The sequence below is a fragment of the Sebastes umbrosus genome, chromosome 13 (genome assembly GCF_015220745.1).
Source record: "Sebastes umbrosus isolate fSebUmb1 chromosome 13, fSebUmb1.pri, whole genome shotgun sequence".
NCBI classification, from domain to species: domain Eukaryota; kingdom Metazoa; phylum Chordata; class Actinopteri; order Perciformes; family Sebastidae; genus Sebastes; species Sebastes umbrosus.
Genome location: NC_051281.1, coordinates 27,105,529 through 27,238,148, shown reverse-complemented (window position 1 = coordinate 27,238,148; position 132,620 = coordinate 27,105,529). Strand labels below are relative to the sequence as shown.

Genomic DNA, 132,620 nt, shown 5'->3' with positions numbered 1-132,620 from the left:
GCTACATGGGTGGGGGTGACTAAGAGCATCATTCTGACTGACAGCAGGATACTCCTGCTAAATGTTCAAATGCCCGACATTCAGCTGGACAGCTATTCATCACTATTAACAGAACTGGATGTACATCAGAGAACAGTGATCGAAGTATGAATCACTAATGCAATCGCATTTAGTTGTCCTCTCTTGGTAAATCATGTTCCATATAATTTATATCCAGGAAACCATGTGGAACACTGTGCTTTACTATTATTAAACTGTATGGTTATTGCCACACTGACATTGCCCACTTTTGTACTACTATTGTAATTAAAAGATCAAAACGTAGGCCTAATATATTTACTGTAATAAATCATAAAATCAGAGATTAAGGAATGCTTGATTGAAATACAGGCTTCTCCGACAACAATCCTACAGCCAGTATTTTCTCCTTTGAAATTTCCATTCCGGTCCAGAATGTCTGTTTCTGTTTTGCTCGATGTGATCCCGTCCGCTACTCATTTCAACACCACGTTGACACAACAAACTGGCACGCAAACACTAAGCAGCCTTCTGCAGCCAGCTAACGAACTGAATCAACAGAGGTAACGTTAACGTTAGATTCTACACGACATGAAAAGCCTCGGCACATCTCTCTGTGGTCCGTATGAAGCTGGTTATCAAGGCAGCCAGTATTTGAGACACACAGCCGCTGAAGTGATTCCAACTACTGCAGCTGGCCAGAGGCTAACACGGCCGTGTCTAGAAGGTAACCCTCAAATTGCGAAAACATGAGCCGCTATGAGTCACACCAGAGGAGCAGACGGGCCACTTCTCCAATGTTTTGAATTTGGACTGCTGTTACCCATTTTAAAGGCTAGCTGTCAGTTCTCCATATTGTTCCTTTAAAGTTTCTCAACAACCTCTGTATCAGACAGCCATGTCAGAACTGTGATGCTCTATTCAATTCTATGGTTGGGAAAAATATATGTGTGAAAGATTGATTCCCACCCTGGCCTCACACCACCTTCTTTTTGCCATTTATGTCAACAGATATGTGGTGTCTCACATATCGCTAGCCAGAAATAAGCTTTTACTTTTGTTAAAAATGAAGAGTCAGACTTTGAATGAAACTCGGGGCCGTTACTTCAGAGGTGGTAGCTGGTGGTAGACTACTTTAATAAACCTCAGTTTCCATTTCCAAGGTGAGTTGAGTACCTTTTCTACTACAAATAACCTCGGTGACTTGTTAACTTGTCATCTGACCTCTTCACCATGAGGTCGAAAATTGTCCAATACTTTGTTTATGACTAAATAACTGCAAAACTGATGACCTCTCCATCTGCCATCTCCATCAGCCTCAGTTGTAATGTGTTGCATTTCATATTAATATGCTAAACAAGAATGGTTAACACATGGATGTATAAAGAGAACTGGATACAGTGTTGGAGGCGGTGTCCCGTTCATTCCTATGAATGTTGCTCAGTGGCGCATTAAGCCCAAAAAGTTTGACTGCCAACACTCCAACACGCCCGCCTCCCAACTGCTCGGTCTGGGTTTCATTCACATAAACGGAGGAGGGGAAATAACTCTGGATTCAGCTATTAGTGTATTTTACAACTTTTAGGACCTAATGATTTAAATAAGGACTATTCAAGTGTTCGTACTGGGAAGTTGATTAACCTAAAGTCTATGGGGAAAAGTCATTTTGGGTCCAATGGCACAACGTGACGGACACATAAGTTGTAGTACCGCCATTGGCCACTACGAAAAATTGGCTTCAAAGCCCGGTGCTCTTCCTGGAGGCTTGGGTTAACATGGTTAACATTATACCTGCTAAACATCAGCATGTTAACATTTAGCTCAGTACAGCTTTACAGAGCCGGCTGTAGATTCTTAGTCTTTTTAAACACTAAATGTGGCCTCATCTAGCCGCATGAGTGGATGACCTTTTCCTCTAAGTCCACTGTTTGAACAAAGTCTCAAAGGAGGAGGGGCCTTTTAGGTCCTAAGCCAGTTATCCAGGGGGAAACATGGACAGGGGCTTAATAAGGATGATAGTCCTTTAAGTGCATAAGAACGTAATGATAAGGATTTTCTAGAAAATGTTATGTAATTTCAAGTGATTATGTACGGTGCACCAGACAAAAAACAACTGGAACTTGTCCTCTTATTGATCTTATTCTTTACCATAAAGTAAAACAAATGTAACAAATAACCATAATAATAATAATAAGAGCATTTCCCTGTATCAGATTAGCCTTGTTTATGAATCCAGGCAGCCACCAGAGTATGAAGCCACTGACTGACAGTCTGGATGGAGACGTCATGTGAGCTGGCAGCAGTACAGGGCCCCTGAGTGTAAAAGCTGTTCCCTGTGTTCAGAGAGAAAAACCTGCTTTGTGCTGAATCAAAAAGCTCTCCCTGGTTTTCCTATTCTCCTCTGGCTGCGTATCTCTGTGGCAGCGGTTCCAGGAGCCAGACCCCTCGCCCCCACCACACTTCCCAACTCCAAACCCCCCCCACTACACCCTCTCATTTCTGTCCATTAGCAATCCAGAGGGGGAGGTTTTGCTGAAAACAAACAACAACAAACAAAAGACCAAAGTGGGGCGAGTGAGAGCGGAAGGGGGTGCAGAGGGAGAACTTCTGTGTGAAATAATTGCGAGGAACAATTTCAAACAGATGTCTGTTTGGACTTGGCCCTGGGCTCGTGTCCCCGTTAAATATAGTGATTTGATTGGAAAACAAGCAGTGTGAGGTGGGCTGGCGGCCAGCCGGACCATTCGGGGGCTCTCTAATGACCCCCAAGGGTCGAGGGGTCGTCGGAGTAAAAGCAGATCAGAGAGGATGTGGGGCCGGCAGCCAGGACAGGGCCCATAAATCTAGCCCATTCTCAGAGGAAGCTATCTTTTTTCACTTGGCCATCAGAATTAAAATACAATCACAATCGTCACATTGTGCTCCCTCCAGTGTGCAAAGGTTATAATTCAAAGCTAGCAGACAGATTTGGGAGGTTGGGTTGGGTGGTAGTGGACTTTTGGGAGGAAGGTCAAAAGGGTCGTGTATTTTTAGGCCCTATGAGAACCACTGCTCAGTGGGTTGTGGGAAACTGTCCTACAGATCCATAGATTAAACTCTTTGATTGCTATGACTGTGCTGAGAAAGCATAACATTCAGGAAAGCAAGTGTACCAGTGAAATTAATTTATACCAACAAGTCATAGAAATATTTATTCCAGTCCTCTAAATCCAGCAGCAATAACGCACCATGAATGGGATGCATTATTACAGAGCGAACAACATTTGTGAAGGCCAAAAATCTCTGATGGCATAGCTGACCGTGAGTTTTTCTTCCAATTTTCAGGCGGCTCAGTTTTTCACACGTGTTAATGTACTGCAGGTTGGACAGCTGCACTTTATTGCAGAATGGCGCAAGATGATCAGGATCATTCTCATCCCCACTGACCACTGAAGGAACACACGTGCTTTTCAGTTCGTCAAAAATAAAAACTTCCATCGGCCTGCCAAAGAAAGAGTGAAGAGAGAGTGAAGAGAATTTTTATTTCTTTCCCGCAACAAAGGGGCTTAGTCAGACTTGACTGTGAGCTGAGATCAGCGTTACACAGCTCAGACACGCTCTCTACAGGGGAGGAAGTAGTGTGTCAAAATCACTCCAACACACTCGCAGGCCACATTTTGTACAGTGTACAGTACATGTAAAGTTTTTAAGTATAACAGATGAAATATCTTGACTGAATATTCTCCAAAGCTCAAATCACTTTCTGAGTGATAGTACATCCACCATATGAATTAAATAAATAATAACTATCAGATAGTTCTAGTTTGTCGCATATTCTAAAGATGGCCACAAACAGATTATATTGAAATATTAAGACTATTAACACTAATAAGAACAGTGCTGTTTTATAATTAATACCTTGACATGAAAATCAGTCACAGTAAAAATAATTTTTTGACTATGTGGCATTTGTTGGGGACTATTTTCAGCAGCGGATTAATGCTAGTGTTAGTGCTATTGAGTATTAATGGAACCAGGGCTGTGAATGTGGGATTGAGTCTAAATAAACTACAGTGTGTGTGTTCATGGTAATGAAGGAACATGTCACCCAGTTTTTGGACAATACTGGAGCTCTAAGGCTCTAGTGGATACACACAGTACTTAGTTAGTAAGATCAATTCTTTGTTGGTTTTGGTCTTTTTGGTGACAATAACAAAAATATAAAATATCACCAGCCTTATTCTTTAAATCATGGCTAATGAATTAGTTTGTAAAAGTGAATCAAGTTGCATTGTGGGTAATGTAGGCCCCAGGTTTTGACTAGAAGAAGAATGTGTGGGGGAAAAAAAGACAATATCTCTGGTTCTGCTGCATCCTCTTTTATCTTTAATTCCAAACTGTCCATCATGAGTCTGATTAAGTTATATAGGTGCAATGCTAAATGCTAAAAGAAAATCTCTTTTAATTTCACTGTTATTTGCAAAGTTTCTTAGCTTTAACTTTAACTTCTTTAACATGTTCTCTGATGAACGTGTACCTTCTGAAGAGACACAGCAGGATGACACAGTAACATGCTTGCTTTCACTTTCCAACCCATACATAATGAAGATGTAGATGTTGCTCCGTGCCCTGACAGGAATAAGCAGGCGCATAATGTTTCACTCCTTGTTGACCCGTTGTGCCAAAGGTGCAGGTTTCACTTTTGTGTGGGTGACAGCAAATTGCAGTGACACACTGTTCACTGACGAAAGCCAATCACAAAATATATGTATCAGAAAGTAATGACTCAGTACACTCATAATTCATCCTTCTTTGAGTACTGAAAGGGTGTCCCTGTCTTCTCCTTGATCTACACTTATGTTAGTTATCCACAGCTCCCTTTCACTACAATATGCTATAGGAAGGACACACTTATCACCAGAATGACCTTTGACCCCCAGAAGATGACCCTCACAAGATTGCTTTCAGCCATGTGTTGCAGTGCCACATATACTTAGGGCTAACATCTGACTCAATCCATCTTGAGTGACTTGGCAGAGAGACAGGAACACTACATATTAATGACCAAATTAGCTTATCACCATTTTGTAAACTGACCAAACCAAAAGGCTTTACATTTACATTACAAAATTCAAACTGAACACATGCTTATGATTTTTTTAGTGTCTATACGTTGTCCCTCCTCAAATGGAGGTATACAGTCTCTTACAGATGTTTGTCACCTGTTGAGCCATCTGCTGCTTTGACATCAGCGTGACACAGACGAGGCCTGTCTCCTGAGGATGAGAACCTGCGCTCAGAAAGGCCAGAGACCAACATGCATATTCAGTAACAGGCTCCACACCTCGCTAATTATCATGAGCTGCAGCACCCCTACAGGAGCTTGTGTATGCAAGTCTGTGAACAACTGAAATGTAAAATGTCCAAGTGAGAAAGAGAAGAAGGAGTCATCGTTGCCCCGTTGACCACCCCGTCGAAGCTCAGATAACACCACATGTCAGACCGTCCGTCATCCAGGGAAGTGGGAGATCTTCTCTTTTAGCAACTCCATCACCTGTCACGAGGACACATCATCCTCCTCCTCTACCGTCGAGTACACTTATAATCATCTGCCTAATATATTGTTTCTATGCATCCTAAATGAGGAGATTCTAAAATGTATTGGCATCCTGTGAATGTTTTTTTTCCATCTCAGCCTTTGTCCTGTACATACATTTTGGTTTGCGGGACATCAAGCTATAACACTCATATTAGGGTTATGTGCCATATATTTAATTAATTTGCATAAAAATGCTGTTTTTGTAATTTGTTCACTTTTAACCCACACTGACCAGTTTTTGTCTTTTTTTAAGGGGGTACAGGGGGTCATTAAGGGGAGACAGCAGGTCAACAGTAGATATCACATATAAGTGGTGAACATCATCTGAAAGCTGGGAACCTGGAGATTAATTTGAGATGCAGCTCAGCACTGTGTGTCAAATAGTTTTAGTCATAAATCAGAAATAAACATGAATTGATAAATTGTAAAACTGTATAAGGGCTTAGAACATTGTGATAGAACTACAGACGTAGGCAAAGTTGTTGGTAACGTTCCGTTAAAGAGAGAAAAACCCACAATGGTCACTGAAATAACTTGAAACTGACAAAAGTAATAATAAATAAAAATTCACTGAAAATGAACTAATGAAAATCAGACATTGCTTTTGAATTATGGTTCAGCAGAATCATTTAAAAAAACAAACTAATGAAACTGGCCTAGACAAAAATGATGGTAACATTAACTTAATATTTTGTTGCACAACCTTTTGAGGCAATCACTGCAATCAAGTGATTTCTGTAACTCTCAATGAGACTTCTGCACCTGTTGACAGGTATGTTGGCCCACTCCTCGTGAGCAAACTGCTCCAGCTGTCTCAGGTTTGAAGGGCGCCTTCTCCAGACTGCATGTTTCAGCTCCTTCCACAGATGTTCAATAGGATTTAGATCAGGGCTCATAGAAGGCCACTTCAGAATAGTCCAATGTTTTGTTCTTAGCCATTCTTGGGTGTTTTTAGATGTGTTTTGGGTCATTATCCTGTTTGAGGACCCATGACCTGCAACTGAGACCAAGCTTTCTGACACTGGGCAGCACATTTCGCTTCAGAATGCCTTGATAGTCTTGAGATTTCATTGCACCCTGCACAGATTCAAGACACCCAGATGCCAGATGCAACAAAGCAGCCCCATAACATAACCGAGCCTCCTCCATGTTTCACATTAGGTGTTACAGTGTTCTTTTCTTTGGATGCTTCATCTCTTCGTCTGTGAACATAGAGCTGATGTGACTTGCCAAAAAGCTCCAGTTTTGTCTCATCTGTCCAAAGGACATTCTCCCAGAAGCTTTGTGGCTTGTCAATATGCATTTTGGCAAATTCCAGTCTCGCTTTTTTATGATTTGGTGTCCTCCTGGGTCGTCTTCCATTAAGTCCACTTTGGCTCAAACAGTGACGGATGGTGCGATCTGACACTGATGTACCTTGACCTTGGAGTTCACCTCTAATCTCTTTGGAAGTTGTTCTGGGCTCTTTGGTTACCATTCGTATTATCCGTCTCTTCGATTTGTCATCAATTTTCCTCTTGCGGCCACGTCCAGGGAGGTTGGCTACAGTCCCATGGACCTTAAACTTCTGAATAATATGTGCAGCTGTAGTCACAGGAACGTCAAGCTGCTTGGAGATGGTCTTATAGCCTTTACCTTTAACATGAAGGTCTATAATGTTCTTTCTGATCTCCTGAGACAACTCTCTCCTTAGCTTTCTGTGGTCCATGTTCAGTGTGGTACACACCATGATGCCAAACAGCACAGTGACTACTTTTCACCCTTTAAATAGGCAGACTGACTGATTACAAGTTTGAAGATACCTGTGATGCTAATTACAGGACACACCTTAGTTTAATATGTCCCTATGGTCACATTATTTTACATCTTTTCTAGGGGTACCATCATTTTTGTCCTGGCCAGTTTCATTAGTTTGTTTTTTAAAATGATTCTGTTGAACCACAATTCAAAAACAATATCTGATTTTCATTAGTTCATTTTCAGTAAATTTTTATTTATTATTACTTTTGTCAGTTTCAAGTTATTTCAGTGACCATTGTGGGTTTTTCTCTCTTTAACGGAACGTTACCAACAACTTTGCCTACGTCTGTATATGATGGTCATTCCCATGTTCACTTTGGTTTCGTGAGTTTTCATAATCAATCTTTCACTCGAAAATTGATAAAAATGATCAATAATCCCTCCAAAATACCACATTAAGACACCAAGACCTTGAGGAACACCATAGAAAAACTTGTGGGATCAAAGAATTTTGACATTTGGAGATTTCTGCAAGAATTGCATTTTTTTACGATTGGATGGCGAGCACTTCTGTTCTAGAAACTGCTCATAGTGCCCCTAATTGTCAATCTACCTACATGTAGGAAAGCCATCCATCCTCTGAATGCTCTAGGTCTTTAGTTTGTGGCTGTGAAGTTTCATGAGGCTGTGATTATCCTAGAGGTCACCACAGGTCATTTTATACAGGTATGTCAAATTATAAAAAATGGTCTCACTGTATGAAATGGCTACTATGGGGACTAACATCATCACACATGAATACAGTTGGGCTCATTGGATCCACAAGAGTCTCAGCTTTACAGTGATACCCAATTTATGCAAATCCAAGACTGTTTAGGGAGCCCACTATGCAGAAATATTCAAATACCTCATTTTTAGAACAGGCAAAAATAACACATTCATACTGCATGCAAGAACTGCATGTGATGATCATAAACTGGCCCCATTTTCATTCACGTATTTTGAGGTCAGAGGTCAAGGGATCCCCTTTGAAAATCTCCATGCCAGTTTTCCCTCACCAAAATTTAGCCTTACTGGAGTGTTATTTATACTCCTTCCAGACAAGCTAGCATGACAGGTTGAGGTTGGTACCAATGGATTCCTGGTGTTTTTCTTGTTTGATATGATACTAGTTCTTCACTCCAGCTATGACTGACTGAGCAAAGACTGTGCCTGCAACAGCCAATTAAAGACGGTGATGTCGGCTGGGATCCCGCAGCTCTCAGAGGGTTGCAGTGATTCATTTCATATGATTAGTGAAAGTGAATTTAGATTTGCTTTAACATGTTCTTTCCTGAAATGTAACCGACTGTGCTCATCTTGTTTATTGGTCTTGGACAACTATTGTGTTATAGGTACTCACAGACTCTGTGAAACACATAACACAGGGTTTTTATCATTGTTGAGCTTGTGGCGCCCTCCTGTGTGTGATACAGGTAAGAACTTCCTTAACTGGACAATGCAACTTGATACAATGACGTACTGTACTTATTGCAAATACATATATATTTAATGTGTGCATCTTTATGTCATACTGTATTTTTTATTATTACATTAGTAACTAAGGTATGCAAACAAAATGAAATAGCTTAGTACAACACATTAGGGATACTGAGTTGTAGGCTGATTATCATCATTTTAGGCTATGATGTCTGAAGGTTGGCAAACATGCTGATCAATCATACTTATTTATCACTGACCATGATTATTGACTTGACTTTTCATCTATAAATGCGTCAAAATTGAGAATTTGCCTGCTGAACTTTTTGAAAAAAAAAAAATCCTTAGGGGTTGAGGAGTGATGACCTCTGACCCCTGCTGTGGGTAGCGTCACAGAAGCCCTACTCATAAAACGCACTGACTTCACCGATACTGAATCTCCCTCAGACTGCCCCTCAATATGATGGGATCAATACCACTTTGGCAGATTGATTTGTTGACTCTCTAATATCACAGGACTGATAAATTCCATAGGTTGTGTCGGCTACATAATGTAGTCAACAATGAACGACAGCTATGAAACTGAACATTAGCTTCATATTGTTGTGGAATGTGAAGTTATTTGTTAACCTACTCTGAAACGGTGAACAATAATTTGAGAGTTGGGGACCTCTGCTGGAAAGGACCACAAAGGTGATTTCAACATATAATTAATTAGGCTTTTAATCCACGCAGCACAACTAAATAGTACATCTCACACTTTTTAGATAAAAAAGTACAATACATTATCTTAAAGGGAATTTGCCGGGCTCTGCATTGCCCGTGCCTGGAGACATAACAAAAAAGATTGTGTACCTTTGTGTCTTTTCAGAGCTAGATCATCGAGCATTGTGAACATATTCACTGCTTAATAACTGTGAAATAATCATATTCAAATAAGCTACAGTAGCCTTCTACCATCCTTATGTATCTGGCTCCAGCATGAGAGCATGAAATAAGCTATATGGTACACTCTACTGGGTGAAAACAGAACTACATACTGTTGACTAAAGTTGACCTCAGTTGCCGAAGGTGCTGTTTTCTGGTTTGCATCCATCTGCTTCAGTAGCTGGTGCATGCTCGCAATTTCAGCGGCGAGTGTGTCATTAACTTTTTACTTGTCATATTCAGTATTTCTCTGAGACAGAGTGATATGGTCGCATATGTTGGCGATAGATATAACTGATGATATGTAACTCACAGATTAAGTAAAGTACAACAAATTAATTACACAGTGATGCCAGAAGCTCTCAGTCTAAGCAGCCATCCACCAGGAAGCGTCACGTGACTCCCTGCCTGCACCGAATCTTGAACTAAAATTATTTCTCCAAGTTCCTGTTGCCTTAAAGGGGACATATCATGCTCATTTTCAGGTTCATGTTTGTATTTTGGGTTTCTACTAGAACATGTTTACATGCTTTAATGTTAAAAAAAACCCTTTATGTTCCTCATACTGTCGGCTTGAATATACCTGTATTTACCCTCTGTCTGAAACGCTCCCGTTTTAGTACATTTCAATGGAATTGCAACAAATATGCGTTGCTAGGCAACAGCTTGGGTCTATGTTTACTTCCTGTCAGCTGATGTCATTCACATACACTGCAACAGGAAATAAACTGGGACCCATTTAGAATATTTTTGCATTTAAAACTTCGAAATGGTCTAAATATTGTAGATTTGTGACATCACAAATGGACAGAAATCCTGATGGCTTGTTACAAAAGCTCAGTTTCTGAATACGGGCTGTGTGTATTTCTATGTGGATTGAGTGTTTTATTACTTTCACAGTATTTATATAGAACTTAAACCTGCTTTATAATAAAAAGCCATGAAAATGTCACTTTTTACAATATGGGACCTTTAATCCCTCAAAACATATCCCACATATCTGTTCTCTGAGAAGCTGAGAAGAAACTGACAATATTTTTGGGAATACGTTGTAATATTACGAGAGTAAAGTCAAAATTTAATTAAAATAGTCATAGTATTTCAAGAAAAAATCGACCTGCCCTATAGTGTGTTGTGCCTAATGTTATTGCTCTGCTGATATGATACTTCAGACCATCTGACAGACAAGCAACTTTGGGACTGCTTGGAGTTGCTCACATCATTCAGATGCAGAGAGAAATATTTACCGATGTCTGGACCTCAGTGACCTCACTGGCCACAGCCATGATTTTGCTGCCCTGGGTTGGTGGGGTATTTGTAAGACCTTCCTTCTTCTTTTGAGTGCTCAGTTCCATGGTGGGGAACTCGCTGTGACGGGGTGACCAGGATGCAGGGCCAAAGGGCAGAGCAGATCTGGGGAACCATGACAGTTCCATTTTTTTTAACAGGTTGACTGTCAAGAGTCTCATGTCTCAGTGATTCCAGGCAGCTGTTTTCAGCGAGAAAGCTCTAATAAACTCACTGTGCACAACCTGCCCAGCACCAACCAGCAGACAGACACAGTTAGAGACTTAGCTAGTGAAAAAAAGAGGGCATTTAACAGCTAATGAGACCAAACCTAAAAATGATAAGCAGAGTGAATATTGAACTTCCATAAACACAAGTTACCTGACTCCAATGGGATGCTCTTTAACCGCTGGATGTGGAAGCGGGATATAGTATACAGAATAACAGAATATAGACTCTATAACATTTGTAAGTAGTTTGCGAACATGTTAAACAAAGCTTTTAGCTCCAAATCAAAAGTGTTTGTTAGGCTACCAGAGAAAATAATACACAAAAGGCAGATATACACTATTTGAATGGGAGTATGTGGACACTTGAATGTCCCATCCACATGTGATAGTTAAACATATGATCCTAAAAACATATGAATGACATTAATGTGCTAGAATAACAGCCTCCAGGCTTCAGGTTTCAGGCTTTCCACCAGATGCAGGGATTCACTACCATTCAGCCACAAGAGCAATAGAGAGGTCCAAAACTGATGTTAGCTTTCAGCTCTCTGGTTCTTGTTAATGTCATCATTTCAAGATGTAAAATCATATAGTTTGTATGATGTAGCATTAAGAGAGCCCTTTATTGGAACCAAGGGGCCCAAACAAGGGATAATCGGGGTGTCCACATACTTTTGGCTATGTGGCTCTACGGTACACAATCTTCCTTTTCAGTAACTTGAAGTAAATCCACATTACAACAAATGGATAAGAATATATTTCACTTTTATTATTAAATTATCCATCTTTACAATATACCCTAATAAAACTGCAGTTGTACAAATCATTGAGAAGGAGAGAAGTAAGAGTAATCATGACACCACTCAATGAAGATATATATAAACATGTATGTAAAATAGTAAAACAAAACTTTGATCAAATTAATATGAATAAATTAATGAACAGATAATGTCAAGTTGCCATGCGGCCTTCGCCTTATTGGCCTGGGTAATAAAAGAAAGATAAAACTAATTGAATGATTTAATTAGTTTTCCTGGTCTGTTAATTGTCATACTACTTGGAACAGTGCAGTGCAAAACAACTCAGTCGCCCAACGGTCAAATGGCTGATGTGGTTGAGTGACAGGGTGATTCAATGTTCTACCTTCTTCTATCTATTTTCTATCGTGGGCTAAATTATCTTTTACACAAGTTCTTGCATATGGAAATGGGATTCCCTCATTCATTCTAAAATGTTGAAAGAAAAACTTGGAGTACATATTAGGCACTCGTACAGTAGGCAGTATTGGCCCCCTGTTCCTCTTCCCTGTCAACATTCACCAGCATACTAAAAGACGGCAGCGAATGTGGACATGTCCAACAGGCCAGGCCTACTTCTCTTGATTTCCAGATATCATTAAGTATATTCTACTAAAATGTGGAAATATTCAGCATTTAGAGTTAGTTAGAAAATGTTCATTCATGTTGTGCAGCATGTTTTGTTCATTCCTTTTTCGTCTTTCATTCATCTGCTGGTTTAGAGCAGTGGCTCCGTTTCTCACAGTTTCGGCAATGTCTAACACACCTGTAGAGATTCATCCTCAGCAGGGAGGTCCAAGAGTGTCCGTAGTGTCCCTGGTCAACGTGCAGGTCCGCAGCTCAGAGATCTGTATTTGTTAGGAACTCTGCAACAAAACACCCACATTAACAGAGCACTGAACACCGTCACATCTCCCTCATGTGGTCAGATGTAGTGAGATGTATTCATTCATGTAGTCAGAAGCAGTACTCTTTAATATGGTCAGATATAGTGAGATGTATTCATTCATGTAGTCAGATGTAGTACTCATTTGTGTAGTGAGATGTAGTACTCCTTCTAGTCACATGTCAAATTCCTTCATGTAGTCGGATGTAGTACTCCATGTAGTCGGATGTAGTACTCTTTCATGTAGTCAGATGTAGAACTCTTTCATGTAGTCAGATGTAGTACTCTTTCGTAAAATCAGATGTAGTACTCCAGATGTAGTACTCCATGTAGTCAGATGTAGTACTCCATCATGTAGTCAGATGTAGTTTTCTTTAATGTAGCCAGATGTAGTACTCCTTCATGTAGTCAGATGTAGTACTCCTTCATGTAGTCAGATGTAGTACTCCTTCATGTAGTCAGATGTAGTACTCCTTCATGTTGTCCCTGTTGTGAAGGTGCAGCTCTGTCCTGTCTTCTGTCCTGTCCTCTGTCCTGTCCTCTGTCCTGTCCTCTGTCCTCTCCAGACTATGGCGGTGCTCCTTTTCCTTCATGCTGTTGTTGCTCCTCTGGGCCCGCCGCCGGTACAGGAGGCGGGTCACACCGGCTAGGATGCAGGCTGTGATGAACACCACCGCTGTCACAACACCTGAGGACAGAGAGGACACACGCATTAGCAGGTGCCAGTCCAGTTACAAGTACAAATACTCTGTGTGGGTTCCAGATCAAATATAGCATATTTGTTTCAGTTAAACCAACTTCCAAACAATCCATTATTTATCCTATTCAGGGTCACGGCTGGAGCTGATCCCAGCTGACATTGGGTGAAGGCGGGGTTCACCCTGGACAGGTCGCCAGACTATCACAGGGTTGACACATGGAGACAGACAACCATTCACGCTCACATTTAGACTCACAATTTAGAGTCAACAATGAACCTGCATGTCTTTGGACTGTGGGAGGAAACTGGAGAACCCGGAGAAAACCCACGCTAACACACTAACGAGGGGAGAACATGCAAACTCCACACAGAACACAAGCTGGATTCAAACATGCGACCCTCTTTCTGTGAGGCGACACCACCGTGCACCCCCGTGCACCCCCGTGCAGCCCCTTCACCAAATTAAGTGACCAAAATATTATGGAAAACAAGTGCGCTTAGCTGTTGACCTTCTCTGAGCAGACTTATGCAAGACGCTGCTGGTTTAACATCGACACACCCTGTACCGCGCCTCTCCCACTGAGTTACACAACGAGTCACCAAGATACGCGGTCGAGGAAACCGACGTGCACCATATGAAAATGTCAGATGGCAGATGTTACGCTGTGTTCCGTGCCAGCACCAAAATAAAGTCCATAGTTTAAATGAGCTTGAGCTAAAAATTGCCAGAAATGGTAACAGACCAGAAGTTATTATTAAGATGGAGGCAGATTGGAGAGATTGACAAAAAATAACTGTTGGTTCAAAAACCAAATAAATGAGCATAAAAGGAAAACAGACCTGTTATTACAGCCACATCATTTTGAGTATCACCGCCACGCTGCTCCTTATCCTTCTTTGTTGTTCCAGTTTGGTCTGTAGAAGCAGAAGTGAGAAATGAATTAACTTTGTATATGAGCAAATATACAGTGCTGTTTTCATTCTGTTAGCTCCACAACAGTGTAAAAGAATGAGGAACAGCAGAAAGTTGTCTGTTCTGTGTGATATCATTCCTGAATTATTCCTGAAATGTAGGCTAACGATGACACAGATATCGAATAAGTATAAATGTCTCAAAGCTGTGCAGCATCATGCAGACAAATTAATGTGGAGGCAGATTAAAGAATGAACGATAGATTTTAGTTTTGCTCCTTTGTTCGGGGATGAGTCAACACATTCTCACTCCCAACTCCTCAAATATCAACACTTGGTTAGTGGGCCTAAGCTTCAAACTATGACGCTCTAGGTTTCCCTCTAGCATCAGTTTTGGACGTGTATTCGCTCGTTATATGGATAGTGTCTTTTCAAAATAAACTTGTGTTTTCACAGGAAGTTAGGTTGAGGCAACAAAACCACTTAGTTAGAGTTAGGAAACAGTCATGGTTGACATTAACTTAACTGACTAATGACTCATGTGACTAACGACTGACCTGGACTCGATAAACTGGTATTTCTATTAAATGTTGAACTGAGTTGCACCACTGGTGACCGGTAAATCCCGAAGTGACGTATTTTGTTGAACGGACTGAGCTGTATTGAACTGAAAACCTTATAAACTGAACTGATGAACTAGACTGTAGCATGCCAATCGAAAGACAAAGAATACCGAAAAATGAAAATAACAATGACTATAATTCCTATAATTCCTTGGAACACAACAAGATCACTCTGACTCGTCAAGTTTGTTCATTGAAGTACGGATTTGTTCATTGAAGTACAGGTCAAAGGTCCTGATGTCTGGTCTCTCCCAAAAGACTCAGAGAAGTGGTTTAGACACCAGTAAGACATTGTGATCAGAATCAGAATAAAACTAATTCTGCCATTAAAACGTACATAAATTAATATGCTATGTTTAACAAATCGTCTGAAAAGAACTGCAAATTGTGTACGGGTAGGGTCTTTCAAGCAGAATTGGAGAAACAAAGGAGGTTTTATGGCCTCCTCCCTGGGTTTTACAACTATCTACACTCCTGAGATGTTGGACTCTGGCACACAAAAACACATGCAGCTGTGAATAAGTGACATTTAATACAAATTAACATGTACTTGAATTGATGTGTTATGCTTTGCCAATAATAGAAAGTTGTTGACATAACAAATTAAACCAAAGCAAGTTAAAATATTATAAGATGTAGATCAAAACCTTCCTTTTATATTAAGCACTTGGTAAGATCTTGCCAGCCTACATATAGATTATTACAATACGTCCCTAGAGATCTTAAACAGAAATTCGGGTGCACACTAATGCCTCAAGTAATCTTATATTTAGTTTTTGATTGGCTGAGTCTAGCTGCGTTTGACTGACAGTGTGTGTGTGTTACCTCGCAGATTGTTGGATGTGATGGAGTCTGCCAGTGCTCCACAATTTGACTGGACCAGTGGACCCCGGATGGTGACCAATGAGCTCCCTCGATTCAGCAGCGCTGCTTTCAGAGGAGCCACATGGTTAAACTGGACTGAGGAGAGGCAGCCAATGAAACCCTTCAAACCTGCTTGAACTACCTCTTCTTGGAAGTTGTCTCTGCCTGGATAGATGGATAGATGGATAGATGGATAGATGGATAAATGGATAGGATATAGGAAAGATAATATAGTACAATGCAGAGCCAAGCTGTGACCAACAGATTACATCTTACATTGTTTGATTTTCTGTCAGACAGGACGGCATGGTAAATGGTACCATGATACAGTGTTGCATGTGTGACAGCTCTTCATCTGACAGCTCACTGTGTCTGCTTATACTATTCCTCCCTGCAATATTTTAAACTGATCCACTGACAAAATAGCGCCGGAAATGTGCATATTTTGCAGTGTAGGCTGATGTTATCAGACAGCAGCATCGATAACAAAGCACTGCTAACCTCACTGCCAGATACAGTGCAAATCCTGGGTACGCTCATGCATACACACACAAATGAGCATATTGATCAGCCATCTAAAAAAGTTATCTACGTCTTTGGGAGAGGTATTGATACCGAACCTCGTCTGGGGACTAGTATTGAAACCCAGCCGAAGTGGAACAAAACAAAAGGTTTATTTGCACTACTTGGTCAGCAGATACGTTTTAAATATCACAGGCAGGAATAGTACAAACAGAAACAGCAACAGTGAGCTGCATGGTTACACTGTGTGACAGTCAAAAATGGCTTGGCATGTCAAGGCACGGCTGAAGTGGGCTCACGCAAAAAGGCTTTTCATGTACATGGTGTCGTCTACTTATTTGGAGTGCAGTGATCTCGGAGTACCGAGTGAAGAACGGAGAGGAAATGGTTGCAGGAAATGACACATTCTGTTGACTCAACCTTTTCTCAGGGAAAGCTTATAACATGATGAGATGACTTACTGATGACTTTGCCCAATGTCAAGGATCTGATTAGGATCAGGTCTGCATCAGATGACAGCGTGTACTTTCTGTGGACGTCCTGGTCGATCTGGGGGAGAGGACAGTAATCAAAGAAAAAGCTTGTTACAAGAGATCTGAAGACAGCAGCAGCAGCACATTGAGATACAAACCACAACCACATCAGCCCTTAATTAGCTTTTAAGTGCTTCAGCCGTTCCACTTCTGCACTTGCTAACTCAGATGCAGATTGGAGAATCAGTGCTGAACTGAAGATTTGTGATGCATAGAACCAAAGAGATCTTTACTTTTTTTTTATACGCTCGCCAAAAGGACCATCGTTTTCGTGAGCGCTCTAAATCCCTGTGGTGTTTTTTCTTGTTGATCTGCCAAGTCTGAAATGCCTGTGGTGGTAACATTTATAGATGACGTCTCTGCTGACTTCACTGCAGATTAAATGGAAATTGTATTTATTCATTTAATTAATTAGTCTGACATCTCACAATCACATTTCTCCTGTAGGGGTTTGGCTCACTGATACGACACTTGTTTGATGTTCATGTTTTGTGATAATGTGTTGTCACAGATTACTTAAATATACATTTTAAACATTAAACATACTACTATATTAACATTGTATGCCTTTTTTTATTTTTATTTTTTTATTGTGCAAGCAGTTATGTAATCTAAATTATTGTTGTAATTTTACTTTAAATTGTGTTGTTATTTTTTCATGACAAAGGTGCTAATCATAAATTGCTTTACTCAAATTCTTTTGATTGACAAGTATGCACAATTATGCAATTATATGCTCGTTAAATTTTCTACAACAAGCCCCACACTGTTGCAACTGGTGGTTTCAAATCGACGTGGTATGAGTATGGTGCTTTATTTGTGCCAGAGAACAAGATAACTTAGCTAACTGAGAGGAGAACTGACGTGTCTACTTTCGTCGGCGCCTGCCTCAATTTTGATGTGTTGATGTTATTGTTGAAATACTTCAGTTAAGTGCCACAGGATACACAAAGACAGAGCCCCTTATCAAGATAGTTGTCTCGTAATTATGAGAAAAGAGCTCATAATTAAAGGTTAAGAAAAGGTTATGGTGGTTCAATCAATCACTGCTATTTGAGAAGACGGAGGAATCATGGCTCTACCGGATTTAATTAGCCTATTAGATACTAATGTCACTGAATAATGTGGATGGTACAACAGCTGCAGACATCTAAAATCCATGGGATTGTACAAGTGGAAATACGTTTGACCTGCTCAAAGTGGATCTGTTCATTCAGGAGCAGGTAAACCAGTACAGGGGGCTTCATGGATGCAAAGTCATGCATGTCAAATGCATCCAATGGCTCTCACCCTATTCTGTGACCTAAATAGGGACTTCAGCTGTAACCTCGGAGTAAACATCTTTATCATACTTAATTGCATATTTCATTGCCAACATTTTTGTGTTTCTGTTACAATATCTGTGGCAAATAGGTTAGGTTCTGTAGTAGAATCTGGTGCAGAATATGTGCAAAGTTAATAGCAAAGTGAAGAGCTCACAGCTTAGCCACATGAATGACTTCCGTCGCTCACCTGCACATAGAGGTATTTGCCCTCACGGTGAATTCTGATTCGGTGGAGTCGTCCATCTGCCAGGCTGCTGAGGACGGGACTGAGCACGTCTGGGTTCCTGTGTGTCTGGAGGTGATACCAGATCTGCAGACTTCCTACACTCAAAACCACACAAACAGAATGAAAAGATGCAACTGGCCATGAAACAGACCTTGAAATCCATATATGAGTGCTCTGGATGGTTGAAGTCTGTGCTGGTAAATGTTGCTATCCAGCCACCAATTACACCTGACACAGGGTTGCTGCACAGTTTTTGAAATTAAATTCAATGCTTTTTAATACCTCAACATAGAAAAAATGTTCACCCTCAGTGCTGCTGAATGAATGCACATGGGCTATATGTTTGAAATACAATAATGTTAAGGTGCTAAATCTTTCTTCATTTCTTATGTATGGCAGTATTGTGTTCACGCATGCTGTTTGCTCGTGTTTAGTGTACTGTGAAATGTCAGATATGTTGTGTACCGTTGTGAGCCAGGATGATAGAAATGTACTGCTGGCCGAAGGTGCTGACAGTCAGCAGCATGGCGGGGCTCTGGGAGGTAATGAAGCTGAAGGCCACGTGCTCTCTGGCCCTGCTGCTGCTTTCTCTGGAAACACCGGAGGCCTGCGAGCTTCTGTTCTGCATCACCGAGAAGGGCTCCTGGAAGGTAAAGGTCACCGAGGACTTTCTGTCGAAGGACATCGACACCTCTGTGCACACAAACGGGACAGGAGATAAATTATAGACAGACATGGCTCATTATTCATCATCACAGTGACACTCTAAAGTCCAGCTAGCCTCCCTTAGAGGTTGAAGTGTGTATTACACTCGGCAATAAGAGTTGAGTTTGACAGAACGTACAACATACTGATGATGTGCCTGCTCTTAGAAAAAAAAGTGCACTTTGCGCAAGAGGAAAGGTCATAGGGTCACTAAAATGTAAAGGATTGGAATCAGATTTTATGACTACCAGATTTTATACTATGTATTTGACTAGCCATTAGATTGGGACATTTCTTGTGTAGTGGACATTTTGGCCTAATCATAGTACTAAAGGAAAGGTCCTTTCTGTGATGTTGCAAATGGAGCAGCTGTGATGCAAAACAAATTTCAGACCTGTCTGACAATAAAGTATTATCGTATTATCGTATCTTATAGTACCATGACCACCAAGATTGTATTGGCATGTTTCGGCATGGCAATTTAGTTCAGTAGTTGTTAGGATAGTGTCAGGGGGAACATCCTCTGAGGCACCCGACACTGTAACATCACCTCCTTTATCCTATCATCCATCTCTGTGACTGTCATGTCCTACTATTCACCTTCTCCCTTCATGGGCCACTTCGCTTTTACATGATTTATTTTGGCATCTAACTTCATGTCACAGCGTTCCCTTTTTATTTTTGTCACAGTACAGCGTTGCTCTGATTACACGTCTTGGCAGCCGTATTCTAATAGTTTCGATGCCCCTAATGTGATTTTTTTTGCGCCACTCCACAGCAGAGCACTAAAACAAGGCTACAGGCCACTTCTACAACGGTCACCGTTGCATCATTAACCAAGGACCTTAGTACAAACTGCCTGGCAGCGATTCAGAGAAACATGTGAGACCACATTGATCCTGGTGGTCTCCTGCTGTCATTTTTCAGAGAAGTTGTGTGCAGCTGAACCTTCGGGCAGGGCTGCCCAACAGAAACAACATGCAGTAGTCAATCAGTGATGCCTTCATTCCTTCAGGGTCAGAGCAGAGTCAACATCCATCTGAACAAACACTGTTCTGTGCTCATATTTTGGTCTTACACATTTGACGTGTAGGTAACAGCATGTTCTTCAACATTAGAGCTGTGGATTTTATTTGAAGGTGATTGTTTGCATTGTATAATCTAAATTAACTATTATTAATTAGTCTCCTGGATGAAAGTTTGTTTGACACATCCATCACCCCGACCTGCTCCATATGCAGACTATCATTACAAAAGTATTTGTGATACATCAGAAACAATGCAGTTTTGTTGGTAATTTTTGAAGAGAGAGCGCTACACCTTCTTTACAGGTGGGTCCTCCGTAGGCTGACTGCGAACAGTCACAGGTGTAGCCGCCGCTCTTCTCGATACACCTCCCTCTGTTATGGCAGAGGCTGGAGCCGCTGCAGTAACCGGGACAACCGGAGCTCACCCCCGTCACCATCTTGGCCCTCTCCTCCAGGTCATAGGTCACACCGTTGACGGTCAGAGTTCTGATGCAGCCCAGGAAGCCTCTCTGCTGGGACGCTGTTCCTCCTGGGAACAACCATCACACACTTAAGTTTACCGCACGGCACAGCTTCTACCACGGCTTTTATCAAGGCTCAGGAGGATTTAGCTTACTGCTTTTCATTCCACAGACCATTTCTGGAAGCACTCGCCTCATTAAAAGTCCGTTATGGACTAATGTGGATCAGGTTAAACTTCTGTATCATAATGTAGTCATTCCACACCGCTTTAATTTAATTTACAGGAAGTGAAAATGAACTTATGTGATTCTTTTTGTGTTAGTTTAATAGAGTTTAACATTCAGTATGTTTATATGCAGGTTACTCAGGGAAACCAGGTTACACAGGCAGGCTAATGGAAGAACGCAAACGCGTAATAGCATGCGCTGTAGTAGCTGGTTACTGTACATCCCCATAGACATGCAGCAGGTCAGTAATCACATTTCTTCCCGTAATACACACCTGTATTAGCAGTAGATTTTTTGTTTTTTGGTGTGTGTGTGTGTCACATCACTGACTAATCTCATTTTATCTGAAATCCCTCTGTTCTCTGGTCACAAGCTGTCGTACCTACAAACAGCTGGCCGTTGAGGCGTAAGCGGCGATGCCCGTCAGCTGGAGCCTTCAGAGAGCGAAGAAGCTGGTCGACCTGCAACGACACCTCCTTTACGTTCCGTTCCGCCCTCACGTAGTGCCACTGTCTGTCGTTCAGGGGGAGGTGGGACTTCACAGCCAGGACTACTGGACCGTTTCCCACGTCAAAGGAGAAGGTCACCGCTGAAGGTGCTGGGAAGTCGCATAAACACACACACAGCAGCAGCAGGGTCAGATTGAATTTTGTGCTTGTTTCTTTATGTTCTACTATATCAGTGATATAATGCCGCTGGGCTTGATGACCCGTATGGATTTATGAGGGGGCTCGGCTGACAGCTTTTCAATATTTCACCAAGTGGCTGTTGCTGCAGGAATCTGTGGTGAAGAATTAAGGCTCCAAACACCCTGTGGAAAAGTCAGCTCTCCTTCCTACAGCTCTATTAATGACATGTAAAAGGTCATACAGCAGCAACTACAACTAAAATCCTACCTATATGATTCAAGGTATAGGTGTGGATGATCCGTGTCATATAAATACAAAATGTTGCATTCGCATATTTTGACAGCACATCATTCTAGCAAAGAACACACACACCTACAGTATATGTTTCCTATATATTCAGGTTGTCTCCTAAGAATTGGCGTCCAGGCATAATTTAATGGATCTCTGTTTTGTCCACCTCAGCTCCTACGGTCGCTGATGCTCTCCTTAATGTCAGTCAGGCTCTATACTGCAAGCAGTGACAACTAGAGTGTGTTAATGTTAAAAAATGATTTGGTAGCACTGTTCTGACACCCGGGTTGGCAAAATACATGGATTTGCTGAACTTCGAACTATCAAAGATCCTCAAGAGGCTTTACCTTTTGTAAATAGGAATTTGTTCTTAAAGCTGAAGTAGGTGAGAATGGAGCAAATATGATTAAAAAAAGTTATTTTTATAAAACGCTATATCGTGACAGTACATGAAACAGGTAACCTGGAAATAATCATGTGCGTCTGTGTCCTCCGGTGCTCCTAACGGCATCTGCAAGATTTCACAGACTGGAGGAAAACAAGCAGTCAGAGCTGATCTGAGGTCTGCTGTCCATCTGCTGTCTATGAGAGCTGGCTGTCAAACGAAGTCCGAACTCCAATCAAACGGTCAAACTAGGCAGCGCTGATCAAATATGAATCAATATTATGTTACGTTAATGCCTATTTCTCTCCTCAAATGGTTTCAGAATCATCTTGTAGTGCACGGTTTAGCTGTAAAATGAGAAAGTTTGTGTCACGGTAGCCATTGTGAATTCTCTTGAAGGAACGCCAAACTATCAGTCACATGACCGGAGCACAGCCAATAGGAACGCTCTCTCAATGAAATGACCTGTGATTGGTCAAAGTCTCCCGTCACGGGCTAGATTTTCTAAAGCCTGAAAACAGAGCCATGAGGAGGAGCAGAAGTCTAGTTTTCTCTCAGAACACTTGAATTACAATATGCTGAAAGGTTATTATGGAAGTTTTGCCCAATGATGCCAAAAATATACTGCATACTGCCACTTTAATTGCCTTGCCTGGTTAAATAAAGGTTTAAAAGATCAGTTTACAAAACATTGAGCTAACAGCTTCCCATGTTTAGCTGGTACAGACCGCTGCTTTCACCACTTGAAATGGAACGTTGCAGCGGTTGCTGCCGTAAAGTCTACTTTTTTGATGCCTATAATCATTGTTTTTGACACCGTCACAGGTGAGTTAATTCAATTACATTTAATTACATTCAATTACATGTACTGAGGACATTGTTAGTGGTGGCGTTGCACTGGACTGCTTTATATGCAGAGGTAGAGTTTGGACTCTTTGGTTATCTCACGATTCGATTCAGAATCCATTCTGTGAAAGCAAAAGAGGTTTTTGTGTGGTGCTGCTGATTACTGTTCACATGCCTCACGCTCTCCTCTGTCCTGTTTCATATCAGTTTTATTCCTCTTATTGGAGGGTGTCTGTTTAAGCATTCACTCACAGCTGAGTTCCACTCGGATGAAGTCTCCATGGCCCAGGTTCTCCAGAAAGACTCCAGAGGGAGCGCTGGTCTTGAAGTAGAAGGAGATGTCAGAGGTGAGCTCAGCGTGCAAGGTGGGGAAGGGGAGGGAGGAGGACTCCTGGTAGAAGGACGCTGCGTTCCAGATGGACACTGAAAGACAAATCAAAGAAGAAGAGTACAGGAGCAGGCTTCATAGCAGGAGGCTGACAGCAAGGCAAAATCATCAACAAACACAGTATGTGACGAGGTGGGATGAGAACGTGTTGCAGCAGACATGACTTAAAGCTACAGTTGGTAACTTTAATAAAAATAGCTTTTTGTCATATTTGCTCAAACTGTCACTATATCCTGACAGTCCTGTGCTCCTAGCCTGAGAATCAAAGCCTCCATCTGCAGCCATAAGCCCAAACCAAAGAACGTATATCGCTAAGAAATGAAAGTCAATTGTTTGTTCAATTGCAGCGTCAGCTTTCAGGAGCAAAGCTACGCTTCCGCCATTTTGGACTGAAAGTGACTACCGGATGTGGGTAAAACGTCCGGCTACAAAGTGCCGTACATAAGTAAAACAAAATTATTTCTATTCTGTTGCCATCATTTTAATGTCTCTACCGAAATGGCCTGCGTTCAACAATAAAAAAATATTATAAATATGCATACTATTATAACTATTTACTTACTTACTTACTAACTTACTTATTTATGAAATGTTTTCCCTTTCCTTTTTTAAACTGCTTCCCAGAGGAGTATAAAGTGAGTGATGGACATAAATAGAAGTTAGTAAAATCCAGCACACAGATTTTGAGAGCAATCTCAATCTTTTTCATGTCAAGGATCCAAACTGGAGTCCAATAGACCACAGACCATGGATGTATAAGAGGCTGTGTCCTGTGCTTTTGCCCTGCGTGTTAGTAAATAGACTACAACTACATTAAATTCTGTTGATGTCATGCTTCTAGCACTACTAGCTACTGGCCGATAGACAGTTGTTTGGGAACAGAGACATTAATACATCCACCACGGTACAGGCTTACAGCATACAGCCCATGGGGGTATTACAAGATAATAAAAGTGATGAATTACAGCCAATATATCCATTATTACAGCCGCATACAGCTAGCAGGAAGCTGGCAGAACGGGATGTGTCATATGAGCGTGCAGGGCAGTGCAGTCCCGTGGTTCTGATGCACATTCATTATGCCGAGGGAAAATAACTCTGGATTTGTCTATTATTGAATTTTCCAACTTTTAGGACATAATGATTAAAATGAAGGCTAATTAAGTGTTCGTACTGGGAAGTTGATTCACCTAAAAAAAAGATTATTGGCTGAGTTACAGACGCCTCTTTCCCCATGTAAGTCTATGAGGAAAAGTATTTTTGGGCCCAATGGCATCACAGATAATAATTAAAATGACTCTCTGATTTACATACGTCTCTTTATACATCCATGGCTATGGACTCATTGGCGTTTTCAGTCCAAAATGGCGGCAGCGCTACCGCAGCGCCATCTAGCGGCCATTGTCAAAAAAAATCCTCAGAGTTTCGCCTCTTTGCTTCTATACTCTTTGCCCAAACTGGAGCTTCTACACGATCACCTACTGTCTCCATAACAACGCAGAGGGCCAATTTGGTAGACGGCCTCCGAGCCTGTTCTGTCGGTGTCTCCGATCACGATGTGGCTCACCGGCAGGTGGTCTTTGTAGGAGAGGACTCCCGTGTCATTAGCCCTGTGACAGAAAATAACAGAGTGCCGTCTCAGAGCCCAGATAAAGGAATGTAATCCTCTGCAGAGTAAACACATGAGAACAGAGTGATACATCACAATGCAGACAAGCGCCTGTGGAAAAATGCAAATTAAGTTCCCTAATGTAATATCTGAGAGAGGACTGGCTGAGGTAGAAGATTAATATACAGTATTCAAAGAGTTTCACAGTGTAATACACCAAAACTGCTTGGAATCATGACTCGCTTGATCCTACTTTTAGTAATTTATGAACTGTAATTAATCATTTGGAAGCAAACGGTGGAAACAGGTTAAAATATTCTCTAATGTGATTCTGAGTGTTTAATCTCAAAGGGCTCCCACCCGGAGTAGCACGCAGGTAATGTTTAGTTGGCCTAAATTCAACACTTCCTTTACAGATGCTTCACATTGAAAGCCTTCTAGAACCTCAAAGGGTATTTCCTGGTAGTTATTTGGCCTGAAACATTGCAGAAATTGTTGATATATGCACACATATATGTACACAATACATAAAATATACTGCAGTATACTGTACATATATCTCAACATTTTTAAATATATAAAATGTGCGTTGTTTTTTCATAATTCTGAGCAATAAGAATAATGTACCACACTCATGCATATTTTCCTAAAGTGGTCAGGTATGACCATTTTACAGATGTACTGAGAGTACTGTCATATCTGTGTTCCCAAAGCAAGGTGTAAACAAAGGTTCTGAGGGAAAGCAAAGACACAGTGGGTGGCCGTAGTGTGTCACTTCATTGTTTGCCAGCCACCGTAAGACATAAAAAGAACAATAGGGAAGGTGACCACAACACACTAAGCCCCCAGGAAGAGTGCCGGGCTTTAGAGACATAGCAGCCAAACAGTGGAATTACAACTTCCGGGTCCGTCACGTGATGCCATTGGGCACAAAAAGAGTTTTCCCCATAGACTTACATTGGGAAAGAGACGTCTGTAAAGCGATTTTGTTTTTAGGTAAATCAACTTCGCAGTATGAACAATTAAATAGCCCTTATTTAAATCATTAGGTCCTAAACGTTGTAAAATGCACTAATAGCAGAGGAGGAAATGTTAGTTCGCTTGCTCATGGGGCCCCACAGATGCAGAAGATCTGGGTAATTCTATACTCGGCAGCCAAACCATTTTTGCCTCATGCGCCACTGAGCAACTTTCATAGAACTGAACGGGGCCTCCAACGCTGTATCCAGTTCTCTTTATACATCCATGCAATAAACATGCCGAAGGAAATGCAACAGCCACGGCAGAGTAAGAAAAGAATAATCCTTGGTCCAACAATAACACAAAGGAAAGAAGCAAAGCCTCGGAGAGCTGTCATTGCCGTTTGTGGCCGCAACTCAATATCCTAACATTAGGATGATGACTGCTACAAAGTCAACTAACGTTAGAGTTATCTTTCTTTAGAGGAGGCATAGGTAACACTAAGCTACACGCAGCGTAGTGGTGTCAACGGCCTTGTCAGTGGGGTGTGGGTCGAGGACATACTGTATGTATGGTGGTGTCATGGTCTATGCCTTGTCCGTTCATGCGGTTTTATCTCTCGGACATGTCGGGCTCCTTTTCAGGGTCTGTGCTCGCTGGAACGATACAGAACTGGTGAAAAGGGTGAGGTGTGTCTGTCAGTTTTCTTGCACCTGACCCCCCTCTGTGCATGATACACCTACATGTTCCTGTGATCCTTGATGACTTGGGGAATGTGGAGTGCAGGGTGTCTACTCTGTTTTTGACCTCTGCAGGATTAGGTCATGACTTTACCCAGATCAGTCGCATACTATCTGGGTTGGCTAGGGCACCCTACTTCTCCGCTGCGGCAGCCTACATTAGAAAGAATTAGGTGGGCTGCGGTGTCTAATAATCCTTAGCTGTTTGGATCTGTATGGTTAGGTCGATGTGGTGTCACGGCAGGGCGTACATCCATTGGTCTTATGTGAGTTAAAACAAAGGTTACGATATTGTAACCCTAGTTCTATAAGCACAGGTGGAGCCCTCTACCAAGGAGGCCCTGCTGCTCTTGCGCCGATAGCTGAAGAGGGCATGGGATACTGTGGTAATGCATATATTCGGTAGGCACATCCTGATTGGCTTACTACGTTTATGCAAATCTAGGCGGCAAATGCATGCTTCTGATTGGAGGAATGTATTACCCATAGAGTCCAGTAGAGGGCTCGACCTGTGCTTATAAAATTAGGGTTATAATATCGTAACCTTCGTTACTGTTGTGTATATTGTCTTTGTGTTATGTACCATGTGTCTGTGTCGGCGTCACAGTTGCAGAAGTAGTTCATGTCGATGCAGTTCTCCTTCAGGCTGCAGGAGCACTGCTGGACTCCAGACAGGAAGCCTCCCCAGTAGCTACGCCTCTCTCCTCCATGGTCCAACCACCAGGACAACGGGCGGCCGTCTGCAAACAAACATCACACAGTCGGAGATGTAGGTCCTAGATTCACTGTAATAACACTAGAGCACATGCAGCAAAGACCTGAAAATGACTGTGGGGCATATCTATACAAGACTAGGTGGAAAACTAGTATATGGCTGGACCGTGTATCGTCAATGTGCTAAATTGTGGCCAAATTGTTACAGGAATAGTCAGTGGTGATGTCTATAATGTGAAGTCCTGGATATTAAATGTTCATCTTCAATTTTCTGTAGTGGCCCTAGTAATATTTAAATGTACTGTATAATGTATATAATATAATGTGTATAATATCACATGAAATTGTTTTGCTACATTTGAGTCATATAATTGCGGACTGTCTGCGCTGTGATGTGTGCACAGTGTTTCTTGTGGAACAAGAGGTTTGTTGCAGGAGCCTGTATGGAGGTAGAACAGTGACAGTAATTTTTGGTATCGAAAATCAAATTTGACATTGAAAAAGGAAACACTGGCACAGAAAAAAGTTCCGCTGAAAAATAAAAAACACAGGCAGGCTCCGGTACCGTAACTGCATGAATAGAAACACATCAAAATCGAAATGGCGGTTGGCTTGACCGCAGTAAGCCTCTGGTGTTGCCGTACATCTTACCAGAAAAGTACAGACCTGTGAATAATCATCCTATCAATTAACTTTGTATTACTAAAATGTATTAAAGAATTTAACAGGTATTTATTACATGCTTATTGGGAAATAGCGTAATCTGATTATTAAATAATGTTGGGATCATTTTCAATACATTTTGGGGTAAATGCTGGGCAAATTTGGAGGTAATTTCAGAGAGATTTCAGATACGTAACTTGGTAATTATCACCTACTTACCATGACATTTGCAGACCTATAAGCCGGGTTCTTTTTGAGTTCAGGTGAATAAACACTGCTGTATTTCCCTCATAAATTAGCAGGATTACCGAAATGAACATGATCATGTCAAATAGGTCATTAGGAAAGGCTGCTGAGTGTGTAGGAAACGGGGGTTTGTTTGTGTTCACACGGTCAGCAGAGCGATTGACAGCCTTTGACATCTTTCCACAGAAGAAGTCTGTGCTCAGACAACAAAGGCAACCACTGAGCAAATTAGGGCAGCAGCAGACAGATCCATACAGCTTGTTCTCTCTCTTTGATCTGCTGTGATAATGGACTTGTTTGTTTGCGTTCACAAGGCACCGAGGGAATGGTGGAAATTCAGGACTTCATGAATGTTTCATGATTTGGGAGCAAATGTGTGATGTTCGGGACAGCAAAGGCTCCCAGAGCAATTCAAGATGAATTTACACAGACAGGATTGGAGATTGACTTTCAAGTTATTGTAAGAACACGGCGAGAATAACAATGCAGGAGGGAGAGTGTGAGTTTTGGTTCATGAGGTCAGAATGGGGTTTCCTCAGTGTAACACAAAAGGGATGGAGGAGGAGAGAGGGAAACATTTAGAGAATTATTTTTTTCCTTTCTTTTTACCTTTGGTGTTGAAGAGGCGGGACTTCCTGCAGTTGTAAACCACTTCCTGTTGGCACTGCTCCGACCCCGTTATGATGGTGCGCAGTTGTTCGGCCGAGGCGCTGTAGTTTAACGACATGATGTGAGGCTTTTGCAGAGACGAGCCCTGGACTCTGACTGGAGCTGTGATGTTATGGGTCAGTACTGTCCACACCCTCTCCTCTAAATACACACACACACACAAATAAAACGTAACATAAAGATAAAGTACAATTCATTGAGCTTTACAAAACATATTGAAGTCACACAAATGAAATTCCAAACTGTCAGGAATTGTTGTCAGGAAGCATGTCGAATGACGTATGTAATGATTTCTTCTGGACAGTGAAGTGTCAGCGCTGTAGATCGATGCAGTGTGATCTGTGAGAGACTTGACTCTTAGCTCTCAAGCTCTGATCCCGGCGGAACTCTGAGAGAGTAAAGGTGACAACATGCATGGTAGAGTCCGGTGAACTCACCTGTCATGTTGCAGTAGACCTGTGCGGGCCCCAGGGGGCCGCTCCCATCGGGGTCGATGGAGTAGAAGCCAGAGGAGCTGCCAATCAGCTTGTAGGCCTCACAGGATGACTCATAGATGGCTGGAAGGAGCACACAGTTTGTTTCTTCAGGAAAAGTATTTCTGGATGTTAGATATTTATGACTAAATAAGCAAGATCCGGGAGTATAGATAGATACTTTATTCCCTGAGGAGGAAATTGCATGTTACTCGGTGACACACATCATGATTTCTGTGAGATCGACAATCACTGTCTACTCTTTCTCCCTCTTTGAGTTTCTGTTTTAATATCTTCACTCTTATAATCTTCACTCCTTCACATATCTACAGTGCAGCAGAATGCAGGTCCTTTTCCTATCGTTCTCCCTTCCTCTAGAATAATCTACCTGCCGACATCAGACTGTATATTGACTATATAATGACATCATATCAGCAACATTACTACACTTTTAATGTTCGTATCTGTAGAATATGTCACTGACATGAAAAAAAGTAAAGATTTATTTTTAAATCAACATTTCCTGCTTCCCTTTCAAGATAAAAGCCCTGAAGCATTTGTTTTTCTGTGGACAGAATTCCTTCATTATTTAAAACAAAGCTTTTATTCTGAAATATTTGCATGACAGTGTTGTAGGACATGCAGTGATTTGCAGAGCTCCATGAATGAATAAAGTACGGGGTTTTAATTGTGAATTATTACTATTATTTACAAATGAGCACACGCTTCTTAACCTTTTCTAAAATAAATATAAATGACATGTATAATGAAATGAAATGGCCATCATGAAAGGCAAACTATGTGTAAAGAAAGGGCTGGCAGCCGTAGAAAAGCTGCCGTTGTGGACGACACACGCGTGAAACACGCATTTATTATAAATATAATATATAATAATTCAATAGAATATAACAAAATAATATTCTCTCTCTCCTCTCTTTCCCCCTAGAAAATAAAAGTAATGTGTAGAAATAATAACTATTGCAAAATCAACCATGTTTTTTTCTTTTCTTCTGACCCAATATTTGCAATATACTGTATAAGGCAAACCAAATTGGACAAAGCACAACTGTGGAGTTGGAAAAAAAAGGAGCCTACTTTTAATTCAGGGGGTGTGTTTTTTCTGTCACGTTCCATCTGACATGCAAGGACAGCTGCATCTGCCCGCATATAAACAGGTAATCAGCATTCTGGGGGCACAGGAAGTTCAACCAGAATCCTACAGTCAGCACTGCTGAATATAAAGGTGATGTCAAGAGTTGACACCAAGAAGGAAAAACTCCAACATGCAAGTGTGAGTCTGGAGATATTTATTTTTGTTGTTCTGGACTACAACCACATTTACTGTAGTTGTGTACACGAGGTTTCCTGTGCAACATGGGATTATTACTGATTATATTTCAGCTGCGCTCACTTTCAGTTACTTTCATCTCAAAATAAAGTGGTTTAGATCGTCTAGATAAACTGTTGTTTCATTTCCAACCTGTCTGATCGTTTTAGTGGCCACACTGTTCCCAGATCTCTGCTGTTAACATGGTGAGTACAAGGTTATCATTACTGATAGAAACAAAGGAATTGAAAGTCAGAAAGTATTGAGAGATGGTCTAACACATTGTTGGCTTTGGTCTTTTCATGGGATTTATTGCAAATAAGAAAAAAGAACACAGAATATCATCAGACTTATCATTTTAAGTAAAAGAAATCAGGCAGTTCAGTAAGAATATTGCTAATAAAAGTAAACTTGTTTCAAATATTTTCTAAAATCAGTTTTCCTTTTTCTTTACTATACTTTTCTGTTCTAGGATACAAACCCTTATTTCTGTAAAATTCTTGAAAAAAATTGATAAATAGAGAGAAAAGGTTGACATATTTACACTTTACTTAAAGGAAATATGTTTTTTAGAATTTAAACAAAAATTGCTTGATAAAAATAATTTTACAGTCTGTCCCTTCGTATCAAATTAAATTGTTTTTATCGGTCATTCTCCTTTTTTATCCCTTTTGAGTTTGTTATGAGTATAATTAATAGTTATGAGTATAAGTTTCTCACTGAAACAATAGAAAACATGAAGTCAAAGAAAGTGAGACAAAGTGACTCACAGTTGTGACAGGTGGCTCCAGAGTAGCTGGTCCCGGAACAGTCGCAGGAGAAGGAGCTCCAGGACTGCCAACACCGACCTCCATGTTCACACAGGTTAGGAAGACACCTGCAACGTAGGACATAAGTGTTACTTTTAATAAATTTGACCTGTTTATCCATCTCCATAGTACAGTAGTTAGGTTAATGTAAGCAAGCTGGCTCAAAGATGGATTTTTACTGAAACAAATAGAATAAATATTTGGATTTATACAGTATTTTACACACAAAGTCAAGGGCCGTCCTGCCTTGGATGCCTACAATGTAGGTTTTTATAGTTTAAAGTTTTTATAGTTCAGGGTCATGGTTGATATTGTAACAAGTGGTTAATGTTGTGTTTAACATTATGAAAGCCACGTTTAACATTGTAACACATGGTTAACGTGAAAAGGTCGCGGTTAACGTTGTAACGTGTGGTTAATGTTGTGAAACGGTCACAGTTTAGTTTATGTTGTGGTTAACGTTGGGAAACGGTTGCCTTTAACATTGTAACAAGTGGTTAACATTGTGAAACAGTTGTGGGTACGTTTAGGCAACAAAACCACTGACTCATAGTAAGGAAAAACATCATGGTCTAGCTTGAAATAAGTATGCTTGTAATGCAACGTGAGCTACGGAGGTAACGTCATGTGACTCAGTGACGTAGTGTAGCATCACGTGACATAACATCAGGTGACATAACGTCATGTGACATAACATCAACATTTGGTTTCACAAATGTTTGTTTGACCCGTCCACCACCCCTCCCTCTCGCCTTTAGTGGACTTTGTCGTTCCTTATACTATGTTAGCTGCTTTGAGCGTCTAATATTGATGCGAATGTATTTATATTGGAGTTAGTCTAAAGGTGCATCTGTTACAGACGCTAAAGGATGCCTTCTGTTGTCGATATCAAGACGGCGAGGGCTACTGCCCAATCATTGGTATTTGACGCCCTGAGAGTGAGATCAGGCTGAAGTGAAAGATTACTGAGTCTTTCTTCCACTTGCTTCATTATCAACAATCTCCATCAGCATTAGAAACTTGTAGGAGCAAACCCAAGCAACCCAAGCTGACCAATCACAGTTCTTGCTGTCCCGACGTGGTGTCTCCACTGTAGCCCCGACATGTAGTTACATGACAAGGTACACATCACCTAAACTGGCTACACACGACCTCTTAACACACCTTAATGAGGATAAATAAACTGAAACAAAGTAACAAACAACTGCAATCGCATGTTGTAAGTCACTATGGAAATGTGTGTCTTCTAAATGAATGTAATATAATGCAATAATATCAAAGAAAAAACTAACAAAACACAAAGGAGGAGATGCCAAACATAGTATTACAGATACACTTCTTGGGAAATGCTATTTTTTTAAGCAGCAATGTCGGTTGGTCCACCACTTTGATCCAGACTGAAATATTTCAACAGTTATGGGATGGATTGCCATGAAGTGTGGTACAGATATTCATGGTCCCCATAACTTTAGTGATCCCCTGACTTTTCATCTAGTGTCATCGTCAGGTACAGATTTTAATTTGACCAAATACCTGCAAAACAAATGACATTCCCATCAGCCTCAGCTGTACATTTTCTTAAGATAATAAACATGTCAGTAGGGACATGGAAAACAAAATGCTCTAATAATTTACGTTTTAATTTATCTGCTCATTTTTTTCACACAATGTCTTCAGGAGTAGTAGCAGTAATCGTTTCTGTTGTTCTGCACCATGTACTGCTTTTGCTTTGAACAAACTTCACAGTCTGCTAAAGGCAAGTCAGCAATTTTGATCAGAGTTTTACTGGAGACAGTGTCAGAGCAACATTTAAAGCATAAAGAAATACTTGATGGAAAAATTAAAGGTCACACCAACCCCCGAGGTGATGTGATGACATGATATTTTTCCGTTGTTAAGACGCTGTGGTGTTTTCTCCAAAAATAAAAGCATTACTCCTGGACCAGAGTTCTCTCTGTACCCTGGCTTTTATTTTTTTAGCTACAGGACATGAGTAATTCATGAGAGTAACAAAAGCAGAAATTGGATATAATGAAAAAATTGAAAAAAGAAATAAAGAAAGATCTTATTTACATTAAAATGTTTTACCTTCAAATGGTCATCCTTTAAGACATCATTACAAAGCTTCACTAGTCTCCACTACTATCTCACCGGATCAGTTGTTTTACTCACCGACAGTAGAACGACCGATCTGGTACTTTAAGCTCAGGAACGTGCAACATTTGACAATTAGCACTATGTCAAAGTACAGCTGAGGATGATGGGAATATCATTAGTTTTGCAGTTTTTTGGTCATAAAACAAAGTAGGCTATATGACAAATTCACATTTGAACCTGATGATGGCAGTAGAGGGAAAACTCAGAATCACCGGAGTCATCAGGCTTCATGGCCCTTAGTCTAGAGTCTAGACTAAGGGCCATGAATATTTGCACCACATTTTAAATTCAGAGTATTAATATAGCAGCAAACAACTATTGTCCATGTAAAGATATAGAGGAGTAATGTCTACCTGAGTCTATGATATCAGCATTAAGTGGGACACTTGGGGGTATTGGCAAACAAACACTAACCAAAGTTCCAAGGATTCATCCTCTGGGTACCATGAATATTTAGATAATTATGTCAGGACAGAATATTATACATTTCAGTCTGGACCAAAGTGATATGTGCATTCATGATGGTTTATCACCGGAGTACCTAAATATGTGATAAATACAGTATGTAATATACAGTAATATTCATAGGATGTTTTTCAAATTTAGAAGTTGACCAAGATCCCCTAAACTCAGATAAACAACTGATCGGGATACCAAGTAGAACACACTGGTTGTGTCATTTAAATTCAAGCAAAGGAAGGCTGTTTTTCTTAGCCTCATTTGAATGAGCTTTTGACATGAGACTGGCTTGATCAGCCTACCATGAAATATATTCAGTGTGAAATGCAGATGAACAAGTCACTGAATTTGGATACAGCTGACGTGTATCTGTGAGAGCTGTCCTTAGTTTCTATGTATATTCAGCTATGAATGAGAACACCCAAACAACTTCTTTACCTGTCTCTTATGTTGCAGGTGTCAAACTGAAGCCCGTTATAATTCCCAAGCAATCCTTGTTGGACATGATTGAGGTTCATTGGCTGGCTGTTGATGGATATGAGGCGCATGCAGCCCTGGAAGGCCAGAGTCGGGTTCTGACAGCCCGCAGGAGAACAGCCTGTGTGGAGATGACACACATCAAGTACAAAGATCTTTATCTTAACATGCTACAGGACAACAGAAACCTTTGAAGGGTTATTCTGACAGTGTATGCAAGTCTGACAAATAAAGGCATCTCTCCAGTACAACTACACTTTGAGCATCCACACACCTCCAAAGTAGAAGCTGCCTCTGGCTTCCAGTTGTTCCCACTGTTCAATGGTGGCGGCCGGCTCACTGTCCAGAGTCAGAGTGATGTGTAGACTTCTGGTGTCGAGACTCACAGAGTGCCACAGTCCATCATTGACTCTATGACCTACGAAGAGAGGGAAGTGCTCCACGTCACTGCCGATGAAAACGGTATCGTTGTCTACTCTTTGCAAGTTAAGGGTTCTGTCACACAGCATTTATAAGAGCAACATCGTGGTCCAAAATAATTGAATCATCTCTCAATCACCTGTCCACATAATGTATCTTGATTTACCTTTGGACAAGCCATTGTGGAAGTGTAAAAGAAAACACTTTGGTTTGGTGGAATTTCATTCATTTTCTGTAGTAATCCCGGGTTCTCAGACACAAATTGTTCATGGAGAGAAAGTCTCACATTATACAGTATATTAATACTGTAACAACCATGTCAGTCAAGGCAACCAGCAAGTATGGTACAGAGAGAGCTTGAGGAATTGTGCACACCACATACATCCTTTATACGAGTTGACCTCTTATCTTGAACATAACCTGCACCGGAGCAGGTGAGGTGTTCAGCATCAGTTACCATGGCGATCTGCCCCACCGTCGCAGGACTGAAAACCCTGAAGGGTTAACCCTGAAGTTACCTCCCTAACCGCAAATCCTGCTTCGTAGTACAGGCCTCAGGTGAGATGTGTCATTTTTCATTGCAGGGAATTAAGCCTGCGCATGTTTGATAAAGACCCATTTTCTTGTCCGTACAGACAGTTCCTACGCACACATTTAGAACTTATTCTATGCATGCTTTGATGACTGAATCTGCAGAGTGAGAAGCACTACCAACAGTGCTTTCCTCATTGTATGCATTTTACCATAAACAAAACTAGCCATAATCAACTATAGCTACTACACGACCCACAATTAGTCCCCGTGTCAAGGGAGTAGGAATGAATGTTGCCGTGCTGTTATCTGGTGTGACTTTGTTCTTCTGTTCTTACCAGCTGGTGTAACTGGAGCTCTGGAGGATTTAAATGTCTGTCTTTGCTTTATTTATGGTAACAATAATTCTGAATGAGATACAATTTAGGTTTTATTTGATCCAACTTTTCCATCAGTAATTATTATATTATACGTACTAAGTGAGACCTGGGAACACAGTGACATCAATAAAAAGTCGGACATGTGAAGAGACAGTCGGACGATCAGATAGGATGTTATTGTTACTGATAGAAATAAGATTAAGATAGAATAAGATTATCCTGTGTAGCTCTGGTATGTTTTAAAAAGCCAATTTAGCCTAATCCATGTTCATGCTTCAGTGTTCTATAGTTATCAGGAGGTCCATACCATGATGGCAGCTGTGAATATAGATGAGTCACACCACCATGCTCACAGATCAGCTCCCAGGCTACAAGAACAGCTTTTTGGTTCACAATAAGAGCTCAGAGAGGACAAAAGGGGTTCATGCAGAATGCACATTCTCTGAGAGTTATTTCAATTTGTCATAAATATGGGCTATTAAGTCAAGTTTGTCCAGAGTCTTGGGGGTAATGTTTCCCTATCCCCTGCTCTCTCAGAATCTATTAAAATCCAATGATGCCTGTCCTCCTCCCAAAGGACAGCAAGAGCCGCGGGCGGCGGGGCGTCTCTCCACTCGATTGGCTGTTTCATGGAACAAGCAGTGTAGCCGCAAAGGACCGCCGGCGACAGCTCGCAACGATCTCAAACTGAGCCTGAAGTAACACAACAGTATCTATATGTAGGCTCTAATGTCTTTTATATCACATCAGTAATCTGTGTATGTATTGCTCAATCGTCTGAAAATAGAAAACATTTGCCTACAAAACACCCACAGAGCTTTTTCATGACATGAAAAAAAAATCTTTGCAGATCTGTTGTTCATAACTATATTCTATCTTATTATAGCTATGGGCATCTTGTTGTTTTCTGAGCTGCTCCTGTTTTCATTTGCTGTTCATGCAAACTTCACACTTCTCCATGTTTACCTGCTGTCTCCATAAATTCAGCACAATATACTTTTCTACAGCACTTTCATCTGTAAAACGACAGTCATGTCATACACTAATTTGAACTACTTTTCCGTTTTGTCGATCTGTGTCAAGCTCCAGTTAATGAAACTCAGTAATTCCTGCACATATATTTCACACTAAAAGCCTTACAGAGGCTCAGCAGAGATAATCCCTCCCTTTACTGGGAGGCTTTTATTGGGAAACATTTGCAGGAAGTGTTGCGTTTCATTGAAAAACATGGCATAGAAAAAACAATGGCCTACTGTTAGAAAACTGTTGTTAAAACATCAGCTGTCTGTAATTTTTATGTAACTTTTATTGTTAATCCTTGCTGATTGGTCAATTCATAGACATTAAAGGTGGTAAATGTGAGTTTAGGAGCATTTCTATTGCCTCCGCACAGCTCTTCTCAGGTCTTCTCTTCATGGAGTCCTCCATGTTTCACCGCCATGTTTCAACAGTATCCCAGAACGGACACACCAAACTCAGTTAACTTTTCCTGTTTGGGTCAGAGTTGATAACGTTACTCCCGTCGCCGCCGCTCTCTCTCTCTCTCGCTTCACCACTCACTTCCCACATACATACACACTCTAAGCACTCTACTCTTACAACAACTGGCTGTAGAGAGGGCCATTGGTGTTTTCACGTCGGCCACCGTGGCGATACACAATTGGCACACGGGAGAAGTTGTAATCTGCAACCTCACCGCTAGATACCGCCAGATTCTACACACTGTTCCTTTAATAGCTTTATTAGTCACACGCATCTATTTTTTGCCATTATTTGAATTTGTGTGAATTTGTGATGGTTATAGACATATTTTTGTAGCATACTATGTTCGGTGTCTCCTGTTATGACTGTAAGCCATTAATGTTTACTTGTGTGGGAGTTTGGCTTAAACTGTGCATGGGGGCATATTTTGTCCAAAGATAATCTATGAGCTGAATAGAGTAACATATATCTTTCCACATTAGTGCTCTTGCACTTAGTAAAGCACAACACTGTATCAAACTGGAGCTTTGAACGGTTCCTCAAGCTGTGCAATTATAACACTGTATCAAACTGGAGCTTTGGTTCCTCAAGCTCTGCAATTATTTAACGGTTGAGCAAAAGAAAATGTTTTCATTGACTTTACTGTTCTAATAGAACTGCAGAGTGAGACAAACGTAAGGTTAAGTGTAGAAGATTGTCACTATTGAGGCAGTATATATTGATACTAAAGGAAGAGTTCAACATTTAGTAAAAGCGTCTTGTTCTCGGTCTTCTCTGGAATCAGGTGACAAGATGAATATACTGAACGTTTCATCTCGGTATGTCCAGGACATGTTTTGCCTAGCGTGGCACAAAGAGTGGAAGCAGGGGGAAACCGCTAGCCTTATATTGTGTATCTCATTATTGAGTTATGCTGTAAGTTTCCTCCTGCTTCCAGGCTAGGCTAGACTAAACATGCCCTGGACCTATCCCTGGACGAGAGGATTTCCCAAAATGTAATGCTGTTCTTTCACATTTTGCAGCTGCCTGGAACAACTCTATTATGCTTGAGGCTCCAGACTGCAGATACAGGTAGCTTTATCATTTCTATAAACCCAGAAACCGTAAACTGCACACAGCATGCTCATATTTATGGAACAATAAAAGATCCAACAATACAGTTTTCAGCGTTTGCTGCCTGCGATACAAACTTTTGATCCATCACTCACTGTGCAGACAAGATATCCAGTTATTTCCTTCATGAGATGAACAAGTATTACGCAGAGACACTGTGATGTGATTTAAGAATTCACTCATGCCCTCAGTAATTACTTTGCTGCAGCCTCAATAATGATCCACCCAGAAGAGGAGGAAGAAACAAGAAAGCGTTGCTAAAATAATAATACTGCTATAATAGCGGACATAGCTGATACGCTGGCTGCACGGTGGTGCAGTGTCAGCCCTGTGATAATCTGGGGACCTGTCCAGGGTGTACCTCGCCTTCGCCCAATATAAATTAAGTTTATGGGAGCTGGTTAGGCATGTAGAGCTGAGGGTTAGAATTAGTGCTGAATGATTGGAGGAAATACTGAGTAGCTATCAAGCATTTCTTTTCTAAGTGCTGTGGCTCCAGGAGTGGCAATGTACCTAATATACCTAATACCTCATACCTAATCAGCTTCAGCTGTACTAGCTCATTTCTAGTATGCTAACACACTAAACTAAGATGGTGAACATGATAAACATTATACCTACTTAAAATCAGCATGTCATCAATGTCATTGTGACCTTTTTCAGCATGCTGGCATTAGCATTTGGCTCAAGGCATCGTTCACAGAGCCAATAATGTGGCTGTAGATTCTCAGACTTTTATTTTATTTAATTTTTTTATACCAATGTTGGAATTTAAAATGCAAATTTTCACATAAACTGTCTTGTCAGCCAGCAAAGAATCAACAGTCAAAATAGACAAAGCCATGCTAGCTGGCTCTAGGGATGGCAATGTTAGCCTGTCAGTCTTTTGGACTGTTGGTCGGTCTGTGGGTGTGTCAGTCTGTCGGTCCGTCAGTCGGTCCACCACTTGGATCCAGACTGAAACATCTCAAAAGCTTACCATGACATTTTGTAGAGAAATTCATGGTTCCCAGACAATGGATTCTACCATTTGTAGTTTTGAAATTGGTTCTTCTTAGGATGAATTGAGATTCTCTGACTTTTCATCAAGCACCATCATCAAGTTAAAATTAAAATTTTCTGTTTGTAAACACACCGCATACAAATTTGGCCACACCTCGACAGCTCAACGAGCCGACAGGAAGAGAGAGAGCAGCGATGGGCAAGTGAGCTATAGAGTGACTGAAGAAAAATGCAGCGAATCAGAGATATAAAACGTTATTTTCTGATTGTTTCCTGGCGGTTACGTTCTAAAACACACAACTAACTCCGCACAACCCTGCAGGAAGGTGCTGAGTTGCCGGATTTTGAATGAATGCAGACTTCCTGTCTGCTGGCTGTGGCTCAGCGCTGCTCTTGTTAAGCTACAGACACACACTGATCATAGCTGCACTCACAGCACAGAGAGGAGCAGGGGATCACTGGAACACATGCACATAACACAACCCGTTCCCATCTGTAAAATACAGACGCTTTGTATCTAACAGAGTAGAGGGGGACTTGTGAGTCGGTATCAGCAGCCGAGGGGTGTGACAATGCGACAATATTTGACCACCTGAACTAAACCTGAAAGGAGAAAAGAGAAAATCCATATAGAGGGCTGCAGCGACTCTGCAGGAACAGACAGCGCTACACACTTCTGGTGGGGCATAAGTGATGATTGAGAGGGATTATTTTTGTATCAGTCCATACATAGTTTTTTTTGTTAATTTGTCTGTTATACCTTTAACAACCAAGTTCATCGAGGCAGTGTGGCCCGGGTATTATTAAAATAATGACTTTTAAAGAAATTCAAATCAAAGAAGTAAGAGAAAGAATTTGGTCTGAACAAGAGAATAAAGGTATACAGTACAAACATGGATGTGCATGTGTGTGTGTGTGCGCTGTGTCCTGACCAGCAGAGGCCTCCGATCTTTGTTGTCCCAAGCTGTGGAGGGTCAGGAGGAGCCGGCTGTTGCTGATCTGCAGCTCCAGTCTCTGGGGCTCCGGCCTCAGCTGTGCAGAGAGCAGCAGCCCGTCGGGGCTCCACGTCCTGAACTGAAAATGAACGGAGAACCCCCTCATGGTGGCGGACGGCGCAACCACCGGCAGCGACAGGAAGCTGCTGCTGGAGCTCAGGAAGGTGCAGGCCACCAGCTGGGACCGCAAGCATGAGAACGTCACGTTGCCCTGGAGGACGAGAAACACGCTTTGACATTACATGGTAATTTGTGTTTATTACAACTTTAGTCTATTTTTATAGTTTTGTCCATCAATTCTATCAGTGATAGTAACATGTTACTCACAAAGTTAAGAGCTTAGGTCTGGGAACACGGTGACATCGATAAAGGTTAGATAAAGATGAGCAACCAGATGATCAGACAATTTGGAAACAAACCAAAAGTTTATCCTGATTACCGCTTTATTTAGAGGTCAAACTGAAGATGAATGCACCTGAAATGTCAGAAGTAATCCGTAATCGGCTTGTGTTAGAGCAGGATTCTGAAATTCAGTTCCATCTTGGTTCTGGTTCCCTGTTGGAAAACTTGCTAGGCTCTGATGCTTACAAATGTCTTATTGAACTTTTTGTCTCTCTGCTCTTTTTTTTTTTGTCTCAGTGCAGAGCAGGAAGCAAGCTTCTCTTTTGTCTCCACTGCTGATGCTGCTTTCATCATGTAATGACAAACGCAGCAGATCATTCCAACTGCAGCATAAGCTAATGAAGGTTAACTCCGAAAGTATCTTCCAAAATGAGAGTTTTGGCTGTTGTCTGGTTAAGGTGCTCTCTGCGAGGCGGTGTCTGGACCCGGCAAAGATCATTTGTGAGGGAAATACTAAATACTTGCAAATGTTGAAGGCTAAACCTCATTAAATTCAACAAGGCAATCAGTCTGTGTACGACTGTAGTAAGCACAGTAGGTCAAAGCTGCAGCAGCTGGTGTTACAAGCGACAGTTTGGGTAATAAATGTACCATTCACCCTGTGTCAGTCCATCTGATTCCTCATTTTTGTTGAATATTTGGACTTTTTAATGATGTCACCATGCTTCCAGATTTCAGCTATATACTTGGTGTATACAATGTCATTATTACTGATAGAATCGATGGGGAAAACACATTGACAATAAGACCCAAATTGTAATGAACTGGAATTTGGAAATGTATTGAGAAAGCAATGTTTCAGTTCTAAACATCTGACAGGCATTAAACTCATTTCTTTGCTCTTGAGCCACAGGCCGTGACAGCCAATCAAAAATAAAACCAGAGACAATTATAACTCCAGTAGACGAAAATTAGACCAAAAGTATTAGTCAGACAAAATATACAAAACTTCCACTGAAAACAAAAAACATTGTGGGAGAACACAGTGGTTAAAAATGTCATGTGGAGCCAAACATCTAAAAATGTCAAAGTAAAAGATCTAACAAACATTCACCTGGACTTTTTTTTGTTTTATTTTTATCACGTGTTTTTTTAATTTTTGAAATAGGACAAATGATCCTTCTGTCAGTTGAAAAATCCATATGGTTCAGAAAAAAAAGCACAGCTCAAAGCATTAGTTTGAAACAACATGATCTAATTTTGGAGTCGGATATAAAAGACAAAAGAAAAAACACAATTTCATTCAGATGTCATGTCAGGTACATTATTCTATCAAACCCAGAGGCTGCCGGGCAGCAAAGAGCAATCAGAGCTCTTTGCCTCTCTTTTGACTCTCAATGTGACTCCTTCCCAACCCCATTAAACTCCCATCACTTATTCCATCATGACTGCCAGCCTTTCTCCATCTCTCTCTGCAACCCCCGTCTCCCACAAAATTAGATAGAGACAAACATAATCCGTGACAAAATACGTTTCCTTCCAAACGTAATTGAGAATGCAGTTTAGTTGTATGGGGAGGTAATTGTTAGGAGGGCAGGGTAGCTCTGTGTTACTCTGTGTAGCTCTGTGACACTAATCTAGACTTTTAAAGGTAGACGGAGTCTGAGATGAGATGAGGCTTGTGGCTCTTTGGAAGTGGCCTCTGCCCCGTATGTTCACACATTTACACTTTGTGGCATAATGAGATCAGATTAAATGTAATGACAGTTTGTGTTCACACCAATTTTCTCTCTCGACTAACCAATTTCAGGCCAGAATGCCTTCCATCAGAGCGATATGCAAATATCTTGAAGTCAATGGCTCACAGTTTTAGGAAAATGTGAAGCCCCAGGATTCAAATTGCTGTCACAAACACGGGATTGACAGGAAACGAGGCATGTGTCTAATCCAGTGCTATTGATCTGATTGATATCAGCCTCACTGTTTACTCTTCACAGCCGTATCAGAGCTGGATTAAGTCACTGCAAATGCTAAACCAACATTTCATGCTGCTGCTGCTTCACATAAAAAGTGGAACTGGTGAAACACTGGGTAGCTTTAACAGTGAAGTCCTCCAAATGAAAATGAAAAAAACTAAATACATCATTTGTCCTCTAGAGCAACATATACAAGTTTTTTCTGATCTGATGCTCCAATCAGCAGAAAAGCCGTTACACATCAATGTTGAAAAATAAACCTGTCGTATGATGTGATAACCTTATGGTTAAGGTTTGGTTAAGTTTAGGCTCAAAACCGACTTGGTTAGGTTTGAGGAAACATCGTGCTTTCGGTAAAAAAATGAATACGCAAGTCAAACTCACCACGCTATAAATCTGTGGCTTGCGTCTCTTTGCCAGGTCGATGATGTTGATTCCGTTGTAGTAGAGGTTTTCGATGCAGCCGTGGAAGTTCTTCCTGAGGAAGGTGCCAGGTTTGCCAGGCAGCGGGATGCCTCCGAAGCTCAGCTTTAATGAAGAGACAGAAGCAAAACAATACGAAATACAAAAAAAAAAAAAAATGTATAAGTAATCATTTCACAATGAGATTCATTGTGTTTTGGTATTTTTTATGTTAACTAGGATGGCACCACCTTGTTTTATAACCAAGAAGTGCTGGGGAATCTACACTTATCATTTGCCTTGTGCATTTAATATATAATGCAATGATACTCTGTCAGCTTTCCCTTAGCTATTTCAGCTAGAGAGTGATGGCAGCATTCTGTTCTACACAGTGTCTTACATGCACTTACATAACAACAGTAAGTAACAGTTAGTTTTCTCCAGAGAGCTGATTTATTAAACGTCATTCAAAGGAGAAACTTAGTTTCTGTAATGGGGGAGGCTAATATAGGGAAACCTGATTTCTTCGGCATGTGTAAAGGTAACTGGGCTTCTAATTGACTTTTTACATAATGCAGGACAAAAGACTGCAGACAGGAAAAGTAAAGGAGCTGGAAGATGAAAGGAGAGATAATTACCTAAATGTTCTTGTATTTAAAATAGTTATTATACTTATAGTACTGAAACTCATACAAAGTAGCCTCTAGACTTCTAAATAAGTCGGTTTCCACTACTGACTATTCGTTAAATTGGTTCTGAGAGACGAAGCTCCGCTCTAAGGTAAAAAAGCCACTTAGTTTTAACTTAGTAACTTTTGTAGTAACTTGAAAGTCTGGTACAGATGCTAAAGGGTGCCTTGTGCATCGATATCAGATGCTGAGGGGCAATACAATACAATACAATAAGTCTTTATTGTCCACCAAGGTGGAAATTTGTCTTCTGCTCACCAAATGCAGAAAACAACAACATAAAAAGCAGTTAAAAACAGGTCATATTACATATTACACAATCTCACATTTCAGTGTCTGTGGCATAGATCTACTCAGTCACATTGTTGAGTTAAGAATACTGAGGGCACTTGGGATGACGGACTTCTAAAAATCAATTTTTAGTAGCCAGGGGGACTATAGTACCTCTTTTTTTGTACTGATTATTCAACCAAAGGTCCATCCAAGTCTTGAAGAGCTCCACCTGTCCCGAACCATGGATGCCTAAAATAACTCATACCCACTGAATTAGGGCATCCCAGTGAACACTTGTTCAGTCTGAATGACTGGCAAAATGGACTGACCTCATAGTCGACCTCCAGTGAGTCTCCTTCCCCTCTGGTTTGGAAGTGCTGCGTGTGGGAGTCCACCGTGAGGTTCACCTGCTTGATGAAGCGCTCAATGGTGACAGAGTGCCAGTGCTGGTCGTCCAGCAGGCTGCCGACCGTGACGGCTACTCGACTGCTGCTGAACCTGAGCCTCGTGTCGTCTGACAGAAACACATGAAAAACAACTCAATCAGCAGATGATTAATGACACAATCACCAAAGTCATTTATCTAGTAATTCCCGTGTATTGAAGACACATTTACTTGCCATGTTGGGGATCGTTGATTTGCAATTAGAGCAGCCCGGATTATTATGGCGGGGATTCAAATGTAGCAGATTTGTCAGCTAAACATTCATTCTGTGAACCCTACTCCAGCGTAGTGAAAGACATGTAAGACCTACTTATGCATGTTATCAGATCAGAAAAGGAGTCATCCCCAACATTTGTTGTGTTATGGTTTCAGAATGATGAAGACAGTTGGAGAACAATTATATACAAAATAGGATGTAGGCAGTAAAAATCAGTAATTGAAAATGATAGGCTGTAACCAGAGTCTATATAAAAAACACGGACATGAAAACATAGGTTTCTCAAGGGACAAGTTCATTCCTGGATTTTGGTTTGCTGCTCGCCACCTAATATTGGTGAAGAAGCCTGGGTGACTCCCTCAAATCTCTAGTAGAGACACAGCTGACACGCAGCCGCACCGCGCCTGAGCCGCGTTGCTTACAGTGAGTGTGGCTGCTCTAACCTGTTCAAATAGGCACTGAAATAAAAAAAAAAAAAAAAGGTTCTGCAGCTGCCATGCACTGCTTTTTTTTTTTTTTTTTTTTAAAGTTATTTTTTTGGTGGCATTTTCCATTTTATTGAGAGGACAGTGGATAGAGTTTTTTGGAAAGGGGGGAGAGAGAGAGTGGATGCGGAAAGGGCCACAGGCCGGATTCGAACCCGGGCCGCCACGGTCAGGACCAAGCCTTGATACATGGACGCCCGCTCTACCAACTGAGCTAACCCAGGCGCCCACTGCCATGCACTGCTGACATTCCCTGTGTGGCCTTGGCCAAACTGGCACCCACCCACCATGGCCGATTGCTAATAGGCTATAACACAGCGGTCAATCAAGCAAACAGGCCTCAAAATCATATTAAAAAAACAAGCATGTATATGGAGAGTGAGGTTGTGAAACTGCTATGATTTACCTAGGTTGAGGTAGAGGGCCAGTTTCCCTCTGTGAAGCTCCAGGGTGATGTAATCTCCCCTCTGTCCCTCCCCGTGCAGTAAAACCCCCTCAGCCTGATGGCTCTTGAAGCGCAGAGAGATCACGTCCTTCACCGTCGACATGGACTTCTGGTTGAAACGATACAGCAGAGAGCTTCTTCCGTCAAAGTTGGCCACATCTGACTCTAAAAGAAAGATCATCAGAATAAAAACCAACAATTTTGATGGATACAATAATGTGGCTGTATGGAGAAAAATAGATTTTTAAACAAATCTGTTTTTAAGACTGAAAATAGACCTGAGTCAAATAAACATCTCTGCAGAGGTATAAGTGTGTTGCTTCAACAAGTGAGAACACAAAATATAAACTAAGAAACTAACTAACTAAGCACTATGTTATACAAGGCTAAAAGGGATTCTATAGGTGTAGGCTACCTGATATGTGTGCTTGTGTATATTTGATAGGCCAACGCAATGTGTTGCCAGATGACATTGCACTGCAGAGGTGGAGTTAAACCACATCATCCTTTTCTTTCCTTTTTTCACACTGTTGCCCAAGTGTTAATGGAAAAACACACCGGTGGCATACGACACTGATCAAAATCCCTGCACCTACTGTTTACTATGTAAGCCATTACTGCGTAACACCAGTGCTATTTTGACAAGCGTCAATCTGCCAGGATAGTAACAATTGCCACAATCAACACAGTAACTCCAGGCTATTGTAACCTGACTGCTTATTTTATCTGAATTATACGTTGCGTGTGTGGCACATTTCTCCTTGACACCACAGGTGTGTGTTGTACATGAGTACCTAGTCAAACCAGAAAGTTGCTAAATGAATTGGCACATTCTCAAGAAATAAATGAGAAACTTTATGTAGTGGGAGAGTCAGGCAGCAGAGATGGCAGCTGATAAGCAAAAGGCTCTGCAGTTTAGGCAGCGTATTCCTCTAAATTAAGCGCTGTACTTTGTATTTATTTTATTATTAAGTGACAAAATTATAGTTGAGGGTTTCTAGGTGGCGGCACAGTGGTGCAGTGGTTAGCACAGTCGCCTCATAACAAGTGGGTTCTGGGTTTGAACCTGGCTTGGGGTCCTTCTATTGTGGGGTTTGCATGTTCTCCCTGTGTTAGCGTGGGTTTTCTCCGGGTTCTCAGGTTTCCTCCCACACTCATTACATCCTCTGTGTTTACCTGTTGTCTTGATAGTATATTATTATTATTATAATATACATTTCTACAGCAATGCAACAACAGAGTCATATCATGTGGAAATGAGCATAATACTGAATTTATTATGTGAGCACCTTCATTTTTTCCCGTTTATTAGGGACCAGTCTTTATTGTTTATTATTTCATTGAGCTTTTACTCTTGTGCAGGTCATATTTCATTCTCAAAAATCCAAACACACACTCCATGTGCGTGTGTAGCTTGTGCCAATAGAGTGTACCGTTGAGACCATGTTGGCTCTGTCCACAGCACAACAGAGACCCTATATGAATTCTTTGTTTCTCTGAAATAACAGAGGACTTATCATGCTTGAGCCTGGCAATAAAATACTGAAAAATCCAGGGAGTGTTGTGTAAATGTATTGTTACACCCACTACATGAATTGATCATTGTTGGTGTGAGTGTGGTGTTTAGATGTACAGACTGAGCTGCAGGGTGTGTGTCACTCACTGTAGGAGCAGCCATACACCTCCACTCTGAGGCCCAGCCAGCCGCTGGTGTTCCAGTCCAGAGGGATGAAACGTAGGAAACGGGTTCTCACCGAGTGGGACAGCTTGTTCTGGGCGACGGCCTCCGAGTTCACGTTCCCCACAAACGTCTGAAGGAACAGAGACAAAGATTATGGCTATGATGCCAGCATGTAAATTGATGTCAACAAATGTGGCTGAGAAATAACATAAAGATCTGAAGAAAACAAACAGTAACATTTCCAGTGGGGAGTAGAAAAAAAAATATTTTTTTAAGCTGAATGCTTGAAATCCAAGCAGAATAAAAATATCTAAATCCTTTGAATAGGAAAGTGCTGACAGGGCAAACCCGAGGGCAATGTCTTTTTCCTCTCCGTGAACATACCATTTGATGAAAAGAGATAAGAACCATCATGTGGTGCAGAAATATGAGAATATTCGGTTCACCGTGATGAGGAACAAATGGGGAAATAAGGGGTCTTGCGCTGTCTTCTGTCTGGGAAATAACAACCCACACCTCTGAGATGTCATTATTCATTTCCACCTCAGCGTTCCTTTCCAAAGGAGCAAAAGAGTGAAGCAGAAAATGCCAGAGGTTACAACTGCAGCTCTGACACAGATAACCATGAACTGGTTAAAATCCTGCAACTTCATTTCAAAATAAGATTTTAAAGTAGCAGTAGGCAGTATATTTTTGGCATCATTGGGCAAAACTTTCATAATAACCTTTCAGCATATTGTAATTCAAGTGTTCTGAGAGAAAACTAGACTTCTGCTCCTCCTCATGGCTCTGTTTTCAGGCTTTAAAAAATCTAGCCCTTGACGGCAGACTTTGACCAATCACAGGTCATTTCATTGAAAGAGCGTTCCTATTGGCTGTGCTCCGGTCACATGACTGCAGACTATGATATGACTTCAAAAACATAATTGATGATGCAGTTTCGTTGTATGTGAACGTAATTTTTAGGAGACCAGGCTGCTTTGTGACACCATAGAAGATCAATAAATACATCTATGCAGTGTAAGCAGAAATGAATCTGTGCACATGACATGGATTCTTAAAGGACTGATTACCAGTCGTTTCAGGGAAAGGTCAATAAATCCAAATCAGTAATAACTTGTATCAGAAAAACAGGTTGTTGACAGTGGAGCTTCAGGCTTTTGTGAATAGTTCAACAGAGTCAAACTAGACAAATAATTCAGCATTTCCCCCTGGCAGTAGGAAACACAAAGCTCCATGGGTAAGCATGCTGAGTATAGTGGCACAGACTGTCTACAGCAGCAGAGTGGAGGCTGAATGTCTCTCAAGACATAGATATACAAAAACGCTGCTTCTCCACAGATAATGAAGGTACTGTCCGACACGCTAACTGTTGAGGCTGTTATTGTGATTTATGCTTGGCGCTTTTCCTCCTTTCAGCTGTTTAAGTGGCTGAATCTACAAGCAGATGCAAGCGAAGCACTTAGTGCACAATAGCTCTCGCCTGCAGAGGAGGCATTCACTAGTTTCACCGGGGTTCACGGCCGTCTGATGTGTGATAATGTTCTTTGGCAAATGAAATTAAAGAATCAGCACAGCAACCTCATACAAAAGACAACACGAGTATCCATGACACCCGCCATGCAGGGTTTCAGCCTGTTCAAGACACAGTGGACAGACTATTTATGTGTCCACAGCAGAAAAAGACACATTTAAAAGAGCCAGCTCACCCGAATCAAACAAAATATATTTTAGATTTATTGTATAAAAACTAATTCATTTTTGTTGTGTTTTAGGACTTCCTAAACTGTGACGCTTTTCCCCTGTGCAAAGCCTCGCAGCAGCACATCCTCTCAAGTGTGACTCGCGGAGGAAGCAGAGTCTCTGGTTAGAGGGCCTCAGGGTGCAGATTGTCTCCCAAGTGACCAGAGATTGGTCCTCATCCATGTAAACAGTTGTCTCCCTGCCGTGACTTCACTATTTCTATTCTGGTATCGACTGACGAGCGGCCTCATTAAGACTCTTTCCTCTTCCTCTCCTGTGATGAGCTCCCTCGTGCCACTTTTCCTTTATGTCAGTGTTGCATCAGGCAGGCAGGCAGGCAGGCAGGCACATACAGTATGTTCAATTTACCCACAATCAATTCTGTATGGATCATAACAACGAGCAGTTTGTGTTCTAGAAGGTTATAGAAGGCCAGTTAACCATCTAAAGGGAAAACATGACGGATCAAAACACAAACACATTGATCTCCAGATCGTTAAACCACATGACCACACCCAACAGGAAGTGTTGGAAATGACCCTGAAACCATTCTAATCGGATCAAACTAATTTGATTTTTAAATCTATAGATTTCAAAATAGTTTTCATTTCTTCAAAGGGTCACTCCACTGATTTTACACATGAAGATCAGTTTGCTCATCACGGTTATTACCTGTCAGCCTGTGGAAACAGCAGTCTAATGTCTTCTGTAAAAACTACATTAGAGTAAATTCAGATATTTTGGTGTTATTTCATTTTGGTGTTATAAGTTATTTTAACCTCTCCCTATGATCCTCAGTCTTTCATATGTTTAGTAAAATAAGAATCAATTTGCTGTTAAAGGTCTCCTATTTGAAAATTTAGATTTTCATGTCTTTTATATTATAAAGCAGGTTTAAGTGATATATAAAGACTGTGAAAGTATCAAAACGCTCAATCCACAGATAAATACACACAGCCCGTATTCAGAAACTGTGTGTTTGAAACAAGCCGTCAGGATTTCTGTACATTTGTGATGTCAAAAACCTACAATATTTAGACAATTTTAATTAGACAATATTTAGTAAACATAGACCCAAGCTGTTTCCTAGCAACGCAATTCCGTTGCCATTCCGTTGAAATGCTCTAAAACGGAGCCTTTCTGATAGAGGGTGAATACAGGTATATTCAGACAGACAGTATGAAAAAAATGATGTGTTGTTTGAACATTAAAGCATGTAAACACGTTCTAATAGAAACCCATAATACAAGTATGAACCTGAAGATGAGCATGATATGACCCCTTTAAATTACCACGATGAATGAGGTTTAAAAAAATTTCAGCATCCTGGAGTTGCCAACAAATGAAGACTTTCTATAGGTGTTATTTATAGACTGGCACATTTTCATCCTCATTAAGAATCACAACTAAGACACCAACAACTAATCCAAGTGAATGAAGCCTGTCTACTCATGTGTGTGTTTGACCTGCAATGGATCCAATCATGAGACAGCTGTCACTGTTGGCAGAGACTCCAGTCGGTTCATACACGTCACTGATAAACCACAGAATTATACTGCATTACATCTAATAATTACCAAACTAGAAGCACCGCCTTGCGGTTGTATGCCTTCACCAACCAGTCAAGTTGCAGTGTACATACATGTCTGCCCAAAATGCCTTTATCATTTTATCCTGTTATACATTTGTGTGAAATTGTCATAATCAGCATATGAATTCTTGAGTTATGGCCAAAAATGTCTTATATGAGGTCACAGTGACCTTGACCTTTGACCACCAAAATCTAATCAGTTCATCTTTGAGTCCATGTGGACGTTATTCAGAACAATAGATCAAGAGCATCTTCCTCACATTACTCCCTAGTATGATTACAATGCCATATTACCTGGCATCAGTAAGAAGTGGACCTCAATGGAAAACTCCAACAAGTGTCACTTTAACATAATAGCCAAAGCTATAAAAACATCACAGCAGAAATGCTGAAATTAAACTGTAAAGACTCACCCCTCCTCCGTCCTCCTGCCTGTACTGTTTCCAGGCCTGCCCCGTGTCACTGTAGAGCAGCATGTATCTGCTGACCCAGTCCGAGCTGTCGTAGCGCCCCTGCGTAGCCACAGCCGTCACCTCCATCCGGTCTCTGAGGTCCACCTGGAGCCAGGGCTCCCGGTCTGTCACCATGGGAACCCAGCCTCCTGCCTCTTTGGGGGAGAAGAAAAGCATACAGAGAGGAAATCCATTTTAGTGATGGAATGTGGATTGTTGTTGTAAATTGGAAAGCACATTATCTTCCGGCTACAATGAGGTCTGTGCAGCTCACCTACGTCCAACAAGCATTAGGCCTAAAGTTCAGTGCTTCAAAAATACGGCTAACATTCACAAAAATGTGTTCCTGCAGGTACAGGTGAGAAGATGAAATTCTCTAGATAATAGATCAATGAGTCTGAGGGATTATCAGGCAATAAAACACTGTCCAGAAAGATTTTAGAACTCCTGAAAATTTGCTTGGCAGCAATTTTTCCTCCATATTGACATCTGAAGTCATGGCGTCTTTACGTCCAGGCTAGCCTTTGTTCCATAGCTTCTGTAACTCAATGCAATGTATCAGTCTTTCTGTTCCTGGGGTTTACTTTCCATATTCTAAGACAAATAGGCATCCACTACAGCCGTTGCTGATAGAAATTTAAACCTTTGTCATTTTAACAAGCCACTGATTACTTTGTGAGCAAAAAAAAAACTAGAGTTCCCATGAAAAAACTGCAAGACCTCAGACTATAGATAATATCTACAGAACTCACCAATGCTCTCTTCTGAAGTAACTTCAATCTCTGTTCTGCTAAAAAGCCAAAATGAAGCAACATTGACAAATATTACATGATCGTTTTTCAAAATAATACTGTCCTTAAAGTGGCAGTGGGCAGAATATTTTTGGCATCATTGGGCGAAAATCCCATAATAACCTTTCAGCATATTGTAATTCAAGTGTTCTGAGAGAAAACTAGACTTCTGCACCTCCTTATGGCTCTGTTTTCAGGCTTTAAAAAATCTAGCCCGTGACTGTAGACATTTGTCATTTCATTGAGAGAGCGTTGCTGCGGTCATGTGACCGGAACTTGGCGTTCCTTCACCAGATTTCACAATGGCGGCGGCACCGCAAACTTTCTCATTTTACAGCTAAACCGTGCACTACAAGACGATTCTGAAAACATTTGAGGAGAGAAATAGGCATCAAAGGGGTACAGTATAACAAATCTAGGACTTTCGTGTACATCAGTGTCTCAGGACAGACTGTGAGGACTCGCTGTTCTATCCATTGAAAAGGATATTGCATCCAAGATGAATTACACACATCTTACTGCTGAGTTTGCTGCCAATGAAGCAAAAAAAATTACTCCCACATAAGTCATACCATGTATGAAGAGTCCACCTCATTTATTTACACTGATTTCTCATAGTGATGCCATATTAAAATGACAATCTTCTGAGCAAGAAAAAATTGCTAAGAAGGAGATTGAGGACGGTGATATGATATGCAGTGTGACGGTCCAGATCAGGGCCACTTGAAAGCACAAAGATACACACCCCAATTTGCCCCATTGAAATTAGGACAGATGAACATTTTTGCATCCAGATTGATTTGATGTGAGGTTGAAAATTATATGAGGATAAACAAATTTTTTTTTTTAAAGTTTGCATTACAGCATGGAAATATACACTGATCAGCCATAACATTATGACCATGAATTAGGCAGCAAGTGAAAATTTTTTCCTTGAAGTTGATGTTTTGGAAGCAGAAAAAATGACGACTGGGTCAGAGCATCTCCAGAACTGCAGCTCTTGTGGGATTTTCCCGGTCTGTGGTCAGGACCTACCAAAAGTGGTCCAATGAAGGGAAACCGGTGAACCAGCGACAGGGTCAGACCCAAGGCTCATTGATGCACGTGGAGAGCGAAGGCTGGCCTGTGTTGTCCGATCCAATAGTAGAGCTACTGTAGCTCAAATTGCTGAAAAAGTTAATGTTGGTTCCGATAGAAAGGTGTCAGAACACACAGTGCATCACAGTTTGTTGCATAAGCGTCAGTGTGCCCATGCTGACCCGCGTCCACCGCCAAAAGCGCCTACAATGGGCTCGTGAGCATCAGAACTGGACCACGGAGCAATGGAAGAAGGTGGCCCGGTCTGATGAATCACGTTTTCTTTTACATCATGTGGATGGCAACGAGTTGGAGGTGTTGACTTGGCCTCCAAATTCTCCAGATCTCAATCCGATCGAGCATCTGTGGGATGTGCTGGACAAACAAGTCCGATCCATGGAGGTCTCACCTCGCAACTTACAGGACTTAAAGGATCTGCTGCTGAAGGCTTGGTGCCAGATACCACAGCAGACCTTCAGAGGTCTAGTGGCTCCACACACATCTGATGTTTCCGTCTATCGCTTTTTTTTCGCCAATTCAGTGGAGCGGAAGCTTCAGTTTAAATCACATGCTTCATGTATAACATTATTTATGTACTAAATCTGTCTCTATAGGACTTTGTTGCATTTTGCTTTTATTAATGAATCAACTTTTCCACCTCAGCCAAGCATTTTTTTAAATATTTCAAGTTTTTTTCCATCCATCCAACCACCTGCTTTTAATGCGCAAATTGAAAATGTGCATAAAAACTGGATGGAAACACACCTCCTATGTTAAATGACTGTACATCCTCTATCCTACTTACCATCTCTTGTGTTGAGCTTGGCATTGTGAGCAACATAACTGATGGAGGACTGTGAAGAGCTCTGGAAGGATGACTGTGGTAACATGGACACCAAGGGACTGTTGCAGTTATCTATAAGAGAAAAGAAAAAATAACAAACTGTGAGCCATTAACAACATGTTTGGCTGGACCGCTGAGGGCCAAAGTCTGTCACTGAGTGATGAAGCTACACGATTGGTTGGCCGACTGTTGGAGTTCCCTCATTGGCCGTTGCTCTTTCGAAATGAAAGCTTATGATTGGACGAACGCAAAGAGCATCAATATACGTTCTTTGCTCGTGGGCTGCTGCTCCCAGCTTTCAAACCAGAACCAACATGACGGCTCGTTTGGAAACTTTATTCTTTTATATCACGGAAATAGTAACAGTTTCTGAAAACATTTTATGCGAGAAATTAGCCATGCAGTTGCCAAATCTGTCTTTATTTTGGATCAACAACGGTTAGTTTAAAAGTTTCTCTGGAGACTGCGAGTCGCATTGGTTTCATCCAGAGACCAGAATCACAATCTTGGTTCTGTGTCTGTCAAACGGTCTAAAGGTTATCGGCAGATCGATAACGTCATGCACAGCAGACTATATCCTTTGGCAGGTAGATTTGTTCTTGAAATATTATAATTTTTTCTCATTACTGTGTTTACCAGGATGTGCAGATCTCTTTCTGGATCTTCTGCTGAATTCCATCTGACCAAGTCTGACTGCTCTCACATCACTTACGAACAGATTCTTTCTAATGCTGATTGGAAGTGTGACATGACTGGATCAATCTGTTTTTTTAAGGTCTAAATTACAGCAAAGCCAATTTGTAGCCTAAGATGTCGATCAAGGAAAAACACGAGGACTGGTATCCAAGCACCAGCGGAACTGTGATTACGATTATACAAGCACTGCGCTCGTCATCTGTCTGTGAGATCCTACTTGACATTTTAAACCCTGAGGAGGACAACTCTCACCCCGCCAATCTTCCTTCGTATCTCTCCATCATTTCTAGCTTCACTGGCTGACGATGTGCGAGGTCACACTTTCTGTCTGTTTTTAGTTGAGGCTATGAAGTTTTTTTTACTGTTTCCAATCGTTTCCATTTGGTTTTAAAAATAAATGATCAGACTCTTGAAACTTGCTTGAGCTATATAATCCTTCACAGTGGACATCAAGGCTGCATTCATTTTTGTCAAAGTTCCAATATCTCCCCAAAGAGAAAAGCAAATACTTTATTCATCATCATTATTTATTATCTATATATGATGAATTGTATGTTTGCCTAGATACAAATTTGACCAGCTGTGCTCCAACGAAAAGACTCTCTATCTTAGAAAATAATGGGAAGAAACTGTCTCTATTTTTCCTGAAATTGTCAAACAAAATGCATACCACTTTATTTTACAGGTCCATCATTTCCTATTAATTTCCTAGAAAGCTTCCTATAGAACAATGTAATTTGGTACTAATTATAGGTAAAATATGAATTTAAGAATGAAGAAAAATATCCTTTAAACTCAAGCTTAAACTCATTTATTCATCATTAACTCATTATTGGAAACTTTATTCTTGTTATATGTTGAATTGTATTTATATGTTTTTCACAATTGTTTTGCATGTTCAGCTGACCTGTGTGTACACATTGAATAATGTCTCCATTTAAGTAGCAAATTAAATAGCTCTTTCCAGAAAACGTTGTAGGAAATCAGCCCAGTCATCTAGGAAAAAAAAATGTTGGTATGTTTCTGTAAACCAGGGATACGTTGAATGTCTACGTTTTTGCATTCGGTCAGAACAAGAGACGTAGTATAAAGAGCGACACAGGTTCACGTCCCGTGTTCACAACGTTCAGCGTCATTTTCACTGTACAAACGTAGTAGTTTTAAGCCCAACCATGTAGTTATTTCCTAAACCTAACTATAGTGGTTTTGTTGTGCGTTTCTTAAAGCATGATACGAGGCTGAGATGAAAAGTATTCATATAACATATCCGTTAATTTGAAACATATTCATGACACGCATCCCATGGTTTGCTGAAACGTACAATCCCAACATTTTTTATGGCAATTTTTCTGGCTTGAGGAAATTGTTCTCAAATGTATTTTTTCTCAAAAAATACATTTGAACTAATAAAACACAACAACATGATTGCAAAATGTTTTGCTGTAATGTAAAGCACCCATTTTTTTATGTTATCAGCCAATTGAATGGTCGTTATCAGTGGTTAATCGCTACCATTTTAATGCTTCAGATGGGCCAAACTGCACCTACCACGTTGTGAAAGTGAAACTTGACATTGTGAACTGAAGCAAAACAACTCTAGGTTTGCCAACTTTGTGTAATCTGTACACTCTGTGTACACAATGATTGATATTTTTCTCCCTTTTTTTAAATCAATATCTGGTGCCAACATTAACCGAAATGCAACTTGACTGTCAATAGTTTGGTCTAGAATTAGGTGTGTTATGGTTGTAGCGGTTGGCAACCCATGCTGTAGTTGAACACGCTGCACAGAAGTACTGGGCGGATGGATACGCCATTGTTTGTCAAGAAGTGGTTCCAGCACCTAACTCCCCCCTAAAACCAAACATTATCACTTTTTAACTTCTGTTTGTGTACGCATTAAACAAGTGAGACACAATGTGAGGCTAGCTGTTTCCAGTCTTTATGCTAAGCTAGGCTGCATCCTGGCTCCAGCTCTGTACATTACGAACCGACATGAGATTGATATCCATCTCCTCACCTCACTCTCAAAAAGGAAACAAAATGCAATTTGCCATTATATTGAAATATACGTTACTATGTTAAACATGCAAAATCACTGGTTTGATCCTGTAATCAGCTGCAACTACAGAGTCTCTGTAGGTCCATTTCTTTTCCTCTTCTTTCCATCTGCACTTTACACCCCGAAAATACGACAAATGAGACTTTGACAACCTGGAAAAGCAAAAACAAACCAATACCATTTTATGGCATACGACATGTTCTCAAATTGACACATGGAGCCATAACTGTCAGCCTCTGCAGGCACTAAAATCACTTCTCTATGTAGAAAATGTGCATCTTATAAACCTTGTTGTTGTCTGGGCCTGGTGGCGAGCCAGACGGCGGGCTGTCAATCACACAGAGACTTATGGATGGAGGCTGATTTGGATGCCGACTCTTTGGCCTGTGGGATAATTGAAAATCCTCTACAGCCACGGATGTGATTGTGTTATGGCACACTCTCTATGCAAAGCTCTAAGGCTTAAATCTCATATTCATCAGATCCAGCTCAGATGTGCATCTGCATGCGACGGCACAAACACATGACTGTGAAAACTCTCCAAGTCATAAATACATCAAGTGTCAGAGAAAGAAGCAGAGTGAAAACTTTCAAGTGCTGCAGAGATGTTTTCTTGTGCAGGCCGACAGCGTGGTCGCTCTCCACACTTGGGTTTGTGTCACACCACCAGAGGTCATCACTGATTGTGTTTGGGATAAAAATAATAGATGCCACCACTCCCTCTGTCCTGTTGGTTCCTCCTGGGGAGCGATCGTGGAGTGATACATACAAAGATGGATGACTTTGAGCACATTCAGATTCAAACGGTGCGCTCTTTGGCCTCTAAGATGTTCATCAGTTAATAACAAGCTTAACATGAAGATGTTTAAGAACCCACGGGTGAGCCGGAATGCGGCAGGAAAGAGGTGCAGGCAGGGAGGCAGGCAGGTACAGATACCGGTATGGGTACAGGTTCCAGGGCACAGGGTACACGTCTCAGGGTTCGGGGTTCAGAGGCTGGTAGTCATGAACTTGTGACAACACCAGTGTTACCGATTACACCGGTGTTGTCACAAGTTTATTAAACGGTGGCAAAATTTCATCATCGTCACATCCCTAACCCATAAGCCACAGGGCACCTGATTGACACAATTTACCACAAATGTTACACCACTTCTTCTCAAAGACAGAACTCAGACAAACTGAAACACACATACATCACACACGCTCACTGCCTTCACAGTGATATCAGAATCTCTAATATTTAGAAGATATTGGTATCAGTAGTAATGCAGGTGGTTGCTTTAGGCTAAAACATATGGTTAAAAAACTGATAATTAGACATTCAGCGAGGATCGCCCTCAATAACTTTACATCAGTTGTCAACAGATTATAGCTGTGCAGTGCAGGATAAAGCTGAACCACTGATCATTTCAAAATGATGCACGGACGCAAACAAAGTCTGCAGATTTTTACAGTTTTCAGTGGTCATTGAGGACTATTTGTCTTTGAGTAGAAAATAGACCTTTGATAGCTCCACAATTTGCATAATAATCAGTGAATATGAGTGTCAGTGAGTGAACTTGTTCGTTCATCCCTGATTTTCAACAGTGTGTAATGGACATACTTTGCCCAGCTGCTTTAGATAAGTGTCCGACAGCCTGTACGAACGATGTCACTGATTGTAGGTGTTTTTTACGTCAATAAATTAATTCAAACATAATATTGTAGACTGAAATCAGCCTGCATGGTCAGGCCTTAGTACTTTGAAACCACAATAAATGTGCCTGTTTTGTGCCAAATTTGCCTTTTGTTTTGCTCCTCTCTATGTCCATTGTGCTGAAATAAAATATCTAGATAGCAAAAAAATAGGATGAAAGGCGTTTTCACTGCTCTCGCTTAGGCTTGCATTATCCTTTATTATTGGAATAGAACTTTAAATATATGTAGGAGGAGTATAAATGACCAAGGGTGTAGGATACAGCCCCAACAACCCCAAATGGCAAGTACGCTCTCATAAATGGCCGTAGAAAACAACTGAACATGGGAAACGAAGAAATATTGACAAGTTGTAACAACTTCTGGTGTCAGCCCCATATATTCACAGTATACATTTGAATGCAGATGTTTTTACAGCATTAACAGATGCAGATATATAGAAAACACCCCTAATATTAAGTCTCTGGAAACATGCAAACAGCTGGACATAAAAACTGTTGTAGAACATCCAGGAGTGATCAGTCCAACATGATCCCCTTCACCAACTAGATCAAACACTTGTGCTTTAATATTTCATCTGTACAGTCCAGCCTACTTACAGAGGCAGAAAGTTATCCACAGATTTTAGTAAAATTCTTGCACTGACCCAGAAGCTGCAATGTTTACGAGTCTCTCTGGGTCCCAGCTTATGACACAAACAGTTGAGTCACATTTCCCAACAGAGAAGATGAATCTCACTCCAGTAGACTGACAGAGAGTCAGGCCATTTATCACTGAGCTGAGTACTGGAAGATTTATGAGGCTTTGTGATTTTGGCTCAAAGACAAAACGTGTTGGAAAGCTGGCTACTCGCTCAGAACATCCGTTTTCTAATTTATGAGTTTATGAACACACAACATCTAACTATAAAGCAACGAATCTGTCTGTCTGTCCCTCCCTCCCCCTCTGATCTACTTCACACAAGGCGGATGTGTTGCTTGGGAGCCAAGGAAGTGCTTTGTCAAATTTGGTGCAATTTGGACACGTTCAATATTAATAAACTTTAGTAGTAGGTGGGACTTTTAGTTAATTAGGAGATGACAGATGAGGAATTAGGAGCAGGTGTGTCAGTGGGAGGTGTTTAGGTAAGATAAGGCCAAGCTGGAAGTGTGGTCAGCCTCCTTGTCTTTCACCTCTTGTTTGAGGCTGTGACGGTCCACATGTGATCGTCCTGTGTATTTGTCTGTTTAACTGTGGTGCAGTATTTCATTCATTCTGTCAATTAAAGCTAGCCAACACGTCACTCGCTCCTCTGGAGGGATTCCTGCCTGGGCCACACCTCCGGTCCGTCCCACCTGTGTTTGCGCCCAGTCTTCCTGACTGGCCCCTCCCCCCTTCGGTTCCAGCCACCAATCAGCAGCCTGCATGGTCCGCCGCCTCACCTATAAAAGCACCTTTGTGAAAGTGTCGGGGGGGGGGGGGCGGCTGTGATTTAACCTGAGCAGTCCGCTGCTGTGTCTCTCTGTAATGTTAACCTGTGTGATAGTTAATTAGAGTAACTTTGGTAATGTGTCAGTTTAAAGATTAACTTGTGTATGAGGCACCCGATCAGTGGTTCTGGGACCTGGGCAGTAGGACTATTTATTTATCAGTACATTCCTTACAATAGTTCGCACCACATGTAGTGTTTTCATTGCCTGTCTAACATTAGGTTTATTGGTGGATGTCAAAATGTATTCGAGTTTCCCACAGGTAAGATATAGTGCAGTCAGGTAGGTTTTTATTTTCGTTTCTTTCGGCCATTGTCGAATGTTTATAGCTGGGTTAGGAAGCTGTTTGTTTTATGGTTTGACGTCACCAGTAGCCCTTCCTTTGTTCCACACCTCTCTTAACTTCTTTCTGTTTTGTACTTTGGAGCAGCAGAAGCTCACAGTTCTGTACTTTTTGTGTTAACACCGTGATCTAAACAATAACTGGCAGCCCTTGTCTGACCACATCGGCAGTCTTGTTGCTTCCCTTATCCCTAGACACCTGCAGGGTTGTAACAGAGGCACACACTGAGATCTAGGGGAAGCTGCTTTAACACAGCCTCCCCACTCAAATGTATGTAGCGCTTTCTGCACCTTTTTATAAAGGTAGCACCCTGTGTTCGTAAAACTTAATTCCCAGTTTGGCTTTAGTTAAACCCTTATTCCTGTTGTTGCTAATAACCCATAATTATTTCGTCCCTATTTCTTATATGTGACTGCACTGTGGTTATGTTTATACCTAATAAAAATCACATAACAAATATGTCCCCAACAATTTACTCAATTTATTAACTAAAAGGGAATGATATCAAAAATATGTAAAATAAAAAAGGTTCACAATACTCTCAATAATAGTATACCAAGAAAATAGTACTTTGACCTTTCACAGAGATAAACAAGTCAGTATTAACCCAAGTCAATCTTCTATATTCCTTTAACCTTCTGGGGTCATTAGCATATATGTCACCCTTTAATGTACTTGGTCTAGCCCAAAATAACATAAAGCAGTACCAAATGATATGCAATGAACTCTTATGATTTCTTTTACTTTCACCAAAAATAACCTGGTGGGCCCACACACACACTCTCACACACACACTCTCACACACACACACACACACACACACACACACACACACACAAGCTGGCAAACAGAAAAGGACCATTAAAGTGGCAGTAGGCAACAATATTTTGGCATAATTTGGCAAAAATTCCATAATAACCTTTCAGCATATTGTAATTCAAGTGATCTGAGAGAAAACTACACCTCTGCACCTCCTCATGGCTCTGTTTACAGGCTTTAGAAAATCTTGCCCGTGACGGCAGACTTTGACCAATCACAGGGCATTTCAGAGAGAGCGTTCCTATTGGCTGTTCCACAAAAGGAGATGCGCGTTCACGTCTGGTCTCTGCAGATAGTGAAAGCCTCGGTCAATGGCGGAACAACCTACTGGAAAGCTTGCTATTCCAGCATTGGCAGCAACTGCCTACACCTCAAAACAACCCAAAAAAAGAAAGACAGACTTTCAAAAAGACAGTCCAAACTGTTGATGTCGTTAGAAGGTAATGTGTAGCTCGCTGCGGTAGCCTCCTCAGATGTAGCGAGCACGTATGAAGCGCGTGCATATGCCCGTTCTCGTGTGGGGGGAGGGGCTTCGGACAGAGAGGGGAGAGCGGACAGAGGAGAGAGAGGAGAGAGCAGCTCGAGGGGATGCAGGATTTTGCGTTTTCCGGATTTCTACGCACTGCAGCTTTAATGAAAACAACCCCGTTGCAGGCCTGGTCGATGTTTGGGAACGTGGTGGCCAAAAACAGTCGAGACCGTTTCGCTCTAACAGCCAAATAAAAGCTGAGTACTCACGTTAGCGTAGCAGAGTTTGTATCACAGAGTCCTAATGTTGCACCTCCAAGAGTAGTGCAAACAGCTAGAAAGGCTGAAAGCTGACCGTGGCAGTGCAACAGGTGAAATCTTCTTTCTCCCGCGTTGCCAGAGGAGCTACCAGGCTTTTATCCAGGTCACCTGGAGCGCTATCTGGGCAGTCCTCAATGTCCTTCGGCGGTAGTTAGCTTGACTAGTTAGCTGGGAAGGCTAACGGCGCAATATCAGCTACTGCGTTGATAGCCACTTAACTACTCTCAACGTATACATACGGTGTTCCACTCACTTCTCTCCAACCTCTCCGTTGCGCCGCTCCCTCACTTCTCTCGCTCAACCACCCGCTCCTCTAGTCCCGCCCCCCAGCCAATCACAACCAGGTAAAGTCACATGACACATAAACAACCAATTACATGTAATAAAATTAAACATAATAGGTTGTACTCAAAGTAAACCACGTGCTCACCAAGTACACTGCAACCAGCCTATTTAAAGTGACACATACTGTATGTGTATATTGAACTGATCATGTCAATATTAACCAAAACATATTTATTCTGAGCAGAACCACCAGGAAACTGGAAGTAGACCAGGAAACCAGCCACAATGGCACTCAGGGGCAGCACAAATTGCCCTGGAGCTACATGTACATTTGTGGTAATTCAAAGTACCTTCTGGTGACTGGTAGCTCTTTCCTGGAGGACGTACTGAACACTTTGTGCTATTGCGACCACATTTGGTGGACATGGTTAGATATGATGTCTGAGTGACCATGACAATTTGATGCCTATAGTCAATAGATGGCGATGTAGCAGCATCATCTAACTATAAAGGAAGTATTCACTGTCTGTCTGTCTGTGTATGTATGACTGTCCTTCGCATATCTTGATAACCAGATATTCAACTTCACACTTGACGGGTACGAGCAGCCATACCACGGTTGTTCACAAAGCTGCAAGCAGAACTTCTGGGGGCAAAGCAATCGGCCCGGTCCGGACGGGCATACACTCTGGCATAAAAAAATACTTCAGCTTCAAGAATTAACTCTCATTAACACTCATTTGAAATTCTACATCTTGTCTGTCTGTATTCAGAACTCCTCCAGTGCTAAAAATAAAGTGTGCATATCACTTTGTGTGCTTTTATTTTTTGCAATTATTGGATTGATCATTTAGTATATAACATGCCAAAAAATTATCCCAAATTCCCATTTTATGTTATCAAAATTGAATTAAACTGACACAAGAAGATGAATTTAGTTCTTTAGTTAGCAATTTTATCATCCAAGTTGTGGAAAATAGTGTTCTTCTTCACTGCATAGTGTTAAAAAGGAGAACAGAACAATTGATAAGAACTAACAGCAGGAACACAGTATCATCAGCATACTTTAGTAAGCCAAACTGCCAGTCTTGGATTCTAAATTAAAAGTTGCCAAAAAAACAAAAAAAAATCTGATGAAGGCCATAAAATGTGGTTGCAAGTCTAAACGTAATGCATTGTTAAAATCAAATTTTAATTTATCAATTTATGATTGTTTCTTTCATTGCTGATGTATTCATTGATAATAATGAAACATTGTTGTTAATATATTAGGTTCAAAAGTCACATATTAAGCACCTCAGATATGGAGTGTCTGTTGGTGGATTAGTAGTTTGTTTGTCACAGACCACAGTGTCAATAATCAATAATGACAGTGTAGCAGCACGGCTTCAGACCTCTGGGTGGGATCTATAAACCTCATACCATCCCTCACGTGGATTAATAGACTAGTTGGGGCCAGATGACTTCTGCTCAGCAACACTCTGAATGGAGCTGAAGTATTGGAGACAATTAGTCCCAAGTGCCAGCTGAATTCGAGGAAGCTCACATCGATACAAGTGATTGAGAAACAGACCCGTTTACTGTAGCACATCAGCACTGTGGAAACAGAGCTGAGAAAGTCACAGTGCTGTGTTTTAACGGACAGGATGTCGTTCTGGCTGACAGGAGGAAAAAGTCTGACCTTGGGGTTGGTAGTGTTCTTTAAAAACATTTTTGTTGCATCTGTTGAAATTCTCTTTACATCCTGGCAGCAATCAAAAAATCAAATGCTCTGACAAAACAAAAAGGAAAAAAATATGGTATCTGTGGCTGTCGCAGGACTGTAATACATTTGTCCTATCATTTTATGATTGAAACCCAACACTGGGCTGGGTTTATAGTTTGGTTCATTTTTAAAATGTAGTGTACTCTTGCTAGTTTCTCAACATTACTGACCCTGCCTTTAAGTGACCCTTCACATGTCACAAGGTAGTAGGCAAGTGTGTCCCATATCTGAAAAATGCAAACATGCAGTACATCCACAACCTTCTAGTAGGCCTATACTGCTTCGAAGCAGTATTCAGAGAACATCCCATAATTCACCATATTGCCGCTTCTGCCCAAGCAGCAAAATATGATGAGTGTGGATGAAATCACGTTGCGTGTAGACAAAAAAAAAGCACTGCCAGGTTTGGGGAAGTTTCCCAGCAGCCCCTGCAGCAGACGCTGCTTCTGACCCAGTGAACACTCATGGAATGTCACACACAAGTCTCTCACATTTACACTGAGTTGGAGTCACAGTCTGACCCTCACAGTGTGGGAAAGCATCGCTGAATCACAAGAAGCAGCAGGTCCAATGAGGATGAGTCACTTTGGCCCTGACCACACACACAGCAGCCTGGGGCATCGTTTTTGTAATTGTTTTCAATGAAAGTGAAGCGGTATGCACGCTGCTTTTTTTGCATCTCGTGTTTTTACAGGAGTGTCCTGAACGCCTCGAGTTGAAAAACTCAGCAGAAATGCGCCCAACATCATCAGCAATTGTTCTCATTCTGCTGGATACCAAGAGCTATGAAAGTTACCAACCGTAGTTACCATGATCCGAACAGACAACGGCAGGAGAATTAGTCAATTTGTTTTGGGTAAGTTGTATTCATTAATTTAAACTGAAGCCTACTATTAACTATTATGTAGCGTACAGTTCACTGTACTGAATGTAATTATTTAGCCTCGGAACAATAAAAAAAAAAAAAGCCCTGCTTGTTCGGGCAAGAAAAAACACGCTGTTTGATCACTTGTGTGCCTTTCTGCAGAGAGTTAGATGAGAACATCAATATCACTCTCATGGCTGTACAATACATATAAAGGTGGTGCCAGGACATGATTCTCTTAGCTTAGCATAAAGACATGGGGGGGGGGGTAGATCAGATATCCTGTGAAAGATTAATCTGAAACAGGTTGCAAACTCTTTCCTTAAATTAAACTTTTTTGCTTCATTTCATCCGTGACCAACTGTTATCTCGACAGGCAATTCAACGACTACATTCGGACAATTTTCCTGCTGGCACAAAGCCAGCAGTCCAGCACATGCAGTCAATTTCTTTAGGCCAAACAAATCCACTTGTGCCGAGGTGGGAGGAGAGGTGCAGTCAATCAGTTTTGGAGCTAATTTTAACAAGAAATTGTGTTTGTGTTTTCGCCTGATCAGACCACCTCTTATTGCAAATGTAAACGCAAAGCAAGTTGATATGTGCATCAAAATACAACTTTTAATTAAGGCAGCCTGTAACAGGCAGATTACTGACTGAGTCTGACTAATAATATAATTCACACATCACTGAGTGTAATCAAGTGACAGAGTTTTCTGATTTCTGATATTTAGCAGCAGGATTGATACCTGTGTTCCAGTCTCTTACGATGTTGATAGTGTGATCAACTCCGACGGACTGCACATCTGTGTTTCCCCTCTGAGGCATCAAAGATAATCATAATCAATATCTGAGTGTGACAGAAAACCTGTGTCTGATTCACAGCCGTTCTCAAAATGAATACAATATCAAATAATGAAACAGTGATTTAGAAATTGTTTGATACAGTTTCAAGTGTGAAATCTTGTAATGCAGGTCTGATTAATAATACAACTGCCAGAAGCCTCCTCGCTGCAATTTTGAGCCTTGGTGTTTTTCCCGAGTTTAACTCCCCAGTTGTTAGTTGTTGGAGACTGAATGTTTCATTACTGTTGCAATCCCTTGCTGATTATTGCAGTCGTCTTATTGGCACGGAAGAAAATGCAACACTGAAAAAATAAAACAAAGGGTGAAACTTGTGGACTCCACAGCTATTTCAAGCGCATTCATTGCACTCTATAGATCGGAAACGGGTGCATCATCTGTGCGAGCAACACAGTTGGAAATGGAAAAGGCATCCACCGGCGCCACATTCATCAAAATAGATTTTCTGCGCTCCCAGGAGGCTGAGCAGAAATTGTTGCTACAAATAGCATAATATCATGTATCCATTGTGCCTTCTCTCTGTAAATTACTCACAACAACACGGAGCCCTAACAGGAGAAAAACACATAGCCCTCTTTAGTTGCTATTCTGCTCATGCATGTCATGCAGCATTAAGGGTCAAGGTTCATTTATTGTCATTGTACAACTGAGGGTTGCACAACTAAATGGAGTTATATAGTTCCTTTATGCTACACAAGAAAAACAAAAACAGTAGTGCCTTCTTGTAGTGAAGTTTGCATCAGGAGGAATTTAAAACAGCAGCAACAAAAACACTATCTCTGGGCAGATAATATGGACGGCATATTAACATTAAAAAGTCTACATCAGGTAAACATTGTCCATCAACTTTGACTATGTTTGAACACCAAGCATTGTTGATATAAACCGATAACAGTGGCAGGTTTAGTCATTCAGTCATTTTTGGAACAATGGGTCCTTGATTTCAGACAGAGGAAGACAAGAGTAGTTTCTTATTTCTTGTCAGTGACCGCCAATTTTGCTGCTGGCATATTTTATCAATTGGACAGCCAATTAAGCTAATGTTAGCTGCATCACAGGACACATCAACATCTGCGTGCACAATGTTGTTTCAACACGGACTGTAACCATATGACCCAAATAATAAGCCCTGGATCATCAGGGACATCGAGGATCAATCCTGAATGGAGTGCAGGGAACAGGGAGAAGCTCATATTATTATTCAGAAAGAGCTTAGGAGTGAGATCAACGAGGGCAAAGAGAAACATGGAGGCCAGACTGCTGCAGAACAACATCAGGGAAGTGTGGATGTGGGACAGATTCCACATAAGGGCCCCCTCCCACCAGCCTCTCAACTCACCTTGCAACCACCCTCCTCTCCTAGCCGTGGCCCTCACCTCAAGAGCCCAGCACCCGTACACACCATCCACCATCCACCCCCCACACCACCAATCATTAGAAGACTGCAAAGACAGCCGGGAAAGGCTATCACCTACATCATTCCCACCTGGACAAGGCTGGGAGCCCAGTGAGGATCACTGTGTTTATTACAGCGTACAGCCTCTGCTGTTGGAGACACGCTCAGGGCCATGCAGGTGATAACAGAACTGTGATGAGCAACACCCAGACTCTCCCTTAATGTTTATTCTATACACCTCTGACTTCAGCTACGAGTCAGCGAGTCATGTGGGAGGATGTCGAGGTGGTTCACTCTAAATACCTTTGGAGTGCAACTGCAGGCTAGAGAGGGCTGGCAACACAGCGGCTCTCTACAAGAAGTGCCAGAGCCGGTTCTACATCTCACGGAGGCTCAGAGGCTTCAACGTCTACAACAAGATGCGTCTAATGTCTGTCGTGGCCGGTTCAATCTTTTATGCTGCCGTGTGCTGGGGCTGGACGTGTCCAGCCCGTTCTCATTCTCAGGGCGTTGAATACCGGCGCTTTGCTGCGCCTCTCAGTGTGTGTGATACTGACGCACAAGGCCATCCATACATTCTCTGATAATAAAACATCCTGCCTTCAAAAGGCAACACAAGACTGGTTCAGTCCGCTGCTGCTCATTTCCTCAGTGTCCTTGATGCCCTTTATCGATAGCAAAGCTCTGTCCCATCTGATATCCCATGCATTGGCATACATGTTAATCCCAAACATCCAGATAATTCAAAGATTAATAGGGATGGAAAAATAATCTTTTTAGCCCTTCACAAACGCTCAGTGATCAGACCAGCATTACAAAAACATGATATTATCCTCCCACAGCTTCAAATATGACAGTGTCTCTTTGATGCCACCACTAAAAAGTAACACCTTCTCATGTAAATGTAACGGCGTGTCCACACAGGGAACGTCAGGAGCACGTGGCTTCTTCGGAACCTGTTGTTTTGTCCGTGTTAACAGGTTAGAGCAGCAACAGCGCGTCTCACGCGCGTCTTGGGTGCGTGTCAGCTGCGTCTAGAGATTCGAGGTCTCGCCTATTTTTACCTCGAGCCGCGCGGTTCACAGCAACAACAGACAGTGAAAGTGATCGTTTGACAGTATATTAACATCATACCAGCAACGTTACTACAGTTTCAATGTCTATCTGTAGAATATGGCAAAGACATTAAAAAAGTAAAGATTTATTTTCAAATCAATACTTCATGCTTCCATTTCAAAATAAAAGCCCTCAAGCATTTTTTTTCTGGGGACAGAATTCCTTCATTTGTTAACACAAGGCATTTATTCTGAAATATGTGCAGGACAGTGTTGTAGAACATGCAGTGACTTGCAGAGCTCCATGAATGAATAAAGTATGGGGTTTTAATTGTGGACTATTTATTTCATTTATAATGAAATTAAATTGCCATGAAAGGCAAACTCTATGTAGAAAGAAAGGGCTGACAGCAGCAGCAGCAGCAGAAACGCAACCGGTGTGGACACCACATGCGAGAAACACGTATCAGTTCAGCGAGGCAGCCGCTACGTGCTGTTGACGTTCCCTCTGGTTTTCATATCCATCCATCCATCCATCCATTCACTTCCACTTATCCGGGTCTGGGTCTCGGGGGCAACAGGCTAAGCATACCCTGCTTGTAGTGTACGGTTTAGCTGTAAAATGAGAAAGTTTGTGACCCGGCAGCCATGTTGAGATCAGTTGAGGAAATACCTAGCACCGCCCACCAACCGGAGCACAACCAACAGGAACGCTCTCTCTCTGAAATAACCTGTGATCGGTCAAAGTCTTTTTTAAAAAGATTTTTTAAAGCCTGAAAACAGAGCCATGAGGAGGTGCAGAAGTCTAGTTATCTCTCAGAACACTTGAATTACAATATGCTGAAAGGTTATTATGGAAATTTTGCCCAATGATGCAAAAAATATACTGCCTACCCCCCTCTTTAAATACAGATGAGTACAGTAGGAACTTCCTGTGAGCTGAGGCTAATTGTGAGGAGAGTCATTCACCGTGTATATTTTGATCTCCCATTAGTGGCTTTATCTTTTCATCACATGAATCCTGGTGCTTTATTTATTCATCAGTGCCTCTGGATGTTTGGACTGGATACACTGATCTGTTACTTGTGTCTCCGTGGGGAAACATGCAGCCTGTTCAAACCTGCGATTGAAAGTGTCAGTGCCGTCACACCGCTACGTTCTGCCTCATTTGCCTCCTGATAAATTTATCAGATCTTCATGAATATGAACAACAGCAGGAGCTCCTTCAGTGGCTGCTGTGAAGCTGCGTGCCGCCTCTGCTCAAACACGCACAGAGGGGGAAATAATTAGCTGTGAAGTGTCTGCACACTGAGCCAATTTAAAGCATGAATGTTTAAGTAAATATAACACACAGTATAGGTATATGCTGCTGAGCTGACAGATTGTTAGTTATATAAAGATAGCTGCCGGTGTAGCGTGCTCCACCGGCTGTAAGGAATTCTCTGAGAGCGCAACAGTATTCCACCCACAGACCCTCGGTGAAGAGTGTCATATCAGACAGCACCATGGTAATAAAAAGCCCCTGCTGTCTCTAGCCAAAAGCAGTCTCTAAAAACCTCCATTCAGGAAGAAAATCCCCTTAAAGTCCAACTGAGACCCCTTTTTTTTTTACAGTCAAAATGTTGCTTTATGCTCTTTTAGCCTCTGAGTGGGTCTGTGTGGGTTTCACTGACAGGTGAGTTGACAGCTGTTGTTTCCTGTTGTTGTTGTTGTTGTTGTTGTCTGGATACATCACAAAGTCCTAATTAATACCAAATTCATACAGTTGGATTAATGTTTATGTTTGTTTATTTACATTGTTACGGGGATATTTCTGTAATCCCAGTCTGCCTTGTCAACAAATCCCACATACAGAGCCAAACCAGCAGTGAATGTATCTACTAACAAACGCTGTGTGTGTCACAGCTTGTCGTCTCACTCTGAGCCATAGAGCTCCATTAAAAATTGTTTAATAGAATAAACAATTCAAAATTGTTGTTCCTTCATTACCATCAACGCACACACTGTAATTTATTTTGACTCAATCATACCAAACGTGGATTCAGCTGCTGCTGCTGAAAATAGTCCCAGACAAATATTATTTCCTCTTGTTTGAAATTATAGTCTTTTGTTGATTATGAAACTGTATATTTGTGAGTCATTTTTATAGATTGATGTCTTCAGCATGAACCAGTGGGGTTGGAATAGAGCTTTCTTCCTATCTTTATACTGTGGGGAAGTTTGGGGTAACACTTATAAAAGCAACTTACAACCATTATGCATACTACAAAAGAGAGCAATCAGGATAGTAAATAATGTGGGATCTAGGGAACACACAAACACGCTGTTTTTTAAAGTCACAGGCATTGAAATTCATGGATTTGGTCAAAACTGCTTGTTCAAAGCAAGAAATAATTCACATCCAGGCAATATTCAAAAAATGTTTTGTGACAGGGAGGGGGGTTATAATTTAAGAGGAAAATTGTAATTTAAAAAAGCATTGTGTTTGTACAACAAAGAAGTTTGTGTATTTCAGTCTGTGGGGTGGATTTGTGGAATGGGTTGGGTGATGGGTTAAAGCGGAGCACAAATATAAAATCAATTTAAAAAGCTATACAAAAAAGACATATTTGGGAGGTATATAGATGCGGAAGAGTTGCGCTAAGGGTTGTCTTAAGGGTTGGTTTATATTTATTTTCTTAGAACTCCCGATGAATATGTGGGTTGTAAATAAACTTGGGATTTAATTTGGGATGTTAATAAATCTGGGATAGTTTATATATCATATTATATTATCATTCTATGATATATGAGTTAATAGGGAAGTAGTTTTACTTCTAAATACTCCTTTTTGGACGCTATTACTTTTTTTTTGTTTGTTATTATTTTGTATCTGTTTTTATTTATTTTTATGTTCGAAATAAAGTCATTCATTCATTCATTCATTAATTCAGTCAGTCATTCATTCATTCATTCAAGAGTGTGGTCTCGGAATTTGAGAGCAGGACTTTGATTTCACATTCAGATTTTGTAATGTGGAAGTGGACGAACCTGGTTAAGAATAACCGGCCATCAGGGATGCTCTAAAGAATTAACGCGAACGCACCCGCAACGAGGCAGGGATCATTTCATTTTGTCAACACTACATCTGGCATTCTATTGGCTGGGGAATTTTGTAAGGGTTATTGCAGAAAAAATCCAAGAGCAGAGGAGAAATCTGAGAGTGGACGTTTGGTGTGCACACAGAAGCAGCCTGAGTGAGATGAGAAGGGCTGAAGCTGGAGCAGGAAATCTGTGCAAGCAACAATATATCTGAGTGTGAGCATACAGTTAGAGCAGAAGCAGAGCTAATCCAAGCACAAGCAGGGGCTGTTTGAGTGTGAGGACAGGGTTTTGAGGGAAAGCAATGCAAAATGTGAACGTGAAATCATTGAGTCATGCTCTCGAATTGAAAGACCACGCTCTTGAATACAGATAGGAATAAAGCTCTGTAGATTGGGGCTGCAGACAGGTTAGGGAAGTTGGAAATAATGAAAACACATTGTTGGTTTTGGTCTTTCATGTGATTTGTTGACAATAATAAAAAGATAGAATATCACCAAACCTGTCCAAAAAAAAATAATTGTATTAGTTTAAATATGTCCCTTATATGTTCACTTTGAGTACTCCTTCTTTCTCTTGCTGTAAAACCTTATAATATTGTTGATGACTCATCCTGAGCTCAGGGGCAGACACATACATTAACTTTACAGTTGGGACAGGGACAGGCAGGCAGCATTCTGTGGTATAGAATTGCTCCTATGGCCTGTCAAAAATGTTGATTAGGACAATTCTGCAAAACCCCACATTATGAACAATGATAACAGTCTGACTGCTATATGATGATGCAGCTTAGAATGAAATCATTTGATTGGCTTTATGACAAGAAGTGTTCAATCTAGAGAGTAGCAACAGCATTAATGCATGGAGGGGTGCTGTCATGAAACCAAAACATCTAAAATCTCAATTTCTGATCTACTGATTTTTTTCTCAAAAGAGAGCACAGGAGGCTGTAACTTACAAAGCAGATGTGTATGCAGTAGAGCAGAAAAAAATGCATTTAATTCCAGTTCAGGACTTTAGAAACAGCCTCACTTTGGCCTCAATAAAAATATGATAAAAGAAACTTTTGAAGGCACCCAGCACTTCCAACTGTGAAAAGCTGCCATGCTGCCAATTATGTGGCACTGAAATGGCATGAAAATACATGCGTATCAAAGCTTCTGATGAGAGCCGTATCCAATGCTTCTCAGTGGGGGTAAGAGCAGAAAATACCTCTGCTCGTCTCTTTGTAAAGGCGGGGGAAGAGCGACAAGACGTCGTCCTCTGAGAGGATGTGGCTGCCATTATACAGTATGTGTCACCCGACACAAGGCCACCGAGAGCAGCCGTGATAGATGTCTGCTCCCCCTCCTTTTGTTTCTCAGAGGTAAATATGAGAGCAGTTGCTTGTCCTCCAGGAGCATCTCACCATTTCATCTCAGCGTAGCATGTCAATCCTGATCACTGGATGCATTTGAGAAGCACAGGAGCATCATAAATGAGTAATGCAGCTGTCGGTTTGGTTCAGTTCATCGGCTTACATCACGGACATAAACTGCCTCTGTACCCCGACACAGGCCTGGTGTCATGGTCGTCCCCCGGAGAGCACAGACAGACCAGAGGAGCAAAGAAAGGCATGCCTGTGGCACAGTATATTCACTTACTGATGGCAGTGCTGGCAAAACATGAACACATACAGTATCTTCTACTGTATCTTTCTAGACTTTGGTACATACCAGGTCTGCACTGGTACATAATGCTTCTAGGAAGTAGCCACAGCCTGCACCCTGAGTACAACAAAGGCTCTGGCCTTCTCCCATGTACTCAGCTTTTATTTGTTATCAAACTAACTGCCAGTCATATAAATTGAAAAAAACAGTGTCCGTTCACTACAACAAACCTGTATACTCGACTTGAGTTGACCTGACTCAACCTGGACTCGGCCGCTGCCGATACCAGCTCTGCACATGCTCGCTGCCATTGCCACTTCCTGTACATGCTGAACTGCAGCCTGACTAGAGGCTTCATTCCTGCACCTGTCAGGCAGAAGCTCAATACTCGTCAGCCTGTAGAGTTTGGTTAGTAGATTACTTATTGTGATTGTTGACGGGATATATATGTTTGCCATGAACTACGCCACAGCTGACATCTGCTTAAATATTCTAACTAAATTGTAAAAATGGTAAATGGACTTGCATTTATATAACACCTTTCTAGTCTTCTGACCGCTCAAAGCGCTTTATGTCAGCATTCACCCATTCACACACCGATGGCTCAGCCTTCAGGCGGGACAACAGAGACACAATGTGACTGTTGTTAATTTATATAAATACAGGAAATTTCCTTAATTTCATGTATTGGTTTATTTAAGACAGGAACAGTGTACAATAAATGCATTGCACCAGATGTAGCACAATGCAGACTTCCATCAGTTGTCTCTGGGTATGTATAAAATGCACATATAACAATATAAAAACGATAAGCCCACAATAACAAATACACCTATAAGACATATATCAGACCTTAAAGGCAGGGTTGATAGAGATTTTAGAAAAAAAAATTGTTATATTAGTCGAAATACTCATTACACCCCGACAGCAATCAATAAATCAAATGCTCCGACTGTCGTAGGGCTGTAATAAACCGTCCAATCATTTCATTCGGGCGGCCTGTCTGTCTACCTACCTGCCTGCGTGCACTCATTACGCATCACCAGAGTACTAACAGTAGCCATGATGGTTGTTTATGTTCATAATGATAGTGTTTGGGGAGTGTCTTTGGAGCGAGGCCTGAAGGGACGGACCGTCAGTGTTGATGACTTGGAGACTTTCTCTCTAGATTTAGGGACTTTTGGAGCTAGTGCTGCTAGATACTTTCATTGGAGAAGAGTTAACAACACTGGGCTGGTTTATAGGTTGGTGCATTTTCAAATCTAGCATTGACCCTAGCAATATAACAATATAAAAATTATAAATAAATCCACATTAATAAATACACCTATAGGACATATATCAGACCTATACCAGTGTATTTCAACCATTTTTAACATTAGTTTTAAACTGACTAAGGCTAATACACTCTCTTATACTTATAGGGATAACATTCCACTGTTATGCTGCTGTAAATGAGTAAAGCGTATTTTGTTGAACAACGTTTTATGTTTTATGTCACTCCTCGTGGGTGATCTAGTTTTTGTCTTACGTCATCATGGACTGTAAGAATAAATTGATTAAGATGTGGGGGGATCTGAACCATACAGTATCTTGTAAAGTAAACAGACATTGGTCATAAAGGAAACTTTTCAAAGCTCAATAAGTTGTATTTTTCGCTAACATTGCAATAGTGGTATGAGTTTGGTTTTCTGTCCAGTGCTTAATGAGTGTATTTAAACACTTTATAAAGTGGTTGTATCCTTATTGTACAGAGGTGATAAACAATATTACAGATGTGATAATAACAGTCTAGAAATAAATTCTGTAGTGAACAAAGACATTTTGTTAAATTAGAAAATCTACACATATCGGCACACCACTCATGTACTTCAAATAACTATAAAGACAGCAGTGTTACACCACTCAGACTGCAGCAGCATCAGTGTTGTTTTACTACTGTCATTTAACATACAAGCTGTTGGTAAGTTCAGCTTTAAATGAAGGACTGGAACCTACAACTCAAACACCTTCAGAGTGTTACGGCTGTAAATGGTCCCAGGTTAAAAATGCGTTAGCTGAGATGCTGTAGACTACATGATGTGATTAAAGCTGAAGTAGGAGATATTGGAGCAGATATGATAAAAAAAAAGTTATTTTTATATTTTAACGGTCGCTATATCATGACAGTAGTTCATGAAACAGGTAACCTGAAAAAAATCATGTGCCTCTGAGTCCTCCGGTGTACGGCATCTGCAAGATTTTACAGACCGGAGGAAAACAAGCAGTCAGAGCTGATCTGAGGTCTGCTGTCCATCTGCTGTCTATGAGAGCCGGCTGTCAATCACTCGCAAACTCCGACCAAACGGTCAAACTAGGCAGCGCTGATCAAATATGAATCAATATTATGTTACGTTAATGCCTATTTCTCTCCTCAAATGTTTTCAGAATCATCTTGTAGTGCACGGTTTAGCTGTAAAGTTTGTGACGCCACCGCCATTGTTAAATCTGGTGAAGGAACGCCAAGTTCTGGTCACATGAGCCAGCCAATAGGAACGCTCTCTCAATTAAATGACCTGTGATTGGTCAAAGTCTCCCGTCAGATTTTCTAAAGCCTGAAAACAGAGCCATGAGGAGGTGCAGAAGTCGTGTTATCTCTCAGAACACTTGAATTACAATATGCTGAAAGTTTATTATGGAACTTTTGCCCAATGATGCCAAAAATATACTGCCTGCTGAAGCTTGAATGTTCTCTTTCTATATCTGTTCCGGTCTCTTGTGTTTTTATCTTCTTCATGTGGAATGGGTCAAAGGTTAGGGATGACTCCAGAAGAAAAATTGGTTGACTTTTTCTTCTGGAGAAAATAAGTTGACTTTTGCTACCAGAGGCAAAAATCTATATTAGTATCAGCCAGGAACTTTTGAATTATATCTCCATGAAACTTCATTTAATAATTGACTTAACTCTGTATTAATTGCGCAATTAGGCTAATTGTGTCAGAAACATTCTTTTGGAGAGATGTATGAGTAGCAGCCCCAGGTGTGTGTTTCACCCCCCCACCACCGGCAGAAACACGCCGTCTAGCGGCGGGAAACTTGTCCCGGTGTCCACCGGAGGACTCCAGCAGACTATACAGCTGTGACCAAACACTTGTTTTGTCTTTTTAGAAATGTCTCACAAAGCTTTAAGAGAAGTAAGTAGAGATGAGCTGTGTGCGTAATGGAGGCTGCAGAGTCTCCTGTTTGCTTGACCTTCATCTCATGTAGAGAACTCATAGTGATACTATAATAACATCACCAACTCCTCTTAACGCACGATGCACACGCACACAGCAAGACCCCCTGTTGACACCAGATCGAGGAGATCTATGCGAAGAGAGATAGGAGGACACCGGACACAGAGCTCCACTATAGGGCTACAGTACTTCTCCATCCTTGGTTAAAACCCAGAGAGAGACCAGAGAGAGACCCAGTGTGCAGGTGAAGTTAGAGGTGAGCTGTAGGTGAACACACATTGGGCTGTACTCACAGTAGGTGGCGGCGGACGCAGCGCTTAAGACGTTCAGAGTGTAGAGCAGGAATAAATCCATCTTCCAGCTGAGGCTGAGGACCGGTCTGTATATATATAATATATATATATTTATATATCCGAGTGATCCGCAGCGGGTCGATCAGTGTCGGGGAGGAAACAGCCAGAGCGCAGAGAGAGGTCCTCCAGCATGGAGGAGGCTGCTGGTGTGAAGGAGTGAAATGCTCCCACGTCGACACTCCCTCACTGAGAGCTCCCTCCCTCTCCACCTCTACCCGTCTCTCTCTCTCTCTCTCTCTCTCTCTCTCTCTCTCTCTCTCTTCCTCCCCCAGGTTCAGAAGAAAAGAGTGAGTGATGCAGAAACATTACTGGAAAAAGAACCGCTGCAAAAATGATAACAATCACAAAGATCCGGAGCTGCAGCAGCAGCAACAATTGGCTCACCAGTACATCTCATGACAGACTGCTTTGGATGGGTCATGTCTTGTTATTTGTACTGTGTGTGCCACTCATGTTTTGGACACGATGCACTAAATTCCCTCTTTTTTGGCCCACTTCTCTCCATCCCTGTAACTCAAATGAAAATCTATTTGCACCAGTGCTGGTGATCTTTATTGGAAATGGGAATTATGTGACCCCATATGCAGTGAAATCATATGTAAACCAGACATGTATTAACCACTAATTAGATATATAGATAGATAGATAGATAGATAGATAGATAGATAGATAAATAGATAGATAGATAGATAGATAGATAGATAGATGGATAGATAGATGGATAGATAGATAGATAGATAGATAGATAGATAGATAGATGGATAGATAGATATGTCTATGTCTATTGTTCACTTAAATAAATCCTAGCAGCTTTTGAACATATTTATGGAAAGTTTGTCCCTTTTCTCATTTTATTGTGTCTTTTTTGTCCTGATATTTCAGTAGTTTTTTTTATATTGTTCTTGTGGTCTTCTCTTTTTTCTGGGTCCTGATTCCAGTAAGCCTTTGAGTACTCTTTGTCGTGTTTTTGGTGTGTCTGTCTCTTGTCTGTGCTCTACCTTTATTGTCAATACGGATGTCATCCTCTATTTTTGCTGCAAAACAAATCTACCTACGGGTACAAATAAAGTCACCTGAACTTGAACCCGAACCTGAGATAGATAGATAGATAGATAGATAGATAGTAACTTTATTAATCCTGAGAGAAATTCAAGTTTCCAGCATCACAGTTCCATAGTGCAAAACATGTTAGTAAAAAGGCAGTAAAAAAAAGTTAGTAGTGCAAAGTATAAAGTACAAAATAATATACCAGATATAAAAATACAAGGAGATGAAGAAAACTGTTAAAACTGAATATAGTGCAGGGTAACAGCTGTGATAGACGACTATTAAAAAAGTGAATATAGTGCAGAAGAGACTGTTAAAAGTGAGTATAGTGCATTATTATCCGTCTGTAATTAATAGCCGGGCATCGAATGAAAAGTACATACATGGATGCTTCTGTATGTGCATAAGTATTTATATTCACACATACATACATGTAAATGCTGCATATAAAATACTGTCACCACTAATACTCTGAGAGTAGATGGTTTGAGCACCACAGTGGTGGACAGCTCCCTCTCCCTCTCACGCACACTCAACACCATTATAAATGGTAAATGGACTTGCTTTTATATAGCGCTTTTCTAGTCTTCCAACCACTCAAAGCTCTTTACACTACATGTCAGCATTCATGCATTCACACACACATTCATACACTGATGACAGAGGCTGCTAAGGTGCCAACTTTGCCCATCAGGATGTAATCTAAATACTCATTCACACACCGATGGCAATGCCTTCGGGAGCAATTTGGGGTCAAGTGTCTTGCTCAAGGACACATCGACCTACCGATTGGAGGACGACCTGCTCTACCCTCTGAGCCACAGCCGCCCCTATATAGTATACAGAGAGAATGTATACAGGGGACACACTTTGGGACTTGATCATATCAAAGGGCCTGAACATTTCCAAGGTTGTAGTGATGGATGTCGCTCTGTCTGATCATCCCTGTGTATATTCCTTTAAGAGTATCTCTTCCTGTGCACAAAAATGATCAAACAAGCGGTAATCACAAAAAGGTATATCACTGAAAAGCTGATGAGCTTGTAGATCATTTCAATTCTACAATTACAAATGTTGTTGATGCCATTGCACCCACCACGGTGAAGACTCCATGGAGAAATGCCATGTTAGTAAGAAATGAAAAAAAGAGAGTGTCGAAAAGCTGAACGCCACTGGCGGAAAAACTAATCCACAAGTTCATTATGACATCTATAAAGAGAGACTTTGCTTTTATAATTTAGAACTGAGAAATGCAAGGCGGTCCTTCTTCTCTGACATCGTCACCAAAAACAACAATAATGCACGTGCACCTGTTTGCTACTGTTGACAGGCTAACAAACCCTCCTGTGTCAGTAGCCTCTGAACTTTTATCCACAGGGCCTGCAATGAATTTGCCTCCTTTTTCACAGAAAAAAATTCACAAAATCAGACAAGCAGTCACTTCCTCCTTATCAGGTACAGGATGTTTGTTGCCCCCTGCATTCACTTTAACCTGGTGCAAATAGAGGTTATATGTTAATATGTTTATTCACTGTTATAGTTGTGTTTTATATCACATAGAGGTTATATGTTTATATATTTACTTTTGTAGTTGTCTTTTATTTTACATAGAGGCTATATGTTAATATATTAACTGTTATAGTTGTGTTTTATTGTGTACTTTCTGTTTGATTAGTTCTGTTTCATTCCATTTAATGCACAACATGTTCTGGAGTGATAACCTTAGCCTTACCATAACCTTACCTTAACCTTACCTTTGTTAAGGGAAAGTGAAAGCAGTGCTAAGAGACACCATCTTAAATTCAGTTAACAGTTCAAACAAAGAAAATGGACGTCTGAGTTAATTCAGACAAAAAAAAAAGACAATCGGGTTGGATTCTGGTGCTACTCTTCAAAATAAAAATCATAGAGGACAAGTCAGTCACACAAAAGGAAACACAAGTATTTCAACAAGTATTTCAACAGGAATCTGAAGAAAACTGCCTCCAGAACGTAGAATAAACCGTTTGAGTTCGTACACTTTACAGGTTTACATGTGACTGAAACACTGATGTGCACTGTTCACTTATTCTTCCTTTTCAAAGTAAAAGACTCACCATTGCCTCTTGTTAGGGCACAGCGTAGTTCATTTTATTTATACACACACACACACACACACACGCACACACCACACCACACACCACACACAAACACATACATATAAATATATATATACATACATATATATAAATATATATATATGTATGTATATATATCCGTCTGCCGTCCGGGATTCTTTCACAACAATGACCGGCTCGCTGTACATCATTCCTTACAAAGAGGAGCAGCATCTTTACTATTTTCGTATAAGTACATGTTTACACAAGTGCTTTTATTTGATTAGTACTGAGTGTTAGGTGTTGTGCTTTTACGTTGAAAGGTCGTCATGTTGTGCACTTCTGCTCAGAGAGATAAATAGTTCAGAAGAGACATAGTCCACTTGACTCCTGTTGATTTCAGGTGAGTTGTTTTTAGTTGAGTAAATGATCTTTTCACACCTGAGCAGGTGTGAATACAGCATGTCTACAGTATACATATATATATATATACATATATATATATATATATATATATATATATATATATATATATATATATATATATATGTATACTGATGAACATACTGATGTATATATATATATATATATATATATATCAGTATGTTTTACTACTTTTTCTTCATTTCCTAGTAAGAAAATACTGTTGTGTGTCTGTTACTTTCACTTTTGACTGTGATTTGGTGTTCTGATGGAGGAACCAGCTGATTGTGTTTGACTTTATCTGAAGTTTTAAAGAGAATTCAGATTCACTAGAAGTTAAAAAGAAGCCACGTTGAGGGTTCGTTTAGAATGTTTTATTCTTCCACTTCTAGTTTGTTTTATGTTTAACTCTTTATCTTATTTCAGTCTTGGTCGTTTTACTATACCATGATTAGTCTGACTTTCTCTGTATTGTATCTGTACTGAATTTGATTTTTCCATCTAAAGCTCTTTGTAATGTTGTTATTTGCCTGTATTATGGAGTGACTACACCTCCACCTCTGCAGTAACACGTCAGTTCTCAGGGCCGTCCTACTGCCACATCAACAAGTCATTGAGAGCTCTCTGTTAGCCCTTTATGACACACCTGGTTTATTCATTAACCAGTTCTCTTAATGAAGGTTGACAAAAAAGTCGGTAGATGTTTCGACATAGACCTCTATAGTCTCGTAAGGCCAGACCCTGGAAGACGTTCAAATAGACAGAAAATACGTAAAATAAAAAACCCACAATTGGCATCGTCAAGGTCGCCGTATAGTGCCGTCATATTCATATTTAAAACATTTGAAGCCCTGCAGCCTCTCACACTCAACCCTTTACTCACAGTCTCATAGAAATTGTGTAGTTCTTGTCATAGCAGCGGTTGATATTATTTACCCTTTTACAACATTAAAAATGTCCTTCCATCCGTTTGAGTGTTACACTTTCGTTTCCGGAGCAGAACTTAGAAACTATTTAACTTAGGAACTTCAAATTTGGTATGATGGTTGACAGTGTGGTCTAGTTGTGCCTTTTGGGGGTTAGAAGTCCAGGGTGCCCAAAATTGACATAAACTGTGAATTGGTTTTAAACACAAACATTCACATTCAGAGCCTCAAAACTACCATATCACACAACCCTTTGTTCTGACTGAACATGTGTACTCAGACAAGACAAAGAGACCATGTGGTGAGGTCCGGAGGTCTTTGATTCAGTCGTCTTTGTAGTTTTACAGTGCCAGCCATATTGATTTGTAGTTCTTTCAGCCTCAGTTGCCATTTTGAGACAATGAGCCATTTTTGGGCCGCCCGGGAATAAACTAATTCCATTCCATAGTTCCAAAAGGGCAAAACCTTTGGCCCTACTTTAGTAGGGGTCAAGCAGTGAGCGGGAGTATGTGAGCCATGCACACTTTTGCCTTGTACAATATGATTAGTAACCTACTGTGAATCATACTTTAGTTCAAAGTAATAGGCTTCTAACTGGGTAGAAGCATGCTGAAGTTCAGAGGGTACCAACAATTAATCCTTCCTCTGTGTGTGTCTTCCTATCGGCGTGGTGAAAACCAGTTTAGAGGTTTTCAATAAATACAGATAAAGCCTTTGTAACTTACTGAATCTGATCCTTTTCTCCAGCAGGTTTTCTGATCCTCAGTCATGAACCCAGATCTTCATCCAGATCTCACCATCGTCCTGCTTGGAAAAGCAGGAGTTGGTAAAAGTGCTTCAGGAAACACCATCCTGGGACGACCAGCGTTTCAGTCAGAGACTGCCTTCACATCAGTTACGGAAGAAATCTCTGAACAAAAAGGAAATGTCCTCGGGAAACAGATCTCAGTGGTCGACACTCCGGGAATATTAGACAGCAAAGACAAAGAGGAGAAGATCAAAAAGCGGTGTCAGGAGCTTCTGCAGTCGTCCAGACGTTGTCTGTTTCTGGTGGTGCTCAGTGTTGGACGGTTCACAAAGGAGGACCAGGAGGCTGTGACGGATGAGAGTCCTCGGGCCCCGGGGGTTGAAAAAGAGTTACCTGCTCTTCACCGGTGGTGATGCTCTAAAAGGAAAGTCACTGGATGATTTTATCTTTCAAAATAAAGATAAAGATAAAGTTCCGCTTCCAGATGTTGTTAAAAAGTTTGCGGGGGCGTATCACCTCTTCGACAATGAGGATGACGATGAAGAACAAATCAGAGAGTTGCTGCTGAAGTCTACCAAACATCTACCAAACCAGCAACAACCTGATCCACCAGGTACCGTGTGATCTAATTCTTACATGTATTTATTTCAAGTAATGCCACGGTTTTGGATGACGTCATGTAGGCTACTGATCATTATCAGAGTTAAGAATGAACCCTCACAGCTGGAAGCTGGTGGTGTTAGTTGTTGCAGCTCCTATCACTGGTTGGAGCGGTGAAGTCACTTTTAATCAAAGGTTGACAAACAGTGACAACACAGAGTTTACATGTGAAGAGGAAACTGGTGCACAACATGTTTGACCATTGGCGGGTGATCACCAGATGAACCATGTTATCAGCCTTGTATGTTCGTGGTCACAAACCTGAGTTTGCCGGCGACAGCCGTGGCTGGATGCATTATGTTTTTGGGTTGTGATTTTTGTGAACGTGATAATTCAAGAACACCTGGAGAGAATCTCTTCAAATTGGCACAAACGTCCACTTGGACTCAAGGATGAACTGAGTAGAATTTGGTGGTTAAAGGTCAAAGGTCAAGGTCACTGTGACTTCACATCCGTACCACTGTCATGAACGTGATATCTTCGGAACACATGAAGCAAATCTCTTCAAATTTGGCACAAATGTCCACTTGGACTAAAGGATGAACTGATTAGATTTTGGTGGTCAAAGGTCAAAGGTCACTGTGACCTCACAAAACACATTTTTGGCTATAGCTCAAGAATTCATCTGCTAATTATGATAATTTAAAACAAATGTCTAATAGGAAGAAGTGATGACATTTTGGACAGACATGGATGTAAACTGACACTTGGCTGGTTGGCGGAGGCATACAACCGCGAGGCGGTTATTCTAGTTTAGGAGATGACTGATGTTTCAATGTTTTCAGACTATAGTTATGAGAAGGTAAACTCATCTGATTTATTTGTTTCCTATCTTTCAGCTGATGTTTCCAGAGACAGGAGGATCGTGCTGTTTGGTCTACCTGGAGCTGGAAAAAGTGCATCAGGAAACACCATCTTAAAATCTGAAAAGTTCAAATCAGCCGGTAGTTTTGATTCAGTCAGTAGAGAGACGGTCTCTAGATCAGCAGTGATGGAGGGTCGTAAGGTCACAGTGGTCGACACGCCAGGATTCACTGATGAAGTTCTGACTCCTGAACAGCTGTACCTGGAAATCATGAAGCCGATAGTGAAGGCCAATCCAGGACCACATGCTTTAGTCATTGTGGTCAGAATAGGCAGAATCACCAAAGCAGACGTCACACTGTTTGAGCTACTTCTTAAACTGTTTGGCCTAGGAGCTTGTAGGTACTCCATGGTGCTTTTCACTCATGGAGATGAGCTAAAAGACAAGAGCATTGAGGATGAGATAAAGTCCAACAAACTTGTGTCAGAACTGGTCTCCATGTGTGGTGGTAGATACTGTGTGTTTCACAACAGAGGCAAAAGAAACAGAGAGCAGGTTAGAAACCTCCTGAATCAAATAGATGAGATGGTCACAGCGAATGGTGGAAAACACTACACCAATGAAATGTTCAAGATGGCCGAGACGTTCTTGAGGGAAGAAAGGAACCGGTCAGGCGGTGACAAAGATCACAAAGGTCACAGAGATGACAAAAATCACAAAGGTCACAAAGATGACAAATATGTCAAAGATGACAAAGATGACGATGATGACGATGATGACGATGATGACGATGAGGAGGATGCATGGAAAAGAATTATACGCTTTTTATTGATTGGAGCAGGTGTAGGCCTTTGTGTAGGAGCATTGATAGCGGTAGGAGCAGGAGCAGCAGTATGTGCAGGAGCAGCAAAAGGAGCAGCAGTAGGAGCTGTAGTAGGAGGACTACTAGGAGCAGCAGTATGAAAAGTAACAGGAGCAGGAACAGGAACGGGAGGAGTCTAAGTATGCTTGGCTTATACTTGTACTTAATTTTTTGATCAAGATATACTTAAGTAAATTATAAGTTGGAATACTTCCAGCATAAAAACTATTTAAGTAGTAGTTTACTGAATGTACTAGTTAAAGACATATTGTCCGTCACTCCTCTGTTATTCAGTGCCAGACTTTAATAGTTTTATATTTGATTTGATTTCAGTAATTTGAGTGAGTTAATACATTATTCTGTTTTAATTACAATACTTTTGTGTTTTTCAGATGAGTCTGATAGTAATGAGTTTATTCATTGTGTTTTTGACCTTTGACCTCTTGAGTGTTTGTATCAGCTGCACTTTGAGTTCAGAGGAGGAATCACTGCTTCATCATTTATAACTTACTGTCCATATATTCATGATTATAGACTTGTTTTTATTGTATTTACACGTTATTGATTTAGGCTTCTGTCATGATATGACGTTGGCAGTCTAGTGTTTCCTTTTGTTTCCTCTGTTTCCCTGCCCTTTTGTCTCTTGTGTGTTTTCCCCTGGTTTGTCTAGTTTGTCAGTGTGTTGGGAGGTGTGGCCTTCCTCCTCCCCCTCCTCCTGGGCAGGCACTGCTGGAGCAGCTGACAGAAATCAAGCAATCAACCAATCATCACACACACCTGCAGTATATCTACCCCGGTCTTCCTGCCACTCATCGCCAGATCGTTCCGTCACCCACAGTGGTACATTACATATTCAGGCTCCCTTGTGTTTTTGGCTTTTTTGACTTGCTCATGCTCGTGTTTTTCGGATTTGTGGATTTACCCTGTTTTGTCCTCCATTCAGGTCTGTTCACCTGTCAGCTGTTGCTGCTTCCTGGTACCAACCTGCCTGCTCACTCCTACATGCTGCTCCTCCTCGACCTGGATCCTTACCTCCAGGAACTCCAGCCCTGTTCACAGCTCTTATTTAGATTAGTGTAATAAATTATATTTTGTTACACCTTCAAAAGACTTTTTGTGTTTGCAATTGAGTCCACGCTTTTGGTGTACAAAGATCATAACAGGCTTCTACTGAAAATGAATGACACATAGTGAATGAATCAATTAATACAATTTTTAAACATTTCTGTTAATGTTCATAAACAGTAATTTGTTGTATCGATAAATCACTTTGGCATTAACATGAATGATCGGATGTTTGGGTCCCAGAGCGTACCGAGAGGATGTCACGGACCGACCGAATTTCCTGTACCGACCGGTTGAATACAATAACAAGTACCTTTACACCCCTATTGATGATATAATCAGAATATAAACAATGTCAGATGTTAAGAATTTGTTCAACATGATTCTGATATATTGATAATCTGTTGTCTCTTTGATTCATACAAATAAACAGAAACATGTATCGCCACTTTGTTTTGCTTTTTATTAAATTGTTTGATTTAAAATAATTTGTGCTAATTATTTATTTATTAGATAGATAGATTAGTTATTATTATAATAAACAACATTTATTTTACAGCTCAAGATGTTTTACATTATTAATATGTACCAAAACAAACAACATAAACTACTTGATATTAAAGGAAAAGAAACATTAAACACATTTTAAATGTCCGTACAGTAGTGAATCTGAAAAGATCTGTTTTATGTGCTTTAAAATATCAGCTTACTCTTTCAGAGTTCAGAAGCAAAGAAGAAAGATTTTGATCTCATCGTTGTTCTTGTATTGTATAAAAACAGAATCATCTAAAAGGTCGACATCCAAGTTTACTTAATTTTTTATGAAAAACTAATAATAGAAAAGTGAACAACAGGTAGAAGACAGTGGATTGCAAACTAAAGGTGAGTGGTGTCCAGGTAAGTCACAGCACACAGAAAACAAGGTGAGCTCTGATTGGTTGTCACACGTAGATGTCTTCTACAGCCACAGCCATCTGCTCTGTGATTGGTGTTTCCCTGGCAACAGGATAACAGGGAACTGTAGAGAGTGGAACCAGTTAGCATCTGCTAGCACCTGTTAGCATCGAGTGTGTTGGTTTGTGTGTGTGTGTTACCGTAATGAGACTCCTGCTTCTCCTCATCTTTCCTCTGGTTGCCATGGTGACTGTGCATCGCCACATAAACATTTTCCTCCACCTGACCTGAAGTAGCAGAGCAGATTTAATAATTAATTTATTATTGATAACAATGTGATGAGATTTTAGAGGACCATTTATGTCTCTGATTGGCTGCTGTACCTGTGGTGCTGATCCTCTGGCTACTCCTCCTCCTCTTGAGGATGAAAGTGGTGATGAAGAGCAGCAGGAGGAAGACTAGGAAGCAGCAGACCAGCGTAGACACCACCATACTGCCGCTGCTGCTGCTGCTGCTGCTGTTATCTAACAGCAGCAGTAAGGACAGAGAGACAGGCAGACACACAGACAGAGAGACAGAGAGACGGACAGACAGACAGGCAGGCAGACAGACAGACAGACAGACAGACAGGCACTACTGTTAACTAGTATACTCAAGGGTATATTCACATATATCATTTATAATATTTCATAAAATCATTGTCAGGGTCGTCTGTTTCAGAATTCAGACCTCTGTAACTGATCCCTAGATCTCTGTAGCTAGTCAACAGAATTCTGCAACTCGTCCCCAGACCTCTACAACTGGTCCCCAGACTTCTGCAACTAGTCAACAAAATTCTACAACTAGTCCCCAGACCACTGAAACTACTCCCCGGACCTTTGCAACTAGTTCCCAGGCCTCTACAACTAGTCCGCAGAACTCTGAAACTAGTCCCAAAACATTTGCAACTAGTCCCAAGACATTTGCAACTAGTCCACAGACCTCTGCAACTAGTCACCAGACCTCTGCAATTAGTCCCCAGACCTCCACAACTAGTCCACAGACCTCTGCAACTAGTCACCAGACCTCTGCAACTAGTCACCAGACCTCCACAACTAGTCCTCAGACCTCTGCAACTAGTCACCAGACCTCTGCAATTAGTCCCCAGACCTCCACAACTAGTCCACAGACCTCTGCAACTAGTCACCAGACCTCCACAACTAGTCCTCAGACCTCTGCAATTAGTCCCCAGACCTCCACAACTAGTCCACAGACCTCCACAACTAGTCCTCAGACCTCTGCAACTAGTCACCAGACCTCTGCAATTAGTCCCCAGACCTCCACAACTAGTCCTCAGACCTCTGCAACTAGTCCTCAGACCTCTGTAAATAATCAACAAAATTCTGCAACTAGTCCCCAGACCTCTGCAACTAGTCCCCAGACCTCTGCAACTAGTCACCAGACCTCCACAACTAGTCACCAGACCTCTGCAATTAGTCCCCAGACCTCCACAACTAGTCCTCAGACCTCTGCAACTAGTCCTCAGACCTCTGTAAATAATCAACAAAATTCTGCAACTAGTCCCCAGACCTCTGCAACTAGTCCCCAGACCTCTGCAACTAGTCTCCAGACTTCTGTAACTAGTCAAACAAATTCTGCAACTAGTCCCCAGACCTCTGTAACTAGTTTCCCAGACCTTTGCAACTACTCCACAGACCTCTGCAACTAGTCCACAGACCTCTGCAACTAGTCACCAGACCTCTGCAACTAGTCACCAGACCTCTGCAATTAGTCCCCAGACCTCCACAACTAGTCCACAGACCTCTGCAACTAGTCACCAGACCTCCACAACTAGTCCTCAGACCTCCACAACTAGTCCTCAGACCTCTGCAATTAGTCCCCAGACCTCCACAACTAGTCCACAGACCTCCACAACTAGTCCTCAGACCTCTGCAACTAGTCCTCAGACCTCTGCAATTAGTCCCCAGACCTCCACAACTAGTCCTCAGACCTCTGCAACTAGTCCTCAGACCTCTGTAAATAATCAACAAAATTCTGCAACTAGTCCCCAGACCTCTGCAACTAGTCCCCAGACCTCTGCAACTAGTCTCCAGACTTCTGTAACTAGTCAAACAAATTCTGCAACTAGTCCCCAGACCTCTGTAACTAGTTTCCCAGACCTTTGCAACTACTCCACAGACCTCTGCAACTAGTCCCCAGACCTCTGCAACTAGTCCCCAGACCTCTACAACTAGTCCTCAGACCTCTACAACTAGTCTCAAGGCCTCTACAACAAGTCCCCAGAACTCTGAAACTATACTCCCCAGACATTTGCAACTAGTCCCCCGAACTCTGCAACTAGTCCCAGACCTCTGCAACTAGTCCCCAGACCTCTGCAACTAGTCCCAGACCTCTGCAACTAGTCCACAGACCTCTGCAACTAGTCCTCAGACCTCTGCAACTAGTCCCCAGACCTCTGCATCCAGTCCAGAGACCTCTGCAACTAGTCCCCAGACATTTGCAACTAGACCCCAGACCTCTACAACTACTCCCCAGACCTCTGCAACTAGTCCCCAGACATTTGCAACTAGACCCTAGACCTCTGCAACTAGACCCCAGACCTCTCCAACTAGTCCCCAGACCTCTCCAACTAGTCCCCAGACCTCTACAACTAGTACCCAGACCTCTCCAACTAGTCCTCAGACCTCTGCAACTAGACCCCAGACCTCTGCAACTAGACCCCAGACCTCTCCAACTAGTCCTCAGACCTCTGCAACTAGTCCTCAGACATTTGCAACTGATCTAAATATAATTTACAACAAAGTGAAGTGAAAATGAAAGTGAAAATCAACCTTCACAACAGCTACGTTTCAGTATTGGAAAATGAATCACAGAAAAGTCTGAAGCTCACAGTTCACCACTGCAGATGATAAATAGAAACCAAAACAGCAACAGTAAAACTTTATATCCTGTAAATATATAAAAGAAAAAGAGGATGTGGTTGATATTCCTTCAGTCCTGGACTCACCCTCCACTCTGAGCAGGAAGTCTCTCTTGATCAGTCGTCTCCCATTTTCATCAAACATCTCCAGGCTGTAGTTTCCTGCGTCTGCAATCTGAACTCGGCTGAATCTCAGCGAGCCGTCACTCAGCAGCTCGCAGCGCCCGTGGTGACACGTCGTCACTTTGTTCTCCAGTGACATCACCAGGTGGAAGTGAGTCCACCTGACGTCCTGTCTGGGCTTCAACCCCGGCAGGTCTGATTTCAGCAGAACGGCCTCCCCACTGTGTGCTGTGATGATCTCTGCAGAGGCAGCTGGGGTCAAAGGTCATAGGTCAGACTCACAGATCAATTACTGCACTGAAAGTCCTGTTACCATAGAAACATGAAACTCAGATCAAACTGACTGACCGTCACTCTTCATCATCATCTTCATCATCAGGATCAATAAGCAGACCGGAACCATACCTGTTATAAAAGAATAGTAAGCAAGTAGTTAAATTATTACCACAGTATAAATTATCTCTAAATTCAACCCAAACGTGCAGGTTATTTCTCAGTAGATCACCCTGTAATAAAAGAATAGGTACCTAGAAGTTAAATATAACTGTAGTATAAGTTCTTTGTAAGATCCCAAATTGTTACCCCCTTATTCCTTAAGTTCACATCTTGTTCCCCAGTACATACATATGTGTGTTGGCACGTACTGAACTGGTACTCCTTAAGTACAAAAGATTACACCATAACTCCAGCTGGCTTCGCCCCCTCAGCTGTCAATCACTGTGAGGAGGAAACACACACTTTCACTGGTGAGTGTGTGTGTTTGTGTGTGTGTGTGTGTGTGTGTGTGTGTGTGTGTGTCTAAATTAAATAGAAAAGAAACAGACTACTAGTGAAAACTTTTACTTTTAGACTTTATAAGTACCTTTTGCAGATAATTCTTACATACGTTCACTGAAGTTTAGAATGTAGTACTTACCTACTGAAAGTATTTTCTAAATTGTAATATTTCTACTTTTACTTCAGTAAAATATCCGAAAACGTGTTGATCAGCTGGTTGATCCTGAACCACAACAGAAGAACATGCACATATACTGTGTATATAAAGTATAGTAGTAGTATACTATAGTAGTAGTATAGTAGTGTGTATATATATATATATATATATATATATATATATATATATACACATATATGTATATACATATATACATATATATGTATATACATATATACATATATATATATATATACATATATGTATATATACACATATATATACATATATGTATATATACATATATATACATATATGTATATACATATATATATGTACTGGGGGGTTTTGGTCTTACCTGTCTGAGTGACGCCGTCTTCAACTGGAATAATGAGACAAAAAGAGAAAAACAAAGATAAGAGAAGATGTAAATGACGGCGGCTCAAACAAACAAACTGAACGAATCAGGAAACAAGTAATGAAACGGTTATGTCTGGTCTGGCTCCCCCTCCCCACCCCCCCCCCAGACCACACATTCTTTCAGTCTGCTCACATGAAACTACATTAGAAACACTGAGATACTTTCACTCTTACATGTTAAGTGAAGTTTAACCCTTTAATGGTCTTAAGGAGAAACAACAAAGAACAATTATTCAGTTTTTACATTTCTTAGTTCACTTGTTGTTAAAGTTTGTTAGGATTGTTTGTAACTTCTTCCACGTATAAATCATTGCGGGTCGGTGTCCCATGCTCGCTCATGTGTGGCTACGCTGTTCAGACTCAGACTCCAACACAAACTGCCCGGAAGCACCAAAACCACAAAGTTCTAGTGAAAGACGGCTTGCAAAACAGTGTTGGCCACGGTAGGAGGATGTGGTAGAGTTAGTTTAGCTCTGAGAATATCTAGTGAATGTACAGTGGGCGTTTGTGCAGAAATAACTGCTGCAGCTCCTCCAGACCAACAGAGGTTTCCCGTGTCTTGTGAAGTGACGGGGCTCCGCAGCGAAAAACTTTATCGTCTCCGACCAAAACTCCGGTCTCTCCCCTGTTCCCCCCGGCTGTGGTCGGGAGGCTGAGGCAGGAAAAGCCAACACTAGGATCAGCAGTGATTCATGGAGAGACCTTCGTCTGGTCAGCTAACATTACTGCCAAGCAGCTGAAATATAGAGTGATATTGTGGTTTTAGCTGACGTGTTGCCTCACTGTTTTGAGCGATGCTCGTTCATGTCTATGTAGAGCAAACACAAGCGCGAGCAACAGGACGCTGACTTTCGTTGGCGGCCACAGGTGTCGCTGTTAACAAGCTATATCTGATGGATGTGAACATTTACTTCACCTTAATGAAAACGACTCTGATCTCAGCGTTGATCCATGCTGACTATATAATGATTAATAATTAGTACTTTACTTTGATCCATACTGACTACATAATGATTCATAATTAGTACTTTACTTTGATTCAGCGATCTTCCGGATCCATCGGGCTCATAAAGCAGGCGAAGTAGCGTCCGCTCAGTCACATAGCTCTGTCACGGGGTCACGCTGTCGTCACGCTGTCATGATATCACTTTGGCAGTCTAGTGTTTCCTTGTGTTTCCTCTGTTTCCCTGCCCTTTTGACTCCTGTGTGTTTTTCCCTGGTTTGCCTATAGTCTGTCAGTGTGTTGGGAGGTGTGGCCTTTCTTCTCCTCCTCCTTCTCCTGGGCAGGCACTGCTGGAGCAGCTGACAGCAATTATCCAATCATCACACACACCTGCAGTATATCTACCCCGGTTTTCCTGCCAGTCATCGCCAGATCGTTCCGTCGCCCTCAGTGGTACTAAACTAATTCAGGCTCCCTAGTATTTGCTCTTGTCTTTGCTGTTGCTCTTGTTTTTGGATTGTTTGGACTCACCTCGTTTTTGCTCTGTGCTCAGGTCTGTTCACCTGCCAGCTGTGGCTGCTTCCAACCTGCCTGCTCACTCCTACACTCTGCTCCTCCTCAACCTGGAACCCTGTTTTAGTTAAATCCTGCCTATTCACTCTCCGACGCCATTCCACCGCTCGGAGCTTTAGTGGATTCATCTGTTCCTCCGGAAGGATTCCTGGACACCCCCTCCTCGTGCCTCCCGTTCCGTGAATTAAGTATTGACTGTGTTACTGTCACGTTTCGGACCTCCAGGATCTCCAGCCCTGTTCATTGAACATTTAATATTGTGTAAATAAATTCTTTGTTCACCTTTAAACGAATTGAGTCTGTGTCTGCATTTGAGTTCAAGCTATTGTTGTAACCAGAACATAACACACGCTGTCGTCACGGCTTGCTGACTCCGCCTCCCAGCCCTCTATGTGTGATTCCTTTTCCTGCTGTTTATAGGTACTATAGGTATAGGTTTACTTTGGATGTCTGTACTGAAACAAGATTTCTGTTTTTTTTCCAGATAGATCTCACTTTGAAAAGTGACCACATACAATTCATGACACTCACTGATATAAATACAACATGAGATAAACAGAGGTATATATAAATGGAAGAGGTGTAGCGATTTTACAACGATACGATACGATTTCCACGGTTTCGATAAGATTCAAGGACGATAGTTTCTCTCATCTAGAGCGATACGATTCAATGATTTGAAATCAATACAAAAACTTTTTTTTGCCAAAACTGCAATCAGTGTGACTGTAAAATAAATAGCTGATACTGGACAGTGCAGGTCAGGATTCCTCAAAGTTTTTCTTGTAAGGGAATCAGGGATAAATTAATTATGGATATAAACAAGTAAACAACGATTAATGGCAAATACATACACCTTTTATTTGAAAATAATAAAAAGTGCAACTGCTGGACCTGCTGATTCAGTTCTCAAGATACAAGGCAGTGCAATATTGAACACAAAATATAATAAACCAAATATATTCAAGTTAAATGAACAGTGGTTTAACCTGCTGCTTCTGTCCTCATTTTCAATATAAACGGCAGATCAATAATACAGTGATCAACCGCTTATAGTGATCAAACAGCTTGGGACAGAATCATTCCTCTACAAACACTGTTAAATAATCTGCTTATAGTAATCAAGTAGTCCACCTACACTGTTCATTTGGGGTCTTTTTATACATGAAAAGATCTAGAAAAACATTTTAAAACTACGTTAGACTAACGTTAGTTGAATTTCTGTTTACTCCCGTGATAATTTGCCTCGCGGACCGTCTGCTCTCCGGCTGAATACGTGAGGCTGATGCTGCATGCACATAGATATCAATGACGGGGGAAAGAAAAGTAATTTTCTCTGAATGAAAAAACGACAGCACACGGGGAAAGCGCCTGAGGGTGAAACCGATCAAGTGGATTGATAGCAACTGAAACTCTCTTCTACACCGCAGCGCCGGCAGCTCAAGCATCAGACCGGTGCCCACCTCCCTCTACGTGGCTACCAGGTGCGAGGAGTCCAGTGCTCCGTTCGTCTGCATGTACGCCATGGATGCATGCTTCGCTGCAGAGGGCGGGGCTGGCAAGCTGCCACATGTCTGGAGAGTGAACCGGAGTAACGTTTAACATTTCTTTACTAATAAAAGTGCTAAAAAACACTTTCATATAACGGTTGTCGTCCTTAATACAAGGTGCAAATTCTTAGTATCGATACAATCGATTTTTGCGTTTCAGATAGATTTTATATTGATATACGTCTCCCGTGAAGTACAACTTGCCGAGTACCTATCGATGTAGTTGGATCGTAGGAATATAAATCGATATATCGATGTAGTAGATGAATCGTTACACCCCTAATAACTGGACTTGCATTTATATAGGGCTTTTCTAGTCTTCTGACCACTCAAAGCGCTTTACACTAAAACGATCACCTGAAAATAAGAGTCAATAACGTTACTCAGTCCGGAGTTAACACAGGAAACCAATGTTGGTCTGGAGGAGCTGCAGCATTTATTTCTGCACAAACTGCAACATTCACTGATATTCTCAGAGCTAAACTAACTCTGTCTTCTGCTCCACTAGCTCACAACATCACATACATTCTCTCTCTTGCTTCACCACTCACTTCCCACGTACACACACACTCTACACACTGACTATGCTACTCTCTTCTGAACGCTTGGCACACAGGAGAAGTTACAATCTGCAACCTCTCCACTAGATGTCATTAAATACTACACACTGTTCCTTTAAAAAGGACAACCACATTTTTTTTAAAAGTCCAACTGAAATTAAATTGCATTCTTTATGTTTGCTACAGCAACACATGTGCTCTGTAAATCACTAATCTCGTGTTCTCCTTTGAGAAACTGAATGAAACCGAATGTTACGACTGCTAAACCCACAGAGCAGAAACAGGACTCACCAGCACGACTCAGAGCAAGACAGGTGGAATCAAACAGTATTTACTTGCAAAAATAGGTTCGGTACACAGGTGAGCAGTCGGATGAGGGCAACCCAAGCCAACGAGGAGGAGGCAAAAAACTTGGTCAGGAAAAAAACAGGAACACTAACAAATGGGTGGGACGCTTTACTCGGGGAACAAAGTCGAACTGGCACAGAGTTATTAGTAGTTAGTTCCTCGCGTTTGCTTCCCTATTTGTTGTGGTCCTAGAGCCAGGCCATAACAGGTGGTTAGTTAACGGACATGAGTAACTCACCACTGGTGTTGCGTCACGTCACTAACAGTGGCGTGAAGGAGAGATTTCTCCAAATTGAAGATGTCACTGTGAACAAGTGAACTTCAAAGTGGTTGCTCAGTGTTATGACGGAGCTGCGGTGATGGCCTCTGGTTTAGTTCAGCCCAGGGTAAAGGACACAATCCCATAAGCAGTGTTTGTTCACTGCTATGCGCCATACTGAATTTGGTCATGTCTCGAGGTGCTGCAAAGATCAGGGAAAGCAAAATCTTTTTTAGCCATCTCAGTGGCCTAGCAGCATTTTTCTCAACATCACCGAAACGCACTAAAGTACTGGATGACGTGCCAGCGCCGACTACCCAGAGTTGCCCCAATGCGGTGGACGAAATCATCTGGCATGGTCAACAAGGTGTACAAGAGGAGAGAAGAGACTTTGAATACAGCCTTTGAAAAAGGCCTTCACCATGCAATGATGATCATGTAGCACTAACCGCTGCCATGAACTGCACAAAAGATGCTGTTGAAAAACTAATGAATGTTTTAGACACTGTTTAAAAGTGGACATCCATTCCAGCTGACGTTACTGCAATAGTAGGTGAGCTGCATACATGTGTTTTGAAAGCAAACAAAGAATCAGGCATGGGTATATGTCAACATGCAATCAAGACGCCAGATAATGCACGCACATTTAGGCTATTGTTTCCAAATAGGAAACGTTTATCCAAGTTTAAAATTCCAACACAGTCCACAGCTGTAACAACAATCTTTGGAAGAGAGTTTGAAAAATCCATACCTGATAAAAAAGTACAAAATCCTATGGAGCAACTGAAACCCTTTTGGATTACCCAACAAAGAAGAGAAAGGTCAAGGCTAAGTGTCAGCACAGGCAAAGTTTGCATTGAGTGCAATTATAGTGCCAGCTCCATGAAGAGAGGACCCGCTCCCTATGTAGATATAAACGGCTCATTCTAAAGTAACAATAACACAACTCTTATTTTCAGGTGATTACACACTAAAGAAAACATACTTATTAATATTATATTCCATTTCTGCTAATAGATCCCCCCTAAATGTTACTCACTGGTCCTTTAACACTATAACCCAGCACAAAATGACAATTATCAACATAAAGCAACATGTTCTGAACAGACATATTACATTAACACAAACAAAAAGCAACATTTGAACTTTGGAAAATAAAATATATTGTAAAAAGTGGGATTGTCATGTCTTTTTTATTATAAATCTGGTTTGAGTGCTACACAAATACTGTGAAAGTATCGACACACTCAATCTATGGAGAAATACACACAGCCCATATTCAGTTCAGTCCAGCACTAGGCATGATGGGAAATGTGGGCCGTCGCTACAATAATAAAAAATAAACTTAAACCTTCCAAGGCCATGTAAATAACTTCAACTTAAATACATTCAAGCTTTTTGCAAAGGAAAGAAATGACCAGTGACTCCCTTAACTGCTGCTTCACGTTCCCCTGGATGGAAAACATGTTTTCATCTACTGTAGTGTAAAGCGACTTTGAGTTCTAGAAAAGTGATATATTAATCTAATTTATTAATATTATTCTAATGGTGTGTTTGTCAACCAATATGGTGCAACACCACAGCTCATTTTATCCCCAAAACGACATTGTCAGGGATATTGTGACCCCAAGTATGCCATATTGAACATCTATATATGTCATTTAAAATTCAAAACTTAAAATCAACAGCTTGTGTGAACATGATGCTCTTTGAAATGGTTGTTACTGTCGGTACTGCTAATCGTTAATCTGATATTGAGATTCGGGCCGTTTGGAGGATATACCTGCTGTCAGCCACTGACAACATACTGTATGTCTTTGGTGGCCAGCGCTTTAAATTATAAACACTTATTACTTTGTAGAAATAATCAGTGCAAAACATTGAAATGACTGCACTCGGAAAAACAAAAATTGCTTGTGACGGAGCACCCAGACAGGAGGCTGCTATCAGTCATCCACTAACTCACTTTGATGCATCATCACTTGAAGGATCAATGCCTTCGCAGACCATGTCCTTTGTCCGATCGTGGGCCAGTCTACCTGCAAAGCCAAGAGTCAGCTCCCCAACATCTTCTTCACTCACCGTCTGTCTTATAGATAATGGTTCACGTCGGTTGGTGGGGGTTTCACTTCCTTGAGTGGCTGTGGAGTCCAATCCTTGAGCAGCAATCCTTGCTGCACTTGCTGCATATGTAGTCTGTGGCTTGGGGGGTTGCTGGCATAAGCTTTCCTCCTTTGCCTCTTCTCTTCCAGACGGTTCTGTCGTTCCTCCTCGGCTCTTTCACAGCCTTCTTTCGCCAGTCTTCTCCATTTGGGTCTGTCTGCTGTGGCTTCCTCCCATGCGTCCACATTGATGGAGGTGGCACGGAGGTCGCGCTTACAGACGTCTCTGAATTCCTGAATTCTGCGCTTGATCTCATATTCTGTGACAGTATATGGTTTTCTTTTTGGAGCCTGATGCAGATAAACGACCAGGTACTATATAAACTGCCCGTCCTTCAGAGAATTCTGGCTCACTTGTTAGATCCTCAGCTGTATCTTTGTCAATCCTGTCACCATCATCAGCTTCGTCAGTGCTCTGACTCTGACTCTCTTTCTGTGTCTTCTCCTGTCTGAGTATGTTTGTCTCTAACCGTGACTCCTCCTGTCTGACTTCCTCCCTCGTCTTCTCCTGTCAGTCTTCCTCGGGCGCCTGCTCCTTTCAGACGTTTTCCATTGTCCCCTTCTGTCTGATGTTTTCTCTTGTGTTTTCCTGAATAACCGAATGTGGATACCTTTCGCTGGCTCCTTCCAGCTGTTCTTCCACTAAGCCCTTTCCCTCTTCTGTGCTGTGTTGTGCTGTGTTACACAAACAACACATTATATCAAGTACACTACGTCAATTAGTATGATACAGATACCGCAAACAGTCCGTGAACAACGCATATGCTTGTATGCACCAAATTTCTGGCACTGCACCTGAGATGGAAAAAAAGCTAATATTGTTTCACTGCATTAATGATATAAAAAGAATTCCATGAAAACTCACATAGCGTACTGTACCTGGTCTTTCACAGTCATTGTGCCCCAGCATTTGCTGCACTTCATAGTTTGATCTGCAGAATATTTCCAAGAGATTTGTAAATTGCAATTTCATTATTACAAGGGCCCAAAAGATAGCAATAATGTGTGGCTAGTATGTTTATCTATTCTAAAAGATACTTTGGCAGGCAATCAACCAGTATTTTCCATTCTAAAATTAAATTTTAGAAGAACTGAATAAACAAGTGGATGAAAAAGTTAAATTTACTGCCCTGAAACAGCCCAGTCCTGAAGACAGTTAAATGGTCTACAAATAACCCAACAGCAGAGGAAATTGATGAGTTTGCAATGAAGACACAGCGAGATATCTGGGCCTCAGATAATGACATACTATTTCCCTATTATGCAATTACAAGTTTGCTCATATTTGCTCAAACTCGCAAAATGCACCCACAGCGAAAAGGGAAATGAATTGCAGCTTTGTAAAAATCTACTAATAGCTGCTTATATCTGTAGTTGCAATGTTTAGTTCTGCGTTCTTCTTCCCATGTTTTACTTTTGTTTTTATTAAGCTGCTGCAGAGAATTAAATGGTCGTTTCCATGGTAGTGCATTTCATGAGGGGTCATCAGAAGAAGATGATAGCGGAAGTACACGTTTTACAGATGGAGCTATTAAAGTAACATTTTTACAAAACTGGGGTTAGTTCACCTTTTCACACATTTTTTCCAGACTATATATAATAAATCAAGTATCTGTACTTGGTATGTGAGTGCATTTTGTGAGTTTGAGCAAATATGAGCAAACGCCTAAGTGCATAGGGAAATTGTATGACATTATGTGCGGTCCAGATATGCGCAAGCAAGCTGGGACACTATCGGGGCTACATTGCACGTACGTATGCTTGAATAAAGTAAAGCCGATACTTTGTTATCTAATAATCTTTGTGTCACGTCACATCCAAATTAAAGACTATAACCAGAGAGTCTATATAATGAGGAGACGGAGCACTGTGGCAGTTTCGAATGGAGAAATGTGGATCTGTATAGACGGCTGCAACAAAATATAGAAATAATTAAAGGTTATGTAACCTGTTAAGTAACATTAAAATGTACTGCCGTTTGAGGTGGATATTTAGTTTTAAAGATGTTTTAGATTCATAATCTTTGCCCAAAGGCTGGGAACCATGCAGTGACTAGTTGCCATGGTAACGCCATCCAAAGAGATAGGGGTCAGGGCTTGTTAGTCCCCGTTATCAAGATAGAGGCAGAGTGAACACACTTCTCTTTGGACAGATTTTGAACTATCATCAAACCAATGCATTACTGTCTATATACTTCTTGAGCCCAATGAAGACCCAGTCTACATATCGGCAGATGTTATAGAAAAATAAAGCCCCCAAATTATCGTTATTGGACACCAAATTCCCATATCGATCGAATGTAATCATTACAATAATTGAGGTAGAGGAAGAAGAGTAATTGTATATTTACCTAAAGAGCAAAACAAATGGCAGCAAAGCTGGGACCCTGAAGATTAATTTGAGATGACATCACAAACGTTGATTGGTTGAGGCAGTTGTCATACAAAACCACTTGGCAAACTCAGGACCTGCGCTGCACAACTCAAGAGCTACAGCGCAAGTTTTACTTTGTCTCTCATTCTCTAGCAGCCTTCCAGCTGCTGTCAATCGGTTGGTATCAGCAATCTCTTGCTCCTATCTCTTGCTCCATATTTTTTAATCTATTATCTCTTTAAGCATGTTATACTGTGTCAGTCATAATCAGTTGTGATTTAATGCTATATTATTATACTTGTATAGTATATAGTATAGTTAAGTATTCCAACTGAAACATTATAGGGTTAAGGTGGTGTGTTTGTATGTTTACCCTTAGTGTTAATACTTAAAGTGCTTTCCTGTGTTATTTGTAGTATCTCTCTGTAATATATTATGGGATGTCTATTGCCTGGTGTGCATGCAGAGCTGAGGTGTGTGAGCTCTTCCTTCAGGTTTTAGGAGCAGAGTCCCAGTCAGGAACACATTCTGAATTTCTACAGTGAATCAAAGGATACTAGGAGATCTTGGTTTGGGGGTCCTCCCATAAGAAAATTTGACTTAAAATTATGCAATTTTTCATAATTTTGAACTATTATTAAGACAAAACTTACTATAGCTAGTTAAATAATCATTTTATTATTTACACATATCACAGCCTTCGTCTGAACAGTTAATTCTTCTAGAAATGTTTGTCCTGCAAAATCATATTCTGTAAATCAAAAGAGCAGATTCAGAAAACTTTGAAATAATGTGTCATTAATTACATTTGTTCACAACTAAAAAAAAATTATGATAAACTGTTTTATTATTTTACAAAAGGGACACCACCCTCGTTCTAACGAGGGCGTACCGTGCGTTGGCTCCTCCAGATGCTCTCCACATAGTTTTTATGTTCATACGGCTTACACCTCTTCCTAAAATACAGCGACCAAGCGAAATCAATGTCCAGATGCTACGAGCGATGTCACTCTCTATTACTTAGAGAGAGTGATATTGATTAACTCTCAGTTGCTGTCAGCGTCCATGTTGACTAGTTAAAATAGACTTTGCATAAATAGAGCCAGGGCAAGCGTTTTTTCAAACAAGCGACACGTCGCTTTGCCTGTTCCCTGACGCACGGAGCAGGTTAGGACATCTTCATTACGAAAAACCTGAAACAATCTAATGTCTGCTCATTCTCATCACATCCAGTTAGGAAGAGATGTTATGAGGGGCAAATACGCTTATGACTCTCCCAGATAACCGTACAGGTGAGAACCGGCCCACTTCGAGCACTGACAGGGACACGCCACTCCTGCCGGCTGAGACCAAAAGGAACATCTCTGATTTCTGAAATACTTTTTTTTCCCCCTTTTTGTCATAAAAAAACTATTAAGAATACATTTAAAAATCACGTTGACGTTATTTCTTGACAACAACAAGGGATGACTAAATGTGAATTTATTTGGACTTTAAATTATTTTTCCTTTAACCTACTAACATACACACTGTCTGTTGGTCTGATATGTGACGTTGTGTCAACGGACTGAAGATCTCTGCATTTACCATTACATTTAAAACATTTTACTCACAAGAGTCCTTTTCATTGTACTCTTTTATACTGATTCTGTTTCTACTGATATCTGTGTCTTTTTGTTTCACAGCCAAAAGTAGCCTACTGATGTCCTCAGCTACCTCTGTTGGTCACATGACCCTCTTCACATCTGTCATAGAAGACTTTCATGAGACAATGAAACAAGAGGAACTTTTAATGTAATGTCAGATTCATAAATGTGTCACATTGGTAAACATTGGAAAGAAACTCAGGGAAAGAAATTCAGAGGCACTGTAGAGTTATGCGTTCGAGCTCAGTTTCCTGCTTACCTATAGCCACTGGGACTGTGAAAGAGAATAATCCCTTCAAGGCCACTGTCATTGGCAGCGCTCAGCCCCTAAACATGAGAGTTATTTGCATCTGAAAGCTCCTGCTCATCCATCATCTGATCTGTATGAGTGAAGCTCTCTCTCCTCCACAGTGGCTGCATCAGAGGACAGTTCACTCCGGAGGTTATGTGCCAGATAGAAGATCCTGTGCGTGCTGCAATCAGAGAGGTGTCACAGATTCAGGTGATGTGTGTGAGCCTTCTTTGGCTTACTTTGCTCCAACAGACGACAACATTTCACAGATGCCAAGCTGGAAAAAAAAAAAGCCCTGTAATTCCAGAGCTGGAAGGGAGACATGAAATTAGACTCGGCTTGTTGGTGCTGGCAAGTTGCATCACGGCCCAGGTTTAGTATTTTGTTATGTGACTGTTAAAAAAAAAAAAAAACTGAGCCAATTGGAGCTTAGTTTGTGGGGAGGGGGGGATTTAAGTTGGATGAATTGAAATAACATGTCAAAGTTACATATGTTCCCAAAGGGTGCCCCGGTTTAAAGTGAAAGTTGGCAACATAAAATGTGATTTAGTTAGACAGAGCAAGAAGGTCCGGGATTCGATCTGTGGAGTTTTCATGTTTCATGGCGCTGTGAAAAGGCATCAGGCGTAAAAGCTACCAACGAGATGGCAACAGATGATCTGCTCTGGTGACCCCTAACAGGCAGCCGAAAGAAGAGCAACAAACAAGTGAACAAAGGCTGATAACAACAGCCTGGTTATGCTGGCTGGTTAACATTTGCTAGCTAGTTAAGTTAGTGTACCTACTAAGTTACCTGTGAATCCCCAAAAAGGTTCTGGTGTACTCATTGACTGCTGTAACACCGGTTGGTAAACTTAATAAAACCATAATAGATTTGTCATATACATGCAGGTACATGGATGAAATGTAACCTCTGCATTTAACCCCCGCCTTAGGAGCAACTTGGGGTTCAGTGTCTCGCTCAGGCACTTTGACATGCAGACAGTAGGAGCCGAGGATCGATCCGCTCAACCCACAGCTGGACCAGAGCTTAGTAAGGGGAATGTGCTGATGAAGAATGGTGACATGAAAAATAGCGACAGTAAAAAGGTCACAAAAAAGTTTCGATGACATAGAGTCTCACTCGGTAAATGTTGCTTTTGCAACAGGAACTTATACTGAGTTTACAACACAAGTTGCACTCAAACGCAAAGTTTGTGAAATCAATTCATTCCTCCATACTTAAAAAACTAATTTGTTTGTAGCAGATTTGAGATGTTGTAGTAAACTATAACTGCTTCGTTCATACAGGCCAGCACATCACTACAGTTATAACAGGATGACCACTGTGTGACCTGAGAGCTCTTTTCCAGCTGATGCAACTTCAGTATTTAGGAAACCCTTTATTCTGATGGAGGACATGATCTGGATAGTTCACATAAAAGGTAAAGCCCCCGTCACGGAGCAGGCAGCTCTGTGTTTAGACAGTTTAGTCTCCCACACAGAGCGAGAAATTATCAAATTGTGGTTGCTGTTTACTGTAATTTAGGGCTGCCAACTATCACACATTGACAGTGAGACTCAAACAACACGTTTCACACGCTCTCACGCCACACGTCCATTTTTTTGGCTGCTTTCTCTCAGCCAGCTGCTTAGTTTACAACAATCTGAAGATACGTGTCAAACTAAGCTAAACAGTTAAACTACATACAGACAGCTTTTGTTTTAGCTTGTCTAGCTGACGGTTACATTGCACCTATACTTTATGAAGGTAATAAAATAACAACACTGAGGCTCCGTAGTCTGCAACAAGACGGCAACGACTTTATTACTCCAACCTTGTCACCAACCGTTTCACTGTTCACAATAAACTAAGAGGCAACTCAACAAAATCCAGCAGACACAAGAATCTGGCACAATTTAGCAAAAAAAAACCAAAAAACGTTAAACTTGCTTTGACAGATTTTGGCCACTTGCTGTAAACACAAAGAAGCTGTGAGTTGATTTGGCGAACTTGCTAAAAAACTGTTGCTTTCTTACACATAAAGCCGACACAGAGCAGCATTAGCATTCATTTGGAGTTGTTGACGCCTGGGCTATCCACTCAATTATGTTGCTCTCTGTATGCTAACGCAGCCTCAGTGCTGATGAACAGTGACACCAGAGCAGCCGGATACATCAGTCAGCCGTCACTGGTTAGAAAGAAAAACAGCTACCAAGAAGGCAATGTCAGACTGAAAGTGATTGTCAGTGTGATTGAGGCATCTCAGTAATTGTCCCTCAGTGTGCTCGTCCCGCCTTGACCATGCCACAGAGCTCCACAAATGGATCAAAGGAATGAGCTGCTGCAAGGAGTTAAATGCTGCCATTGTCAGCCATTTCATTTTAATTGCATGGATTATGGAGCTCGTTTCCAAAGCTAATGTTTCTTGTTTCATTGCCTTTTCAAGTTCTGCCCTGATTTATTGTTCTCTCCCTCTCTGCTTTTCTTTGCAGTGAAAAGGCCAATTCACTTCCTTCATGCTTTCATCTGAATCACATGCTTCTTTTCATTTACTCCAAGGCAAATGCCCAAATGGGAAATTTGCAAAAGTGCTAATCATCACCGACTAGAATTCATCATAGAAGAACACAGAGCAATCCACGGCAGTGAGTGAAGCAGCTCCATACGGAACGGAAGTATCTGCATTTGGGTGACAATTAGTTATTATTATTAAATATCTTGTTCCCTTCAAAACTGAGATGAAATGATTACAGAAATCTTTTTTTAAACCCTTGTAGTCACAATTGTGTCAGTTATATCACATATTTTATTGTTTTGCTTTATTAATCACGCAGGCTGCCAGCCTTTATGCTAAGCTCTGTACTCGATGTGTAGACATGGTGCACCCACTTCCAATGTTATCAGCTCATTGAATGTGCGTTATGGCCATGGATGTATTAAGAGAACTGGATACAGCATTGGAGGCAGGGCCCCGTTCATTTTACAACTTTAAAAACTGAATTTTTTAAATAAGGGCTATTTAGGTGTTCGTACTGGGAGGTTGATTCACCTAAAAAAAATATATCCTTTGAGTTACAGACATCACTTTCCCAATGTAAGGCAATGGGAAAAAGTATTTTTGGGCCCAATGCATCACGTGACTGACATGGAAGTTGCAGTTCTGCCATTTGGCCATTACGAAAGTTGGGATCGACGAACGGTGTTCTTCTTGGGGGTTTGGTTACGGCACTGATTTAGCAGCCCAGGAAACTCGTAGACCACTTGCGTGCATTGTAAATCATCTCAAGCGATGCCGATCAGCCAATTAAATCTGTACACCCCGATAAGCACTGCGACTCAAGTCAGTGAGCGAGACACACACACACACAGGGGAAAGACGAGAGACACACGTATGAGAAATAAATGAGTCAGAGGAAAGTAATTTCACATGCGCACAGGAAGTTCAAAACCAGCATGTTCAGAGACCGTGGCGATTATTAAAAGCGTCAACGTGAAGCGCCACTAGTATATATATAAGAACATATTAATAATAGAAGTTCCTGTCATGAAGTGTAGCAGCTTCAGATACAATTGTGGTCTCTGTTCAGTATGAGCAGCAGTGAGGCTTGAACCTCCTCAGGCTATGAGATAACATACAGTCCTGCAGAATAAAACACCCATTAAACGCCATCACACTATAATAACTGCCTGCTATATGTACGTTACAGCTGGATGTAAAAAGAAGAAAGAAAAAAAAGAAGCTATGTCAGGAAGTTGAGTGAAGAAGAGGCTGGTGTCAGTGATAAGAAAAAAGTGAAGCTCTGAAAGCCACCATCCTTTTCCAATTAGCAGGAGTCATGTAGAGAAGTTGCTTTTGATCGAATGGAAACGTTTCCTTTTTAATGCAGATAAGTTGATGAGATGATTACAGAAGTTGTTCCAGTGCTGATTATGTTCAACCTTGCACACTTAACCTCGCAATGTCACTGTTGGGATCAAATGTCACACGAAAATGACATGGAGGCGACTGTTCGTTCTGAACAGCGATCGAGAGTTTAGCGTAGATGCTGTGGTAGAATCTGTTAGAACTGGAGACTATTTCTTCATTGAAAGAAGATCAAAGAACGGCACTGAAGGCGATGATTTCGTTCTTCAGTTGTTGTTTTTTAATTTTTTAGTTTAGTGCCTGCCCCTTTTCCAAACAGTTTCCAATGACGGCTTCTCAGATGGTTCTGTGAAACAAACCACGTGACAACATCAGGTTAGGATTTGTTATGCAATACAGTAAATTGATGCAGGTTAGGTGTCACAGTCTGGAGTCCAGATGCCTTCAGACTTTTTGTAGACTGGGCTGAGTTGTTTTCTGTTTTTTGGGTTCTATGTCATTCTTCCTGACCGCCAGAGGGCGTCACTTTTGCACTGGATAATACAAGTGATTAAAGCTGAAGTAGGCGAGATTGGAGCAAATATGATTAAAAAAAGTTATTTTTATAAAACGGTCGCTATATTCTGACAGTAGTGCATAAAAACAGGTAACCTGAAAAAAATCATGTGCCTCAGAGTCCTCCGGTGCTCCTAACGGCATCTGCAAGATTTCCCAGACCGGAGGAAAACAAGTAGTAAGAGCTGGTCTGAGGTCTGCTGTCCATCTACTGTCAATCACTTGTGAACTCCGATCAAACGGTCAAACTAGGCAGCGCTGATCAAATATGAATCAATATTATGTTACTGTAATCCCTATTTCTCTCCTCAAATGTTTTCAGAAACATATTGTAGTTCATGGTTTAGTTGTAAAATGAGAAAGTTTATGACCCGGTAGCCATTGTGAATTCTCTTGAAGGAACGCCAAACTACCGGTCACATGACCGGAGCACAGCCAATAGGAACGCTCTCTCTCTGAAATGACCTGTGATTGGCCGATTTTTGAAAGCCTGAAAACAGAGACATGATGAGGAGCAGAAGGTTATTATGGAATTTATGTCCAATGATGCCAAAAATATACTGCCTACTGCAGCTTTAAGTGCTTTTTTGTTGAAGTAGTTTTTTTCAGTAGATACTTTTGTATCTAGCTTTCATTTATGTCAGCTTTTACCATGTGTCCATTTGTTATTACACAGTAATAGTATTTTTCATCGAGCATCAATTGAGCATGGAGTTTTAACTATTTGTTAAACATCTCCAAAATCATCGAGTCCCTTTTTAAAATCACTTTGCCTAAATTTCCGAATTAGCTGGATGATCAATAGACACAAACAGCAATATTAACAGACCTTCATGGTTCATTACACATCTGTCCTAGATCCTGACAGTGGACCTGTATAACACTTGTATAGTAGGTTGCTTCCCTTTTTTGCTGATGGAAGGGTCGAAGAACGTATGTCTTCCTAAGTGAGACGACGGCATCGTGGTTCAGAGCAGCGCAGCAGTTTTTAGACGTTCAGCAGGGAGAAATTATCCTGCTGATGAGAAAGCAGAATGTAACAGTAGGTATAAAGTCAGTTGTCTCAGCAGAAACAGAGCCTCCATTATGAGGAGGTTATGTGGTTTGGCAGTGTCAGCTGGAATCCCCAGCTGGGAGCTTATAGCTGCTCTCAATTAAATCCACAGCAGAGCGCTCTGATGGCGAAGGGCTTCACTGTGAATCAGACCCCATGTGACCCCTTATGTTGCTTTACCATTGGCTGAAAGCACTCTAACCTCAGTCCTGTCCTCAAGCAGAGACCGAGACAATTATAATGGAAAAAACAGCAGCCAATGTCAGTGATTCATTTATGGAGCACACTGGTTTTAATCAGTGTTAAATTATGTTAACTGCACACATTATTATTTTCAGAAAAATAGAGGGTCTGCATTCTCGCTCAGTAGATTCTATTAGATCCTCAAGAAGATCTTCTATGCGAGATTGTACCATACCATTTCGCCGCACTGCATTTGGGCAATCAGCTTTTTCTGTAAAGGCCACAAATCAGGTGAACACCCTGCCTGACGATGTGAGGAGCTGCAGCTCTATCAGCACTTTCAAAACCAATTTAAAACGTCTGTTGAAAGCTGCTCAGCTCTGTACTCACTGATCTCTAATTCTACTCCATGGTCTACTTCATGACTTGCTTTTACTTGACAAGCATACTTTGTGATGTGCTATTGTGTGTAGCTGTGTATTGTGCGTTTTGTATGTTCTTTCTTGTATGACTCTGTAGTATGTTTCTTTCAACCTTCAAACAACATTTATTTGTATAGCCCTTTACAATAACCAAGAGGTACCCAAAGTGCTTTACATTAACATCAAGAAATAACAGGAATAAACACACAACATATCATGAAATCATAAAAAGGCACATAAAAAGCACAGGGAAAATGTCACAGCGCTATTAGGTATTAAAAGCAGTGAGTGTGGTGGTACTGAGTTCCCCAGACTTTAGTTGTTCAGTCAGAAGACTGAAAAACAGTTCCCATCCACATAATAATATAAAATAAAATGCCTTCTTAATAATAATAATAATGAACAAATGCCTCTTCAATAATGAACAAATGCCTCTATAATAACAAACAATTAAGGAAACTGAAATATTGGTTTTGCTTTTCCTTTTACCCTCCTTTAAAGTTTTCCCAAATAAAATACACTAAAAGAAATGGGTATAAAGGGTTTCATTGAAAATCAACAAATGAATAGAATACAAAAATACAGCCTGCAGGCGTTAGGCTATTGTAAGGCAAGCCAGATCGTTGCACAAATAGTACCTAAACGTCCCAGTGCAGGTAACCCAATTGGTTGGCACTTAACTTATTTCCCCAACTAGGAGAGTCAACACTCTCAACAAACAAAACACAAAGATCACAGAATCCCAAAAGGGCCCAAAACAGACCAGAGTTTCTGGTAAAGCTGATAACACATGTTGCATTGAGTGAAGGAGAGATCAGAATGACCCTGGGTGTGCCGTTTCCCTCCTCTTTTAAGCCCTACAGAAAGGGCGTCGTTACACCCTGATTGGCCAAGAGGGGAATGCACCAAGCTGCTCTCAACTATCATTTAAGAGCCAGTCCCCACACCCTGCGCAACAGGTGAACTGAATAACCCTCTAATCACTCAGCAACTCAACCAAAAAAACACCAGGGAAAAGGGAAACAACAGCAAGCACCAGAGAATTGGCAGCTGCCACAGTGTGTAATGTCGGAATGTGCAGCGCGCTCTCTGAAAAGCTCACATGTAATGCATCGAGAATATATTTGTAAACAGAAAACACGAAATGTCAAAAATATCCTGAAGATGCAACAACCGACAAGCATAATTAAAAAGTCCTGTGTTAAAATGTTTTTCTGCAGCAGCTACAGAAACAGCCACTTGCAGCTGTTCAGTCTTACTGATGTCCTCTGACTGTTTGTGTAGTTGGCTTTAATGATCGTAAAGTTATCGAGTATGACGTATGACACTGTGATCATATTCTTATTAGGTGTGAGACTCAATATAAGTGACAGTGTGTATATCAGGGGGTAACTTGTTCCATAGTTTAGGAGCAGCGACATCAAAAGCACGATCAGCCCACAGTTTATACTTCAACCTCTGGACTTGACCTGCCAAGGTACTACAGATGTGAATTAGCTTAAAGCTATAATCTGGTACGGTGCATCAAATGACATTTATGGTTTAAACTGTACATGGTCCATTTTACATAAAAATAAATAAATAAATAAAATTTTCTTGGCTTTTATTTTGACATGTTTGCTTTTACTTCCGGGTCACCTGTCTGCCATAAACCAAAAACGGAAAAACGGTCAATGGTATTTCCATTTTTTTGTTTTAAAATAACAAATGAATTACAGTTTAACCAATGATACCCAGACCCACAAACTTCAGCCCTGACAGTCAGCAGGACTCACAGCCTTCTTCTGTAATTGAAGCTGAAAAACAGTGATGCTGGAGCTTGTTTTGATCCAGGTGGTCTGAATAGAAACGTGTCAGAAGTCAGGTCCATAAAGCACTCAGCCACAGCAACACAAACCTTAGTTCTGCTGAGAGCACTTTAAACACAAAACATTCTTCTGTCATTCACTCTCAAGTGCTTTTCATCCATTTAAAAGGATGATGTGAAAAAAAACAGAACGGGCAAAAAGAAGGCTTTCATGCTCGTCCCATTTCTTTCCTCCACCAGTTGAATAATAAAAAATACGGAGAATAAATGCAACATATGAATCATTTAGAGCGATGCCATTTAGAGAAATGGAATAAATGTCGGAATGTGCAGCGCGCTCTCTGAAAAGCTCACATTAAATGCATCGAGAATAGATGTGTAAACAGAAAACACGAAATATCAGAAATATCCTGAAGATGCAGCCGGGCTTTTAGATTCTGAAAACGGCAACAACCGACAAGCATAAATAAAAAGTCCTCTGTTAAAAATGTTTTTCTGCAGCAGCTACAGAAACACTGAATCACGGTTCAATCAAACAGCCACTCGCAGCTGTTGAATCTTACTGATGGACTCGTCTGATGTCCTCTGACTGTTTGTGTTTTTGGCTTTGATGGAAGATGATGGTAAAGTTATCGAGTATGACGTATGACGCTGTGATCATATTCTCATTTGGTGTGAGACTCAATATAAATCTCTACATCCTCATGTTCTTGTGAAATGTCTTCAGCCCAAGTACTGTCCCGATTTTATGTCCACATGTAGCCAAGTACGCTCCAGACGCCCAGAAGTGTTCTTGCCCTGCCCATTTAACCCAGGATGCTTTGGGAGCTGACTTGTATCCCAGTATGCATTTAACAACAACTAAAGACAGGGAGGGTCAGGAGGCATTACATAATATTTGATTTATCAAAATAATGTCTACTTGAAAATTTTACTCCCAACGGTTTTCGACACGAGGACCTACAAGTCAGCTGGTGAGAACATTCAGATCTCAGCAGCACTTTAATAATTTTCTGCAGGCTCTGTTGTCTCCTTCATAACATTTCATTTACACTTATAAACTATCAACCTTTATTTCTCACATACATCATTATACATGTACGGTGTGTGGAGAAATGCTACATTTACATGTACTATTGTGTATGGAGGACAGAACCTGCCAAAACTTAAAATTAATAACTAATTATAATTATTAAAACTGGGTCTAAAATAAACTCTTAATATGTTTGTTTTTTGTAAAAACCAGGAGGCTTTACCGGGGCTGGAGAGGCAGTCATAGCTGCTGAGGAGAGATCCAGGGCTCACAGAGCATGTTGGAGGCTCCCCATCCGGTTGGGTGCGTGGACACTGGAGGGCAGCTAACCCTAACCCTTCCCTCTGGTTCTCCAGCATGTTCTGCAGACCCTTGCTTGACACTCAGCTGCCTGGCTCTATCCCAACAGCCGCTAAGCAGCCTCGAGCAAGCCCCACTGTGCTCTGCTCCTCCACCAGAGAACCACAGGGAGGTCGTCGGCTCGCGGTCTCGTGAAAAGAAAAAACTTACCGTTGATCGTACCGGGTAGCCTATACCGTCGGAGTGACATGATGTCTGCTGCTGGGCTCCTGTCTTGCTCACCCTGTCTTTATCTGATCACATGGTACGTTCCAGTTCAGATAATGCTCAGAAAGTAAAATAATATAAAATAGAAATAAAAAAAATACTTTTTTTATTGTGCAAAGCTGTTGTTACTTTGACCCCTTATTTACTGAGAAATAACTTATTTTAGATTTTTGATATGCATACTTTCTTCTCTATCAATTACACACCAAAGGGAAGCATCACCTCTGTTTTCTCCCCTTTTTTAATAATTGAAATGTTAACTGATTGATGTAAAAGGCAACAAGAAGCAAGTGGAGGATTAAAACATGAGAGGCAGGCAGCTGACAGCGCCTCTGAAAGGATTTGTCACAGATCAGATATGGAGGAATGTTTCACACAGAGACAGGATGAACAGCACATTTCCTCTTGATTTGCGTTGTGGAAATACTCCGAGACGTCCTGACAGTCAGCGATATTCCGGCTAAATGAGTTTGCTCTCGTCTCGGGGAGTACCAATCTATAAAGCAGCTACTTTGGCATTTAGAAAATCCATTTACCATGATTGAAACTATCCAGCTGAAACCACAACAGTCAGTCTTTTCTCTCTCAAGTGCCACAACTATCTCAGATATGATTTTTTTTTTTTTCAAAAGAGAGGCAATCTCCATATAAATACAAAAATCTCATCCTTGGATCCTGGCTGCAGAGAGCAGCATTTCAAGCACTGTGTAAGAAGCTTCTCTGCATTCACTGGGGCTGGAGTCGACCACAGAATATCGTGGTTGACTGAAATTCTGCCTCCTCTTCAACCAATCGCACTGCAATTTGCAGCATATGAAATAATTTTTAACCCAATTATTTTATACTTAAATGATAACAAAAGACTCAAAGCTGACTGGCGTGCACCTGCTCATATTCACATGATGAAAAATAAAATGAGCCGTCCTAGCTGTCGCAAAGGGATGCTATAAATATTGTAAGATTTCAAACAATAAAATAATGCTGTTTATTAGACCAAACATATTGAAATATGCCAATTCAGATATGTTAACACTCATCAGCCTATTAATTAGTGATGCATGGGTCAGGGGTTTTTACCAGCCCACCACTGTCGGGAAAAGGCTGTCCGACGGCGAGCAGGAGAAAAACGGATTTTAGCCACCTATAAAAATCAATATCAGTTTAAGTGTATGCAATTTTTGGAATATTTTCACTGCTTTATCTCGACATCAGACGGCCCTTTTTGACGGGGTACTGAATCCGTTACATCGCTGTCTTCAAAGCCACCAGACTCCATTCCCCATAACAGTCATTTTACCTTGAGAAACACAGGAGTAGCTGGTCTACTGCTGCGTCGATCGGTTAGTTAGTTTGTGGTATTTTGTGACTTTTGGAACGTGGCGTCCACAGCAGTACGTCGCTTAGCTTCCTGCCGGTACTCCTGTCTGCTTCTCCAAATTGAGAGCACGCCGGCGGCTATCTAAGTTACTGTATGTAACATTAATACATGGACTATAAGGATGTACATGAAAATAGCATTTTGACACTAAAACATAAATACTTTGAGCAAAATTTGAATGTTCAGATTTGAATACTTAAGGAACACCACTGTGAAGCCACAGGATGATATAAAAACCTCCAAAAAATAACACTTAGGAGATGTTTCTGTGGCCGATTATCTCCTGACAGCTCTCCTTTGACCCCAGACTGTCAGAGAGTTTTCCACAATTTGTCATTTTCAGGTTTTATCGATTTTCACAGAAAAAGCAAGACTTTTTTTTGAACCAGCAGATTGGTGTAAACTCCTTGTTGCCCTGATTTGATGCTTCAAGACAGCAGAGTGTTGTTTGTTGCTGCTATAAGACAAAAGTTCAGCTCAGCTCACACGCAGAGCACGGACTTTGAATCTGCTTCCACTGACAGAAAGTGAAGAGAAACATGGTGAGAAAAACAGTACAGAGCTGCTGAGTCCTTACAAGTTACTGAAAATACAATAAATGATGAAACTACATAATGTTTGACTTGCTAACCCTGTTTTTTGCATTTTTGTTTCAGCGTTATTAAATTCCCCCACAACTGAAGCACGCTATGGAGATGTAAAATGAGCATAACAGCAAATCCATGACCTGCTCTTATCACTTTAATTCATCAGCTGACGGTGACGTTATAGCCCAACTGAAACTGTGAAAATCAAGTAAAATCAACTGGGATACAGAGGGGTACAGCCATTGGATATGAATAGCTTACAATGATAACAGCCGATGTAACACACCGTTTAAATACATTTTTCGAAAGAACGATCAGCTTCTCATTTTCAGTATAAGTCTGCCGATATTTTTTTATTTTATTCTGGTCAACAAATCCCATAAAAAGACAGAACATGTATCTACTAACAAGTGGTGTGTGTGTGTGTGTGTATCAAAGCCTGACATCTCTTCTTCCTCTGTGCCATCGAGCTCCATTGTTGTCCAACGACTATTGTAGTGAGCCTCACTGTGTCACAGAGTGACATGTTCCTTCATCACCATCAACACACACACTGTAGATTCTTTTGAGTCATGCCCACGTCCCGTTGCCACAAAAACTGGGTAAACGTGGGTTAATCCGCCGCTGAAAATAGTTCCAGACAATGAGTAACATTTGCTAACTACAGTGACCAGATGTTTTAGGAAATGACTGAGCCTTTTTAAAAAATTGAAACTATATATTTGTGAGCTGCTTTAAAGATTTCAGTAGGAACCAATGGGCCACAGAATGAGACGTCTTTAATGACCAGTAGTTTTACTCGTCTAGACGGAACATTAACTTCATATGAAGGGCATGTGTTTGATGTCCTCTATCAGTGGAGCCTGACTACAATATGTTGGTGTGTAGCGTCTAATGGAGCCTCTCCTGTCATTACTCCCAGATCCAGTGCTCTCATCTTCCCCTTTTTCTCTCAAAGTAAAAAGGCTTTCAAAGTTGTCCAGGAGCCTCCAGAGCCACAGGGCGACAGATCGGGTGTCTGCAGGGCTGCAGACGCACCGCAGAGAGCCGACCTTGTTATCTCGGGGTAGGAGGACTCTCTCCTCTGAGAGGATGTGGCTGCTATTATCTCTGTCACCTGACACGAGGGACACAGCCGCCATACATCACCCTGCCGCTGCTGCTGCTGCTGCTGCTGCTGCTGCTGCTGTGTGGTTTCCAAACACATCTGGCCCATCTCATCTGTGAACAACATATTATTAGTCATATGAAAACCGCAGCGGATAGTGGAGCTGCCTGCGAGCCAGTCACTACAAAAACATGGAGGCTCACTGCTAAAAACAAAGAAAAACATGGAAGCCCATCACCAAAAACAAACCACATTAGAAAAGAGAGATAATATACAGTATATCTATGATGTGTCTACATCCACATTAACATGGGATCATTCCCCTGAACATGTTAGTCCTTTATGTGTTTCTGACTCTGGGATGAAGCAGCGGCATGTGAAGGCAGCGGTGTTCAGCAGCTCTCAGCTCCGTCGTGGTTCTGGAGGTTACAGCGCGTCCCTGAGATGACAGGTCATTAACCAGCAACACTCTGCCCGACTGCAGCCTCCTCTCTCCTCTTCCGGGAGGTGAGCAGACCGGTGACCTGCAACCGTAAAAAAAACACCATCAGACAGCAGATAGACACGGCTTCAGTCCAAGTCAGGAAAACAACTGTGTCCTCCAATGTGGCCTCTGAGAGAGAGTCACTGTAACATGCATGTAGCTGGAGGACACAAGTCCAGTTTCAACTCAAGACAACAGCTGGAAAGAACAACTTGGGTTTTGAAATCAACATGTGCCAGAGAGACCGACGCAGTGTTTGAGTCTGTCCAGCTGAATATTATGATCTACGGTATCGAACGCAGCATTGAGATCTAACAGGACAAGCACTGAGAGCTTTTTCTCATCATTCTGAGGTCATTCACAACCTTGACCAGAGCTGTTTCCATACTGTGCTGGGCCCTGAAACCACACTGGAATCATTCAAACACATTCAGCTGTTAAAAAACATTTTTTTCTAAAATCTTACTCAGAAAAGGCAGATTGGAGATTGGTCTGTAGTTGGAGATGACAGAACAATCCATGTTGTCTTTTTTGAGCAGTGGTTTAATTAAAGCGGTTTTAAAAGCTGTAGGAAAGGTGCCTGTGAACAGCGAGTGATTAATCAGAGTTAAAACCATGTCATTGTGTGAAGGACCAAGTTGTCCATCCACGGAGAAGAGAGAGCAGGATGTCATATTATCCAGTGTAACCTGGTGAAATATGGGTGAGCCAAAGGATTTCTTTTATTTTTGACGTTTGATTGACTCATTACGGTGCCTTCATGTTCCCGACCATCTGACCTGCCGGACTTCACACAGCTGCTCTGCGCTCTCAGCCGCAGGGCTGCAGCCTTTGAAGTCGGATCTTTGTGGAAAAAGAAGTTTGATCCCCAGCTGCTCCGGACCCCAACCAGTCAGGAGAGCAAGGAAACTCGCTTTTGAAATTATAAAAACAGCTGAACGGAAAATGGAAAGGATGATACTAACTCTATCAATTTCAGTGTAAAATAAAAATGGTAAAGATATATGTAAAGGTGCATTCTTTACATGATAGTGCAGTGGGTACACTGGACCTGTGGGAAATTAGAGAAACATTTACAATAAACATCAAGAAATTAGCTTAGAAATAATACAAAACCCTCCTTATAACTTCATATTTTGCCTTACCGTCATGAGATTTAGACGTCTTCTTTAATAATTCAGGTGATTGCCTGTACATGTATGGTTACAGTGACTTGTTAGCAGTGCGCTTTTAATTCGCTAGGCAGAATATGGCACTCCTTAGAAAGTATGAACATGACTTGAATTCAATTTGGCTAAATTTAGATATAAAGTCAATCCATGATATCTTCATTTAAATAGAAGCAATTCATCTGATCTAGGTTTAAAATGGAAACTGGTCTGAATACCTGTTCAGACATTCTGTGCACATGCTGAAGAAGTGACAGAAATGACAGGAAGCTGCCAGGATGCCTCTGAAATCAGAGTGTTGGCCTGCAGAAGTCACCTCTGCAGAAGCCTCTGGAGGACTGCACAGGTTGCACATACTCCTGCTTGGACTCTTGGAAAATGAGGATATCATGGAAATAAACACACACGAACTGAGCAGATCAATGAGGATGTTGTTCACCGAAGCCTGGACGCAGGGGCATCGGTCAAACCAAAAGGCATGACCAGGTACTCATGATATACACTGGTGGCCAAATTCACATAGAATGGATTGCGGCTGCTGATACACAACTATCTACTCTGTCTCAAGGTCTGATTCACAAAAGATATTGCGCTAATGATATTGCATCACAAACACCCGTATAATTAGTTTATTCATAAAAAAAATATATATATATATATATATATATATATATATATAAAATACATTTATTATGCATAAAAATGACATGTAGGGGAGCTTTATTCATTTATGTTCAACTCAGCTGGATATAATAATATCATGCCTGTTCTCCGTGGGGGTATTGAAAGGTATTCTAGGAACACTTCAACAAAGAGTGGGGGAGTGAGGAAACCTGTAATACAATGACAGGGCAACACTGATATTTCAAAAAGTCACTCTTAAGAAACAAAGCTGATCTTTGGAGACCCATAACAAATGCAAACAAAAGGAAAAATCACTCTTGAATCCTGAGTATAGTAGAAAAGCCTTCTGCTGACACCGATGTGTTTTGGCTTAAAAGACCCTGTCAGGGTGTCTCGTTAGAATACAAACAGAAAAACACATGACACAAATGAGTTACAGGTGGATGAATGGAGACCAGGAAAAGGCGGGGCTACAGGAATTAGCCGAAAGACGTTTTTAAAATCATATTTAGGGCTCAGAGTCACTTAGATTGTTCTGATGTTCAATATCCAGTCCTGATAATTGATGTAGAATCATGTTTACTTTTCAAACTACCTCAAAACCTCCTCTGACCTCATCAGTGCACTTGATGACAACATAACATAATGTACATTAAATACAACCCAAACAGGAGTGAAGTAGTCTCAGTATACCTTTCTATTGTGTCACTGTGACAGAGGTGCTGCTCTTCACACAAAGTGTAACCCAAGTTGCTTCACAATCAGCTCTGCTGCTGCTGCTGATGACGATCAATACTTTTAAATTATAGATGAGTGTGTTAATTGATTTGGCTGCAGAGTGTGAGAAGTGTGTCTGGTTACCTCAGACGTCCAGTTGCTGTTTAGCTCTGCTGTTTGCTTATAGACATGTCATCAGTGAGTAATCTTATGTTTGTAGTGCTAACGAGATTGTTGAGAATAATGTGTGTGTGTGTGTGCGCTACCCGTGGGTAATATAGCTTTTCAAAGAAATGTGGTGCTAAATGAGCAGACATAGGTCAGAAATGACACATGCATGGTTTTAAATTTCATCAACAGAACAATTGAGATGCTTACCAGAGAAAATCGATGGATGGCAACAGCTATAATCTTAGAAACAAGCTTTGAGAGAATGGCTCATTAACCTACTATTTAATTTATGTCAAATACAATATAACTATCTTTTTAATCATTAAAAATGCAATTGCTTCATAGTTTCACTAAAACTAGCATGTAAAGCAAAGAAACTTCTTTGTTTCATTCCAATAAATTGTCACAGAGAAGAGTTTAGAGAACATCAGCTGGATGAGATTAAGAATATCAACATCAGATATATTAAAATTAGATTAAAATTACAACAACGTATTTGTTGACCTGAGTTTCACCTATCATAACAGTGTTTTATTATTATTATTATTCTTTTCAAGTTACCGTTTCTCTCCGGTAACTTGCATCTGATTTTCATCTCACTGAACATTAGGGCTGTGCTATACCAAAAAAACATTCTTAGTTGACTAACATTCATACAATTTTGTCAACTAATAGATTAGCTTATTTAATTGACAGATCTGTGACACTCTACTCTGTTTCTCTACAAAGAATCACACAAAAGCACCACTTTAAATCTGGTGTTTACCAGAGATGTGCTCAGAAGTTTCTTAGAAATAAGTCATTCAGCAAAACAACTAATCGACTTAAGAAATCTTAGTCAACTAAAACCAAAACAAATAGGGGGCAGCCCTACTAAACATCAAATCATCTACGCAAAAAAAACAAAAAACACTCCATATTTTCACATTAATAATGATGAGTTCTTCTAGTTTTCACTGGTGAGGGTACAGAGCAGCAGACACTGGAGTTTTATGGGTCAGAAAAAGAGCCATTGATTTTTCTAAACTCCAAACAAGCTCACACATTCATACACGTCAAGAAGATGAAGAAGAAGAAAGAGGTCCTTGGTTGTCTGAAAACATGCTTTTGTACCATTTGTACCATGTTTAAGAACAAAACTTGGTGAGTTGGTGGTGTGTTGCTGCTCGTGATCACCGCAGTCTTTCTTCTACTTTCTATATGCTTCAAAATGTGGACCGGCTCCAGTCACTAGTCAGTACAGGCCATAGAGAGTTCTCATTAAAGCCGTTAAAAACACAGGAGTCAGACCAAGGACTGTCTTTACTGGAGGACTCAACATTTCATTACCTTCGGCTGCAATCAGAGGTGATGTAATGACATGGCACTGAGCCATATAGTATGAGCCGTAGAATGGTCAGAACTTGTAGGACAAACGAAGGCTCATTTCAGATTTACACCCCGAGACTCAGGACATCGGCAGTGAGGCAGAATTTTTATTGTTAACAGGAATGATCCCCCATATTGCTAACAACCTAAATGTGTCCATAGCACCAGCACAAGTATCAAACACTGTCAAGGACTGAAAGATGACAATGTCTGGTCAGATTCATAACCTTGTTTACATACTTCTTAATTTCAATAATCATTCTCCCTATTTTAGACTCTATGTTATCTAGTGAAGCTATTGTACAGCTGTTTAGATAACACTTACCATTTGAGGACGTTGACTTCTTTTCTTAAATGAAAAATATGCAGAAAATATGTCTAAGGTATCAAAATAATTAAGGGTCAGATACTGGGCTCATGTACTCGTGCTCGCAAAACGGCTCCGATACAACGGCACCGATACCACTTTACGACAGCGTGACGTTCACCTCTCGTCACCATCTTTCGGGTCCTATCGCACGCGCTCACGCTCCACTTCCCCGACGGTGCGGGCGAGACGGGCCGGTGTTGTGCCCGACCCCGATCCCACCTCAGCCGGCGTGCGCTGGCCCTCACTTTCATTGCGCCACGGGGTTTTGCTTGCATCCTCTGACTCGCACGTGCGTTAGACTCCTTGGTCCGTGTTTCAAGACGGGTCGGGTGGGTTGCAGACATCGCCGCAGACCCCTGGCGCCTTATATGTGGGCCGAGCCCTGCCCTGGGGGCACGACGTGGTTGGGTTGCACTAAGGACACTCTGCCCCGGTGACACTTTGGCCACGGCCCCGGGAAGCACCTTCGCCCCGAGCCTTTCCAAGCCGACTTAGAGCCGGTCGCGGCGCACCGCCTATATGCAGGACTCCCCAGACTGCCGTGTGTCGCTCACACCCTCCAACTGGCTGTTAACGAGGGTCTTTTGGCACAGAGAAGTACTCATATCGGGACTCGGTATCGGCGAGTACCCAAATGTAAGTACTTGTACTCGGTCTAAAAAAAGTGGTATCGATGCATCCCTAATAATTAACATTTGGTTTTGGTACCATTTGGGCACTGGTATCTTTACATCATTTGTGTTTTTGGTGTATAATGCTTCAGAACCTGCAAGGGTAACTTGGTTAAAATAGACATATTTTAATATGTATTGTATGTATGTATACAATTTAATAATTGTACACAAGTTTAAGGGGCTGATGATAGTATGTTAAATATTGGACTCACACGGTGCTGCAGGACTTTTCTCATTTGGTTTTGTTACCTCTCCAGTGACCCTGAAGTAAAAACCTGCAGAGATGATTTCAGCATACTGATGAACTCCAGCAGCTGACAGCAGCGGGCCCATTAAGGTGGTGAAGAAGTGGGCCGCGCTCAGATCTCTCAGGTCCTATTGGTGGGACTCCCCTCGCCCTCGCACTGTGTTCTTAAGTGATAACAGCCACAGCCAATGTTCATGCCTCATTTCATTTCATTATCGCGTCCCATTCGCCTCATCGCCTCAGTTCCCTACCCTACCCTTTCATCTCAGCATGCAAGCAGTCACTCATAGACGGCAAACATAATGGAGGTAGGGGGGGGGACATCTAATACAAGGTTTGTGAAACCAATTTTCGGCTCTCTGGAAAGAATACTTGAGATAGAAAACACTTGCAAACTAGACGTGAAAACTATGCATACATTTCTGGCAGATGTTGCAATTTGAGCGCACTACTTATGGTATGGACTCTGAGTTAGCCCATTAGATTGTTTAACAGCAAATTGAGTGTGATGCATGTAGTTCCAGCTGCATTCAGCTTGTTATTTGTGGATGCATGTTAGTAGGAAGCCGAGGCTCTCTGCTGTTTGCACGGGACACTGAAACATTGGCTGCTTCCTGATTCATAATTTACCTTAACAGTACAGGCAGACAGAAACATTGTGAGAGCAAGGTGGTGTAACTAAGCTATGCTGTCTCATATTCAGCCTCCAGAACAAGTCAGAGGCTCTCTCGTGGGACAAAACAACACGAGAGATAGAACCAGTGGGCAGAGCTGCCAAGGTCAGAGTTTCGTTGGCCCCTCATATGTCATCATTTGGAAGTTTCATTGAATGTCACCTGGTCAGATGGAGCATGGCAAATTTTTCCCCAAAGCGAAGCTCAGAAGACGAATGGTTCATCCATCAGATCAATAACATTTATCCAAACACCTCAACCTGTTCCTCCAGCCCATCTGGAAGGTCAGTAAAAACTGTTTCATCATTGATCCATAAAAAGTGAAACAGTAAGGCATCGCTCTTATTTTCCGTTAGGTATATGTTTTCCTTTCTATTATTTTAAATACATTGTTGAAAAAAGTTTTGAAAGTTAAGCTTCATGAATTTTGGAAGGCTTTCCATCAGATGTTAAACCCGGTTGCAGAGCATCACTCCCATTCAGACACCAGAGCATCAATGAGGTCCAACAGTGATGCTGCTGATCAGGTCTGACTCACAGCCAGAAATCCAGTCCATCCTAAACACGTTGATGGGGTTGGGGGGTAGAACTGTGTGCAGGCTAGTCAAGTTCTTCCACACCAAACTGGGAAATGTATTTCTCTATAGATCTGGCTTTGTGCATGTCTGACAGAACAGAGCTTCATCGACCCGAATGAAATATCTCAACAACTAGATTGACTGATTTAATGGATTGCCATTAAATGTGGTTCAGACATTTGCGTTCCTCAGGATGAATTGTAATAATTTTAGGGATCCTCTAACTTTTCATCTAGCGCCATCATCAGGTCAACATTTTTTTGTGTCCAATACTTTGGTTTATGACCAAATACATGCAGAACTAATAATGACATTCCCATCAGCCACAGCTGTACTTTGTGTTTAGTGATAATGAGCAAATATTAGCATGCTAACAGAATAGGATTATACATCAGCCTGTTAGCATTGTCATTGTGAGTGTGTTAACATGCTGACGTTAGCATTTAGCTCAAAGTCATTGTGCCTATAAGCACAGCGTCACAGAGCAGCGAGCACGGCTGTAGAATGTAGAATGTCTGACCTACAATCCAAAGGCCAAAGACTTTCAGTTTCAGGCACAACAATGAAAAGCATCAGATCCTCATAAGAGAAGATGGAACCAGCAAATGTTCTGCATTTTTGCTCAAAAACTGACCAAAACGATTATTCAGTTATAAAAACAGCTGACAAGTAATTTCTGTGGATCGACTAATCGATTTATGGACTAATAGTTGCAGATCTATTCAAGTGCACTGTCTGTTTCACACTCACAACTACAGTGACTGGTGCCTGAACACCTCCTGTGTGACACTAATGGAGGCCTGAAGCTTCTGCTGCTGACGTGCTACTTTGACTACACTGTCTCTGAAGACAGCAATGACTACGTTTACATGCTCACATTATTACAGGTGTTGCCCTTATTCTGAAAAAGAGAATATTCCTACTCAGAGCCGGCCCTAGACCTTTGGGGGCCCTAAGCAGAATGTGGTTTGCCCGACCCCCACCCCGCCTCATTGTAATGTGTTGCCACTTCACATGGCACTGAACCAACTTGTGTATTGTAACTATTAGTTTAAGCTCATATAAAGTACAATTAAGGACTAAAGTGAGACCTATTAGCAGCATCACTCTCTTTAAATAGACTACAGTAATGTGATGCGTACTTTAGTGTTATGTTCTCATTAGAAAGAGGCAGGGCAAAACCTCACCTATCTTCATGTTTAAGATGTCCGAATGAAGAAAGGATATGACGCAACCAAAGAGATATGATGCACAAGGAAACCATACGGTGAAGAAGGGGCATTTATTACAAATAACTATTAATATTGTGCAAAAGTCTGTGCCTGTACTGGCTGATGATCCAGCATCTCCTGTAAATTATAGATAACAACACTATTATTAATTGTATCAGCTGCATCAGACCTATTTCAACTGGCTCCCACAGATTTCCTTTTATACATTTTCAAATACAAAATACTATGTATAATATGGCTTGACTGAATACTTGATGGTTATTATTTAGATGTGCATCCATATTGCCCAGTATGCCTAGCTAATCAGCATTTTGAATACAATATTTAATAAACAGTCAATTTCAATCTATTGCTTTCCATCTTGCATTATTCCAGAGTTGTAACTAAATCTTGACTGAGAGATTAGATAATCTTTGTGTTGTTTTAAAATGATGTGTGTATACAATGGAGAAAAAAAACTAATAAGGCACAGTCACCATAGGCGCAAATGCAGGTGAGTAACCATCGCCTGCTGGGGCGATATTCACCTGAAAGTTCACCACAGTTGAACTCCACTTCAAATGCGAAGATGCAAATTTGCTTTGCAACCAGAAGCAAATGTTTGCCGCCCCATCGCTGGTATAGAATGGTAGTGAACATGTGACTGCCTATCGGCCTACTGCATTTTTTCCAGGAATTTTGCCACAGACACGCAGCTGTAATACTGAAAACTTATAAATATTGCAATAATAATCATTCACTTCACTTCATATTGATAGAAAGTGAAAGGAAAATTATGCAAGAATTAACTAAAAAACAATGTATAGACTGATACAGAAATAATCCCTCTCAATCATCACTTCTGCAACGCTGTGTGACAGACGCAATAGTTCAGCGAGGTAGCTGTGAGGCGCTGCTCACGCAGGCAGATTGGCCAAGGTGTTTTCAAGGCATGAATTAGTCATCAGTATGCCCTATTCCAGGAACAACAACCTGAACTTTACAACTTTGAGCAACTTGTTTCATGATTAAGATTCAGTGGCTGAATCGTCTGAGTCGATCAGAGCTCACCGGATCGGTGAAAGTTATGAATGATTAGGCGGAGAGAAAGGAGGGATATCGGACGACTGATGATTGAGAAGCTGGAGTACAAAATGACCAATAGGCTGCAGCTCTGTGGCGGTTTCAAAGTGACACTGGTGTGATTTATAAAGTGAGAAGAGACCTCTGGAGAAAAGCCAAGGCTTAGACAATTAGAGCAGAGCAGTCAGGTCCGACCGTCTCCCAACACTTTAAGTCCATCAGTCAGAGAGAAATTCGCTCCACTTTACTTTTGTGGGATAATTATTCATGCGCTGTCATAATTGCATCGGAGCATGCAGCCTCGACCTCACTGTACTGCTTAAGCACTCTTCAACCACTTTATTTAACAGTCAGCCTCACGCTGACAGTGGCTGGTATGCTAACTGTTTTGGACAAGACATTTCCATCCTGAAAAAATGCTGTAGTTCTGTCATGTTTATTAATGACATGTTGCTAGTCTTTGCTCCTTTATTGTAACATACACCGATCAGTCATACATTTTTGACCACCGGCGCATTATCCTGCTGAAAGAGGCCACTGCCATTAGGGAATACCGTTTTCCATGAAGGGGTGTACTTGGTCAGCAACAATGTTTGGGTAGGTGGTACGTGTCAAAGTAACATCCACATGAATGGCAGGACCAGCCGAACATTGCCCAAAGCATCACACTGCCTCCGCCGACTTGCCTTCTTCCCATGGTGCATCCTGGTACCATGTCTTCCCCAGGTTAGCAACGCACACGCACCCAACCATCCACATGATATAAATTAACAGACCGCCTTCTTCCATTGCTCCGTGGTCCAGTTTTGGATGCTCACGTGCCCATTGTAGACGCTTTTGGCGGTGGACATGGGTCAGCACGGGCACCCTGACCGGTCTGCCGCTACGCAGCCCCAAACGCAACAAACTGCAATGCACTGTGTGTTCTGACACCTTTCTATCGGAGCCAGCATTAACTTTTTCAGAAATTTGAGCTCCAGTAGCTCTTCTATTGGATCGGACAACACGGGCCAGCCTTCGCTCCCAACGTTCATCAATGAGCCTCGGGTCTGACCCTGTCGCCGGTTCACCGGTTTTCCTTCCTTGGACCACTTTTGGTAGGTCCTGACCACTGCAGACCGGGAGCATCCCACAAGAGGTGCAGTTTTGGAGATGCTCTCACCTAGTCATCTAGCCATCGCAATCTGGCACCCGAACATCCTTACGTTGGCCCCTTTTTTCTGCTTCCAACACAAAATTCGAAATGTTCACTTGCTGCCTAATGTATCCCACCCACTGCTTGGTGCCATTGTAACGAGATAGTCAATGTTATTCACTTCACCTGTCAGTGGTCTTAATGTTATGGCTGATCGGTGTATATCCTGTAGTGTTTGACAGTGTTTACTGTGATCATTTGTTCTTACTGCATAATTAAACAGTAAGAACTGGGGAGCTGTGTAAACAGTGTACACTGTAAGTCGTGGGTTGTTTAAGTGTTACCCCATTTTTAGTGGCCGCCAACAAAGATATTGCACCAATCAAATTACAATGGTGACATTAAACGAAATATTCACATATATAGTTTCAGTTTGACTTTAATGGTTGGTCATGAGGTCTGGAGGACTGTGAATGACGCCATCAGCTGAGTAAGTTAACAAGGTGTTTGTGATTCTATCTGATCCTGTATTTATTTGGTTATTACTATATGGACTTGACAAATGCAGCTCATGAGGTGTGTGCTGCCTTTGTTGAGGCTTAACCTGCTTCACAGGATGAAAGTCGTGTTTCCACAGAGGTCACTGAGGTCATTCATGTAAAATGTCAGAGTGTGAAGAGCTGCTGTCTGAGGTTTATTCAACCATGACTGCTGTCAACTCCAAAGATATGAATCTGACATCTCCCTCTCTCTGAGAGACACACGCACGCGCGCACTCTCACACACACACACACACACACACACACACGCACACGCACATAAACGGAAGGTAAATGTTAAACAGTCACATGGTTCAGTGACATTAGGAGGAGCAGCCGAGGGGAACTGAGTGTCATGTTCCTCCAGGACACGCTGAGAGGCAGATACCAAAACCACCACCGTTACTGCTGCTGCTGCACACAAACACAAATAAAAAGCTTTGTCTAAATTGAAAATAACTTTAAATATTTTACACTTTTCTTTTCAATACTCGATGCTGTAAACATATTTCCATTGGTACTCAAAAATGTCTTTTTTCCACCAGAAATATGATATTCCTGACAGGACAAGGGTTTAAATCAGCATTTAGTCCCTCTTGTTGGAAACAAATTTGACAGAAAATATAATTTATAAGTGTAAATAAATATAATATACAAGCAATATGAACATTTAGAGTAGGGGTGCATCTGGGGGGAATTCTGACCTCAGTATTTAAATTATTTTTCTTAATAAATGAGAATGAATACTGGACTTGAATTCATCAAATGGGCACAAACACAACTTCAATGGGATGATCATGTTGCTCTGTTGCTGCTGGAAGCAGGCAACTCTTTGCTAACATGTTAGCCACAACTATTCATGAAGTGATAATATGTCATGTTGTGTTTCCGTAAGGAGTGATTTACTCTGATTACAAAGTTAATTATGATTAAGACAACAAGCTGTTTACATAGCGGTGGTCTTTCTCTGGTTATAATCTCATCATTGGAGTGTATGCAATGATTTAATTCAACTATAAATCATGTTCTCTTCATGTTGTGAACTTTTGGTGTTAACAGGGACACAGAAATTGATGCTCTAGAAAGTCACATTCATCAAAATTGATCTCTTGACTTGTTTGGCTCATGCAGCTGCTCTGTTGTGAGAGGCTTGAGTTGTTCTGTGCAGATGCCAGACAATAAGAGCCCGAGCATCAAAGAACAAGTGAGATAAATGACTGGTGATCATCTGCCGGAGTTTGGCTCATCTGACTCTATGGCAGTGTGAAGGAGATCTCCTCTGCTCGGCTCACGTACTGTCAGGAGGCAAAAATAGCCTTTCAACACCGACCGTCCATAAACGGGAGGCTGGCCTGACTGGGGCCCACATGGAAAAGAGCTGAGGCGGCAATGAGGTCCATGAACGCACCGCCGGCTCGCCCGCTGCAGCGGACATTGTGTCACTGTGTTTCCTATCTCTTTTCTTCCATGTGGAGTACTCCCTCCCCCCTGGGTGTTACATCCCAGTCTCCTAGTTAAGGTCATATTTTTTGTTTGTTTTCAGTTTTGTTAGTACTTCCTGTTTTATTTTGATATACTCACCATGTCTCTTCTCTTTCAGATCCTTCACTTCCTGCCCCTGTGTGTTTCCCGCGTTTATGATTACCTGCCCCGCCAATCTCCTGATCCTGATTACTCCTCCTCTCTTGTGTATTTAACCCTCGTGCTGCCGCTTGTCTGTTGCCAGTTCGTCTGTTCTTCCATGTCAGCGTTCCAGCCTTTGTTCCTCATGTGCCTCTCGTGTGTTTTTGTTCCTTGCCTGTCTGTACCACGGTTTTGCCCAGCATTTTTTGATACCTTTACTTGCCTTGGACTGATTACCTGTGTACCAAACCATTTTGCAAGTAAAGACGTTTTATTATACTTACCTGTTTCTCGAGTCCTGCTATTGAGTCCTTGTCTGTTGGCCCAGTGTGATCCCAGGGTTAAGCTGGACTGATCTGTATTTACCCCTGAGGTAATACAGTTAGACACCACGTAGTTAACCCAGGGAACGATTTGTGCATGTAGATCTGTGATAACACCTCAACGACAGCCATAACGAAGGGTAGCGAGCAGAAAAACCAAGCTGACTCTGAGGTCCTTGAACGCCTCATAGACAGCTCGTCTGTAACATCATTCAAAGCCACTACACCGGGTGTGTTTTATCACAGCATCACGTCGGGTCTAGCATTCATGATCGGACACAGCCTCATGCCACCAAAACTGTCCACTTATGTCATCGTGACCGTGCCGGGCAGTTGGGGCGAGATTGTGTTCTAAGGAATGTCAAGGAATGTGATCTTGCTCAACAACATTACCAGCATCAGCTTATTAATAACAGGTGGAAAAGAAGTATAGAACACTCTCTTTTTCATCACCACAGCATTACGCCGCACCTCAGCTCTATTTTTTTGATGAGCGAGCGGCTGGTAGCGGCTATAAGCTGTGATTCCTCCTCATTCAGACGACAAAAGTGCTGAGTGACTGATGAAATCGGTCCAAAGAGCCGTTCCGTGGTGAAGCGGACCCCAGGAGATCATCTTGATCCCTCCGCGGAACAGCTGTGAGTCCCAGCCAAGTATGACGGGCTAGAGATATCACACGGCCCACAGCTGTTGCAACACCTTGAATCAGATACTTAATTTGGCCGAAGCTCCGGTCCAAAATGTCAATCTGAGATGGTGAGGCAGGGGCGTCCAGCTGGGAAGAAACCAGCGTGACGCCCAACACATCTAAGTTATTAGCAGCTGCAGCCCGCTGCGCTCTCAGTTCAAACCATGGCGAAGATGGCTCACTCACCTGGGTGGGAGTGGCAGCTGTGGTCCAACACGTGCTGCCGTAGCAGATGACCGGAGACAGATACAGATACAGATACAGATAGCTTTATTTACCCCCGAACGGCAATTCAGTTTCTGCAGTCCACCAAGACATATACACATTCATACTGCACAATCGTCAATGACAGAGGGAACACAGTAGGTGGCATATGGGGAGGTGCAAGATCAATAAAAATACAAGAATAACAATATTTGAAATAAAAACAATAAATACAAGAATAAAAACAAGACGAGATAAAAGAATAAAGGAATAAATAGAATAAAGTGCCACATTGCAAATTACATTCCACGAATGTACCTAATTGCAAACACGGACAACCATTATATGGTTAGTACAAAATAACTCAAAGTAAATAAAAAAATATATATTTTCGTTCATTCAAGATAGTTAGTCTGCGTTCAGCAGTTTAATGGCGGAAGGAATGAACGACTTGGAGTAGCGGTTTGAATTTCTGTTAGGCGGCAGATAGCGCCGTCCTGAAGGCATTAGTGTGAACTCACTGGACAGGATGTGGTCGTGATTACAAATATTTTTGGCCTTCTGGAGATCACGTTTCTCCCAGAGAGAGTTTAAGTCGCTCTGCTGGGCTCCGATGATTTTGGAGCCGTCTTTCACAATATTGTTTAGGCAATTCCTGTCCTTCATAGACAAACCGTCAAACCAGCAAATGAATGAAAAAGTTAACAGGCTCTTAATATAGGACAAGCAGACAGTACACAGGACAGATCTACACACACCAAAGGAGTTGATTTTCTGCAGTAAATGGATTTTCTGTTGGCCTCGCTTAACAATGACTCAGTGTTTACATCGAACTTGAGATGAGCGTTGAGCGACAGAGCGTTGGCGGCTGGAGCAGGGACTTCGACATCTCATCGAAGCAACAGAGGCGAACCTGCTGCTGGTTTGTAATTTTAAGGGCAGTGCTCGTCAGGCTTGGCAGGGCTGGTGGCTGCTGGACATCGCTCTCTGCAGCCTGCGCTAAGGCACTTGAAGCAGAGGTTCTCGAAGTGGCAAATCACTGATCGCTGAAGAAAAAAAGGTTGCGGACAGTGATGGACGCTGCCTTATATATTCGGTAGGTACGTCCTTATTACCCGGCGTTTATGCAAAATTGAGTGGGCGAATGCATGCGTGTGTTTGGAGGAGAGTGTCACCCATAGAGTCAAGTTTAAGGCGGAGCCTATGTGTGTTAGAACAGACAGGCAGCACTATTTTGTCAACTTTGGAAAAAAAATATCTCGTCAGGAAAAACAACCTGGTTTGGAGGAAAGTCCGAACACCCATGGAGGTGTTGTTGGAGTGGAGACATCAAGAGCAGCTGCTACCAAACTTGAGGCTGACCTTTCTAGTTTTCAGAAATATCTGGCACCATTACCTTCTGTTCCACATGATTAATAGCCTGCTGTTTCAATCCCAAGGAGACTGGCCTGTTTATTTATCCACAGTCACTTGTGTGAATTCCAAATCCATGCAGGACATCCATCAATAAAACATCACTAATGTGTCCACTCAGTATCCTTTACAAAAAGCACACCCGTGTTCTGGGGTGCAAACTGTATAACTGATATTTCAAAACAAATAAAATGAGCCGATAATAAGTTTTGGGGATTTGGGGAGGCTATTGAGCAAATCAACAAAAGCTACACAAAGTTTTTATTGAAAGATGTCTTAACCTTTACAACTTCATTGATGAAAAAATGGCTGCCCTTCTCAGAGTCATAACTAAGTCAATCTGGAACACACAGATATCATTCACGTACTGCTGGAATAATCATGGCTTACTCTTCTTTTCAGTTTTAGTAGTATCTCTGATGTCCATTAATGATAAACGTCTATGGGTCTGTTTTGAACTGTCTTGATCTCATGGGTGTTTTGACTCACACTTGAGTAGGGGTTTCATTTTTTCCAATATTTTGTGGAAAGGAAGTTGTACTCTAGAAAATGAACCAGTAAGATATTTTAGTGGTTTGACAGCTTCAGTGTACAGCGTAGAAACAGACCAAACTATACACTACGTACATGTATTTATACTAAGTATACTACCTTAAAGCTTTTCTGACTACATTTGAGGTGGATCTGGTCAACCCGGTAGGGGAACTACATCAAAGTATAAAACATATAATTTACTGTTGCCAGTAGGTGGCGCTATGACTATGAGTCAATATTGGCATGTAAATGTCATCAGGCCTGGACCCTTATCAATCTTGAGAAATTTGGAGCAGATTGGAGAATGTCGTAAAGTTACAAAAACGTCCTGTTTTATGGCAAAAGGCACTTTTTCGCCGCTCCGCCACGATGCATGAAAATGCATCGCGAAGGTCTTTAGAGTGTACTGACCAAATTCGAAGTCGATCCAATTAATTGGCTAGGAGGAGTTTGTTAAAGTACAGCACCTTGAAATGTAAAAGAAAATGACCTAACATTTGTAATAGGTGACTTCCTGTTGGGTTTACGGTATAACTCCAAGCGACTTTTTTGTACGTCACACCTCATGCCACATATACCTACCAAATTTCATAGATATAGGTGAAGCACATTGCAAGGGCTACTAAATGGGGAGCACTAGCGAGCCATGTCTGATATGTGTGCAAGTTTCACAACTTTTCGAGCACTGTAAGCCCCTCAAAAGTGTGATTCATTTAAAAAATAATAATAATTCCTTCAGTTTCAATAGGGCCTTCACCGACTGAGGTTGTTGGTGCTCGGGCCCTAATTAACGTTACTTAAATTAAGCATTAAATTCAGTATTGTTAAATGTCCTACACAATTTAAATGTAATGTTTATGTTTTTATTTACAAACATTGGTTAATTTTTTGATAAATAATGAAAACTCTATTGCTTTCTGATGCAACACAGGGGGGGTTCGGACCGGCTGAGTGTATCCTCCAGAGATGCTTTAACAACAAGAGGCGGTGCGTAACACACGGATCCATCAGCCTCAAAACGCCGTCGTTTAGGGTAGAAGACCTGTAAACTTTGAAGTAGCCGATACGTCTACACTCACACAGAGGGAAGAAGAGTAACAGCTGATGCGAGAGTCAATAACTGTCGGCGTAGCTTCGGTCCTTTTCGCCAATCCAACCTTTCCAGCCTTTGTAATTTGTAAACTGTGAGTGTAGTACGATGGAGTTAGTTATCCTGCTTCGTGTTAGCCATAACCATTTCCCTGTACATTTCCTTGTGTAGATAGCAGTCGCTACAACGCTGACATTTCATTTGCCATCGTAAAATATATCAGACTTTAACACAGAGAAGCAGTAGGGGTGAACTGTTTTCTCTTGTTTATGTTAAGTTAAGGGAGTTAGGCTTAGTCCAAGTATTTCCATTTGTTTCTTTTTTTATAGAGATTAGCCAGAGCTCCGGGTCGGTAAGTCAGGATGTTTTGTTTGTTGTTTTGGCCTCTGGCTCACCCTGAGCCCACGCTTCACTTTGTCCAATGTATTAGTTTATATTTACTGTGTGCAGTAATAAATGCTCGTTGTTGCATTCATCCACTCTCCGTTTTTCCTTGTCCTTATGTTGCGCTCCCCGACTGGGGCGTAACATGAACCAATGGGATGATTTCAGCCCCCAGAGCGACTCTATGGGCACATTTATTAGAAACCTTTGTCTTCACAGCATGCAGACAAGCTGAGTGTTGCAAAAGGGGAACAACAGAAGCCTGGCCGACATGAAAATAAAATGTCGCCTCGGTGTTCTCATTAATATTGATGAGTGAAGGCCTTTTGACAGAGTAAGTGGCTCTGACACAGTTAAAGTTGACACTGAGGAGCAGCTGAGTGCTGCAACAAAGCCTCTTTATTATCCCACAGCAACACACGATAAACCTAATCCGTATATCTGCCTATTAAGTAGGTGCTTTCATCAGAGGTAATATAGTTGGAAAAGTTTGTCTGTATAACATGCTGTCACTTTTTCTTTTTTTCATTCTCTTGATGTTACGGAGCCTGTGAGTATTTGTGCTGTTTGTGTTTTTTTAACAGCAGCGACTCTTCACATCAGGCAGCTTCTTTACAACTCTACAGTTGCCTCCCCGTCTCTTTGGTGGTGTTTTTATTGTTTAGAAGCGGTCTATTAGTGCTATCAGGGTTTATGCCACAGCACATGAGGACAATAAAGGAAGATGATGGGGATTTTACTGTTGTGCCTTCTGGAGGAATCATCACCACCTCCTGAGATGTAGGACTCACCCCATATGACATGTAGATTTTCACTATTATCGGTAGCCAAAGTCAAGTATTTGTGTTCCATTTGCAAAATAATGAATCATAAACACATGAATTGTTGTAAAAGATGAAGGAGCGTGACAATGGACTTACAATGTATTTATATATCACCGTCCGATGAGTAGGTGGGAGGTTGTGCTGGTTACCAGGATTGGCAAAACATTCTGTCTGGACCTCGACCTTTTGGATCTGTTGGATCCCACAGTGCAAACTTTTTTTCCATCAGTGGCCGTCTTCGAGGTCCTCAGGCACCTTCCGATATGGTCGGCTGACACGTTCCCTCGGTGCGAACTCGGCTTGAGTAGTTTTATCCATCTCCATCTCCATCTCTTTCTCTGGTGCAGTGTCTCTGTGCCAACCCTCCCCCTCTCGTAGCTGGAGGGGTCTCCTGGTATCATTACCAGTTCAAAATGTTCTAGTAGTGACCGTGCTGGCCTTTCAGGGAACAGAGGGCCACTAACACAGCTAACAAGTTCGATGGAAGAATGTTAGAGGAAGCCATTGCAGCTGAGTAGCTATCTATCCACTTTTATATAAGCCTGCTCCGCTGGAGTATAAACTGCTCCATCCTTGGGGTGATGGTTTGTAGACAGTAATGAGAAATAACTCTATGAACCAACTGTCAAATTGT

The 132,620-nt window shown here is 41.3% G+C and overlaps 4 protein-coding genes across 47 annotated transcripts; 1 reads left to right on the top strand and 3 right to left on the bottom strand.

Moving 5' to 3' along the window:
• Positions 1 to 12,007: 12,007 nt before the first annotated feature.
• LOC119500728 (contactin-associated protein-like 5) lies at positions 12,008 to 76,827 on the bottom strand. 4 transcript variants are annotated; one of them, XM_037790604.1, is made up of 25 exons: positions 76,629 to 76,827; positions 54,249 to 54,359; positions 51,537 to 51,730; positions 47,772 to 47,919; positions 46,070 to 46,273; positions 44,846 to 45,030; positions 43,537 to 43,680; positions 40,772 to 41,045; positions 35,186 to 35,329; positions 34,873 to 35,032; positions 31,780 to 31,886; positions 29,647 to 29,766; positions 29,150 to 29,350; positions 27,501 to 27,657; positions 25,091 to 25,218; positions 23,473 to 23,643; positions 21,452 to 21,667; positions 20,673 to 20,909; positions 19,113 to 19,340; positions 18,609 to 18,742; positions 17,025 to 17,112; positions 16,003 to 16,206; positions 14,483 to 14,557; positions 13,422 to 13,630; positions 12,008 to 13,371 (listed from the first exon to the last, which is right to left on the bottom strand). In XM_037790604.1, the coding sequence occupies exons 1-25, from the start codon at positions 76,687 to 76,689 to the stop codon at positions 13,351 to 13,353; spliced, it is 3,921 nt and encodes a 1,306-aa protein (XP_037646532.1). In that variant the 5' UTR covers positions 76,690 to 76,827; the 3' UTR covers positions 12,008 to 13,350. The 4 variants fall into 4 exon arrangements, with proteins under 4 accessions (XP_037646532.1, XP_037646531.1, XP_037646534.1 ...); XM_037790603.1 differs by having other exon boundaries at positions 13,270 to 13,630; XM_037790606.1 differs by lacking the exons at positions 51,537 to 51,730; positions 54,249 to 54,359; positions 76,629 to 76,827 and adding an exon at positions 48,236 to 48,397 and having other exon boundaries at positions 13,270 to 13,630.
• Positions 76,828 to 80,056: 3,229 nt separating this feature from the next.
• LOC119500446 (GTPase IMAP family member 8-like) lies at positions 80,057 to 84,356 on the top strand. The gene is made up of 3 exons (XM_037790160.1): positions 80,057 to 80,234; positions 81,928 to 82,541; positions 83,428 to 84,356. Exons 2-3 carry the CDS (start codon positions 82,283 to 82,285, stop codon positions 84,354 to 84,356), a joined length of 1,188 nt encoding a protein of 395 aa, XP_037646088.1. The 5' UTR covers positions 80,057 to 80,234; positions 81,928 to 82,282.
• Positions 84,357 to 85,849: 1,493 nt separating this feature from the next.
• LOC119500911 lies at positions 85,850 to 94,812 on the bottom strand. Of its 3 annotated transcripts, XM_037790940.1 has the most exons (8): positions 94,529 to 94,812; positions 90,786 to 90,816; positions 90,550 to 90,573; positions 89,606 to 89,662; positions 89,222 to 89,509; positions 86,598 to 86,738; positions 86,415 to 86,501; positions 85,850 to 86,338 (listed from the first exon to the last, which is right to left on the bottom strand). In XM_037790940.1, exons 4-8 carry the CDS (start codon positions 89,658 to 89,660, stop codon positions 86,262 to 86,264), a joined length of 648 nt encoding a protein of 215 aa, XP_037646868.1. In that variant the 5' UTR covers positions 89,661 to 89,662; positions 90,550 to 90,573; positions 90,786 to 90,816; positions 94,529 to 94,812; the 3' UTR covers positions 85,850 to 86,261. The 3 variants fall into 3 exon arrangements, with proteins under 3 accessions (XP_037646868.1, XP_037646869.1, XP_037646867.1); XM_037790941.1 differs by lacking the exon at positions 90,786 to 90,816 and having other exon boundaries at positions 86,598 to 86,725; positions 89,218 to 89,509; XM_037790939.1 differs by lacking the exon at positions 90,786 to 90,816.
• On the bottom strand, positions 86,884 to 89,014 carry LOC119500909 (keratin-associated protein 5-5-like). 39 transcript variants are annotated; one of them, XR_005209714.1, is made up of 7 exons: positions 88,724 to 89,014; positions 88,564 to 88,639; positions 88,395 to 88,457; positions 87,911 to 88,183; positions 87,784 to 87,804; positions 87,616 to 87,741; positions 86,884 to 87,573 (listed from the first exon to the last, which is right to left on the bottom strand). XR_005209714.1 is itself a non-coding variant. In XM_037790927.1 (6 exons), exons 1-6 carry the CDS (start codon positions 88,522 to 88,524, stop codon positions 86,888 to 86,890), a joined length of 1,173 nt encoding a protein of 390 aa, XP_037646855.1. In that variant the 5' UTR covers positions 88,525 to 88,553; the 3' UTR covers positions 86,884 to 86,887. The 39 variants fall into 39 exon arrangements, 26 of the variants coding, with proteins under 26 accessions (XP_037646855.1, XP_037646850.1, XP_037646856.1 ...); XR_005209713.1 differs by lacking the exon at positions 88,564 to 88,639 and having other exon boundaries at positions 88,689 to 89,013; XR_005209719.1 differs by lacking the exon at positions 88,724 to 89,014 and having other exon boundaries at positions 87,911 to 88,204; positions 88,416 to 88,457; positions 88,564 to 88,582.
• Positions 94,813 to 132,620: the final 37,808 nt, after the last annotated feature.

Bases quoted from the DNA above. Each gene is read 5' to 3' on its own strand.
- LOC119500728 (XM_037790604.1), bottom strand. From the start codon at position 76,689: ATGGATTTATTCCTGCTCTACACTCTGAACGTCTTAAGCGCTGCGTCC. The intron at 29,767-31,779 runs GTGAGTCACTTT...TGCTCCTTCCAG, and splicing joins TGGAGCCACCTGTCACAACT to CCATCTATGAGTCATCCTGT. The intron at 13,631-14,482 runs GTCTGTTTTCCT...CTCTGTCCTCAG, and splicing joins TGATGTGGCTGTAATAACAG to GTGTTGTGACAGCGGTGGTG.
- LOC119500446 (XM_037790160.1), top strand. From the start codon at position 82,283: ATGAGAGTCCTCGGGCCCCGGGGGTTGAAAAAGAGTTACCTGCTCTTC. The intron at 82,542-83,427 runs GTACCGTGTGAT...CCTATCTTTCAG, and splicing joins GCAACAACCTGATCCACCAG to CTGATGTTTCCAGAGACAGG.
- LOC119500909 (XM_037790911.1), bottom strand. From the start codon at position 88,524: ATGTCTGGGGAGTATAGTTTCAGAGTTCTGGGGACTTGTTGTAGAGGC. The intron at 87,805-87,910 runs GTCTGTGGAGTA...CTAGTTGCAGAG, and splicing joins TCTGTGGACTAGTTGCAGAG to GTCTGGGGACTAGTTGCAGA. The intron at 87,742-87,783 runs GTCTGGGGACTA...TTATTTACAGAG, and splicing joins TCTGGGGACTAGTTGCAGAG to GTCTGAGGACTAGTTGCAGA.
- LOC119500911 (XM_037790940.1), bottom strand. From the start codon at position 89,660: ATGGTTCCGGTCTGCTTATTGATCCTGATGATGAAGATGATGATGAAG. The intron at 89,510-89,605 runs GTCAGTCAGTTT...CTTTGACCCCAG, and splicing joins GATGATGATGAAGAGTGACG to CTGCCTCTGCAGAGATCATC. The intron at 86,739-89,221 runs GTGAGTCCAGGA...TGCTGCTGTTAG, and splicing joins CTTCCTGCTCAGAGTGGAGG to ATAACAGCAGCAGCAGCAGC.